Genomic DNA, 132,989 nt, shown 5'->3' with positions numbered 1-132,989 from the left:
GTTACTATTACAAAATGGGTCGTATCCATAGTGTTACCAGGATAAGGTACTCAACCTTATCTATCTACTATAGACCCTTTAGGTTATTGCTGGAACATTATCCACCTGTATATCGAATATATACTGTATATATATACACTTTATATCAAATATATACGTTGGATATAAAATATATACTGTATATCTGTTATATACTGTTCCAGTTACATGACATAACCTTGGATGTTAGTTTATTGGATTTGGGTTAATGTAATTCTATGAGAAACATCAATAACAACTTTATTGAATAAATATTTGTTTTATGTTTACAAACCACGAATTTAGAGCATAAAACCCAACAACAAGCTTCTGAATTCATGAGAACTTTAGAAAACATAAGTCATTTGAAAAGTTCTCATAGAACTGACCAAATTCTTCTCTCACATAGGTGATATTGACTAAGAGTATTCTGTCACTGTCCCTCTTGTAATCAAGATATATCAATATGACCTTAACATCAACAGATCACACACTTAATCATGTAACATCATAAAAATGAAAAGAAACTATAAGTTACTTAGTGTGTCAACTATAAATTATCCTGCCAGTTTGTCTATTGAACCTAGATCTTGGAATCTCCAATCAACTAGGTTAGGTTACCACCAGATACTTCATTGTATAGGTTTTAATCTCATTTCGCTCGATGTATATGCAACTTGCTCTCTTGATCAACCTTTTGTCAAAGGATCTGCAACATTCTCTTTTGATTTTACATAACAATGTAAATTATTCCATTAGAGAGCAATTGCCTGATTGAATTATGCCTGCGTCTTATACGTTTTAACTTCCCCTTGTAGACATTATTCTTAGCTCTCATTGAAGCTGCTAAGCTGTCACAATAAATACATATGACACTTACAGGCTTTGGCCATAATGGCACATCTTCAAGAAAATTTTGAAGTCATTCTTCTTCTTTTCCAGCTTTATCAAGAGCTATAAACTATGATTCCATAGTATATTGCGATATACACTTTGTTTTGAAGATTTCAATAACACAGCTGCTCTACCTAAGGTAAATATATACACAATGGTTGACTTAGTTTCCATGCTATTAGAATCCAGTTAGCATCACTAAATCCTTCCAATACATATGGATATTTCGTATTATGCAATCCTTAGTCTAAAATGTACTTCAAGTACTTTAAAACTCTGACAAATGCATTCTAATGATCATGCCCAAGATTGCTAGTGCATCTTGCCAATCTTCCTACTAAATAGGCAATATCAAGTCTTGTACAATTCATTATGTACATTAAACTACCCACAACTTTAGAGTATTCTAGAGATGATACACCTTCATCATTATTCTTCTTTAATTTACAATTTTGATCAAATGGAGTAACTACCGACTTACTCTCAAAATGACCAAATTTTCTTAACACTTTCTCTATGTAATGAGACTGAGAAAGTATACATCCACTTTGATTTCTCATTATTTTAATTCCAAGGATAATATAAGCAAGACCAAGGTCTTTCATATCAAAGTTGGAATTCAACATCCTTTTAGTGGAATCAATGACACTTCTAGTTGTACCCGTTATCAATATATCATCCACATATAAACAAACAATGACGCAATCTTGATCTATGATTTTAACATAGACACATTTGTCACATTCATTTATCTTAAATCTATTATATAACAAAGTGTGATCAAACTTCTCATGCCATTGTTTAGGTACTTGTTTCAACCCATAAAGAGACTTGACAGATTTACAAACTTTATTTTCAAGTCCTTTTACAACAAACCCTTTAGGTTGTTCCATATAGATTTCGTCATCAAAATCTCCATTTGAAAATGTAGTTTTTACCTCCATTTGGTGTATTTTCAAATTTCGTAAAGATGCTATAGCAATCACTAATAGAAATTTTGATTATCGTGACATTTTTTAAGCGTAAAAAAATCATTGCGTGACGTTTTTTACGACATCACCTATGCGCCCATCACGAAAGGTATTCTTGAAACGTCACGAAAAGTAACATTCATAACGGTTTAAAAATGTCATGCAAAATATAGGTTTTCATGACGATTTTTAAACGTCAAGAAAAATTATTTCATGACGTTTTTAAACCGTTACGAATGTTACTTTTCGTGACGTTTAGAAAACATCACATAAAATGAGCTATCATGACAGAATTAGAATTTGTTACGGTTAAAACACGTCACGAAACTAGAATTCGTAGTTAAAAAAGGTCACGTGACAATTTTTGTGACGTTTTTTAAACGTCACAAAAAATGATTTCGTGACATTTTAAAAACATCATAAAAAAAGATTTTGTGACATTTTAAAAACATCATAAAAATTAGATTTCGTGACGACCAGAAAACGTCACAAAAGATGGATTTGATGTTGTTAGCAGACGTCATGGAATACGAATTTTATGTCATTAAATTGTTCATCAACATAGCGAATACATGAATTTATATAACAAAGTTGAAATCATATAGGAACAAAGTATTATACAATTTGCTATTACAATATTCTTTACATATACCATATATAAATTACTACAAGTACAAAGTACAGAATGAAATATGTCTCACACAACAACCCAACAAAGAAGCTCATTCATCAATTAGTTGCACTCCTAATTGTTCACTTATTTGAGTTAGTTGAAAGACCTAATGAAAAAAACAATACCCAAGTTAGATAAATAAATAATCAATAAATAAAAACGAAGTCATTTATAAAAGAACAAGTTCTATTTATTCGAGGGTGCAAAGGGTCTAGATGATAACTAGATATTCCATATTGTACAAAATTCAGAAATTAACATTTTGAAATAAACCTAACACAATGAGCTAACAAAGATCCCAACAGAACATAAGCAACTGAAATAACTAATATGATGACACTTTCTCTTTTACATCCTTTAGTAATATAGCACGAAATATCAGTAATCAATATAGCACAAACTAGTATATCACAAGAATTGAAAACAATCATCATCTAATGAGAATATCAATAATCAATATTCTAAACTTTTTTGTGAACTTACTCAATAATTGAAGGGATTGAATCCCGCAGCGGAAGCGCGCGAACGCGTGTACTTCGATCTTGTTTTAGAATTACAACAAAGAAAATACATAGCATGAGTAAAAGAAAGTTAGTGATACATACCTTTGAAAACACATCTTCAATGTAGACACCAACGCCACCACAAAATCTTCCTCGCTATCCTCTGGATATTAAGAGCTCGATTTGTGGGAACCGTCTTATAATTGAAAGGAAAATGAAGAGATCGAGAAAGAGATTTCTCGTTTGGAGTTTCAGAAACAACATGTTGAGTTTCGAAAACTCAACAACCGTGTGACCGAGATCAAAGGAATGGGAGAACCTCCCTTTTTATAAGGGAGGAAGAGTGGTGGGGAAGCCCCAACTTCCCCACTCACCACTTCCCACTTCTCACCATTAATGGTCGGAAAGGTGTTTTCCTCTTTTTTTCCTCTTTTTTTCTTTTATTTTAATTAAAACAATTTTAATTAAAATAATAATTAATTTAATTTAATTAATTACAAAAAAAGAATATTAATTCAATTTAATTTAACCAAATTAATATATCTCATTAATTTAATTAAATCATATTTAATTAAAGTAAACTTAAATTAATCAACAATATTATAATCAAATTCTAATATCCATCTCTCTCATAATTTTGAATCCAATTCAAAATTAATTTTATATTATAATGTATCAACATACATTCTATTAATTGCATCTCATACAATTAACCTTAATTCCCTTTAACTAATTTGAATAATTCAGATTATTTTTGAGACTAAATGTTCTTAACTATCCTTTACGAGCTAGCAAGGGGACCTAACGGACCTACAGATCGGAAGTTGCAATGATACAAGATTAATTTATTAAACTCATTAACCATATTAATCAACATTCGTTAATTGTCGGTCATTCCACTAAATACCCACAGTTGCACCCTTCTCACTGTAGAATATTTTGCGTCAATGGATTTTGACCATTGACGGTAAGTTAATCCTTGCACGAGTGTTCGTTAGCACAATTGGGTCAAATTACCGTTTTACTCCTATGTTACATCTTGTACCTTAAGTACCGCTGATCCTCTAATGAACAACTCGGTTATGGTCCAACCAATAACCGGAAGTCCCTCTCGGGCCAATGAGAGGGTGGGGCCTCTTGTTCAAGTCCCGGAGTCAACACTTAAGAGAACACTCATCTACTTAATTACCCTAAAGTCGGGAAGGAGTGAATTCCATCTTGTGTAGTTATTTTCCTAGATCCTCACTCGGTCTCATCCCCAAAATGGTAGGAATATTGATTCGACGACTCGGGCCACTCTCACCCATACAAATCAAAGGATGAGCCCTAATAGGTAGGAGTTCATAACTCACTCAATATTGAGATCGAGTTACCGGTCATCCTATTGAAATATTAATCTATTAGCTAACGATGTTATAGCTAAAGATTAATTATTTCGTGGTCTGGTCTTAAACTAATTCATTGTATAGGATACTCCCACTCGCATGTCTCCACATGAACGACGTGGATCAAGTGATTTGTAACTATTACAAAGTGGGTCGTATCCATAGAGTTACCAGGATAAGGTACCCAATGTTATCCATATACTATAGACTCTTTAGGTTACTACTGGAACATTATCCATCTGTATATCGAATATATATTGTGTATATATACACTGTATATCAAATATATACGCTGTATATTAAATATATACTGTATATCTGTTATTTATTGTTCCAGTTACATGACATAACCTAGGATGTTAGTTTATTGAATTTGGGTTAATGCAATTCGAAGAGAAACATCAATAACAACTTTATTGAATGAATATTTATTTTATGTTTACAAACTACGAGTTTAGAGCATAAAACCCAACAATAATTTGATAAATGTGGTAATTCAGATATAGTTACAACATATAACAAGATCAATTCAAATTTATTTAAGATTTTCATGCTACATTATGAAAAATGACCACAACAGTTAATAGTTTATCTTTGTTATAGTGGATTTAAGATTGAAATGGCAAGAACAAACTTAAGCTCTTCGGGATGCGCCATGACAACATAAAGAAACTAGACAAATTCTCATTTGTAATGTCAAACTTGTAATTTTTATTACCTGTTCTGACATATAATGTAATGATAATCAAGTTACAAAGATCAATTTTCTTAATGGACTGCAATAAGTACCAATATTTTGAATAGGAGGATTAATAAAATAAAAGAAATATACCTCCCCAAACTCCCCACATTTTGCATACATAAGACCAAATTGTTAGCCACATAAATATCAAACTCAAAACTAATAACTAAAACAATCCCATGAATTTGCTTCCCCAATTCCAAGTTCCTCATCAAAATGATATGCTTTTAAAAAACTATGAGAAGTGGACTCATTGCCCTTCACTCCCGACTAATCTATAATTCTAATATTCCATGAAAATGACAATAAGATTTGAGCATGACAAGACCAACAGTATAATCAGTAATCAAAAACAAAATTCAATTATTATATTTAGATTAACTCTTAAGAGGTTTTCATGTAAGGTGACTAATAAATTTATTAAATAAACACAAAAGTAAAGATGATGTTTAATATATATATATATATATATATATATATATATATATAGAAGATACTGTATCATAGATAAAAAATGAAGCAGAATTACAAGATCAATCACCAAATTCACTTAATTAGTCGGATTTAGGGCGTTTAAGAGTTATCTCATATAAGGGAGGTTGACAAACCCACTAAAAGAACTCTATAGAGATATTTAATACAAAGATTGATGCACCATTGAGACAGTAGATAAACACCTCATCAAAATCAGTAATGGAAAGAAGAACAAATATTAAATTCATTTATTTTCAGATGACCTAGAAGAATCTTTTAACAATTCACATAACTTATCTATCAACATGGGTTTGTCGAAGAGGATCTAGAGCAACGTGAGTTCGTGGAAGAAGATCTGCAGAAATATGAGCTCACTGAAATGGAATTATAAAAAACTCACTAATACTCAAAAACCCAACATTCAACTCATAATAAATGAGGGAGAAAAAATATAGAATTATAAAGAACTCACCTATGATCTAACATTTAGTTTATCAAACTAAGTCAACATGTAGAGAAACCACAAACTACATATTGAACATAGATGTTTTCTTGACAAAGACAAATTGCATCCAATAATATTCATAGAAACCAATAATCTTATACACAAAGTAACATTTAAAACATAACTAACAACATACAGGAGAAATTTTAAGAGGAATTTATGTACTTGCATTATACAAAAAAACAAATAAAGTTGGAGGTAGCTTACCACGAGGACATATTGCTGATGGTCCCTTACTAATAGGAAAACAACTATCAGCAACTCTCTGTTAAATAACTTATAAAATGGTGCCATTATGAAAAATGCAAGATATGAAATTAGCAAAGAAGTTTGTACACCATAAACACATGATTCCATTTAGATTTACCTGACTTCATATCCTATCCATCTTCAGGTCATAATGCAGTGTCTCACATAAATCATCTAAACACTTGTCGTGGCTCTTTCATTTACTAATGTCTAGTAGCATGGGTGAACAACAACAATCAAAATCATAAATGAATCAAGGATAAATAAACAACAAAGTAAAAAAAAAATGCACTATAGTTGCTTGAGGGGAATAAAGATTTTGACATAAATCTACCTATCACTCATGAAAATGGATCAAATCTATGTTCAACGTTACTCTCTCTTAAATGGTTATTTTCTCATGGTTCTACTTTATTTTCTATTTGAACGAATCCTACTCCAAACTCATGCTCTTCAACTTTGCATTCAAACTTAAACTATATAAACAAGTGACATTAAAATATGAATTTATTATTAGAAATCAATTATAAGGGGGTTCGAAGGGCTTGTTACTGCAAAATCGATTGGTTTAGATGTGGGTACCTTAGATCTCACTTAAATAGGTGTGGGTAGCGTAAATCAGGCTTCAAACGGATGTGGGTAATCGCCGAACACCCGGAAAACAATGTTGTTTGTGTTTTACAGCAGTAGTACGTGCCGAATTTGTTCAATAAAGTCGCCGGTCGTCGCAAGGGTGCGAGTCACCTAAACAAAGCAACTACGGGTCGTGGACTACCGCTAATCAGCCGAGACGTTGCCTAACACTGCTGCAATACCCTCAATCAATGCAACTCAGTGTTGCATGCCTCCGGAACGCCCGAACTGTTGTGCCACTGTCAGTTGGTGGATCTTTGAGCCGCTGGTGCTTGAAGACGTGGATTGTTGCTGGGTATGTCGTGGGTGTGCCACTGTTGACTTGCTACACGACGAATTGCTGGGTGCTGCAACCTCGTGCCGTCGCGAACTACCACAAATTAACGCCGAAGGAACATGTCGCGTCGTCTCAGTGGCGGGCTATTGAAACACGATGGTTGCCGCTACTGTTGACGCCAAAATCGTGAGTCGCCACCTTTGAACGTCACCATCGCCCATGGTCTCGCTAGATTTCTAGTGGTCTCGTGTGAGAGTGGGCTAGGAGCCGTCGGAAAACAGAAAGAGAAGAGGGGTGGGGGTTGACGGTTACAAGAGGGGGGAGAAGGGAAAATAAGAATTAGAGTTTTTTTTCTCCTTTCACCCAAAACTAAAAGAAAGCCTATCAAACTTTTTCCACTCAAGTTGTTTTAAAAAAAAAAAATAGAAAACTCAATTACCAAAAACTAAAAGAAAGCCAAAAAAAAAAACATTTTAATGAAAGAGGGAAAATCCTAACCCTTTTTCCAATAAAACCATTTTAAAAATGTTTTGAAAATTTATTTAAGAAATTAGCTTAATTTTAAAACCCAAGAGTAAAATTCAAAAGGGGAATTTAAATTTCCAAATTCTTACAATAAAATTTAATTAAAAATCTCTTCTAATATTCGAAAACATAATTTATCTTAATCCAACGAAATTAAACTTGAATTCTAATTTAAATTTTAATTTACCCAAAATTAGAACTTTGAAATTGGAAGATCCGAGTGTTTAAATTATCAGCTTAGGAGAAAAATCCTAGGCACATTTAAATCTTAAAATAAATAAGCTAGAGAACGTGAGGCGTTACATAAATAACATCAATTGGTTTCTAATTCTGATTTCAAAGATCTTAAAGTAACGTACATCAAAGTAATAACATTTTCATTCCCATTGATTTAATTATGATTGATTTACATTCTGATTCATTATAATTTTGATTCCTTAAACAAGGCCTTAATGCTAAGCCAAAACTAAAATTCTAAAAATCTATTAATTACTTACTCGATTACTTAATAGCGTTCTAAATAACATTCAAAATACTTGCCTAATAGCATTCTAAATAACTAAATTCAACGATGATAAGCACGAAATATAAAATTTTAAAATTCACCATAACAAATAAGAATTTGAAGACATAAATTAAAGGTGGGTTAGACATATGAGACTCATTTGAAGCTAAACAAACCAACAAAAGTTCATAATAACCACAAAACATAAGAAAAACTCATTTCATCCACAAACAGAAAAATCGAAATGGAAAACAGAAGTGTGAAACCTTTCGTGACGTTTTAAAGTTTCATGAAATCTTGAAATTTTATGATCTTTCGTGACGTTAAAAAAATCATCTAGTTCAATATTTTACAACATTTTTTTTAAATAGAATAAAAATTGTAAGTCAAATATTAACTTTTCGTGACATAAAATATCAAAAATTTACCAAAAATTGCAAGCAGAAATAGTGAAATATTTTCTTGCTAAAAACATGGCTCATCTTTTCATAACGTTTAAAAAATGTTTAAGAAATATGGTTTTCCCGCAAAAAATGAACCTCAGCTTTTCGTGACGATTCTTAAACGTCATGGAAAATAACTTTTTATGACGTTTTTTTAAACGTTATCAAAAGGCCAAAACTGCATCTTTTCCCGCAAAAAACGCGCCTCTCCATTTTGTGACGTTTATTAAATGTCACGGAAAACGTGTTTTCTTTCAACTTTTTGCTATGGTTAGAAAAACGTCACGAAAAGTTAAAAATTCGGAAAACTCAGTCTTTTCCTGCCAAAAACGCGTCTCACCAAAAACGTCACAAAAAAGAATTTTTTGTCACACTTTTCGTGATGGATAAAAAACGTCACGAAAGGACAAAAATCCGGAAATCTCCGTTTTTACCCGCCAAAAACATGTTTTTTAACCTTTTGTGACCTTTTTATTGAAATTTCAACAGTTGTTTACTTTTCATTTACGTCAAAAAAATCCCAAATTCTAGTATTGAATCAACATCATTATAGATGTAATCCTCATCTCTGAAGAATAGGTGTCAAAGAAATCTAGTCATTCTTTCTAACGATAGCCTTTAGCTACTAAACGGGCTTTATATTTATCAATAGTACCATAAGCTTTTAACTTTCTTTTGAAAATCCATTTACCTCTAATTGGTTTACTTACAGGAGGTAAATCAATCAATACCCTGGTATTGTTGTGTAAAATGGATTCTATCTTACTATTGATAGCTTCTCTTCAATAAGGTGCATCTGGAGATGACACGGCTTCTTGAAAATTTTGGAGGCTCTCTTCCTATCATATAAGTTATGAAATCAGGTCCAAAGGAAGTAGCTTTCTTAGCTATTTTTCTTCTTCTAGGTTCGATCTCAATTTCCCGATCGTTTTGACCTTTCGAAGAGCTAGTCTCATGATTCCTTTTGGTATCATTACCTTTCGGCCTTTCTCTTTAAAAGGAAATATATCCTTAAAGAATTTAGCTTCAATAGATTCCATGATAGTATTATGATTAATATCAAGTTTTTCTGATTTAATCACCAAGAATCTATAAGCAACACTATGCATAGCATAACATATAAAGACACAATCAATTGTCTTAGGTCCAAATTTTGTCCTTTTTGGTAAAGAAACATGTACCTTTGTCAAACACCCCCACACTTTTACTATTTTATATGAGAGTAACTTTGTTTTCCACAGTTCATAAGGTGACTTATTCGTCTTCTTATGTGGAATTTTATTTAAGATAAAATTTGTTGCAATCAAAGTCTCCCCACAAATTATGGGGTAAACCTGAGCTATTTAACATGCAATTGACGATGTCTTTCAATGTTCGGTTCTCTCTTTCGGCTACACTATTTTGTTGTGGTTTATAAGGTGCCGTAGTTTGATGGATTATACCTTTAACTTCACAAAATTCAGAAAGTGATGATGATTCATATTCATCACCTCTATCTGATCTAAGCACTTTTATTTTTCTCTCAAGTTGATTTTCAACTTCTACTTTATATGTTTTGAAAACATTTAAGGTCTCATCTTTACTATGTAATAAATATGCATAGCAATATTTATTACAATCATCAACGAATGTGACAAAGTATCTCTTACCACCGCTTGTGGGAGTACTTTTCAAGTTACATACATCACTGTGGATTAAATCAAGTAACGTATTTCTTCTTTCCACAAATGAAAATTACTTTCTAGAAAACTTTGATTCAACACAAACTTCACATTTGTGTCTATTATCAATGTTAAAATCAGGCAATAGTCCTAAACTTACTATTCTTTGTAAAGAATGATAATTGACATGCCCCACCCCAGAATGTTATACATCGCACAACTCAACAATGCAAGCAGAAGAGTTGTTATTATTATTATTGTTCTTGGACACTTGTGCCAGTACATTCAATTTGAACAGGTGCCATCATTCAGATAACCCTTTCCTACATACATACACCCCTTAGTCAGAATAAACTTATCCGACTCAAATACAAGTTTGAACCCATTTTTGTTAAGTAGTGTTCTTGACACAAGATTCTTTTTCATTAGTGAGGGTAAGTATCTTTCCAGAAGTCCATTTCAACAGGACTTCTCCTCTGCCTTCCACTTAAGCTATTGTAGCATTTCCCATGTACAATTTATCACTACTATCTAGCTTCTTATAAGCGGTGAACAATGATTTGCCCCCACAAACGTGTCTAGTTGCACGAGTATCAATCCATCAGCCTTTGGTGTCAGAGACCATATTTACCTCAAAGATAACAACAATTAAATTGTCATATTCCACAATATTGGCCTGGTTGTTGGAGATTTGTCCGTTATTGTGTTTATAGTTTACAGCTATATGACCACTCTTAGCACAAACCAATAGATTCCATGAATGTGCTTGTTAGCGTCATTCCTTGGCCCAAGATTCACGTCCTTTATCTTAGATTGGTTCTTCTTGGGATAACGCCTTGAAGCTTCAGCAATATGTTCTTTAGCTTTCTGTGGTTCTTTGTCCCTCTTTTTGTTGTCCTTTTCAATGCAGAGTTTCATAGTAAGATTCTCCATGGACAACTCCTTTCGCTTGTGTTTGAGATACCATTTGAATTCTCTCCAAGCATGAGGCAATTTCTCAATCACAGCAGCAACTTGGAATGGTTCATTAATGACCAATCCTTCACTTTACAAATCATTAATGATAATTTACAATTCTTCCAATTGGTTGACTACCAACTTGGTATCAACCATTTTATAATCTAACAATTTTCCAACTACAAATTTCTTAATATCAGCATCTTTCAGCTTATACTTCTTATCTAATGTCTCCCACAATTGCCTTGAAGTATCTAAGACATTGTAGTAGACATTATACAAGGTGTCATCCAGGAAACTTAGAATATAGTTGCGACATAGAAAGTCCGAATGCAACCACGCTTGCTTGACAGCTTCAATTTCAGGAGTGATTCCTTCTAGTTGAGTAGTTGGGCATACCTCTTTTAGGACGTGAGCAAGATTCAGGGTGGTGAGGTAGAAGATCATTTTTCGTTGCGATCTCTTAAAGTTTTCTCCTTTGAACTTCTCTAGTTTTTCAGTATGAGATTTGACAATGGTCGATCCTATCATCGAAGGAGCGTTGGCAGAAGTGTTTCCAGCCATAAACAAACTGTCTTCAAATTGTTAGTAAATATACGTTATATATGGCAATAGATTACAACGTAACTGGCTACAAACAATTATAGATCTTGACAACTTGATGAACACCAAAACTTGATAAAAATAGTCGAGGCACGCTTCAATAGTGTTGACATGAAGACAATTATTCACTCTGCACAAGTTGCTAGCAAGATACAACGATCGTCTCAGTAATATCTAACTTTGTAACTTTAACAAAATAAAGGGAAAAACTCCTTATTTAAATGTATAACTTCAATTTTAGTAAAATGAAGAAATATAACAACTAAAGAAATAAATGAACAATTGATAAACAAAATGAAACAAAATTCACAATGTATATGTGAATTAAAACTTACAAATCTAATTTTCGGATATTAAATTTGTAAAATTCAATTGTTTATCAATATTTCAAATTCCACTTTCTTTCACACTTTAAAAATTCAACAAAAACTTCACCTCCCGGAACTCTCTTCGAAGTGCTATTAATATGAACCTGGATGCATTAGCCTTGCCGCCAGGACCAATCACTTGTTCAAGAAACAAACAATTACAGCTAGCATTTGACTCTCACATCCAAGCAGTAGTGAGCTCCACTAATGGACACCAAGAGGATAAATATGGGAAAAAACTTTATTCATGGTGCCAAATGAATATACGAGACAAAGATGAAGCCAAATGAAGACACGAGAAGAAGCTGACAGAATTTTGTATTAACAATGTTATTATTTATTTATTTATTTATTATTATTTTTTAAAAATGGTTATTTATCTTATTTTTAGGTCTTTTATATTTTTAGCACAATGATGTGGGCATTGAATTTATCAATGTTTAGGTGTTTTTATTTTAAATTAACTATGTCACTTTTAATTGGGGGTAGTATAGTCTTTTTATCTTCCTTTGAGATTAAGGATTTAATCTTGTGAACAGAACGATCAATTTTTAAACAATGAATTTGAAGTGTTTTATCGTGATGACTAAGGGTTCATCAACTTTGCAATTCTAGATCTAAGTTGCAAACCTAGAACATTCAAGCTAGGTTTGATCAACCTTCTTGTGGAGTGTTCAACGTTTAGTAGGGAACCAGTTCTCCTTACCTCTCGGTCTTCGATCATCAAGGTAATCCTCGTCTTATCTTCCCTTGGGATTGTGCTATTTGATATGGGGTTTTTGAAATTGACAGTTAGGGGTCCGCATTAGGTGAAAGGGTTTTTATCTGCAATTTCCTAGGGTTTCATATCATTTGGTATCGGAGCTCAGACTCTAGATTGGGTATATCTATGTCTTTGATTTCCATGTTCTTGTTTTTTTATTTATTGAGTCTAGTAGTATCTTAGGGATTTTTGAATTGGTTCTTGTTCTGTAATTTCTTGATCTCATCCGATTATTTGATTTGGAGGAAAAAAAATGATCAGCAGCGTGGAACGTTGAGGGAAAAAAATTGTGGGAGACAAGATCAATTTGAGTCGATAAAAAAAGAAGAAGAAGAAAATTTTGGATTTGAGCGTCGGCGAAGCGAAAGAAAAAAAATAGGTGTTGGGCGTCAGAGCAGTTCAATTAGAATTGAATTAAAAAAAATAACTTTTTCTGAGCAGTCGATTCAATTAGAAAAAAAAAAGAAACGGAGGCGGTGGTGGTTGTGGTGAAGTGAAAAAAAAAAAGAAAAAAAGAAAAAGAAGATCAGTGACTTCGTTGAGAAGGTTTGGAAAAAAAACGGAAATCAGAAGGAATGAAGCAAGTAGTTCAACGAAACTTGCAGCTTAATATTAAATGAAGCAAGCAGCTCAATATTAATTAAAGCAAGCAGGTTAATTTTTTTTATAGGATCTGTTTTTTATGGATTTACTTATGAATATTATGAAGCAGCTGAAGCAAGTACGAGAAGTTAAGTAGTTGAAATTTTTGATATTCCAAATCAATTTACAAGATCAAACTTTATGAATCATTCAACTTTTTGACTTCTAGTGTTACGAAGGATATATCTTGTCATTTTTATTTTGGATTTTGGGAGAAATTATGAGTTTCATTGCATCCTAATTTTTCATTGTTTCCTTGTTAATTTTACCTAAATATTCTTGTCTAGTTGTTTGCTCGTTTTGTTCATCTTGCATAATTCTTTGGATTTTGAGTCTTTGATTATTTATTCCATATATCTTATTTTCATTGTTTTCTATTCTAGTTTGTTGGATCTTGAATATTAGGTTCTTGATTCTTAGTTTTTTATTTCGTGGGTTCTACTTGTTTCTTACTTAAGTTTGACACTTTGTAATCATTCCTATTTGAATTGTTACTTATTTGCTTCATTAGCTTCTTGGTTGCAAACTCTTTGATCATCACCCTATACTTGAGAGAGATTGTATCCTTGTGAGAGAGCATCCTTTTGAGCGGAAACACGAGCGAACCACGTCCATTAAGTGAACACGTGAGGGACTGAATTGTTAGGTCCACTTTTCTTTAATTGTTTTCTCTTTTGCAGCAATGTCAAACTTAGGAGATAGACCTACTAGTGGAGATGTAGAAGGGATGGAACCACAAGAACAACTACTTGAGAGAGTCATGCAAAATGTGGAGACCATGATCAATGAGAGGTTAGATAGGATGGAGCAAAGACTTCAACTATGGATAGACCTCAAGGAAGAAGGCGGCCTGAAGAAGTTTTGGAGGAGGAAGAAGACTTAGGGCAAGAAGATGAAGACGAGGAGCCGGAGGTTGCAGTTGTTAGCTTTTTGGCCCTTAATCTCAGTTAATTAATTTAATTACTTAGTGTTTTGATGATAACAAACACACTTAGTATTAATTGTTTTTGGTGTATAAAAATTATTGTTATAAAACATAAATTTATTATGAGCTCCAATAGTATTATATGATTTACTGATAATATATATTTTATTTATTGATAATTTTAGTGTTTTAAAGTGTTCACAGCGTAGAGCTCAATACGATGATTCCAACGAATTTTGAATTACCCAAATTGGAGCTCAAACGAAGAAATTATGATCGAAAGAAGTTAGAAGAGATGAATCCACTAAGTGGTACAACGAAATGTTGACATGTGGCATGATATTAAAAAAAAAGAAAAAAATGAGAAAAAAACAAAGTTACCGTTGAAGGTAACTTAAAAGAAAAACAAAAAAAATAAAAAGTAAATATATATATATATATGTCATATCACATTAAATGCATATTTGTTTTTTAAAAAAATTATATATATTATATTATATTATATATATATATAGCCGTTTGACATCCATATATAATATTTTATTATTATTATTATTTTATTCCATTAAATCTCAACATTTCATCTTTAATCATTTGAATCTAATGGTCCAAATTGATTTTGGTTTCAAATCAATTTCAATCTTTTTTCCCTTATTTAATCAACTCTTCTTCTCTCAAAATTTCAACAATTTTCCTCTCCAATTTTCTTTTCAATCCCTTCCTGTTCATCTCTCCAAAATTTCAAAGGTTATTCTAATTTCTTGTGAGAGAAATTTTTTTATTTGAGAGATATTAGTGCTTCCAATTTTATTTCTCTTAACCATTTGAAGGCTTTTATTTGTAAGAATTTTTCTTACAAATTTGTGTGTAAAAATTTGTATATCTACTCTTTGAGAGAGTTTGTAAGTTTGTTCTCAAATTTCCATATTCTTTGTAAGGGTTGCTCTTGAGCCCGAAAAATAGCATTTATAACGGTTTGATCTTGAACCGTGGAAAGGATCAGATTTCTTCTTGCTTCCGAAAAAAAAGCTTCATACCGGTTTGAACCCTACCGTGGAAAGAGTCAAAGTTTCTTAATCGAATACCCAAGAGGCGCTTGGGGAGTGGAGTAGGCCGATTGTTGCCGAACCACTATAAAATTTCCGGTCTCATTTTCTCTAACCTTACGCTATTTAATTTTTGCAATTAATTTTCTTTATTACAAATTGCGTGAAATTAATTGTTTGAATTTGTTATTCATGTTTATGGTCAAATATTTATATTTGAATTATTTGGTTGGTGAAATTAATTAGGGTGTTTGTATTTCAAATTTGTTATTTAATTTTGTGTTAAAATCATTTGTTCATAAAAAATTTACATAATTGTTTAAATTAGGCTCACCGTAGTAAAAAGTTCAAAAAGCTTCATGTAACCATATTCACCTCCCTCTAGGATTGTCATACCGATCCAACAATTGGTATCAGAGCTCAGTTTCGCTCTTCTACAAAAATTATTTTTCAAATTTTATCTCGATAAAAGTATCTTGTTGAAGAAGAAAATGAGGATCTCAAATCTCTAGCATGCGAATTAAAAATTGATTTGAATGATTTGAGAAATAAGAATGAGAAAATGAAATCTTTTTCATTGGAACTAAATGATAAGATTGCTAGTTTGAAAAGTGAAATTGTTATGTTGGAAACTAGCCATACATCTTTGGAGAAAGAGAAAATTTCCTTTATTGACAAAATTAAATTTCTTGAATGTTATAATTGTGAGAAAAATGATCTTTTGCATGTGCTTGAAGAAAATGAATTGCTTGCTAGTAAAGAGATTGAAATTGCAAATTAATCTATTAGGAAGTTGACAATAGGTGCTCAAAGGTTAGATAAAATAATTGAAGTAGGCAAACCTTTTGGTGATAAAAGAGGTTTAGGCTATATAGATGAATGTTCTACTCCTTCAAGTTCTAAAATTATCTTTGTTAAAGTATGTCTTATTGTGTCTAAGCTTAATATGCCTAAGGTTGTGTGTATGAATGCTAAATCTAGTTTTGTACCTAGAATTAATTAGTTTTGGCTTTTTGGCCCTTAATCTCTGTTAATTAATTTAATTAATTAGTGTTTTGATGATAACAAACACACTTAGTATTAATTGTTTTTGGTGTGTAAGAATTATTGTTATAAAACATAAATTTATTATGACCTTCAATAATATTATATTATTTACTGATAATATATATTTTGTTTATTGATAATTTTAGTGTTTTAAAGTATTCACAGCATAGAGCTCGATACGATGGTTCTAACGAATTTTGAATTACACAGATTGGAGCTCAAACGAAGAAATTATGATAAAAAGAAGTTAGAAGAAAAATTACCCGATATGGATGACATGGCAGCTGAATCAACTAAGTGGTCAAATGAAATGTTGACATGTGACATGATATTAAAAAAAAAAAGGAAAAAAGAACAAAGTTACTGAAGGTAACTTAAAAGAAAGAAAAAAAATATATATATATATGTCACATCACATTAAATGCATATTTATTTTTTTAAAAAAATTATATATATTATATTATATTATATATATAGCCGTTTGACACATCCATATATAATATTTTATTATTATTATTATTTTATTCCATTAAATCTCAACATTTCATCTTTAATCATTTGAAATCTAATGGTCTAAATTGATTTTGGTTTCAAATCAATTTCAATCTTTTTTCCCCCTATTCAAACAACTCTTCTTCTCTCAAAATTTCAACAACTTTCCTCTCCAATTTTCTCTTCAATCCCTTCATGTTCATCTCTCCAAAATTTCAAATGTTGTTCTAATTTCTTGTGAGAGAAATATTTTTATTTGAGAGATATTAGTGCTTCCAATTTTATTTCTTTTAGCCATTTGAGGGTTTTTATTTGTAAGAATTTTTCTTACAAATTTGTGAGCAAAAATTTGTATATCTACTATTTGAGAGAGTTTGTAAATTTGTTCTCAAATTTTCATATTCTTTGTAAGGATTGCTATTGAGCTCGAAAAATAGCATTTATAACGGTTTAATCTTGAACCGTTGATATGAACCAATAAGCTCCCTTTGTCATGCCTCATTGACCGATTACAAGATCAAGAGCTAGCAAATTTCAACAATTCACATTTCTAAGTTTTTTTAAGGTAAGTTAAAGTCAACTTAGTCAAGGTCAAAGTTAATTCCATCAAGACAAGTCAAAATCAACTCATTCAATTGAAAAACCAAGTTAAACACTCACATCCCTCATTATGGACGGGATTGCACTTATTTTGGTTGGCTTTCCATGTTCTTAACCTTTTCATTTGCTTGTCTTTTCATTTCTTGTAAGTTATGTCTTTTCATTTCTTGTAAGTTACGAGTCTTTTCATTTGCTTAAGACTTTTCATATGGCTTGCTAGGATGACTATGTATAGTATTGAGATGTCTTGTTGTAAACACAATTGGAAGTTTAATGAAAAGTGAGTTTTCTCATTAGCTTGGTTGAGAGCTTTATCTCCCATTTTTTGTGCAATTTTTTGTGTCTTTAGAATTTGCATGTTAGGATCATTCATGCGGTGTTGATCATACCTCTTGTGGAGTGATTCGAATCACGAGTTTAGAAACGAGTTTTCTCTACTCTTGATATTGATCATCAAGGTAATCCGTTCTTAAACTTTTCCTTTAGTTGATTCCATACTTGTTTTCGGGGTTTTTGGGATTGAGTTCTATGGGTCTTGTTCATTATAAAGGTTCTTAGATCCAACTCTCAAGGGTTTCTTAATATTTTGGTATCAGAGCCTTAGGCTCGGGATCAGATATATGTTTCCTTTGCGTTTCTGTTCAATCTATCTTTGAATTTTTTTTGGTTTTGTTTTGTTCTTTCCATTCCATCAGTTTTTCATATTCTGTCAAAAAGCACAAAAAAAAAAAATCATATTTGCGTACATCTTTTGATCTTTTAGTCTTCTACATTTTTCTAGATCTCGTTCTTGTCTAAAACTTTGTTTTCTTTGATATCTTCTAAATCAGTTTTTTTCAAGGTGAAATCATTCAATTCGTAAATTTGTCAAGAAAACATTAAAAAAAACCGAGATTATGATTTCTTTTGTTCTTATTTTGTTATTTACACCGTCATGTTCAATTTTACTTCAGCATGTTTAATCCCTACTTTGGTGTTTAAAACTAGCTATTAGCTATTTAATATTATGGTTACACTTTCTATTCATTTACTAGTCTTGCATTGAATTCTCATTTTAATTTTGCCACTTCATTGTTGTTTAATTCCCAGCCATCTATATCTTTAACTTTGCTTTCATTTCTTTCTAACTTCCATTCTAATTCTGTCCTTTTTTTTTGTTAACTTGTTTCTTTGTTGTTATTCAGGTTACTCCTAAAATCACGCTATTGTATGAGTTCTTATATGCTATCTAAACCACTTGAAATGCACATTGCTCTTTGACTTTGCTACTCACTTACCAATTTGTTTGATGTGTGTAAGAGTGTACTAAGTCGTGGGGGAGAATGTACTAACTTGTATGAGTTCTTATGTGCTATCTAAATCACTTGAAATGCACATTGCTCTTTGACTTTGCTACTCACTTACGAATTAGATTGAGTTCTACGTTTAAGAACGGATTACCTTGATGATCAATATCAAGAGTAGAGAAAACTCGTTTCTAAACTCGTGATTCGAATCACTCCACAAGAGATATGATCAACACCACTTGAATGATCCTAACATGCAAATTCTAAAGACATAAGAAATTGCACAAAAAATGGGAGATAAAGCTCTCAACCAAGCTAATGAGAAAACTCACTTTTCATTAAACTTCCAATTGTGTTTACAACAAGACATCTCAAGGCTATATGTAGCCATCCTAGCAAGCCATATGAAAAGACTTAAGCAAATGAAAAGACTTGTAACTTACAAGAAATGAAAATACTTGTAAATAAAAAGACATAACTTACAAGAAATGAAAAGACAAGCAAATGAAAAGGTTAAGAACATGGAAAGTCAACCAAAATAAGTGCAACCTCGTCCATGACGAGGGATGTGAGTGTTTGACTTGGTTTTTGAATTGAATGAGTTGACTTTGACTTGTCTTGATGAAGTTAACTTTGACTTTCACCAAGTTGACTTTAACATACCTTAAAAAAACTTAGAAATGTGAATTGTTGAAGTTTGCTAGCTCTTGATCTTGTAATTGGTCAATGAGGCATGACAAATGGAGCTCTTTGGTTCATATCAACCGTGGAAAGGATCGGGTTTCTTCTTGCTCCCGAAAAAAAAGAAGGCTTTATACCGGTTTGACTCCTACCATGGAAAGAGTCAAAGTTTCTTAATCGAATACCGAGGCGTTTGGGGAGTGGAGTAGGCTGGTTGTTACCGAACCACTATAAAATTTCCGGTGTCATCTTCTCTAACCCTACTCTATTTAATTTTTGCAATTAATTTTCTTTATTACAAATTGCATGAAATTAATTGTTTGAATTTGTTATTTATGTTTATGGTCGAATATTTATATTTGAATTATTTGGTTGGTGAAATTAATTAGGGTGTTTGTATTTCAAATTTGTTATTTAATTTTGTGTTAAAATCATTTGTTCAAAAAAGTTTACATAATTGTTTAAATTGGGCCCACCGTAGTAAAAAGTTCAAAAAGTTTCATTTAACTCTATTCACCCCCCTCTGGGGTTGTCATACTGATCCAACAACAGTACCTAGAAGAGGAGAACGTCGAGGAGTGAAAGGAAGAGGAGGTTTCCATGATAGAAGGCAACAAGGGAGGAGAGAAGACAAGCATGTAGATCGGGGCTTTGGAAACATTAAGGTTAAATTTCCTAAGTTCCATGGCACTTCCAACCCGGAAGATTATTTAGAATGGGAACAAGAAGCTGAACATATATTTTATGGCAACAACCTCATAAAAGAGAAAAAGGTAACTATCTCTGTTACGCATTTTAAGAGTTATGCACAGACTTGGTGGGATAAGGTGTGTTCTAGGAGAAAGAGACGACAAGAAGGTCGAGTGAAAACTTGGTTGGAACTGAAGGAGCTTATGAGAAGACGGTTCATACCACCACACTTCTTGAGAGATTGTGCACAAAAACTTCAAGCTCTTCGCCAAGGAAACAAAAGTGTTGAAGAATATTATAAAGAGATGGAAACATTGATGGGAAGATTAGACATTGATGAGAATGAGGAGAACACCATGACACGGTTTATGAATGGGTTAAACATAGAACTGACTGATCGTGTTGATTTGTAGATGTATGAGGATATGAAGGAGTTGGTGCAATTTTCGGTAAAAATTGAAAAGCAAATTCAAAGGCGTAAGTCGAGGTACGCTACTAAGAAACCTTTTTCAAACTCAACTTCGTCTTGGAAAAAGGATGGCAAATCAACTGACTCCAAATTTAAGGTGGATAACCTTGGATATTTGGTTTATTGGATTTTGGACAATGCAATTCTATGAATTCAACAACAAATTAATTTTGAATAAAACTTTATTGAATATACATTTGTTTTTACATAAATACAAACTACGAGTTTAGGGTAACACACCCAACATCCATGTGGAACACATTTGTAGAGAAAGTAATGGCACTACACATGTTTTGGTGAAGAAGGCGTTGGTTTACAAAATTTCAAAGGATTAGAGTACTAATACTTATAATTGCTTCAAACTGTAATTCAAAGTGAAGTCGAGTTAATTTAAATTGTATATTTTATTTCTAAAGTATATGAAAAAAAATATGGAATGATTTAATTGTGTTTAATATGATTTACATTCATTAACAATAAGATTTGTATTTATATTATTTAGTCTTTAATATCAATTGGCTTATTAGCTCAGTTGGTTAGAGCGTCGTGCTAAAAATGCAAAGGTCGGAGGTTCGAAACCTGTATGGGCCATTAATAACTACAGAACTGATTTAATAGCTTCAGTTAATGCAATGTATTCAGGCTACCATAACATATAATTAATTTAAAATTATCATAGAAATATCAAGCATTTCACCAATATCATTAAGGGTCTAGGGGAACAATAATTAATTTAAAATTATCATAGAAATATCAAGCATTTCACCAATATCATTAAGGGTCTAGGGGAACAGGAGCGACTCGAGATTATAGGAGACTTTAGGCAAAACTTTGATGGAAAGACCTTAATATTGAAAATATCATCTAAATTTTATTTTTATTACTTTTTGGGATGCAAAATTATGTATTAAATTTTGATAATATAAGTTCATTGATATATCATTTTTAATCGACAATATGACCAATCCATTTAATCTCTCTTGTGGGCGTAGCTCACCTTAAATACGATTAATCTTAATTTTGAAAAGTTATCTCTTGATTTGTCTATACCTATCATTTCTTCTATTATTTCATCATTTTTATTTACTTTTACTTCCAATTACAAATTTATCGATAGCACTTGATGTTCAACTTTTTTCTATTATTCTTTTCTTTTAATTTTTCATATCCAAATTTATATTTTATTGTAGACATATTGATATTCTAAGTTAGCAAATCTAAACAAATCTTAGATATTAGATTTTGAGACATCAACAATATGAAATAATTTATGAAAAAGGAAAGAATTTGAACAAAAAACCTACAACTTTGAAGCTGCTAGGTTGAGTTGAGGGAATAAAAAACTTCGATTTCTACCCTAGTAATTGATAATCTTTTGAGACCACATAGAAGGTCAAGATGAAATTTGAGATTTTAGAGTGATTGAGAGTAAGAGAGGGGGGAGGGCGACAACCTAAAATTAAAATATTTATGAAGTTTTTTTTTTAGATAAGTTGAAAAATTTTGGTTGTGAAAAAAAAAATAAAAAGATAAACAAAATACTCTTCCACTCTCTCAACTTAAACTTGGGAGAATTTTGAGGAGCTTATATTAATGGGTTCAGATTTTTAAGGAAATTTGAAATATAAACAAATCAAACTTGAGAGAAATTTATGAGCTTATTAATTGTCGATTTTTTTTGTAGTAGTGTGCATTTTCAATATTATAAAAAATTATGAAATTTAATACGTAAATTATTTTATATTTTAAATTTAATTTATAATTGAAAACTAAATTAAATAGACACCAATATTATATATTATAGGAAAAATATGAGGCATTCTTAGAACGAGGGCCTTAGACGATTGCCTCGCTCGCCTATAGCTTAAGCCAACCATGAGGGAGAATCATTAGAAAACAATTTAAAATGTTTCCCCAAAGGTGTGCTAACCTTCCTTCAATCTTGCATTGCTAATCTTTTGACTAGTTTGTCTATGCAATTCTTTGAGACAAATACAAATGGTTACTATCATGTTTTCTAGTAATTAATATTCATCCCGAGTATTCTTTTTGCTTGCCCTAAATCTTTCATTTTGCACTCTCTACTTAAAAGGCCCTGTAACTTATAAATCGCATATTAGATATAAGCAATCAACGTGCCATCAACATATAAAAGCAATTAGATAAAATCAAATTTAGAAACTTTTTTAAAATAAACACAACTATCATACTTAGTTCTATTAAAGTTGATAGAAATTGTATAATTAAGTGTTAAAATGTTTATACCATTGACGAGGTGAGATTACTTTAAATCATATAAAGACCTTTTAAGGAGGCAAACTTTCTCTTCTTGTTTGGGAGCTTCAAACCCCTAAGTTGTTCCATGTAAATGATCTCCTTAAGCTCACCATACAAGAATGCAGTTTTAACACTCATTTGTTCTAATTCAATGTTATAATGTGCAACAAAAACAAGCAAGATGCATATGAAAGTATGTCTAACCACATGAGAAAAAACATCATCATAGTCTATGCTCTCTCTTTTAGTTAACCTCTTAGCAACTAACCTAGCTTTCTTGAACCTGAGATTATTTTCATCTTCAGAGATCTCTTTAATTCTATAAAGTCACTTACAACCTACTATTTTCGCTTCTAATGGCTTGTTAACAAGTATCTAAGTTTTATTCTTTATTAAATAATAAAACTGCTCTTTCATTGTGGCCCTCCATTTCTCATTGTTCTTATCATTAATGACCTCATTGAAAGTTTATAGTTCTTGCACTACAAGAATTTCAGGCTTTGGAAACGACAAAATTTGCGTTAAAAGGTTTTAGTGACGAAAAAATGTCGTCGCCAAAGTTGTTGCCGTTGCCCCATCACTATAGGTTTTTGGCGACGAAATTCTGTTTTCGTCGCCAAAGCTGGCTTGCGCGATGTCTAGGGCGACAAAATATACGTCGTCACCATAGCCAGCTTTAGCGAGAAAAAGGGGATTTCGTCACCAAATCTAGTTTTGGCGACAAATGGTATTTCGTCGCCATAGCTAGCTTTGGTGACGACTTCGAGTTCGTCGCCATATCTAGCCTTGGCGACAACGTCGTGTTACCTCACCGATCTTCTGCTATTCTTTGGGAATGACGATCTTGCTTGGGGGAGCAATAGTTTGGAAACAAAAGAAAGGGATCTTCTGCTATTCTTTGAGAATGACGATATTGCAAATTCTCTAGAATTTATGTATGCTTATAAATTTATATTGTAGTTCGGTATACCTTTAGTGAGCATCACTGCGTTGTAAACAACATTTTTTTTTTGTAAATGTTGTCTTTATTCTCGTTGTAGAATCTAATTTGATGAATACCTTAATTGTTGACATTGAGGTACCTTTAGATAATGTCACATATAATTGTCCATGACAGAAAATGTGTTTCTATAAATATACGCCAACATGTAGTATAATTTGGCTTTGTGCCTTATTTATCGTGATTGGAAAATAAAAGCGTAATTGAAATTGATTCATTTTCAACTTGAATAGATAACTGTCATCGGTTGATGGGCTAATAGGAATTCAAGTGAGAAAAACTTGTTTTCCGACATCTGACCAATACAAATTTTTGCATGTAAAATATGATTGACAAAGTCTTTACATACATTATTGTCTCGTTACACAAACCATTAACATGATCTAAATTTCTCATAAGTATAATGAGGTGATTCTTTTTAAGAATTAACTTATAAGGAGCAATTCTGTTCGAAAGCAATGTATTAAGAAACTCTTCTAGATAATAATTATTTCTGTAATCAACTACTTCATTAAAACTCACAAAAAATTATTCTTCTTAAAATATGTGAATCAATTTTTCATTCTACCTAGTCAACAAATTCATTTTTTGTAGCTATAATTGCTCTACTGGTTATATATTATGAAATTGTAGCATTTTCTTCCAAATGGTGAAAGATGCTTTATTAAAATTTATTTCAGCATCTTTTTCATCTTCGTAGTGAATGAGCATTTGTTATGTAAGGGAAATGAGATCATTTTCTATGCTTCTTTCTTTCTTATTACCAACTCGCAACAAGAAACTTGCAAACTTTTGATCAGAGATGACTCTCATGTTTGTTGTTAATTTAAGCTTTTCCACAATTTACCAAAGATATGACTTTACAAGACTAACATTAGCTGTTTGTTGTCTTGTAGCCCGTGGTATTTTACCTAGAAAAAGTCACCACCAAACACAAAAACTTTTCCCCCTAATGGTTTGAAACTATTCATTATATCTCGAAGTGTTCTATCAACTGTTTCAGTTACAAATCTCATTGCCATTGATGCTTCATCTCATATAATAATTCTCGCCCGTCTTAGTAATCCAGTCTTACTACTTTGTTTTGATATGATATACAAAGAAAACTTTGTAGTTTTAGCACCAACACTCGAATTAGCAGTGACAAGTGTAAGAATTCCTTGTGACCTAATTGTTTTAAGTAGTGAATAATATAAAAATGTTTTTTCAGTCCCTCCTGGATCATTAACAAATAATACACCAACTTTATTACTTGTTGCTCTTTTCCAATATATAATCATACGCAATTTTTTGTTATGATCAGTTCAACTTCGAAACAACATCAATATCCTAACTTAAGACATTTATAACTTCTTCATCTGACATTTCTTTTGTACTCCTTGAACATTATTCAAATGAGTTAGATTTGATAGCTGGCAAGTCATAAGTATTAAAATTTTTTCCCATGGACTCTAGAAACACTCGCAAATCAATCAAAGTAAGTTGGATTTCAACTTCTAAAGTACATTTTTCATAATTGTCTAAGTTAGGTAGGTTCACAATGTGCTAATAATGTTGTCAAAAAAAGTCTTCTAAATGCTTGTGGCATTTGAAATGATGATGCTTTGTCCAACATTCTATGATACTGTTTTTAGATTAAAGCAATCTTCGATTTTGTCCTACTGTCTTAAAAGATGAATATTGTATTCCATATGCTTTTAACAAATCATCACATGATGTTTGTCCTTTAACATGATTTAATAGTAATTTCAGATAGTATCTTTCACCATCTGCTAGATTGACACGTTTACTCTAGAGATAACCTCTCCCTTTCTCCTTAAAGACCAAGTCGTTGACTGCTTATTCTAAACATAATGTTTTGGAAAAATCTCTGTACAATATTTTTCATGCACCTTCATATGTTTTCACATTTCAAAAAACTTGGTAAGCATTATTTTTTAGACATAGATCTTGGTTTAGAACAACTTTCATGTAACATCCCGTAATTTAATCTCTGATGTTTTAACCATTTTAATTTTACTTCTAAGATATATAGATATATATGATGTTTTTTATTTTAAGATGATTTTTGTTATATCTTGAAAGAAAAATTAAATATTTTAAAACATGAGATACCAGTTTAAAAATTGATGTAAATTAAAATTTCGTCCACCGATGTTAGTTGAACAAAAATACAAATCTACAAATATATTTTTTAAAAAAGAGATAATAATATTTTTTTATTATTAGCATTTTTTTGGGGGCTTAAAAGGATTATGGTGTGGGTGCTTTCTAACGTGAATCCCACCCTCCCTCGAAGGCTCATCTTTCATGATTTCCCTCTTTCTGTCCTCCTGTCATGTGGGTTTTTGACGAAATTTAGGGTGAATCCTACTCTCCTTTTTTAACGTGGCGGCAGATCTCGACGGTCGACGCTGGACAAGAACCGGACAGTGGGCGTGCGGATGGAGTGATTTGCTATTAATTGTATCAAATAAATCTCTAAAATTAAGCATATATATCTAATTTTTTACAATGATATATTAAATTAAAATATTTATTTATGATTAAAAAAATGTCACTCAGTCTGAAGACTATTTTTTGAAACGCATTATTTATTTTGGCAACGTTGCGATTGCAAAATCTATAAATTGAGGTACCGATTTAAATCAGTAATAACAAATAATGAACTTCCTTAAGTCCGGCCCATAAATTTTCCAAAAGGAAGAGGCCCAGACATAATGGGTTTCAGGTCCAAAAGTTTTTCTATTCACACGTGTGAGGCCGAGCCCACGTGCAAAGTCCTCTCTCCCCAACAGTGATTCTTTCACGGTTTCAGTTTCAACCCGCTTGCCATCGCTCGCTAGAGATCTACATGTCTTCTCTCTCCCATAGCGTGCATTTCATCTGAATCTCATACCACGTTTGATCTCTTCCAGTTTGCTTTGAAATGCTTCCATCCGCATTCCACCATTGACAAACTCAAACTTCCCAAGCTTCTCACATGGCTTTCATGGCTGTACTCGAATCTGATCTTCGCGCGCTGTCCGTTGAAGCTCGCCGCCGTCACCCGGCTGTCAAAGATGGAGCCGAGCACGCTATTTTAAAGGTCTAACTTCATTCTTACTCTCATATGAAGTGTGACTGCGTAGTTTAATTGGCGTCACAATAGTTGTAATTGTATGTGTTGACGATTCCATTTTAATCGCTGATTGGAATGCCTGAGCTGAAATTCTCGTTTGAAACGGCGGAATTTGCTGTTTTGCTTTCGTGTAATGAAGGAACAGAAACAAATAAAGTGTGTTAACTTTCTTTTTCCCCTTCTTCAAATTTTTCTTGCAATGAAACAAACTTCAACTTATTTATGGTCGAATGAAATTCCTGGCTAGATGGTTAGTGTTGGAACCTGGTAGCATCAGTCTATGAAGTATGAATTCTACGACATAACTCATTACTTATGCTTCGAGATATAAGGTTGTAATGACAACGAGTTTGACTGCATAGAGCGTTGGGAGTGTCATGAATTTTAACATCTATCTCCATTTGTGGGTTTTCAGCTTCGATCAATGTCAAGTCCCCGTGACATAGCAGAAAATGAAGATATATTACGAATTTTTTTGTTGGCATGCGGAGCCAAAACTATAAAGTTGAGTGTCATTGGACTTTCGTCTCTACAAAAGCTTATATCTCATGATGCAGTCAGTCCTTCTGCCTTGACAGAAATACTCTTTACCCTGAAAGATGTAAGTTCTTAACAGTAGTCATGGTGGCCTGCTTTACAATGTTAAGTGAAATTGTAACTTTCAGTGACTTTATTTGATCAACTACTTTGTTACATTCAGGGATAAATACTGCTAATTGTGTTTTTCATTTCTGAAACTTTTATCTGAGTTGATCAACTACTTTTGTTATGTTAATTTGTCAAAAGTAACTAGTGAAGTAGTGCAGCCTTTTTTTATTTTATTTTTAATAAGAAATGGAGATCAAAGTGTACATACAAAAGAAGGAACAAGATGCCAGGGGAAAAAGACTTGCCAAAGAGAAGGTCGGAAGGAAGAGCCTAAATCTAGGTTGACTGCAGTAGTGTAGTTATAAAACTTCTTGTACCACTCCAACTAAATGCTGTGGAGAAGATTATTCTTATCTTTTTTGGTCTTTAATTCTATGTTTCAGAGGGTTTGCGCTTCTTTATTTGTTGTTTAAGACCTTGAGTTTGAAAGATTTGCAATCTTTCCAGAGCTTTGTATTTTCCTTTTGCTTTCATTTTTTACTCCTTTTTTGAGTTTGTTACATTTGAAGTTTTGTTATGTCTTTATATTTCATCAATGAGAAGATCGTATCTTGTTAAAAAAATGTTCTAATACAAATTACTTTGTTTCTTGCAGCACGCTGAAATATCAGATGAGACTGTGCAGTTAAAAACACTTCAAACTATACTAATAATTTTTCAATCCCGCTTACATCCTAAAAGTGAGGTAATGAGCATTTACAAATTTTTATCTCCATAAGATGACCGTTGTGCAAGTAATAATATGTCATTCACAAGTACAAAGTGGGCAAGTTGATAGATTTTATTTCTCTTGTTCATTTGTTGTTGATGAGATCTTATTTCACAGTGCATGCATTTTACTTTAGAATTATATGTGATATCACTATTCACATTACCCCAAGCTCTTGATCTTTGATCTATCTCTTCAAATGCATTGGTTTAGTAGGTGCGTTAGTCCCACCACTGAATTCAATGTTGAAGTACCTGCCTTTTGATTTTTTTCTTTTAATAGGAAACAATACTTTAATTATCAAAACGGATGGAGATGAAGTTTGCATTAATGTGAGAGAAAGAATAATTACAAAAATATTTTGGGACAACTCACCAACTAGAAGCGAAAAATTTTAATTAGATCCCAAAAATCATCTGGAGCAGACTACTCCGCTTGAAAAATCCTCCTGTTTCTTTCAAATCAGTCTCCAAAGGAGTGCCACCACCATGTTGGTCCAAAGAACTTTGTTAGGCCTTGGAGTACCTGTTGATTTGGAAAGTACTAAGGAGGTTTTTCCAAAATGATTCAATAAAGGAGCAAGTGAAGAAAATGAGTGTTTGATGTTTCACATTTTTCTTGTAGAAGACACACCAATTGTCATTATACTCTGCACGTGACTAATCAGTAATCATGCCTTTTTATTAGTCGTAGGAAATCATGTCATTGTACTATGCACGCCACCATCAAGTTGCTATTGCTCTGGTTGATCCCTCCTTCAGAGCTTCCTCAAGCTTCTTACAACAATAGGAAGTTTATCTTTTGTATGTTGTGTAGCATCGTAGCCTCCATCATTTTGGATTAAATTCTGAAATTACCATTAAGCTATTGGATTTGATAATGTTTTGAAGCTTTAGGAAATAATTTTGGGGGTTTTGTGAGACGTTCTTCCAAAACCTGAACATGCTGGATTGCGAAGTTGCTTGTATTGGTGTCAATTAGAACTTATGTGGTTTCGTTCTTGCTGGGGTTTAAGAAATCAAGGATCTAAATATTGGAAAATTTTATGTGTTAGTGTTATGGATGATGAAGATATGAGAAATGTTAGGCCTCCATCATCATTTGCAATGAAAGGTGCCATCAATTTAAGTTGTTCTCTAACAAACTTCACATTGCTCTTGTTCAAAATGTTTTGGAAGATGAACTGTCTGTCAAAATCTCCTTGCCTTTACAAAACGAGGAAGTAGATTTGTTTTTTGATCAAAGTAAAGAAACAAGTGGGAATTTATGTTTGCATGATTCAATTATTAATGAAATGTCGATTAAAGATGAAGCAAATGGTGTGGTTTTTAAAGGTCTCTGAAGGGAATTCCTCCTAACTAAGGTTATTTAAAATTGATTTACTTGTTTAAATCCCCGTTATTGAAGGCCACATTTCGGAATTAGAAGATGGCAGACAGTTAAGGCTCCTCCACTTGATGGTAATAAAGTATTGTGCTATTCAAGCAGGAAAACAAATGAGAAGTGCAAAGGGGGTATTAGTTGTGTAAACACTAGGGTTTGAGAGAATCCAATGTAGTTTATTCTTATTACTAAAGTCTATATATATAGACAAATATACAAGGTTGACCTAATCCTATAAGTAGTAGGTTTACTATCCTTTTTGTATCCTTTATTGTAGATCTTTCTCCTACATAAGAAGACCTAAGTTACACTATCTGAATATATCAGAATATTTTTACTCTCTTAAATTTAACATGGTATCAGAGAGGGAAAATCCTTATTTTTACTACCACTTTTAGCCTTTCCTAAAAGCTTTAGCCATAACAATCCCTTCCCTACAAAATGAAACCCTAGCTGCCCCTTAAACTACAACCTTGAAACCCTAGCTGCCGCTGCTGTTGCCGCCGGTGGAACCCTACTCGATGTCACTGTCGTCGTCGAAACCCTAGTTGCCGGTTGCTGCTGTCACTGGAACCCCAACAATCCTCCCCGTGGATTATAGATTCTGGAGCGTCTGATCATAGTTCTTCTCATCTATTTGATTCATATACTCTTTCATATTCCAATGAATTTTTTTTTGAACAAGAAACAAACTTTTCATTGAAATATGAAAAGGAAGAGAAAAGTTTAAGGAAAAAATTAGAATTGCAGATGGCTGTTTTTCTTCCGTTGCAGGAAAATGAACCATTAAATTGACTAAGACTATTTCTATACCGTCCGTCCTCCATGTTCCAAAATTAATCTGTAACCTTTTATCTATCAGCAAAGTTTCTAGAGATTCTATTATTCCTTTGATACCTCCTGATTCTACTATTCCTCCTCCTGATCCTACTATTTCTTTGATACCTAGCGTAGAAACTTTTCATTTAGGAGGAGAAATACTACAAGATGATTCTACTGCTCAAATTTCTGAGTTTTAAGTTTTATACTAGGAGAAAATTCAATCAAATAAACGAAGACCAGATAGTTGATCCTTCACAGAACCAACCTGAGACTTAGAGAAATGAAACTGAAAATATTGGTAACCCATCTTCTATTTCTACTTCTTCGACTATTTCACCCGTTGTCTCTGACCTTGATGTTCCAATAGCAATTAGCAAAGGTGTTTGAAGTTGTACAAATATTCTATTGCAAAATACATCACATACCAAAAGCTGTCAAATAGTCATAGAGCTTTTACATCTTGGATAATTGATATGTTTATTCCAAGTACTATACATGAAGCTTTAGAAGATCCAAATTAGAGACTAGCAGTTATAGAAGAGATGAATGCTCTAAAGCAGAATAATACTTGGGAGACAGTAGAGTTGCCAAAAGATAAGAAACCACAAACACGGACACGAGACATGGATACGACACGACACGGACACGACGGCACATTAATTTCCGAAAAAGTAGAACACGACATGTTGGGATACGTTAATTTTTTAATGTAAGAAATATATGTGTGTGCATATTTTTTTGTATAATTGATATTTAAATGATGGAAATATTAACAAAATCATTTGATATATAAACAAAAATGAACTTAAATAATTTAGAAAAAAATAAAAGTAGAAATATTTAAGATATATATATATATATATATTTTTTTTTTTTTTAATTGAGGAAAAAGATATGGTAAAATATGGTTTACCTAATAGCCCACACAAGGTTTTAAAATTGGAGGAGAAATGCTTCATTTGGCAATTTGATATCATGCAGTGGCACTTGGCATGATTTTATGCTTCCTAGAAATTGTAAGTTTTTCTAGACTTTTCTTCTTCCTCCCTATTCCCATGCGTCTTTCTTTCTTCTTTTTATTCTGCCTTTCTTCTTCATTTAACGCTCATAAAAATGGTAAGTTTTTCTTGTCTTTTCTTCTTCTTCTTCTTCAGTTTTTTCTTCTTTTAATGCTCCTATAAAATTAGTCTTTTCTTCTTCCTCCCCTCATTTTTCTCCTCCTTTTTATTCTATCTTTTCTTCTTCTTCCCATCTAACTCTTCTTCTATTCTAATTTCTATTATGATTCTTCTTCTACTTTACTGCTTCTACAAAAGGTTTAATACTTCCTTATGGGGTTCGGCCACTAAGGCCTTTTGTAATTATCCGTTAGGTCTTATTCTTTTGGATTGGAGTCCGTTATTATAAGGGTTCACTTTGCCAGGCTGTTTTTTTGTATGCCCCTTTTGTGCATCTTCTTTTTTATTTCTCTCAATGAAATTGCAGTTTCTCATAAAAAAATGCTTCTACAAAAGGTAAGATTTTTGTCTTTAGTCTATAGTTTTTCGACTTTTCTTATTTCTTCTTTTTATTCTTCTCTGTCTCTTATTCTTCTTCAATATTTTTCCTTTTCATCTTCATTTTTCAACTCTCCTTATTCTATTTCATTTTTGACTGTTCATCTCCCATCCGATTCTTCATTTCTATTCTATTTTGATTCTTCCTTTACTTCAATATGCTTCTACAGAGGTAAGGTTTCAATTTTAGTCTAGTTCTTCTATTTTCTTCTTTATTCTTCTTCTTCCAAATATTTTCCTCATCTTCATTTTTCAACTCCTTATTCTTATTTTTTTTAAAATTTTTTTACTGTTCATCTTCTGATTCTGCCTTTTTTCCTCCCTTTTTTATCTGTTATCCATGGGTGGGGTGCTTGCCATGCTTATGACGATGGCGCTACATGGAAGAGCTTGTGAAATTTTTTTATTTTTCTCTTTTCCCGGCATTGTTCCTGCGTGTCTGATAAAATTAAAAAAAAAGGACATGCTAATTAACGTGTCCAACACGTGTCAGACGCGTGTTTGAGTGTGTCGATGTTCGACACTGACACTCATCCCCTTTTTACGTGTCCGTGCTTCCTAGCTTGTAGTTCATTCAAATTGGCCTCTCCATCAGCTTCACATGAAAAATGTATTTCTTAATGGCGATCTTGAAGAAGAGGTTTTTATGAACTTACTGCTAGGTTTCGAAAAGGAACTCGAATGTAATATTCTGCCGATTAAAAAAATCTCTTTATGGCCTCAAACAATCTCCGAGAGCTTGGTTCGAGTGGTTTGGAAAAGCACTATCTAGCTATTGATTTCTTTAGAGTCAAGTTGACCATACTATATTTTATAAATACTCTAAGAATAATAAAATTTCAATTTTAATTGTTTATGTAGATGATATTATTCTCACTGGTGATTATGAAGTAGGACTAGCTGATTTTAAGAAAAATCTTGCAAATGAGTTTCAAATCAAAGGGCTTGGGAACCTCGAAATATTTCCTAAGGATGAAATTCGCAAGATCGAGGAAAGATATCTTTGTTAATTAAAGGAAATGTGTTCTTGACTTACTTGGAGAAACAAGCCTACTTGGCTATTGCTGAAGCTCCTATTGAACCTAATTTGAAATTACAAGCAGCAAATGTAGAAGAAATAAAAGACAAGGAATGATATCAGAGACTGGTAGGAAGGTTGATCTATTTGTCTCATACATGACCTGATTGCCTCCAAGTATACTTGGCTACATGATTGCTGAAACTCCTATTGAACCTAATATGAAATTACAAGAAGAAATAAAAAGCAAGGAACGATATCAGAGACTTGTGGGAAAGTTGATCTATCTGTCTCATACACGACTTGATATTGCCTTTGCTGTAAGTATGATAAGTCAATTTATGCATACACCTGAACCGGCTCATTTTGAAGCTGCCTATAGAATCTTGAGATATTTGAAAGGAACTCTTGGAAAAGGTATTTTGTTCAAAAAGAATAACGACTCTCAAGTATAAGTTTATATTGATGCGGACTGGGCTAGAAGTACTACGGATAGACGATCTACTTTTGGTTGGTGTTTTTTGTTGGAGGAAATCTGGTTACGTGGTGAAGCAAAAAACAAAATGTGGTGGCCAGGAGTAGTGCTGAAGTAGAGTTTAGAGCTTTAGCCCATGAAATTTGTGAAGGAATATGGATAAAAAAGATACTTGAAGAATTGAAGTTTCCTCACACAACACCTATATGGATTTATTGTGATAACAAGGCTGCCATACTTATAGCTCAAAATCTAGTTCTACATGACAGAACAAAACATTTTGAAGTTGACAAACATTTTATTAAAGAAAAGATTGATACAGGTGCAATATATATTCCTTATCTTCCAACAATAGAACAAGTTGTTGATGTACTAACTAAGAGACTCCCAAAGAAGCAATTTGACAAACTAATCAACAAGCTGACTATGGAGTACATCTTTAAACCAGTTTGAGGGGTAGTGTTGGAATTTATTAGTTCTTTTTAGTCTTTATGTTTCTTATTTATTTCCTTGCTGTTGTAGGTTTCCTATTCCTTTTCGTAGTAGGTTTACTATCCTTTCTGTAGGAGGTCTTTCTCCTATATAATAAGACCTAAGTTACACTATCTGAATATATCAGAATATTTTTACCCTCTTAAATTTAACATTTCAGATATGCTTTTTTGGCTTCAAAGGCAAAAAATCATCCACTGTAAGATTGTGTACAATTCAGTCTCCACTTGAGTGCTTTACACCGAAAATTTGATCATTTTTCTACTTCTTTGATCACATGGATTCGTTATGCTTCTTATAAACCTCCTCTGATTGGAAGATTCCTTATTTCCATCTGTTGAAGAATTTATCTCATTTATTATTCAAAGAGAGAAAACAAAGAAAATCTGGAAAATTAGGAACATGCGGTCAATAGTAAGTTTGCAGCATTATCACTATAGTTATTTACGAAGAATCTTTTGTCAATATCGTCTTCTTATTATTACTGTTACTACTGTAACTTCATCATGGGAGACAAAAGTTCTCAATTGTCTAACTGCAGGAAAATATGGCTCAAGCTCTTGGCATCTGTATTCGGCTTTTAGAAAATAACAGATCTTCTGACAGCGTGCGAAAGTATGTTGGAATTTTGTCTATTGATTTTACACGTTTGAAGTCTGTTTCTTATATTATTATTTTTTCATCAGCTACTTGAAAATTTTTCACCTTATTTACAAAAACTCTTTCATTTGAGTGCTATACAGTACTGCAGCGGCTACCTTTAGGCAAGCAGTAGCTTTGATTTTTGATCATGTAATTTTTGCTGAATCGCTTCCAGCGGGAAAGTTTGGTACTGGAAGTCAAACATCTCGAACCAGTTTGGTTATTGGCGATGATGATCAAAACATCACTAACTCAAAGTATGCTTATCTTTTTATTTACATCCCTTTATTCTCATAGTTCTCAGCTTTCTATGTATGATTAATATTTTGTGGTGCTATCCAACTGTTATTTAATGTGTGCCTACTGAAGTCTACTGCAGCACATGTTTATCTAACTTTCTGATAGAAGGAAAACTATTGTCTATCATTAGTATCTAACCTACTGAAGTCTACTGTAGATTTTTTTCTTAAAAAAAAAAACATCACTGTTATTATGCACCATAAGCATGGTGTTAAAGCTTGAACTTCTTTGTTTGATTAATCCTGGCGCGAACAGGACACGGAAAAATGAGTCTCTTTCTGGAGGGCCATTGTTGAAGCGAGAGAACTTGACTAAAGCTGGGAGGCTTGGGCTTCAATTGCTTGAAGATCTGACAGCTCTTGCCGCAGGTGGATCTGTATGTACTTACTTCAAGCTATTAGTTTATAAACCAAGATAATTCTTGCAAACCTTTTAGACTCTTTATTTATGCTAAAACTAGTTTGGAAATTAGCCTACATCTCAAATTCTTCCTTTTAGTATTTTATTATATCTTTTTGTTATCTGCATTAGGGACAATGTAATTAAATAGTTTTGTTGTCCAATTTTCCAGTAAATGACTGCTTTTCTTCCACAGGCAACTTGGTTACGCCCTATTTCTTTCCAGCGCACCTTTGCTCTTGATATACTAGAGTAAGAAAATCTCTCTTCTCTGAAGTTTGTATACGCCCTATTTCTTTTCAGTGCACCATTCCCCATTATGATTGATCTTCCATCTGATTACAAGATTACACCAACATTCAATGTATCAGATTTTTTTGAATACCATGCTCTAGATGATTTTCAGTTAGCATCTTAACTCGAGGATGAGTTATTCTTCCATGGGATGGAAATTGATGTAATCCGTAGCCTCATTAATAGGTCTAATGGCTAGTTTTCATTTAAAACAACAACCTAACAACTAGGTTTTTAATTTAGTTAAGAGTCTAACGACTATTTGATTAGTGTTTCTGTTAGTTAGTTATAAGACTTTTGTTAGTTTGTTATAAGCCCAACGATTAATTTGAATACTTCTATAATTAAAGGAGTTCTTAAGCTGTAAAGGACAATCAATTTAATAAAATTTAAGCTACTTTGGGATAGCCTACAGCAGTAGATCTTGGCCATATCTTGTGGAGTTACTAGTTTGCTTTGTCTTTGTGGAATTGCTGTTTGGAGTTGTTCATAATTATCTTGGCTTGCGACAGAGACTGTTTTCTGATGGAGGAGGTCCTTCTGAACCCTCTTTGGGATAAGGGCAGAGTCCTTTGGCAGATTTGTTTCTTTCCTGTTTTGTGCGGTATTTGGTTCAAGAAGAATAGGATTTTTAGAGGGGTTAGAAAGGTTTGGGATATTGTTAAATTTAACAATTCTTTGCGGGTATCAATCTCTTGGGCTTTTTGAAATTATCAGCTAGGTCTATTCTTTTAGATTGAAGTCCATTTATGCTTTTAGTTGGTGTATAGACTCCTTGTGTAGGGCTGGTTTTTTTGGTATGTCTGTATTTTCTTTCATTTTGCTAAATCAAAGCTTGATTTCTCACTTACAAAAAAAGAAAAAAAAGAAAAGAAAAGGAAAGAATGCATAAAACCATTTGTGAGCTTATGAAATACCGACTTTACTGGGTAGTAGCCTGCAGAATCAAGCAACCGAACTTTTCGTATCCATGAGTACCCTTTATCTGCACGCATCGAATTGAAAAACTTGACATTCAAAGGACTTTTCTATAGAATAGAAAGGGGTGCTCCAACCATTGCAAAAACATTTCATTGAAATGTAATAAAGAAAGAACAATACCCGTTTCTTTCTTCCAATAAGTAATATACATGAGCAAAACCGATGAAGAAGGATTTACTGGCAATACAACCACTTTCCATTTTCTATACGAAGATCTTAACAAGAAACTGCGCAAAAGCTAGAGAAAGACAAAGTAGTGTTCCTTATTTGAAGTAGCTAAATAAAAAACATCTACTTAGTGGTCCTTATCTTCTATATTTTGTAATGTTTCTCTAACGGATATCTTGTGCAATTGGGAGGCTGTAACCTTTATGGAATTGGGAATCTTTGATTATATAAAGGTTACTTATTTACTCCAACAGGGCGTCTCTTACGTTGTAACTTTTCACTAATTTAATTGAATGTGGTTTCTTCTTGTTTTTTCTCTTAGTTTTTAATTTGTTGCCTGTAGGTTCATATTGTCAAATTATGTTGCGGTTTTCAGGATATTAGTTCCATATGAGCAGGTGATTACTAAGCTTGACTAAGAAAACTCTCTCCTGGCATTTATCTGTTTTTTTGACAAAAGTTTTAAAGTTGAAAGGATTGCTTAAAAATTAAACAGGTTCTACGCCATCAGATATGTTCCCTTCTCATGACATCACTTCGTACAAATGCTGAGGTGATTGATTAGAAAATTTATTGACTTAATCTTTAATTTCGATAAACATGCTCATTGTGATCTTGATAACAAATTTGGCTTCCTTTTCCATTTCTATGACATGTTAGCTTGAAGGAGAAGCAGGAGAGCCTTATTTCCGACGCATAGTCTTGCGGTCAGTTGCTCATATTATCAGACTATATAGTACATCCCTCATCACTGAATGTGAGGTCTGTTCTATGAGAATAAACTTTTTGATTGTGAATGACAATTTGGATCATGAACTTTATTAATAGTCGTTTTGTTATTGTTTGACATCCTGAACTCTTGGTATATTCAACCTTAAATTAGTTCACAAATTTTAATACCAAGACTTGAATGCTGCATCTGTATTTGACCTTCTGATAACTGTTTCATTTCTTATTTCTATATTACTGGGATAGCTTTGGGTATTGTACTATAGCCATTAATTGAGTATACCTAAACATTAGGATAAATCTTCCCATTTCAGTAACGGGCCCTATATTTTGCACTTTTGGTGGCTTGAGGAAAGTTCACTACTTATTTTGTCTCATCCAAACTATTCTTGACGTAAATTGGTCAAATCATTTTATTATCATATTGTTATTATGGTTAGCAAACTTTTCATTAGTTGGTGTTAATCACAAAAGGGGAGAGAATAACCCACTGAGGAGTCAAGGAGACAGCAAAAGAATACTTCAGTTGGGCCTTTTTCATAGAAAGAGAACCGTAATTACAAAAAGATTGAGAGTGCATGGGAACAATTTCCATAATTCATCATTGTTGAAGCCGAAAGGTCACTGATTGTTATTTATTTATGATTTGCTTATTAATGTCATATTGGAAAGCAGCGTGAGTTTAATTGCTCCTGTTTTTTCTGTTGGCTGTGTAGCTTTCAAGGAGTTTTTCCTGTCATAATTGTCCTAGCATCAAATTTTATGGTTTGAGAATTTGAAGGGTCTTTTTTGATAGTGTCAACTTTTTTGGTTGGAGAATTTGAATGGGTCTTTTTCGCATCAATTTTTGTTTGGTTGGAGAATTTAAAGGGTATTTTTCCGGCAGCATCTTCTAAATGTCTTTGCATCTCCTTTTTAAAGAAGGGGGATCCATCTGTTGGTTACCTTCTAGGAAATTTAAAGCTCCCCTCTTCTTGATCTGTATGGTCTTTCGAAGATTCATTTGGGTTGTGAGCTTTTTCTTGAGATCAACTGAAATAACCTCTCATTCCCTTTCCTCTAAATTTTCTATTGGAGTCTCTTCCAATTCTTATATTGCCTTTGAAAGATGGCTTGATACTCTAAATTTGGAATTCGGAAGTTTGAAAAAAAAAGGGTTTCTTGCACAGAAGCCCGAGCTAGAAGAGTGTTGGAGCTTCTCCCCAAGCGGAAGGAGTTAACCATTGGTTATGCTAAAATATTTGCAATATACAGAGCCCTAGAAGATGAGCTCAAAGTTAAAAATGATTGAAGATGGTCTTTGAAGGATGACTTTCTAGTAGTTGCATCTTGTTCGCCTATAAATAGCTTGGATAGTAGTTGTTGCATAGCGAATAAATCTTTCTTTATTCGTTCTGTTCATGGAAATCATCTTTTAGAAGAAAAGATTGTTATTTCTTTATCAAGCTTCAATGGAATCTTTTCATGTGGGAAGAGCAAGTTTTTGCAGAACTTTGGAGGTGTCCTCTGAATGTCAAATTTTTTAAGTATATGAGAGGAGAACAAGGCTGTTTTATGGTTACAAAAAAGTATAATTGTTTCAGTTGGTATGTTGAGATTTCCTTTTGGTCTAATGAAGGTACCAAGAATTGTATTTTGGTCCCGGCTAGGTTTCAAAAAAGAGGTTGCTTGGAAAAGTCGGGCCTCTTCTCTGTTTCTTCTCTTTGTAAGATTCAAAGAGCAGATTTGTGGGTTTCAAAAGCTCTTCTATTCTCTCTTTGGAGTTCGGGCAGCCCAAAACGAGTTAATATGTTAGCTTGGATTCTCTTATATGGCAAGGTCAACACAACAGATGTTCTACAGAGGAAGACTTGTAAAACCAGGAAGACTCCTAAAGTGGCTTTTCAGCCATCCATTTGCTTATTATGTGCTGACAAAAGGGGGAAGTTTGAATCATGTCTTCTTTTTCTGCCCATATGCTGCTGTTTGTTGGAATCTTTTCTTCCAGATGTTCCAATTAGTATGGGTGGGGGATCGTGAGGTTGCTAATAATATTTTTCAGCTTCTACATGGAGTTTGGTTGGTGCCTAAAGCTAATCTACTTTGGATTAATGGGTTTAAGCAATCATCTAAGAATTATGGTTCGAGAGGAATCAAGGGATATTTGAAGATTCTTATCGTCCGTCATTAGAATGCTTAAACGTTGCCAAATTCAAAGCTTCTCAATGGCCTGATCTTTCCGATATTTTCTCTTCGTATTCCCCTAGTATGATTTATATGAATTGGGAGGACTTTATTTCTCATTTGTAGTCTTGTCCAATGTTTTATTTTATATTTCTTGTTTTTATCTCTCACTCCTTCGGGAGTTTGTATCATTGAACAATTTTGTTCCTTTTCATATATCAATGAAAAATTTATATCTTGTTAAAAAAAGAGGTTGCTTGGTCTTTTTGGAAATGTTGGATGAATTCATTTAGAAATTTAAGGGTGTGGATGATCCTTGTAAGGTGATTAAGAATGTTAATAGCATGAAAAAGGTTTCTTTTGGTTTGGGTAACAAGGACGTTTTCTTTAAGAAGAGTCAAGACCAATCTGGTGGCAGATTGTTTTGCGTTTCGTCAAGGAACTTGGTCAAGGATTCTTCTAAGGATTTCCTCCTTAGTCGACAGTCAACCTGGATGCTTTGTTGTTGAAAGTTTTTTCAGCATGTGTACTTTTAGCTTTTTGACATTTCTTGGGCGTCAAATCTCGTTATTTCCTTGTATTTTGGTTCCTATATGTTTGGTTGCTTTTTTTTTTTTTTTTCTTTTCCTTTCCTTTGGGAGCTTGTAATCTTGAATTTTTTTCTTCATTTTCATATTATCAATAAAAATTTGTTTCTTGTTAGAAAGAAAAATGATAAGGAGTTTGTCGCTGTGAATTTTGAAAAGATTTTTGTTATCACTAGTTTTTTTTTTGATAGGAAACTGAACTTTTCATTAAGATAAATGAAAAAGAGAACAAAAAAACGGGCATACAAAAACAAAAGTCCGGTGGGGGAAGCCCTAGCTAAAGAAAGACTTCCAATCTAAAAGAATATGACTTAACTTATAATTACAAAACAACTTCGAAACAGAGCCCCATAAAGAAACATTAAATCTCACAAGCTCCCAAACTCCCTCGCTATCTCTCACCCACCCCCTAAAAATTCTATTGTTCCTTTCCAACCAAATTCCCCACAGGATCGCAAAGAAGCAAGCTTGCCACAAAAATCTCCATTTCTCACGAAAAGGAGAAGACGAAAGCACTTCCTCCACCATAGTTCCCCAATCTCTATGACATACCCAAGTAACTTCAAACATCTAAAAAAAACGGCTCCAAATCTTCAGAGCAAAGTTGCAATGCCATAAGATGTGGTCAAATCCTCCGAGTCTTGTTTGCAAAGAACACACCATTGTGGCTCCAAACAGGAAGAAGAATGCTTTTGGACTGGGTGTTGATTTTCCCAAGTAAGACCTGCCATACGAAGAACTTAATCTTCTTTCGGGATTTTGACTTTCCAGAGCGAGGCAAACATAGGGGCAGTCGGGGAAGGATTAGGGGAGCACAAAATTTTAAAGAAGGAGCTACAAGAGAAACCCTTAGAAGGAGAAGGGGCCCAAACACGGACATCCTTTCTATTTCGAGAGAAAGGGACATTGGATAGGAGATGGAGCAGCTCACCCGCTTCCCGAGACTCTCTGAGTTAAAGACCGATTGAGACCCAACGAAATAGACAGCCCTTCCTCCCCAAAACCCAGCATCGAGGCCACCGAATGCAGCCTCCTCGTCTTTATTTCCTTGTCTCTTTCTATTTTGTTATCAGTAGTTTACATTCCTTTAAGTATTGGAAATTGATTTATGAGATTTTAATGAAAGAAAATTCTTGGTTTTGTTTGATCAACCCCTTCTTTGCTGATAAAGATTTGCTAAAATTAGGAAATAACAATCTTTTGGTGGTTGTAGGAAGTTTAGGTTCTTGGAAGAAGTTGGGAGGTTTATATTTAAAAATTGAAAAATGATGTGCGAAGAAGCATGGTAGGATTTAGATGGTGGAAAGCAATGGAGGTTGGATAAAAGTTATAAACGTACCTATTTGTTTATGGAACAAAATGACTTTCGAATTTATTGGATGAAAATGTGGCTGTCTTATTGGTATCTCTTTGGATACCATCAATTTGTTGAATTGTTAAGAAGCTCTCATTGAGGTGAACAAGAATCAAAGTGGTTTCATTCCAGCAGAGGTGTGGTGATTCATGATCCCTACCTTCAGGAAGTGGTTGTCCAAATTTCTCCTTTTTCTGATCCTTCTTCTAGATCAGAATCTTGAGTATTTTGGAGCATGACTGGTTGTGCAATCCGTTGGACTTCAAGCGTGCCAATTTGGTGAAGGAAGATGAATTGTTTTTCGAGGGATTTGATCCGTTTTTAAATCTTGGTTTAGGTGAAAAGTTGGTGGGAGTTGAAGATAGTAATGGAAATCTGTCAAATTATTTGGTGAGATTAAAGGAGATTGAAGGTGGTTGTGGTGTTATGTTTGCTATGCCTGAAGTTGAAGTGGTTTAGTCGAATGAAAAGTTAGCAGAAAAAGTTAATGATGCTCTTGCAGGACCAGGTCTTTAATGAAGATATTAATGCTGCATCGTTTGTTGTTGATCAGTTGGAAGTTGCAGCCATCAATGCGGCATTTTTTAATTCCAAAGCTTGTGAGAAGTTCATGGTTGCAGCCATTAATGCTGAACCGTTTGATAGGTTGGATAACATTAATGATATCACTAATATGGTATCGTCCAAGGCTGATATGCTTGATTTAATGCACAAGTTGGTGAATTTAAGTCAGTTAGTGAGGTTTTGACCGATTTTAATAAGGTTGGTGAAAAATTAGATAATGGTGTTAGTATTTTGGATGTTAATGAAGAAGTTTCAGTCTTCCCTTGCATGAAGACTCCGGCTAGTGGTTGGACTAATCTCCAATACCGAGGAGTATTTTGGAAATTAAAAACGAGTTTATGGCATTACATGGAGGATTCGGCTGAAGTTTTAATTGTCTCTTCATCCCCAAAGAGTATTTTGGAGATAAAAAATGCTTTTAATGAGGCATTTCCAGCTACCGGTTTTTGATGTTCCCAATGGGAGAAATTTAATTTCTGATTTTGAGTATTAAGTATTTCATTCCCCTATTCCCCTATTTCGGGCTCCGTCTTCTGCAACTTTGGAAGCTCCTCAGCCGATTATTGGTGGAATCTTAAGCGTTAATTCGAACTCCACTGATCTTGTTGAAGGGACTGAAGAGTTAGAGGCTTTTTCTACGCCGAAGAAAAGCAATGGAAAAGATTTTTCTTTGGTTTACAGCTGTGTAGAGGACGAAGGGTCAAATCGGCAATTAATAATGATATTTTGTTAATTCATCAAGCTCTCTCTCAAGGAGGGTTCGTCTTTTATTTGAACTCTCGTTTTGGGTTGTCTAATGTTTAAAGGTTTAAACACTTGGATGCCTTAGGGACTGTTGAAAATTTTGGTTCCTTATCTATGCACATTGAGTTCTTCAAATGGTGGCAACTCGTAGGGATTTGCTGGTAGCATTGGGTACTGGATTATGGACACTTTTGGTTCTCCTTTTAGAAGTTGTCCAAATGCAAATTTTTGTTATTATATTGCTTATGGGATACTTCCATTATGTGGGCATTGTATGATCGGTGCTCTGATTAAAGGCTTCTAGATGTGCTTTTCTCTTGTTCAATATATTAGTGTAGCTTTTGAAAATTGAAGTTTTGGTTGTTTCGGCTCGTCGTTTTGTTAAGATATTAGGTGTTTTGTTCTTTAATGTTTCATTCTCTTGTAATTTTTGGAGATTTGTTATTTATTTGGCTGTTTGGTCTTTCTTCGCTCCCTTTCAGAGTTTATATCCTTCAACATTTTTCTTCCTTTTCATCTATCAATGAAAAGTTTGTTTCTTGTAAGGAAAATGTCTTTGATGATTTTTTTTGCAGACATGTTGAAGTTTTGGGCCCTCCTTAGTTTGTTCTCTAATCTTTGATCGGTTTAGATTCTTTTGACTCGTTTCCTTGTCAAGTTTTCTAGCTTTTGCTCTTCAAAATGTTTTTTCTTATATCTTCTCTTTTGTATTTTTTATGGTGGCTTTCTTTCGCTCCTTCGAGAGTTTCTATCTCTTCAACATTGTATTTTTTTTTCAATATTTCAATGAGAAGTTCGTATCTTGTTAAAAAAAAAATAATCCCATAATTTAATGATGCCTGATGGCTCAAGCCAACTGCCCTCTAAATCTTTGATTTGTCTTGAAAAGTTCTATAATTTTCATATGATTAGATTTCTTTGGTTGGTAGATTTTTGTGACTTGAGGAAAGTTCTTTACTTAGGAAATTCCTTCGGCGCACCTTAATGCCTCCCTTTGAGCTCTCGTGTCTCAACATTTTTTTAATGTTCATTTATTTTGACTCTCAAACCATTAGAGCCTCCTTTATTCAGGGCCTGTTTGGTAATGTTCTACTTTATTGTTTTTTGTTTTTTGTTTTCTCTTTTTTTAAAATAGAAACAGAATAACGTTTGGTAATTCTTTCTTTGTTTCTTGTTCTTAATTATTTAAGTAAAAAAGAAACAGAAACATATTTTATTTTAGCCTCTTTTATTTTTCAGCATCTTCTTCATTCATTTGGGAATTTATATCTTTGAACACTTTTACTTCTTTTCAGATATCTTAATGAAAAACTTGTTTCTTGTTTCAATAAATACACTATTAATTTTTTTCTTATATTTATTATGCATTTTATAAGTCAATAATAAAAAATGATTTTTATGTTTTGGAAAAAAGTGGAAACAGAAATAAGAAATAAGAAACGAACAACTTGATTTTGTTGTTTCTAAAATTTCTACACAATTTTGGAAATGTTTCTAAAAACTGAGAAATGATAAACATGAACAATTACCCAACACTTATGTTTCTAAAAAATTGGAAAGAGAAACAAGAAACGGAAACGTTACCAAATGGGCCCGTCGTTTTCGATATTCTCTTTTGGTTGCTTTAGCCTATGCTCTTATTCTTGTTCTTCATAAAAGAACCAAATTTCTCAAGGGTAGTCATGATTGTGCAAACCAAGGGAGTTTTAGCCTTCTCTTGAAATGAGGACCGCATAAAGGATTTTGTATCTTTTCATCTATCTATGAAAAGTTTTTTTTTTACTTTTTTTCTTTTTTGAACAAAATTCAAACTTTTCATTAATGAAATGAAAAGGAACAAAAATTGTTCAAGGATATAAATTCTCGAAAGAGTGAAAGAGAAACATAAAAGAGAATTAAATGATCAATATCTTCCCCACTCGATTCACAAAGAACACAAAAAGAAGGGGACAACGAGGCTGTAGGAAACTTCTTTGAATCATATCAGCTGTATTTAACTTCCTTTTGAGCAGAATCCAAGTAAAGTTATTAACTTTCCTTGGACTTTTAGAGTTCCATAAGACTGCAATTAATTCTGTAGGCATAGAAGAGGAATTATGCAATCTGCAAACTGAATTTACGGTAAACTCCCCTGTAGGGTCAATAGTCCATACTATTTGCTCCTCCTAATTAGTAATTGAAGATGAGCTAATCACGTTTAAAAGGCCAGCAAAATCTTTTAATTTGTCTTCCTTCAAAGGTCTTCTCAAATCAATGTTCCATGAACCTGTGTCTATCCCAAAAATCAGAAACAGAACCATGAGGTAATACGGAAAGCAATGTGAAATGTTATTGGGGAAGCACCTAGAAATACCAAATGTGTCACATGTTTAACCACTCATAGTCCTAACAAACATGAATGTAGAGGTGATCACTGGAATCAAGATGGTGCATGCAGAGGATACACCATATGGGATAAAGGGACCTGTATGGATGTATATTTTCTGAATTGCATTGGCAGTATTAACACCTCTTAGCCCTAAGGGGCAGTCCAGTTGACAAGGGCGTGGGATCTCTTGGCCATACTGACTTAGAGGTCTCAAGTTCGAACCTTTTGGTGAGCTTAATACCAAAAGCCCTTGATGTCTCTTGGGTTCGGGTCTTTGTGGCGGGCCCCTGTGTATAGTGGAGCAAAGCTCCGACTCCCAGTTATAAAAAAGAGGAAAAACATGTATCAACACGACAACACCTCTTGGCACTAGAGTCCTAAAATGTTGATCTTAGGAATTATTTGCTTCCATATGGCCTTAGACATGTGCTTGGACATGATCATTTTCACTCTTTCTCTTAGATGTAAGATAACTGATCAATTGATAAGATACCAGATCTGTACAGCACCTAGACTAGAATCCCTGTGGCTGTAAGACCAACAATACTTGTGCAAGGAGAGAGGAGTTATCCAATCTAATGACTTCCTTAGAAAGTTCTCATAAACGGAAAGCTCCCTCCATTGTCATCTAAATTATAGTGATATTTTAACGGACTACTTTTGGAGTTGTAGTCTAGAAAGCATTACTTTCAGTGGCTGATCAGAAATCCAGAATTTCTCCCAAGAGTCAAGATTACAGCCTATTGCCATCTTTGAATTTGCTTGCAGCTCTCAGGAGATCGTCGCAGAAGAGATGATTTTCCAAGGACTTCTCCAACCAAGGCCAAATGTTTTTATTAATACATATGGACTCTCTTTCGTTTCTTGTTAAAAAAAAAAAAAGATACATATGGGCTCTCTTGTTTAGCTTTATAGAGGTTTTTTTTAATAATTTTTTTCCCATATAATATATAATAAAATCACTATTTCACACTCATGATTGAGTTTCTTTAGTTCCAAATATATCTTCTTTTATATTTTGGTTTCTATATTCTAGTCTGACTTCTGTTGTAGTTAGGTAATAGAATTTTTTGCTTTTCATGGAAAAGCTTTGAACAGCATTATACTGGTGCTCCCTTATTGAACTTTGAAGTTTGGACTTAAAAGAGAATCCACATCTACTATATAACTAACTATAGTTTCTCACCAAATGCAGGTTTTCCTCAGTATGTTATTGAAGGTTACTTTTCTTGATCTACCATTGTGGCATAGGATTCTTGTTCTTGAAAATTTAAGGGTAACTATAATGAAGTACATTATATGTGAATTTGTGGTTTGAATTCTGGCTTAGCTACTTTTGTTTGTTTGTTTGTATGTAGAGGTTTCTCATAGTTGAAATTTGTCAATCTTGATAGGGTTTTTGCATGGAGGCTAGAACATTGCAGGTTCTTTTCCAGAACTTTGATATGTGAGCCTGCTAACTCCAGTTTATTATATTTGCACATTAAATACAGAAGATACGCAAAAAACTGCAAGAAAACATATTCTTTTTCAATGCTACTTGTGTGTCCCACCTTATCTTTATCTATCATTTCCCTTTCCCTTTTTCAATGAAGGTCTTTTCATTATTTAAGGGGAAGTAAACAAGCAATGTACACGAGGAACCAATGTTTTCAAGGCGTGCCCATGCGCTCGCCTAAGGTGAGGGGTGAGGCGTTTTGGCGTGGGTACGCCTTAAACAGTGCCGAGGCAAGCGCCTTCAATTGGGCACTTGCCTTGCCTTGGTGTGCCATCGCTATTAGGCAAGGCAAGCGCACAAAAAGCCCACCTCAAATGAAAAACCCTAAAAATTAGCCCACGCTTGCAATTCTCCTTGGCAACTTCTTCTTTTCTATCGTTCGCCTTCTTTGTCTTTGCTAGCAACAATTTGCCTCCATCGATCGTCGAAATTAAAAAGAAAAACTTTTGGATGGAAGAAGAATGAAGAGTAGAGGAAGAAGAATTAAGAGTAGAAGAGTGAAAAGAAGAAGAGTCGAAAGTAGGAAGAAGAAGATTCAAATGCAAAGAGAAGAAGAATAAGAAAAGAGGGAGAAAGGTAAAAGACAGACTTAGATTTTCAAGAAACATTAAATGAGGGCCAATGCATGGTATCGTTTTCAAGAAGCATTGAGTGCTAGTGCCATGCATGGTGACAATCAGACAAATGGCAGCTTCCATGGGTTATTGCCATTGCATTTTACCATATAATTTTTTTTTTGGGTAAAATACACTTTTGGTCCCTGAATTTGAAGGTAGGTTTTTATTTGGTCCCTAAGTTTCAAAAAGTGACAGTTTGGTCCCCGACATTTGAATAATAGTTCTAAAAGGTCCCTGAGTTAAACTTCCGTTAGTGAATGTTTATGTGACACCGATAAGTTGTATTTTTATATTATTTTTAAATTATATGACTTTATTTTCCTTTCATTTTTATCCTCTTTCTCTCTCTTCCTCTTCTTTCCTTCCTCTCTCCCTCTCTCTTCCCTTTACTTGTTCTTCGACCGTGGCCTCAACAGAGTGGCACTAGACCACAGATGATAAAAGAGGGGAAATGGAAGTTAAATTTTTATTCTTTTATTCTTAGTTTTGGGTTGTTGAGTATTTTAGACAAAACTGACCATCTTGCCCCCACAGCCTTGCCCTTGCCGTCGCCGATTCCCGAGAATCCCTCACTTTCCGTCAGCTTAGAATCCAAGTCTCCTAGCTATCCCATGTGTTCGTCCAGCTTCGGATTCAGAAATGTGATGTGGTTGTCATTTTCGCCCCCAATTCCATCCACTTCCCAGTTTATTTCCTTGCTATTGTCGCCATTGGAGCCATCGCCACCACTTGTAATCCCGCTTATAGCATATAACGGAGGGCATGAAAAAAGAGCAAAAACGAAAAGGGAATCGAAATTCCCAAAAGAATCAGAGAATCTCGTCCCAAATAACTAAAATTCACCTCACTCAAACCCAAAACTAGCCTCTCTAAACCTCCCCATAAAACCAGAACCACTAATCGAAAACTCCAAAACTCCAAAACCAGCCTTTTTTGTTTTTGCTCTTTTTTCAAGCTCTCCCATCAGAGATTAATAAAGTTGGTGGTTGATATAGCTTCAGTTCAGTTGTGGTCTAGTACCACTCTGTTGGGTCACGGGTCGGAGAAGAAGGAAAGGGAAGAGAGAGGAAGAGAGGAAGGAAAGAAGTAGAAAGGATGAAAGTGAAAGAAAAATAAAGTCATATAATTTAAAAATAATATAAAACTACAACTCATCGGTGCCACGTCAGCATTTCGTTAGTGTTACTAATGGAAGTTTAACCTAGGGACCTTTTAGAACTATTATTCAAATGTCGGGCACTAAACTGTCACTTTTTGAAACTTAGGGACCAAATAGAAACCTACCTTCAAACTCAGGGACCAAAAGTGTATTTTACCCATTTTTATTTAAATTCTATACTTTTTTCTTAATTTAATTTTTATTTAAATATTAAAATATTTTTTTAATGTTTTAAGCCAAGCGAGCATATCTCAGCGGTAATTGATATATATCTCCAATCAAGAGGTTATAAGTTCGATTTCCCACCCTCACATGCTGTACTAAAAAAAATGTTTTAATGTTTTAAAAGATGTAAGTTAATATTTTTACATCGTATCTTTATTTTATTTGTTTATTCCCTTATTCTTTAGGGCTTTTTTCTTTATTTTATTTGATATATTCACTGTTTAATCTTATTTAATCTTTTATAACTTTGACATTATATATATATATTTTTATATAAAAGGTGCGCCTTCAGGCCTCACCTTTTTGTCGCCTCTCTCCTTAAGGCGATCTAAGGGCTTGTCGCCTTGAGGTGTGCCTTGCGCCTTGAAAATACTGCGAAGAACAACTGCAATTTGTACGTACAAAATACGGGCTCTGGTATCAAATAGAAAAATAGTTTTCCTATTTAGATATTGACTTCATACTAAACTTGGAGCTGAATCCTTTTTACTAAATCTCTTTGTTTCGGTTGTTGGTGGAGAGTGGGTAGAAACCACTTTTACTTAATTATCCTGGGAAGGTTATTTTTTCTTGATAAGAAATTGGTGCAACAAGTATACCATTTCTCTCGGTCCCTTGTTCTAGGCCCCGTGATGAACTCTCTCGTCAAGGAAGTTTTATCCGTCAAATAACATTATTCTTTTATTTTTATTTTTTTAAAATTCATTTATGAAATGAAGGTTTATAATGCATGGAGGAACTTTCTAGATTCATAGCATCTTTGTAAAATTTCCAGAGTATATAAGTTATTGATTTTCATTGATCTTACAGGCATCCAAAGAACACAAATGTTGTTGAAGGCATCGTTAAATGCCTTTCTAGAGTTGTCTCCAGCGTACAGGTACTTATTTAAATTGCTTGACCAGTATCACTTTGTTCAGCTAGCTTTATGGTATGGGATAAATAAGTAGTAAAGGGGGCAAAGAAGGAAAGAGATTGAGGAAATGAGAAATTGAGATCGGTTGAGAGGAAAAAGGGAGGGATTTGGACCATCAAATCCTCAAGATTGGAGGAGTCAACAAAAACTTTTACTGAAATGAATCCATTGATTTTCATACCTTCAATGAAAGATTCAAAACAATTCAACTAATTAATTGCTTCCAAAGAATTATTAACTTTAAAATTACAGGTTTGTCATTAACATTTAAATTTCACATTACGTAAATCACAGGTTATGCCATTTAACTTTTAAATTTCTATCTAATACCATTCCTAAACTTTAAAAAGTGTCAAATAGTTTTTAAGTTTGTATTCTTGAACTTTAAAAATAGTCTAATAGGTTAGAGATATATTAGGAAAAAAAAAAAGAAAAAAGAAATTTGGAGATTTATTATATTTAAAATTGAAAATTTTAAAACCTATAAGATCTTTTTTAAAGTTCCATACCTATCAGATATATTAGAAGTTCATTCAATAGAAGTATTTTTAAATTGGCAGACAACTTTCGCTCGTCAGATTTGCAAGATTTAGATCTTCTGAAATTTAACGATACTTTAATTGAGGAAAGAGGATTCTCTTGCGATGATCTGTTGCAACAAACAGAAAATCCTTATGAACGAATGGTCTATGACTGATTTACCCCAAAAGAATTTATTGGATTCTTTTAACAAGGATTATGAAGCTCCTAACTCCTAAGGAACAAATTTCGGCAATAATTAACAAAAGTTGAACCTTCTGTCTTGGAAACATTAACTCAACAAATGAGTTGGAGAAAGATAAGATCAGCTCATGTTCAGATGACGAAGATGTGCTTAATGTAAGCATCAGTATGAAGATTTCCCTAAATTGTGAATAAGCAAGCGGATTCAGCATTTTCAACCGACTTTTCAGAACATTCTTTTTGTGAGGATTTGAACAACTTGTTTGGACTCGAAGAAGATTCTTTCCCTCCAATTACGGATATGGAGAAAGACAAATCTAATATTTCCCCATCACTAAAAGCCTTGAGAATCAAATTCCCTTCGTATTTAAGGCAATCAAAATTTCTCTTTCCCCATTCAGAAAGTAGTATGAAAATCCTTTCATGGAATGTCCGTATTTAAGGGATTTAAATAAAAGGCTGAAGGTGAAGAAAATTATTCAACAATTATGTCCGGATGTTGGTTCTACTTCAGGTAACAAAAATGCAGTAGATTCATGGGGCTTTCATTAAATCCCTATGGAGTTCGAAGGATGTGGGTTGGGTTCAAATTGATTCAAAAGGATGCTCTAGTGGAATTTTAACCCTACGGGATGAGAATGAAGTTCGTGTGATTGAAGTCTTAGAAGGAAGCTTTTCACTAACTGATTCTATCTTCTTCTCTCATTTGAATAATTCGATTATTACTAATGTTTATGGACCAATTGATTATAGAGAGAAAACTCCTATGGTCAGAAATCCCTGGGATATATCAGGCCTTTGCGATAATAACTGGTGCATTGGACGTGACTTTAATGTCACAAGATGCACTTTGGAACGTCCTTTGGTGGGTAGAGTTACAAAGAAGCATGGTGAAATTCAACAAAAATTATTGAAGATTTAGAGTTGTTGGAAGTCCCTCTATCAAACGGAAAATTCATTTGGTCGCTTCTTTGTCGCTAAGGAGTGGGATATTTAAAAAGAAAAAATTCTATTGTTCCTTTCTAGCCAACACGAAGTAGCCAAAAGGCAAGCCTGCTACAAAAAATGATCACTATCTCAAAACGGAGGGGATAACACCTCTTCCAACATCGTCCTACAATCCCTATTACGGGCTAAAGACCCATAACACCCAAAAACCTAAGCCATTAAGTCTGCGCAAACTAACTGTGAGGTATCTTCCTCACTATTTCTTGATATTAAAAAGCTGAATGCCCTGAGGCTCACAAAAGCTAGCCAATTTGAGAGGGCTAGAAACTCTCCCAATAGCCAAACGCTATTCCTTACACAGAAAGCAAAAACTAACTTCCCTCATCCCGAGGGGTCCCTTACATACACATTCCCCTTTGTACTACCCCTATTCTAACCAGTGTTTTCGAGGCGCACCCAGGCGAGCGCCTAAGGCGAGGGGTGAGGCGATTTCGCCTGAGTGCGCCTTGAGTGGTGCCAGGGCGACCGCCTTCAACCGGGCGCTCGCCTTGGTGCCTCACTGCGCCTTGGCGCGCCCTCGCTTTATGGTGAGGCGAGCGCCTGGTTGAAGGCGGGCACATCAAACTTTTTTTTTTTTTTAAATCAGTTTAACTCAATAAAAACCCACCTCATAAAGAAAATAAACAAAAAGAGAACGAAGAGTTTAAAAAAGAAGAAGATGAAGAGAGGAGAAAAGTAGAACTGTAGGAGATAAGAAGGGAGATAATAGAGATGGTAGAGTTGAAGGAAGAAGAAAATTTGAGGCAGAGCATGTTGAAGAAGAAAAGCTTGAGGAGGAGAAGAGCTTTTCTTTTTTTGTAGAGTACGAGAAAAAGAAAAAATTGAGGGCAGTACTAAAGCAAGAAAAGTTTGAAGGCAACACATTTTTCTATGTGCTTGCTAGCTGTCAAATAGTATTTGTGTTTCCCATAAACACAACTATTTATTATAAATACAGTTTCCCATAAATACAACTATTTCTATTTAATTCTTTAGCATTATTGAACTATTTTTTACCATTTATTTTAAATACAATTTTCTCTCTGCTTCTGAATATTTTTATTTTTCTCAATTATTTAAATTAATTTTTATTTGAATATATATATATATTTTCACATTTTATTGAATATTTATTTATTTTACATATAAATTATTAATAAATATTATTTATTAAATATTTTATTCAGTGTGCCTCGCTTCACTCAGGCCTCGCCTTTTTATCGCCTCTCGCCTTGAGGCGATCAAAGGGCTTGTCGCCTTGAAGTGCGCCTTGCGCCTTGAAAACACTGATTCTAACTAACTTTAAAGTAAACTTCCTTTTCTACCCTTCCACCTACATCCCACTTCTTTTACCTTTCCTAGCATAGGTGTGTATTATCGGGGGCCCAACATCACTCCCCCCCTTCGAATTACACCTTGTCCTCAAGGTGGGGAACAAAATTCAGGTCATAGAAACTGGGGAACTGCTGGTGAATCTCCTAGAGGGCCTACCATGTCGCTTCCTCTTCAGCTAGATGCTTCCAGACCATCAGTGATTCTTCCTTTCTCGTGGAGGTATTGGTTCGAGGGTATACACCTCTTCTGGCTCAGTTATCCATTCAATTTCCTCAGAGATCCATGGGATCGATGGTTGGACCATGTCTGGATTGCCTACTGCTTTCTTCAGTTGCGAGACATGAAAAATCGGATGGATGCTAGACTTTGAAGGCAGCTTGAGTTTGTAAGCGACTTTTCCCATCCATTGCACAATTCCGAAAGGGTCCACAATACTTCTGGGCTAGCTTCTCATTTTTGCGTTTGGCCACCGACTTCTTGCAGTATGGCTTCAGTTTCAGATACACCCTTTCCTCCACGTTGAATTCAAAGTCCCTTCGTTTGCGGTCAACAAACAACTTCATCCGCTTTTGAGCTCTTCTCAGGTGTTCCTTAATGCGATCCAATGCCACATCTCTCTCCGCCAGCTGCTGGTCCAAGGTAGCATTGGTTGTTTTCATGTTATCATATCCCATAAGGACTGGAGGATCTCGACCATACACCAGCTAGAACGGAGTCGACCAATCACGACGTGATATGTAGTATTATACCAGAACTCAACCCAAGGGATCCCTTGCCACTTCTCTTTTTATCACCTCGAGGTCCAGCAATTTAGGCACATAGAGCATCACTAGTTGACCCGTAGGTGGCATCTGCGAGAGGCTATCCGCTGCCTTATTCTCTTGCCCAAGCCGGTATTGTATTTCAAAGTCATATCCTAGCAACTTTGATACCCACCCGTTGATCCGTCCGGACTATGAACCGGTGACCCAACAGGTAAGGTCTCCACCGTTGGACAGCTAACACAACTGCCATCATCTCCCTTCCGTATATAGATTTCGTTCGGACTTGTGTGGATAAAGTGTGATTGAAGTAGGCAATCGATCTCTGGTTCTGAGACAGTACGACCCCTAATCCATAGCTGGAGGCATTGGTCTCCACCATAAATGGTATCATGAAATCCGGTAGAGCCAGAACAGGGAGGGTCACCATGGCTCGTTTGAGCTCCTCAAAGGCTTGTGTTGCTACTTCATTCCACCCAAACGCATCTTTCTTTAGCAATTGAGTGAGGGGCACTGCGATGGCGCCGTAGTTCTCCACGAACCTTTTGTAATAACCAGTGAGCCCCAAAAATCCCCTCAGCTCCTTGATATTGGTGGGTAGTGGCCGTTGCAACATTGCCCTAACCTTCTCTGGATCTGCCACAACTCCTTGGGCCGACACACAATGCCTCAAGTACTCTATCTTTTCTTGTGCAATGGTGCACTTTTTCAGATTGGCGTACAAGTCATTATCTCGCAGCACATTAAAAACCATAGCCAAGTGAGTTATGTGGGTGTCGATGTCAGGGCTGTAAATCAGTATGTCATCAAAGAATACCGACACAAATCTTCGCCAGAAAGGTCTAAATACTTGATTCATCAATGCTTGGAAGGTGGAGGGGGCGTTGGTGAGCTCGAATGGGGATTACGAGGAACTCATAATGGCCTTCATGAGTTCTGAAAGCAGTCTTGGATACATCTTCTTTAGCCACCCGTATCTGGTGGTATCCCAAGCGTAGATCGATCTTTGAGTATACTTTGGAACCATGCAACTCATCTAGGAGTTCTTCAATGACTGGTATAGGAAACTTGTCCGGCACGGTGGCCCTATAGTCCACGCAAAACCTCCAACTCCCATCCTTCTTAACTAGGATTTAAGAATTATCGGACTGGAATAAGGACTGATGCTAGGTTGGATGATCCCTGCTTCCAACATTTCTCCGACCATCCGTTCTATCTCTACTTTTTGTACATGGGGGTACCTTTACGGTCACATGTTCATCGGATTCTGCCCCTCCTTCAATTGAATATGGTATAAAATCTATCTCCCCTCGATAAAAGCTCTCTAATTGAAGGAGATAGTGCTGGTGATCACTCAAAATACCAAAGAAGATAAATTCTTTGGGTGGCAGGTTTTACTTGAGAAAGTCAATACCTTGGATCGTATTTAGTGACAGTTTCTCTTTGTTTGGGCCCGTAGTGGTGTGTACTTTGAAGAGGAGCCTCAGAAGAATCTAAACCAGTACATTAACCCTCTTCAGACTTCTCGAATCCCAAAGTATAGGGTTGAAGAGTTTAGGCAAATCCAGTATAGAGTTTCTTAGCTTCAACAAATAACTAACAGAGAATAATCCCGAAGACTCCAAACTCCAATATTTAAGATTTTCCCTGTTGCACGGAATGAACGAGGAAAGGCATGACAAAAGGGCTGAAAACTCCTCAATTTCCTCATCTTTTAGTGATCTCCTTGTTTCCACCCTCCAAGAAGAAGTGAATCTGTCCCAAGCATCGTAAATCGTAATGGCAGGAAAGGAAGCAATGCTGTATAAAGAGGGAAACTGGATTTTTAAAGCAGAATCGCCAATCCATTCTTGTCCCAAGACCCGTGCTTGAATGTCTCAATTCCGCTAAGTTCAAGCCTTCTCATTGGTGTTCTCTTGTGTATTCATTTTCAAACTATTCCCCAGTTCTTATTTTTAATAATCGAGGTGTTTTTATTAGTCCTTTGTAGTTCCATGTATTTTACCATTTCTTTTCACTCTTTCGAGAGTTTGTATATTTGAACCAGTGTTATTGAGGCGCACCCGGACGATCGCCTCACGTGAGAGGCGAGGCGATTTCGCCCAGGTGCCCAGGCGCTCGCCTCGGTGCGCCTTTGTGCGCCTCTCGCTTGAGGCCAGGCGATCGCCTCGTTATGAACGAGGTGATTTGCCTCATATATATATATTTTAAAATTTTTAATGTGTTTTTTTTAAAAGAACCTTTCTCCCTCGCGAAATACCTCAGTCCACAAACCCTAACCATTCTCTATACCTTTCGATATTCACCTTCACCACCCTCAATCACCGGCCATCGCCCGCTCCCATCTCCGACCATCAACATCGCCGCTCCCGTCTCCGACTAAACTTATTGAATTTGGTTGTTTTATGTATCTTGTTGACATTTACTATGATACTATTTTGGTATTTATTTTTTAAACTATGTATATAAATTTATGCACTATATATATAATTTTTATTTATTTATCAAAGTGCGTCTCGCTTCACTCGACCGTTGCTTTTGTATCGCCTCTCGCCTCAAGGCGATCAAAGGGCTTGTTGCCTTGAGATGCGCCTTGCTCCTCAAAAACACTACTTTGAACATTTTGTTCCTTTTCATATCTTCAATGAAAAGTTAGTATCTCGATGAAAAAAAAAAAAGCAGAATTGCCCATCCATTCATGGTCCCATATCCATCCCATAAGGGGTCCTTTTGCCATCCCTTACTTGAGAGAAGTTTTCCACCAGCATCCACTGTTTATTAATATGATTCCAAGGGCTACACCTAGAACCATGCTTTTTAGTCACTGCATTCCAATTACAACAATCAGTACTGTATATGCTTGCAACCACCAAATGCCATAATGCTGAAGGTTCAGAGTTAAACCTCTACCCCCATTTAGATAGAAGGGCTTTGTTCTTCATTAGCAACCTACCAATTCCCAGTCTCCTGAATCACGGTGTTGAGAGGTGATATCCCAATGAACTAAATGTTTCACCGAACCTTTTAAAGAATCGCCCCATAAAAAAGATCATAAGCTTTTCTCCAATTGTTTGCAAACCTGCACAGTCATTTGAAACAGAGATAAATGGTATAATGGGATACTATCTAAAAAAGATTGACATAATGTCAACCTACCACCTCTTGAAAGTTGATATCTCTTCCACCTATCAATCTTTATAGAAATCTTCTCCAGAACCAGATTCCAAAATTCAACATGCTTAAGATTTCCTCCCAAAGGCAGGCCTAAGTATAAAATTAGCAAACAATCAGCCTTACAATTTAGCATTCTTGCAGTTTGCAGCACCCTTTTTTCCTCAATATTTACTCAACTCAAAGAAGATTTTTCCCAGCACCCTCTTCTTGAAGATCACCATTGAGAAAATATTTTTCTCATCTAGTTGATGGAGAAATGATGTAACTTCATTAGTAGCATTACTAGCTTATTTAAGTTTTATCTTACAAGCCTTCTTTTGCAGCCTTGTTAATTTTGTTAGTTAGTGCAGCGGGTTAGTTATTCCATCTAACCAACTTTGTTACTGTTGGCCCCCGCTAATAGAAAAGCATATCCGCCGATGATAATGAGAGCCATGCAGGAGAGTTTCTGCTTCCGCAAAGGTTGCAGTCATGGCTGTAAGCTATTATAAAAGCTGGCCTTTTTGTATTTTTTGAGGTTAATGAATGTAAATAACTTTCTTTCTTTGGTATAACACCAAAATTGGTATCAGAGCCCTAAAAAGATTTTAGGACTTGATGGCTGGGAAGAGCACAACACATACCAGCCTCACAGCAGACCCTCAAGCAACACAAGTTCTTTCCCCAAAGTCTACAATCGAATGCTTGCTGTTGGTGGAAGACTCCTTGGGTGAATTACGAAATATAAGCGACATTCATAGGCTACTAGATAACATGTCTAAACAATTGGAGCTTCTTTCTACCAATAAAAATTAGATTCAAGGGGCGATGGAGCCATTAATTGAGGTGGAGCAAATATTAGACCAAGATTATATCCCAAGACCCCGGAAGTGGAAAGTATGGGTCATGATCAAAGAAATGAAGAACGATGTGTGAGGGACCAAAAGTCAGATTCTTCTAGTAATGAAGAGGATTACTTTCAACAAAATCAAGGATTTGTTAGGGATATTCCAAACCAAGATAGAGGGGATATGAATACTATTTTTTTTTGAACAAGAAACGAACTCTTCATTGATATATAAAAGGGAATAGTAATTGTTCAAAGATATAGACCGGAATAGTAATTGTTCAAAGATATAAACCCCCGAAAGGATGAAGTAATGAAATCAAATAAAAGGACAAGTACAAGATAAATGAGTACAAACAAAACAGTCAGCAGACAATAAGGCTAAACAGTAGACAAGAAGGCCTCTCAATTAGAGTAAATCATACTAGGAGAATAATTATAAAAGAGATTGGATAGAGCACACCATTAAGAACATTTGAACTGAAGCTTTCCAAAGCTGTTCTTCTTTTTCCTTAAAAAATCCTTTGGTTTCTTTCAAACCATAAATGATATAATGCATCTGCAAACTTGAAGTACTGTGATTAGATCTCTTCCAACTACAAAAACAAACAATATTAGAAATCTATAAAAAAAGGCATAAATGTCGAACCATTTACTAATCAAACGATATAAATATTGTAGGTCAATGAGGCGAGTGAAGAAAGCCTAGCAGCTGTCGCAGGAATGTTTAGTAGCAAGGCCAAAGGTAACTATTTTTCTTATTTAACTTGCTTTTTTAAATCAAATTATCCTCTTTCTACGTGAACCCTTAAACTTGTAATTTTCTTTCTTTTCCCACCTTACATCTGTTGCTGCAATAAATTTGAAGTTTTTCTTTAAATTAAATTTAGATTTTGTTTTTGAATTATATATTATATTCCATTCACTAAAGATGTATATAGACTAGTGTACAACTACAAAATTAACATAAAGTAAATAATATAAAAGGGGAAGAAAGGATAATATGTCTAAAGCAAGGTTGCTAACTCGTGAAATGGAACGAGTATCGGAATTAAAATTTAGTGGATGATGTATAATTACATATCGTATATGTATATCGTAAGTTTCAACTTTTAACTAACATTAAAATTTATATACACGAACAAAAACTTAACATAGTGAAATAAATAGCTAAAATATTTCTTTTAAATGTGATGAAAACATTAACTAACTTCAAAATAAGTAAAAAAGTATAAAAAACTGCATATAATTTCCTTGTTCATGTTCGTCAATATTTTATTTCTCGTGTATTATTTGGATTTTTGATCATCATTTGACTGTTTTTTCCTTTTTGTTTTCTTTTGCTCCCTTTGAGAGTTTGTATCCTTAAAAATTTGTCCTTAAGAAAAGTTTGTTTCTTGTTAAAAGAAAAAAAAAGTAGAAATTTGAATTTCTTTTGTCGGCAATTTGAAAAGGGTTTAATAGATACACACCCATCTCAAGACTCCCACCTAACCCACCCACGTATTCAAATAAATTAATTCAAACCTTATTTTATTCACCTTTTCAGTCTCCCCTTCTCGATTTTCAATATCAAATTTCATTAATATTCTGGTTGGCTCTTCGTATTCCTTCTCCTTCCTTTTCTTTTCTATGCTTTCGTGTTTCGTTGTCTTTCTAGTTAACTTTCAAATTTTGCCACATCTCTCCTTGTTTCTTCTTTACTTCTTCTTTCATTGTTAGTACTTCAGTCTTTTTTTGATTGGGCTCCGACAAGCATCAAGTTAGTGAGTCAGTCTGGGCACGTGACAACACTTTAGCTTCAGCCACGGTGGTGATTTCTTTCAAACCATTTTTCCCTTAGACTCGCTGAAATAAAATCTCTCTTCTTCCCCCAGTTGAAGGCCGGACCACACATTCAATACCTACTCCTTATGTTTCTTCTGAATGTCCTCAATCGACAAGTACCATTGTGATCTTCAGATGGCAGTGACCGAAGATACCACTTCACTCGCGTGATGTCGGCATATCGAGGGGGGAGGCTATTCTGGGTCCGCATGTTGCAACGCCACATTGCAGTAGAGTTCGCACATGCTTGCTATTCGTTGCTGGCGGATAATCAACTTTGAAGTGTTTTTTTTTATAAGAAACAAAATATGTGTATTCAAAACAAGAAGGCCCCTAAAGGGGATACAAACAAAAGGCGGAGGGTAGAGCTAACCCTCCCCAAAGCTCTATACAATCACCGCTTTCCAATCTTGTGTAAGCAAAAGAAGATTGTAGTTACAACAAACTTTCTTGATAGCCCACCAAGAAGCTAGATGCTTAATATTCACACAAAAAGAATCTAACAAAATCAACTTATCTTCAAAAAGCCGACAATTCCGTTCCTTCCATATCGACCATAAAAGAGCCCGAGCTGCACAATTCCAAAGAACCCAAGCTTTGCCCTTGAGCTGCCTTCCTCCATAACTTTCAGCAATGAAATCCTCAATTCTTCTAGGAATACAGAGAGAGAAATCTAGCAAAGAAGCTATAAACCCCCAAACTTTGGACACAAAAGGGCAATGGAGAAAAAGGTGGTCCACTGTTTCATTGTTGCTTATACACATTGTGCACACAGAGGGAGAAAGAGTCCAAAGAGGCATTTTCCTTTGAAGTTTCTCTGCGGTATTTACCCCTCTATAGAACAAAGTCCAAATGAAGAATTTTACCTTCTTTGGGACTCTAAAATTCCATATCAAGCTTGCAGTAGCTAAATTAAGTTGAGGAGAAGGGGACGTGAGGGCCATGAAGGCTGAATTGATTGTGAAACGGCCGGATGGGTCCGCTTTCCACCATAAAATGCCCCTTCCATTTCCGATAGCTACACCTTCTATTTTTCCAGTGAAGTTTGCCCATCTACTCATTTCCCTTTCAAAGAGATTCCTTCTGAAACCAAGATTCCAGGTTAAGGCCTCTGTACACCAACAATCTGCGATGGACATACCTTTGTTGGAGGATAACGCAAACAAATCTGAGAAAGTGGTGGAAAGAGGGGCAGAATCAATCCATGGGTCCTCCCAAAATCTGACTTGGGCACCCGAGGATACTTTGAAGAAGGAGAACTTTTGAAAAGCTTTAAGGTTCCCTTGTATGTCCCTCCACGGTCTTCCGATAGAAGAACCACCCAAAGGTTTTGTCCACCAACCAAAAGACTCCACACCGTAAATAGTGGCTATCACCCGTCTCCAAAGGCTATCCCTTTCCACTGTGAACCTCCATAACCATTTCATTAAAAGAGCATTGTTCCTTAACCTCAAAGAACCAATTCCAAGGCCCCCTTGTTTATGAGGCAAAGCCGACCAAGACCACTTTACCAAATTCCCCACCGATCTAGAAATCCCACCGTTCCATATAAAGTCCCGCATAAGCTTCTCCATAGACTTTATGACTGTCTCTGGAGCTTTGAGAATCGAAAAGAAGTATATGGGGATGCTATTGAGGACCGACTGGGCAAGAGTAAGCCTACCACCCTTGGAAAGAAGCAAAAAACTCCATTTTTGGAGTCTTTTGTGCATTTTGTCTACCACTGGAGCCCAAAAACTAGTGGTCTTGTGGTTCCCTCCGAGGGGGAAACCCAAATAATTAAAAGGGAAAGAATCCATCTTGCAACCAAAAGAGGAAGTCCAGAAGCTAACCTCTGACCTTGTGCAATTAACACCAATCACAGCAGTTTTTGAGACATTCAGAGAAAGACCCGAAGCCAATAAAAACACACGAATGAGACCCCACCAATTCTGCATTAGTTGAGCTGAAAAGGGGTAGCAAATAAGCACATCGTCGGCATATCGGAGGTGAGTCACCTCTAAGGAACTATTTCCAATATTGAAACCTTTTAGAATATTCCTCTCATTACAAAAGTGAATTAATTTACTCAACGCATCACCCACAATCGTGAAGAGAAAAGGGGAGAGGGGATCCCCTTGTCTTAAGCCCCTCTTGGCCTTAATTTTACCTCTAGGCTTTCCATTAAGCAACACAGAAAAGTTGGTTGAAGAAAGGCTCCCCCTAATCCACCTACGCCACCGAACCCCAAACGCTTTTGCCTCCAGAACAACATCTAGGAAATCCTAGTCTACTTTATCATAAGCCTTTTCGAAATCAAGTTTGAGGAGAAAGCCTTTTTTCTTCGAGTTTTTCCACTGACTCACTGTCTCAGAAGCCACCATAATAGCATCAAGGATTTGCCTACCTTCCACAAAGGTTGCTTGGGCATCATGAATAATGCTAGGGAGCACTTGCTTCAAACGGGCAACAAGCAGCTTAGAAATAATTTTGTATAAAGAAGTGACCAGACTAATGGGCCTATAATCTTTGACTTTCAGAGGGTTTGAGGGAATCAAACAAATGTAAGTTTCGTTAGTCTTCTGGTTGACAATTCCGAAAAAATCGTGGAACACAGTAACCAAATCCGATTTAATAATGTTCCAAGCCATTTTAAAAAATTCATTGCTCATTCCATCTGGACCCGGAGATTTATGAGTGCCCAAATCTACCACTGCCTTTCCTATCTCATCCTTTGTAAAGGGGTTTTCTAGAATAGCCATATGGGAGTCTTGGAGGGGAACCCACTCCAAATTCTCAAATAAAAAGCCTCTGTCCATGGTGGTGGAGTACAAGGAGGAGAAATATCTCAAGAATTCTGCTTCTATATCTTCCCATTTAGTCAAAGAGGTGCCCTGTTCAGTTTGAATTTCAGCTATGTAGGCCCGGTTTTTCTTGTGTGCAGCCCATCGGTGAAAGAAATTCGTGTTCTCATCTCCTTCTTGCAGCCATTTTATTTTCCCTTTCTGCATCCACAATCTTTGCTCAGTGAAAGTAGTTTCAATGAAGCACTCTTTTAGCCCCTGTCTTCTATTGAAATCAACTTCAGAGAGAGAATTAATTTCTTCCTCTCTATCCAAAGCATCTATGGCTTTCATAAGACCCATCTTGTTGAGGCCAATGTGGTCAAAAACCTCTCTGTTCCATTTGGTGAGCACCCCTTTCAGACCCTGAAGTTTCTTCATGAAACCATAACCCGGCCATCCTTGAAGAGGATTAGTTTTCCACCATTGATCAACCAACGGCATCAAGTGATGGGACTCTAACCAAGCATTTTCAAATCTAAAAGGAGTAGGGCCCCATTTAATATCTTCAGATGCCAATTTAATTGGATAATGGTCAGAAATGGTGCGAAAGAGTCAAGTAGCCCTTTGATCTGCAAAAATTGAGACCCATCCCTTAGATAAAAGAAAACGATCTAACCTCGAAAGAATTGGGGAGGAACGCATATTTGACCAAGTGTAAGAACCATTGTCCAAAGGAGGGTCCAGGAGGTCGTTGTCTTCAATAAAGGAATTAAAATCCTTCATACTTCGAGTACCTCTTCCGCCTCTACCTCCCATTTTTTCCGAAATCCATCGAGTCACATTAAAATCCCCTGCTATACACCAACACCCTTGACAAAGGCCAGCTAAATCCTCCAACTCGCGCCAAAAAATAGTTCTGTAGTAGAAGGAGGTCCATAGATACCTGAGAATCACCCTGTTCTGCCATAAAAAAATCTGAAATTAAGGGAGACAGAGAAGGAACCCAACAAAGAATCTAAAATAGTTAACTTTTGTTCATTCCATAACACTAGGATACCCCCAGCAGTGTCCTCTGCCTCAAGAGCCAGCCATCCAATATTATGAGAGCTCCAAATCGACTTTATTAACCTCGTATCTACCGAGCTTTTCTTTGTCTCCTGTAAACAAACTATGTCTGGATCTTCTTTACGAAGAAGATCCTTGATCAGAGCTCTTTTTGAGGCAGCTCCCATACCCCTCACATTCCAAGAGATCAGCTTCATTGAGCCACCGAAAGGCCCTCATCTACATTCTGCCTTGCTATCTTTGCCTCATTTTCCCAAGTAGCCAATAGATTCTTCAGCTCCCTACTCTCTGTATTGTTTGATTTTGTACCTTTGCTCGTAGCTTTGTTTTTATTTGGGATTGGACGAATACAAAGATTGTTCTCCCAAAGAAGAACCACCATCTTTTTTGTAAAGGGGAAGACCTTTTGTGGCGAAGAGACTTCTGGTGATTCTTCCTCCGCCCTATCAAGGTCGTTACTAGCTAAAGGTTCTGCCTCAATTACCATCAACTCCTTCCCCTGTCCATCAAGGTCATTGTCATGCGACTCCTCAAAACAGGCTTGGTAACCTTCTGGAAAATTTTGCACAAAGTCAAAGGGCTGTGGACTGTCTGGACAATCAATTTCTTCACTGGACCAAGAGGATTCTGATGAAACCTCAATTTGTTTACCTTTTTTCTTTTCTTTTTTCGCTATTTCTTCCTCCCTAGCCAATTTTCTCTTCTGATGCCTTTCCTCTTCAGTTGAAAAGACTATACCTTTTTGGAAGGATGGGGAACCCTTTTGTCCTTTTGTAAAAGCCACTTTCCTTGGCTGGGGAACCGTGTTTAGAGCTGTGAGATCGGAGTGTTTTTTCAAGATCCCTTCTTTGTGATAGGATTGAGCTTGCTTTTGCATTTGACAGTCCTCGTTTCTATAAAAGGTCCCTTTTGTACTTTTTTCACCAGTGGGAACTTTTGACAAAAAGTAGGCTGTCCTTTCTGCCCTAAATCTGTCAAACTTTTATCTGTTTTCGAGGCTGCACAAATTTCAAACAGTGGAGGGAAGATGTGGACCACCGGGTAAGAGAATCCATCATCCACCCTCCATCTATCCACCGAACTAGGTCCCGGGTGGCTGGCCGGACCACAGTGAAAATTTGCGGCGGCCTCCGGCGAGAAACCGCCTTGGATGGAGACCTCTTTTCCGACCAAAAACTTAATATCTTCAAACGTTGCTGTCTGCACGTGGAAAACATCTTCATTTTCTTTAATGGTGAGACCAGCTGGAACAAAACCACAATAATTGGCTTTAACTTTAATTGCAACGTCCATACATTCAAATCTAGCAGCATTTTCATCAACATAATCAATAAAACCTCCAAAACAGTTCCCTATCTTCTGAAACAAATCTTCACTCCAAAGATGCAGGGGAATATTTCTAAACTTTATCCATCCACCATAGGATGGGACCACAGTGCTATACCCGTGTTTCTCCATGTTCTATTTTTCCACTCTAAGAGTTAAATCACCAAAAGTAACCCAGCCTTTATTCATACTCAACAAATGGGCCAGATCTTCATTGGGGCACCGAAGAATGGCTTTTTCGGGTGGAAAGCATTAAGAATAAGACTTACTTGGAGTTGACTCTCTAAAGTTTCTAAAATTTTACCCCAGTTGTCGTGGAAATCTCTTCGGGTAAGAACTAGCACTTGGTTCCAATTTATGGGTCTTATTTCTTTCTTTTGAGGATGACACAAGTTGATTATTATAAACTAATTTGATTATTTCAAAAGGGTTTTTTATTTGTTACCAAACATGCTAGATTAAAAAAAATCCACTTTTGTTCATCCAAAATCACTTTGAAGTTAATCCAAACACAATCTAAATGGGCTAGTAACCCAAGGAATTAAGTTCACGACAAAATAATTGGGGTCCAGGGTTGTTTTTGAAAATTTCTAATTTCTCTTCATTTATTTTTTCTTAATCAGTTAGCAAGCTTTGGGAGTAGTTCTTGTGGCTGTTGCTCGATATGTTATTGGCTTCGTTCATTTTTTTTACTTTTTTTGAAGTTGACGAAGGATCTCATTCATATAATGAAAGTAAAGTAGCAAAAAGTATAGTACAAAAACAAGTAAAAGAAGGTGTCTGAGACCTAAGATAAAAAAGGGGGTTATAAATACCTACCAATTCAAACCAATATCTTGCGATGAAAGAGTAGTCTGTGTAATGTTCTGAGACCTAAGATAAAAAAGGGATAAAAGGGGCTTTTGTTTGTATGTTGCTGGCTTTTTCTTATTATTTTGACCTGTTCTTATTTTTGGTTGATTATTGGTCTCTCTTTTCTCCCTTTTGGAGGTTGTTTTCTTTAATATTTTGTGCCTTTTCATTCATCAGTGAAAATTTATATTTTGTTAAAGAAAAATTGCAAGTTTCTCTTGACACTTGGACTCAGAAGTCAGAAGATGAAAACACACATTTTTTTGCAGGGATAGAGTGGAGTCTCGATGGTGATGCATCAAATGCCACAGTGTTGGTTGCTAGTGAAGCGCATACAATAACCTTGGCCGTGGAGGGTCTTTTAGGTGTTGTATTTACTGTGGCTACTTTAACTGATGAAGCAGTTGACCTCGGAGAGGTATCTTCGTTTTCATTTTTCCGTTTTGATATACTTTACAATCATGTCTTTTATTACAATGCAATATTAAAATGGGTTCGTCTTTTCTTGTGTTCTTTTGATATTACAGCTTGAATCTCCTAGGTCTGATTATGATCCACCAGAAAAGTGTAACGGAAGAACAGCAAGTGTCTGCATTTCAATGGTTGATTCTTTGTGGTTGACAATACTTGATGCATTGTCTCTTATTCTTACTAGGTACATTAATCTTTCTTCTGTTACTATGTTCATAACTGGTGCGGAACCTGAAATAAGCTTCTGTTGAAAGATCACAGGGAGAGGCTATAGTCTTGGAAATCCTGAAAGGATATCAAGCTTTCACACAAGTAGGTGACTAAATATAATTACTGATATCTAGTTATAACCTTGCTTTGTAATACGTTACACATGATTATTAATATTTAGTTGTAACCTTGTTTCCTAATCCATTACATAGAGAGGTGGACAAAATTTGATGCGGCCAAACTAATAAGGAGACTAGAAACTGTTTTCTGCTCTATGTTTCTCTGGTTCTATGCAAGCGAGAAAATTTTAGTGATATTATTATAAAAGCATTTTTAAAGCGTGCCTAGAAAAACTACTATCGGATAGGAGTGGCCCTTTTGGGGTAATTAGCATTATTATTAGAGTATTAGAGTATTAAAGATCGTGTGTTTGAACTCCATCCCCACATGTTATACTAAAAAAGTATTAGAGTATTAAGAGTATTAAGGGAGCCTTTCAGTTTTGCATCCTGATGAGCTGCTGTTAGAATAGAATGCTCCATTAATGTTATTTCTTGATCAGATTTTTTTATCGGGGAGTTAGAATGGTTTTGGCAAAATAAGGACCGGTTATAAGTTCTTTGTTTGAAGCTGAACGAGTTAGAAGTTTCAGTGTTGCATAACCTTGTAACATGAAGTTTGTTTTGAAGTGGTTCCTGAGGTCAAAGTTCATTAAGTATTTCGGAGACTGGTTCCATGCAAGTGGGAGGTTTATCATATGCTTGAACAATCGATTTTTCCTAAAGCTTTTATTCAATGTTCGTGTTTGTCTTTTATCTTTCTTCTTCCGTGGGGTTGTATTTCTCTTTCGGGTTCTTGCTTTCTCTTTTCTTCCCTCTCTTCCCTTGGGAGATTGTATCATTTGAACAATTTTTGTTCCTTTTCATTAATCAATGTGAAGTTCGTATCGTGTTCAAAAAAAAAAAAAGAAGAAAAAAGAGAGTGGGGAATCCATATGTGAAACGTAAGGAGGGAGGAGGATTTAGAAGTAATTGGGACCATGGGGTTGGGAAATTACTTGGGGATGGGCTGCATTTAGGTCCATTTTCTTTCTAGAGCAAATTTTGAAATGGTTGGTGGAATTTGGGCTGGATTGTCCTACGTGGATAACCTAGAAACCGACCCAACCAGACTAAGCATAACTACCCACGTGTAGGAAATTGCCCTAGCTGCCGCTTCCCCTATTTTTCACCTATGCTACCTGGTTACTGCCGCTTGTGCTACTACTGTCGTTCACCGACTGCTAGGCATCGCCTTCGTCTGTACTACCTTTGACAAACGTCAACCACCATTGACATTTGTGCTACCGTCATCGACCGTCACCCATCGCGAGCACTGATTGGCAGCCACACCATCTTTACTGTGCCGATCCACCATCATCGACAGTCAGCTGATCGCCGGCCACCCGTCAAGACTTTACCACCATCACTGCGTCGCCATCTTCCTTAAGTCCCACTACCAATTGCCGTTCGTCCCGGCTTTCACATGCCATCATCCACCGATGTTCCACAACCGCTTCACCACAGCAGTCATTTCAATTAGGTTTTGCAAGGCTAGGTTTCAAATTTTGTGGGTGTTAACAAATAAAGTTTTTGTTTAACCACACCTTGAGGACAAGGTGTGTTTTGACGACGGAGTAATAATAGGAATGTCCTTTAAAGGGTAATTAGAGTTATTATTAGAGTATTAAGGGCATATTATTTATTATAAGGAAAGTTGTTAGTAGGGTTCTGTTAAGTAGTGTGGAGGGATAAGGATCAAAGTATGCCATTGTTTAGTGGTTTAGGCTCGAGTGATATCTCGAGGGAGGTTCCAAGTACCTCTAATACTTGGGGTTATATTATAGTTCATACATCTTTTATATTTCAATATATCTTGGTCCTATCACTATCTAAGATGGTATTCCTCACAAGTGCAAACATAACTTCAAAGTTTTCAAACTTGATGGTAGTGATTTGGCATAGTGTCCCACCTAAGTTAAAGTTTAATATCTTTGGATGGTTAATTTGCAAAGAAAGGGCTATTTGTATAGAAGCTCATTTTAGAAGAAAGTTGAAGTTACATGCTGAACGTGATCGAGAGGTTGCTGAAATTTGGGCCAATTATTATTAGAAATTGAAAGCCTTTTTTCCTGGAGATAAAGATGTCTTTGCTAATGTTTATGATGTTCAAGATCCTTAAAGTCTTCGAAATTGGTTCCTTGAAAGTAGGAGACTCGTTCTGAAAATAACACATGTTTTTATATCGTTAATCTTTCTTGTTCAATTGGTGTTGTATCTCCCTCTTTCGGATCTTACATTTTTTTTTCTTTTCTCCCGTTGGGAGATTGTATCATTTGAACAATTTTTTTTTCTTTTCATTAATCTTTCGTATATTGTTAAAAAAAAAACCTTAACAAATCTACCATGGTGGTGGACATCAAACTTGGCCAATCAAAAGTGGAAGGCTATCTAAGCTGCTCTATCTTGTTTTTCCCTATATCCTATCTCAATATTCCCCTTTGAGGTAGCCCGAGATTAATAAGCTTTTGGGGTTTGGTTATTAAGAAAAACTCCTTGAGGCAATATCATCTCTTCTATCCTTGTCCATATGTTGCTTGTCGTAGGTCTTCTCTATTCAAAACCTTGAAGCTTCCGTGGGTTTTTGATAATCATTCTAGCTGTTGCATCAATTAGCTATTCAATGAGAAGTTCCTATCTTGTTATAAAAAATAAAAAAGTAGCTAGCAAGAAGATATAACATTAGAGAGATGAGAGGAGATATGTTTAATTAATTGATGCACCATAAACATGTACTGACATTCCAACTAAATAATCTGAAGAGGCAGAAAATCAAACTTGTAACCGACCAACCTACTCGATGAAAGTGATAAAAAGTTCTCTAAAGTTACAAAAATAATTTGACAAGAACATTACGTGGATCATTTTTTTTTTCCAATCGGACATTACGTGGATCGTGAAGAACTCTTTTGATGAAAACTTCTGGGAGTTGGCTCTAAATAGGATTTTATTTATTCTCTCTATCACTTGAGCTTTACTATCAAGCAATAAGTATAATCATATTAATTATTTACATGGATGAGGAAAACAATAAAGACAGAACAAATTAGTAGGAATTGCAAAAGTAAATTATGGAAGAAATTACTCACCAAATTAACTCTCCAAATTAAACTGGAGATAAATATTTATGAAACATATAACTTTTCATTTAAATATGAATTTATTTTATGCACTCTACCTAAATCATGATTAATTGTGATGTATCACAGGCATGTGGAGTTCTCCATGCTGTCGAACCATTAAACTCATTTCTTGCCTCCCTTTGCAAATTTACAATCAATTTTCCAAGTGAAGCTGAAAAGAAGAGGTATTTGAGTTCTTTATAAACCAACATAATAATTCCTTTTTTTCATTCTAAATTCTGTCTCTCTCTCCCCATGGACCAGCATACATTACATTTGATGTTTTTAAATTGAAAGCACATTTATCTTTGAAGGAGGTTATTTCTTTATGGTAGTTTATACATATTTAAATATATAATTTTTTGTGTCTATTTTTTTTTGAACAGGAAACAAACTTTTCATTGATAAATGAAAAGGAACATAAAATGTTCAAGGATACAAACTCCAAAGGAGTGAGAAAGATAAAACATAAAGTTGAAACAAAATAAATAAGATTACAAAGGAGAGCTAAAAGCATCCCAATTAGAATCAATCATGCTAGGTGAGTAATTGACAAAAAGATTGGAAAGAGCACACCATTGAGAAGCTTTGAATTTGGCAATGTGAAAACATTCCAACGGATGCCTTTTTAACCCTTCGAAGGTCCTTTGATTGCACTCGAACCATAATTCATAAATAAGGGCTTTAAGACCGTTGACCCAAAGTAATGTAGCTCTAGGATTCATGTGTAGACCAAACAGCAACTGAAAAACCAAGTTCGAGACTGACTTGTCCATAACCCAAGGTAGATTGAAGATACCAAAAAAGGCAGACCAACAGGTTGCTGCAAATGGGCAGAAAAAGAAAGTGTGCAGCTGATTTTCGCTTGAGTTTACACAAAAAACACAAGCAGATGGCTGGAGAAACATATATGGTATCTTTTTCTGCATAATTTCAGCTGTATTGACCTTGCCAAACATAAGAATCCATGCAAGGACATTAACCTTCTTGGGGCTACCAGAATTCCAAAGCTTTGAGCAAAAATCTCGTGGTAATGCAGCAAAGGGAGCCTTAGAGTTACATAAGGAGGTGACAGAAAAAGTCCCATTTTTATTCAGATTCCAAGAAAGTTTGTCTTCATCATCATTTAACAAAACCAAATTCAGATTGTCCAATAATTCAATATATTCAGCAAATTCTCCATCTTTTAGCGACCTTCTAACTTCAATCCTCCAAGAGGAGGTGGTTCAATCCTCCAAGAGGAGGTGGTTGAATCCCAAGCTTCATGATCTGAAAATTTTGTCCCTCTGATGCAACCATTAATCCAGCTAATCCATTTCTCTCCAAACCCTTTCTTTCGAAGGACAGCATCAAGAGAATCCCAATCCACTCTATCAAAGGCTTTTTCTAAGTCAAGTTTTAACATCCAACCACTCTTCTTCTTGACTTTATAGAAATTTACAAGTTCATTTGCAATTAACACCGGATCAAGGATCTGTCTTCCTTCAATAAAAGCACTCTGGTTCATAGAAATTGTGCTAGGGATCACCTTCTTGAGGCGCTCGGTGAGAACTTTGGCTATAATTTTATAAGTGGAGGTTGAAAGACTTATTGGTCTAAAGTCCTTTACCTTTTCCACTAAATCTTTCTTAGGAATAAGGCAAATGAAATTATCTTTAACACAATCATTCAATTGGCCATTTCGAAAGAACTCAGCAAAAAGTCGCATAAAATCTCCTTTCCAATGCTGCCAAAATCTGATGAAGAATTCAATGGTAAATCCGTCTGGCCCTAGCGCCTTATTTCTTCCTAAATATTTTAGAGCAGACCAAACCTCAGCTTCCTCAAAATTCCTTTGTAACCAGCTATTGTCTTGACAAGAGATAGGCCTCCAAGAGATGTCTCTTGGAGTAAAATGTGAAATTCCTTCACTACAGTACAAGGCATCGAAAAAGCTGGAGATTTCCTTCTCAATTTCTCTTTGGTTAACAAGAGATACACCATTTCCATCCTTAATCTCAGAAATCCGGGCCTTCCTTTTGTGGGCAGCTAAGAACCTATGAAAAAAATTACTATTTTCATCCCCTGCCTTCAGCCAATGTACCTTACTTTTTTGTATCAAGTTTTGCTCCTCCCTTACATACAAATTAAGTAAGTCTGTCTTCAAAGAACCTCTTCGTGCGATTTCATCTGAGGAGAGACCAAAATTCTCATCCTTAATATCCAATAAGGATATTTCAGCTACTATTTTATCCTCCGCTTCCTTTCGCTGCTTTTCATTCTGAGCATGCCAAATTTTAAGTGAAGATTTTACGTTACGAAGCTTTGAAGATATTACAAACCCTGCCCAGTCGTAAGATACATCTTCTGAGAGCTTGGATTCGATTATTCAAACACAATTCTTATCTTCTAGCCAGGATTTAAAGAACCTGAAGGGAGAGGGGCCCCAATGAAAATCCCTAGCATCAAGAACAATAGGAAAATGGTCAGACGTTATTCGTTCCACTCTATTTACACTAGAATTGCTGAAGAGAGTGTCCCAATCTTGCGAAACAAAGAACCTGTCCAGTAATGAATGAGTACTATTGTTGCCCATTTTCGACCAAGTGTACTTGCCATTAGAAAGTGGAATTTCCATCAATTCTAATTCTTCAATTTTTTGTGTCTATTGGAGAAGCATAAACACTGCATATATTGTTAAATTATATTACAAGTATTATTTGTTTGTACTTATTTCCTTATTGGCAATGTAAACCAAGAACAACTTTTCATTGATATATGAAAAGAAAAACGGTTCAAGATACAAACCCCAAAGGGTGAAAGAAGAAAAGAGATAACAGAAACCCTTAGGGAAAGCTCAACATGAGCAATACAAACAAAACAGAGATAAATAATAAAAACCAAGGGACAATGCTGAAGGAACTCTGCGAATGGCATGCACATGCGAATAAGCATGGAGAACCGAAAGAAGATCAAAAGAAGATTCCACAAACACATCTTAAGGCCTGACTGAAGGAAGCTCGAGGAATAAAATCCTTACAACAGATGCTCCAAAGAGAATCAAGCAGAGAACAACCACTCTTGGAAGAAACCAACAAAAAACCCAACTTTTAACCGTTGAAGAGACTAAAGAAACAAAATTTCAAAATATCAGTGGTATAGAAAGAACAACAGCTAGGCGCTCGAGAAGAAAGAAGCAGGACATTGAAGCAATACAGGGAGAGCTACATAAACGTTTCACCACGACACCTTCTAAGCTTCCTTGAAAAAACATCTGACGTGAAAACTTTCATGATATCTACACACACTGCATCACTTTTGACCCTTGCTCTCAAACAGAAGGAAAAACAACCAGACCTTTAACCAAGCCAAAGATCATAATAAGAACTTCTGCCAAGGAATGATCCAACAGGACTTCAAAACGATTCGCCAGCCAAGTGAACCTCCCATTTGATAATGGCACCTGCATAACTTCAAGTTCTTCAAGAATCAGATTAAAATCCTCAATGCTTTAGTCATACTTCTGAAGATCAGCCCGAATGCCATCTGATTACTTTAAAAACACCCCCAAGGCACCAAAGATTGTCTTTGAACCCTACTGAAAAAACACAAACTCAGGCCACAATATTTTACTGTCCCTGTAATCGGCTGCAACTTGGTCTCTTTCTAAAGAACTATATCCGGACCAAGCTTAGAAATAAACTTCTTAACCTTTGATCTCTGCTTGTAAAAAACTCCACCAACATCCGGACATTGAGACTTAACAAAGTTCTTAACCTTCAGTCAGATGTTTTTTTTTTAAAGCTAAGAAGTGGGACATCTTGCTAAAGCAGTCTACTACCACAAGTACCGAGTCAAATCCACTTGTTTTTCGTATTCCTAGGATGAATCCATAAACAAGTCTTCCCTTATTCATAGTGGGGTAGGTAGTGGTGTACATAGGCCTATATTTTGGGTTTTGGGTTCAACCCTTGCCCGTCTGGATATGACTTTGTGTTGGAGTCGGACTACGTATGTTTGTGTGTTAACATGTGCATATTATATCCTATTGGCTTTCCCATAAGATGTGAACACTAGATTCATAAGAGCTGACTGCTTCTCAAAATACAATGATCTACCATTGTTAAACAACATTATTGTTCAATAACTCCAAAAAAATCTTAAATTGGTACCATAAAAAGTGTAGAAAGCTTAAAAATAAATGTTTGAGAGAAATAAATGTAAAAAATAAATAAAGAAGAGAGCTCAAAATGTTGTAGATGGTGAATCAAAGATTGTCATTTTACAGTGATAGGAAAGGAAAAATTGTCACTTGTTGAGATTTATTTTACCATCCATTTGTTATTTAAAATTTAGATTCTTTATTATGTGCATGTTTTTGTATATGGGTACAAATGCACCTGACCCATGACACCCTCCAGAATTCACAGCCTTTTCTTTAAACAACCATAACACCTGAAAGTGTTATCCTGCTTAAAATCAATATTTTTGCAGCATCTTACATTCTCCCAACTCAAAACGATTGGAGCCATTTGCTGATCAAAGGGATACCGTTGTCCTTACCCCCAAGAACGTGCAGGTCTGTTTTGAGTTTCCACATTCCTTTGCTCTCATAGAATACTGTTGGATTTCCTTTATATTTTTGTAATATTAGCCGTTTGTATTTATATTTAGATGGTCTTTCTCCTATATAAGAAGATCCTGGATTTGGTTCGCAAATATACAGAAGAAATATGATAATTTTATTTCTTCCCAAAAAAATTCTACTTTTTTTCCTATTTATTTTCTGTTGTAATTAAACTGTGCCTCCCATACTGAATCTCAATGTGTAATATGACAGTTATATTTAAATTGATTTTCATTGTTTTGCAATTCAGGCCTTGAGGACTCTCTTCAATATTGCCCACCGATTGCACAATGTGTTGGGTCCATCTTGGGTGTTGGTACGTTAACTTATTGCTTACTTCCTGTAATTAGAGAAAGATTATGATAAAATGATCTAATTGTAGGTCTTGGATACTTTTGCCGCTTTAGACCGAGCGATTCATTCGCCACATGCCATGACACAGGTATTTGTTAATATATGGTTGAGGCTTGAGCGTCCTTTTCTTTTTACATTTTCTAAAATGAGTTGAGGCTTTCCTTCTGTATTAGTATGCCATCCAAGCATTTCAAAGCCTGTGGTGTGCGTCATGTTTATTGAGTATATATTGGAAAGTATTAAATGTACCTTAACCTATTATTATTGTTTTTTGAAATAAGAAACAACTTTTCAGTGATATATGAAAATAAAAATGTTAAGGATACAAAACTTCGAAGGAGCGAAAGAAAAATAAAAATAAAAGAAGTAAATGGAGCAATGCAAACTGATTTGAAAGTCAAAGATCAATATGAACCAATAATAACTATTGAAGAGGACGTGCAACAACAGAGATGAAAATTGAGCCACCAATCTTCCATAGAACACCTTGTAAAATAGTCTTCGCAAGGCAAGGATAGAAAAAAGAAACCATGGAAACTAAAACTTCAAGGGAATCCCGCATGGAAGCTGAAAAGCTCAACCATAACACTGAATATCCGAATTAAGTGAATCCACATGGTTGACGCCTTCTCACAAATCTTAACGAAAAGCTCACAGCCCAAATGAATATTCTAGAGAATATAGAGATCAAGAAATGGAGACATTTAAACTTCCAAGGAGATAGCTAACAGAAGGATCCCCCTTTACTCAAAAGGAGAAGCCAGGTCAGATAGAAGATGCTGGCAACCCTTCAATTTGTCCAATAAGGATGTGATTGCTCCCAAAATCACAAGACATATTCTCACATAATTTTCAACATCCTTTCGAGTTGCTAAAGGCCCAAGATGGACATATTCTCACATGTGACATATTCTCACAAAATCACAAGCTCCAAGACATTCTCACATAATTTTCAACATCCTTTCCAAGATGTGGCCAAAAAAATCTGCTAAGCACTTGTTCAATTGTCTTATCTTGGCCAAAATGGCCTCCTAGTCCACCGGAACGAGTATCCCTAATAATTTTCAGCCATAATGATGTGCGTGGATTACAAAGTGCATTGTCTTTAAACAAAAAATCATTAGTTATGCTAAAGTCTTTATAAGCATGTCCATCTTTGCATTTTTGCCAAATATCAGAAAAATCATCATGCTCATATAAATCAGCAAGGTTATCAAAGGAAATTATTTCACCTTTCAATGTGTTCAATAAGTGAGATCAATAACTTTTCGGTTTTCATTAATGGGAGATCGAGAGGGAGAATTAAGGCTTCAAGAGGGTTGAGGCAAGGAGATCCCCTTTCTCCTTTCCTATTCTTATTGATAAGCGATGTGCTTAGTAGTTTTTTGGACAGCATTTACCAAAAAGGAGTGTTCGAAGGTTTTGTTGTGGGGAGGGTTTCAATTCACATCTCCCACTTGCAATTTGCTGATGACACATTATTGTTTTGTAAAGATGATGATGAGATGCTTAAGATCCTATTTGAAGCCATTAAAGCTTTTGAGTGGTTGTCCGGCCTTAAAGTGAATTGGGAAAAATCATCTTTGAGTGGCATAAATATGGAAGACCAAAGGGTTGTGCAGGTTGCAAATTCTTTTTGTTGCAAAGCTGAACGTCTTCCTATTTTATATTTGGGCCTGCCTTTAGGAGGAAATCCCAAACTGGATTCTTTTTGGGCTCCAGTTCAAGAAAGAATTTCTAAGAAACTTGATCGTTGGAAAAAGTATCACTTATCAAAAGGTGGAAGAGCGACTTTATGTCAATATGTACTTGGGAGCATTCCCCTTTATTACTTATCTATTTTTCAAGTCCCAGTGAGAGTTAGTAAACAAATTGAGCAAAAAATGCGTTCCTTTTTGTGGGGCGATTCTTCGAAAGGATCCTTGAGACATTTGGTGAGATGGGATATTGCCTCCCTCCCGCGGGAAGCAGGTGGTTTAGGCATTGGTTGTATTCTTAAGCGCAACAATGCTCTTTTATCTAAATGGGGATGGAGGTTCAGCATGGAGACAGAAGCTTTATGGCGTAGGGTGGTGGCCAGCTTATATGGTTCTGACCGTTTTAATTGGAATGCGATACCTAAACTTCATGGTTCGAGTCGTAGTCCTTGGAATAATATCAACAAACAGTGGCTTCAGGTGGAGAAATCCTCTTTATTCAAAGTTGGCAATGGTCGGAGAACTCTCTTCTGGCATTTTTTATGGATTGGAGTCTCTCTCTTAAAGGATAGATTTCCTTCTATTTACAGCATTTCGGCTTCTCCTCTTATTTCGGTTTCGGAAGCTTGGGATAGTGAGTCCTCTTCATGGAATATTGTAACTCGAAGGGCATTGAAAGATGAGGAGATTTTGGAGCTTTCAGAGCTTTTTTCTTGCATTTCTTCAGTTACTATTTCAGAAAATGATGATGTTCGTTGTTGGAGCTTGGAAAAGTCGGGCCTCTTCTCCGTTTCTTCTCTGTGCAAGTCTCAAAGAGCTGATTTGCGGGTTTCAAAAGCTCTTCTACTCTCTCTTTCGAGTTCGGGCAGCCCAAAATGAGTTAATATGTTAATTTGGATTCTATTATATGGCAAAGTCAATACAGCAGATATTTTGCAGAGAAAGTCTCCTAAGATGGCTTTACAGCCATCCATTTGCTTTTTATGTGCAGAAAATGAAGAAAGTTTAAATCATGTCTTCTTTTTCTGCCCATATGCTGCTGTTTGTTGGAATCTTTTTCTCCGGATGTTCCAATTAGTATGGGTGTGGGATCGTGTGGCTGCTAATAATATTTTTCAGATTCTACATGGTGTTGGGTTGGCACCTAAAGCTAATCTACTTTGGATTAATGGATTTAAGGCTATCATCTCAGAATTATGGTTTGAGAGAAATAAAAGGATTTTTGAAGATTCTTGTCGCCCGCCATTGGAATGCTTCAACATTGCCAAATTCAAAGCTTCTCAATGGTGTGCTCTTTCCGATTTGTTCTCTTCGTATTCCCCTAGTATGATTTTTATGAATTGGGAGGCCTTTATTTCAACTTTGTAGTCTTGTCTTATGTTTTATTTTCTATTTCTTGCTTTCTCTATCACTCCTTCGGGAGTTTGTATCTTTGATAAATTTTGTTCCTTTTCATATATCAATGAAAAGTTCGTATCTTGTTCAAAAAAAAAATAAGTGAGATCTTCTACTTAATGCATCAGCCACTTTGTTAGTTTGTCTAGATTTATGTTTGATGGAGAAATCAAAACGTTGAATAAAAGTAATCCATCTAGCATGCATCCTAGATAAGTGCTTTTGGGAGTTAGATGTAGCGTAGGGATTGGTGATCAGAATATAATATGAATTCCTTTCCTATTAGGTAATGTTCCCATTGTTTTAATGCTCTAACCAAGGCATAAAGTTCTTGCTCATAAGTACTCCACTTTTTTCTAGCTTCACCAAGTTTCTCACTAAAATACTCAATAGGCTTATTCTCTTGACTTAGCACACCACCTATTCCCTTGCCCGAAGCATCTACTTCAACAACAAACAATTTATCTAAACTTGGTAGCAGTGGGATAGGTGCTGTAGTTAACCTTTGTTTTAGGGTCTCAAAGCTATGTTGTTGATCCCCATTGAAACCTCGTTTTCTTAAGGCATTCGGTCAAAGGAGCTACTATAGTGCTAAAGTTTCTAATGAATTTTCGATAAAAAGATGCCAACCCAGGAAAACTTTGAACTTCTTTAACATTTGAAGGTGCTGGCCACTCACTTATGGCCTTAGTATTTATGGGATCGACTTCTATGCCTTGCTCACTTATTATAAATCCTAAAAAGATAAGTTTGGGCACTCCAAAAATGCATTTTTTCAAATTTATATATAAGGAATTATCTTTAAGAGCAGACAAAACATGCTTGAAGTGAATAAGATGCGCATCTAAATTTGTGCTATAGATCAAGATGTCATCAAAATAAACCACCACAAATTTTCCAAAAAATGGTTGTAAAACTTCATTCATAAGACGCATGAATGTACTTGGTGTATTAGAAGGTCCAAATGGCATTACAAGCCATTTAAATAATCCTTCATTAGTTTTAAAGGCGGTTTTCCACTCATCTCCCGGTTTTAATTACAATAATGGTTAACTAAGGTTAATCACAATAACTAACTAATAACCTAACTAATTCTAAACAACAATAAAAAACAAAATACTTAATCTAATTACAAAGAGAGCCCTAACATCTAAATACCTAACAAACTACTACATCATGTAAAGTCCGTGACATTGGGAGAATCTAGACTACTAATAATTACATTAATAGCGTCCTCCGTCTTTTGAAAACATATTGTCTAAAAAGCTTTTATTCACAACTTTTCGTTAGTTGAATTAATAACTAACGCTTTAAGCAAACAACTTTTAATATTTTGGATCACTTACTAAATTATATTGTATAGTTATTCCTTTGTTTGTATTTCCTTTTGTATTTAGATTCTAATAGGTAAGTGTTTCCTTGTTTGTTTTGTTTTCCTTTTTTGTCCTTCCTTGTAATTTCTATTCCATCTAATCTTGTATCCATTCTTTGGAAGTAAGCAATAATTATTTTTATCGTCCATTGACATGGTATGATAGCTAAGAGTTCTTTTTCGATTGGCCACTCATATGTATTTTTGTTGGATACTCATACAGTCAAAAGAGATATAAATGATGTCATCCTCCTAAAAGGTACTTCATCTCTACTGATGTTACGTTTAATGAAACCTCACATATCTTCAAGGAGATGAAATATTATTGGAAGATTAGGATTTTCCCATTCCCAACTTCACCTTTCCTTCATCCCCTTCATCACCTGTACCGAATCCTTTACCATAGCATGTACCGAACCCTATTGAAATGGACTTCAATCAATCATCATCTTTACCACTCATAGACACCTCATGAGGGCCATCTAACCCTCTTACCAATATTCCATTACAAGTTTATATAGAAGAAACAATGAAAAAGATGAGTCAGATGTGGACTGAAATTGATAAGAAAAGAGTCAATATTCCATTACAAGTTTATATAGAAGAAACTGAAAAAGATGAGTCAAATATGGACTGAAATTGATAAGAAAAGAGTCAATATTCCATTACAAGTTTATATAGAAGAAAACACTGAAAAAGATGAGTCAGATATGGACTGAAATGAAATTGATAAGAAAAGAGTCATTGATAAGTCAGACATTATAGTATCTACTAATGATGAGTCAGATATGGCTTTGCCTATTACTTTGAGGAAGGAAAAATAAACTTGTACTCAATATCCGTTGTCTCACTATGTATCCTGTGACAAACTCATAAGTACAGAAGTTTTATGGTTAACCTTACTCGAGTAAGTATTCCAAAAATACATATGAAGGCAGTACCAGTGTTTCCAAGGCGCAAGGCGCACTTCAAGGCGACAAGCCCTTTGATCGCCTCAAGGCTAGAGGCGATAAAAAGGCGAGGCCTGAGTGAAGCGAGGCACACTGAATAAAATATTTAATAAATAATATTTATTAATAATTTATATGTAAAATAAATAAATATTCAATAAAATGTGAAAATATATATATATATATATATATATATATATATATATATTCAAATAAAAATTAATTTAAATAATTGAGAAAAATAAAAATATTCAAATTAAAGAAAAAAGAAGCAGAGAGAAAATTGTATTTGAAATAAATGGTAAAAAATAGTTCAATAATGCTAAAGAATTAAATAGAAATAGTTGTATTTATGGGAAACTGTATTTATAATAAATAGCTGTTTTTATGGGAAACACAAATACTATTTGACAGCTAGCAAGCACATAGAAAAATGTGTTGCCTTCAAACTTTTCTTTCTTTAGTACTGCCCTCAATTTTTTCTTCTTCTCGTACTCTACAAAAAAAGAAAAGCTCTTCTCCTCCTCAAGCTTTTCTTCTTCAACATGCTCTGCCTCAAATTTTCTTCTTCCTTCAACTCTACCATCTCTATTATCTCCCTTCTTATCTCCTACAGTTCTACTTTTCTCCTCTCTTCATCTTCTTCTTTTTTAAACTCTTCGTTCTCTTTTTGTTTATTTTCGTTATGAGGTGGGTTTTATTGAGTTAAACTGATTTTAAAAAAAAAAAAAAGTTTGATGTGCCCGCCTTCAACCAGGCGCTCGCCTCGCCATAAGGCGAGGGCGCGCCAAGGCGCAGTGAGGCGCACCAAGGCGAGCGCCCGGTTGAAGGCGGTCGCCCTGACACCACTCAAGGCGCATTCAGGCGAAATTGCCTCGCCCCTCGCCTGGGTGCGCCTCGAAAACACTGGGCAGTACAATATGAAGAATGTAGACAAGCAATGTATCTTGACTTGTATATCTTAGAAAAAATTTTATATAGGAGTGAGTTACCATACCTAAAGATAAGAAAGTATGATGGAGACTCTCTTTAAGAAAGATAAGAAAATCTCAATCTGCCTTTATTAATTGAAGGAGTACCTTATATATAGAGGATTACAACTAACAACTAAAAGTAGCTAACAATAACTAACAACTAATAGTAACTTGGAGTTACTATACGGTAAAAGGGTTTTATAACGTACGAACTATCATTAAAGCTTTTAAAACTACCCAAAGCCATAAATGGCTACATCAATATGTTCTTTCCTTTGGAGGAACAGAAGGCTTGTCCAAAGGAACAACATTTTTCTTCGAGGAACCCCCTTGATCCCAAGTATTTCTCCGAACGTATGTCTTTTTATACCGGTTATTGATTTGTTCTTCAATAGTGGTTGCAACGGATATGGCTTCATTAAGGTACCCAAGTGGTTGCAATGCGATTTGCTCTTTGATGTCTGCCCTTAATCCACCAACAAATCTTGCAACCAAATACTGTTGGCCTTCCAAAAGATTAGTTCTTGCACCTAACCGATGGAATTCTTTGGTGTAGTCAGCGATGGAACGAGTTCCTTGCTGGCAATTTTGATATTGATTATATAAAATTTGTTCAAAATTGACGGCGTTCTCTCTTTAGTCGTTTCATACATTCCCAACTTCGAATAGGTCGCTTACCATACTGTTGCCGATTGACCTCTAATTGATCCCACCATGCAGATGCACCACCCTTGAGTTTGAAAGCAACGAGACGTACCTTTTTATCTTCTGGAGTGTTCATGTAAGAGAAAAAATTTTCCACATTCTGGACCCACTCCAAAAATCCCTCAATGTCCATCATGCCGCTGAATGTAGGAAGGTCAATCTTCATCTTAAAATCGGGTGCATCGTGGTGTCTAACCGGTCTCCTTTGAAATCCCCGTTGATTGTCATCCATTTCCAAATAATCATCCTCTTCGTCGCTTGAAAAATCCAGACAAAGGTCGTGGCGCCTTTGAAACAGAGGGTTATGATTAATTTCTTGATGGTGTTGTCGATATTCTTGATGTAATCTTGGAGGCCCATTCAAGTCTTGCCCTCTTTCTTGATAGAATCTTGGCGGTGCTGCAGGCCTTTCTTGAATACGAATGCCTTGGTGATCATCCTCCCGAACATCTTCGCTAATTCTTGGAGGCAGAGGTTGGGTATTCCGTGCCGAGCCCCGGTTGACATTCAACGTCTCCAATTGCTGGTGTATCATTCCTAATATTTGCTTAATCTCACCCACGTCACTTTGCAAATTCTTGATCTCCCCGTCAACCAACTGCAAGCGTTTGGTGACTGCCCGTGGTGAGAGAACGGCTGGTTGATCCGTTTCCTTGCTGGTTATGGAAGAATTTTCTCCCATCGTCAGTTTCTTTCCTGCCATCGAGTGCCCAGAGATTCTTTGAGAGCTCTACTACCAATTTGATGGAGACTCTCTTTAAGAAAGGTAAGAAAATCTCAATCTGCCTTTATTAATTAATTGGAGTACGCTATATATAGAGGATTACAACTAACAACAACTAAAAGTAACTAACAATAACTAACAACTAATAGTAACTTGTAGTTACTATACAGTAAAAGGGTTTTATAACCTACAAACTATCATTAAAGCTTTTAAAACTACCCAAAGCCATAAACGGCTAGATCAAAGTAGTAGGTCGTCGATAGGTATATACCGTGAAGCATAAAGTAAATGGAACACTTTAAAGGTACAAAGCATGGTTGCTTGCCAAGGAACTACTCAACCTATAGAGTCGATTACCTTGTAACGTTTGCAGCTGTTGTCAAGATGAACATGGTATGAATACTTCTATCTCTTGCAGTGTTTTCAAGGCATGCCTAGGTGCTCGCCTAAGGCGAGGGGCGAGGCATTTTGGCTTGGGTGCGCCTTGGCGCCATCGCCATAAGGTGAGGCGAGCGCCTCTTTGATGTGAGGCGACTCCTTTTTTTTTTGGTTATAATTTTAAAAAACCCACAAAAGAATGCCCAAAAAGATGAAAACGCACACCCAAAAAGATGAAAACCCACACCCAAAAATCGAAATACCCACACCCGAAAGTCTTCCTCCTTCACCGCCGCTTCATCCTTTGCTGCTGCCATTGCTACTGCCTTTGCCCCCACTTATTGCACGATATGAAGCCATCATGCCTTCCTTCTCCTTGTTCGTAGACAATCAAAATATTTAGTTTCACCTATGAACATGTATTCAGGGCGATGTAGGTGCTCGGAAAGGAAGAATTAGTGATGAAGAAGAAGAATCATGAAAGAAGAATTAGAGATGAAGAAGAAGAAGAAGAATTGGAAAAGTAGAAGTAGAAGAAGAATTAAAAAATAGAATAAAAGATATGGGGATTTGATGCTTGGTTGAGACTTTTCCTATTCCCTTTTACATTTTCAAGGCGCAACATTAATTGTATGCAATTTTATCTTGCCATCTGGCAGCAAAAGGCAAAGATGGCAATAATTTATTTTTTTTATTTAAGTTAATTTATCATTTACTTTTAGTATTCTACTTAACCACTAATTTTATTTTTAAATTTAAATTTTTAATTTTTCTTAATTATTTAAGTTCAAATTTATTTGCACCAAATATTTTCACCTAAAGTAGTTTTTAATATATAAAATTGCTATAGATAATATTTATTTTATTATTTTATTAAGTGCGCCTCACTTCTCTCAGGCGACGCCTTTTTGTCGCCTCTCGCCTTAAGGTGATAAGGAGGCTTGTTGCCTTGAGGTGCGCCTTACGCCTTGAAAACACTGATGTCTTGTTATTGATCGTGGATTAGACATGTTATAATATGATGTAGGTGATCTTGAAGAGAATTTATACGGAGATTCCACTTGGGTAGAGTAGGTAGGAAATAAGGTTTGCAAATTGAGAAACAAACAAAGTCAATGAGATCATACATTGCTTATAAAATATTCTGTTGCAGGGGGGTGACAGTACTAATTGGTTATGTCGATTATATTATTGTCATTGGCAATGATGGTAATGAACGAGGCAAATTGAGAAATTGTTTGATCCATGAGTTTGAAGTTAAAGAACTTGGAAAGCTTAAATATTTCGTTGGGATATAAATTGCCTATTCTCAACGGGGCATATTCTCATCACAACAGAAGTATGTGATTGACTTATTTTCTAATGCCGATGGATCAAAGCCGTAGTTTATGTGCAGCCGAAGAGAGTCATTTAGTAAATAAGGAAACTTACCAAAGGTTAGTTGGAAAATTAATATATCTCTTTCATACAAGACCAGATATTGCGTAGGTTATGAGAGTGGTAAGTTAATTTATGCATAGTCCAAAAGAAGCTTACCTTCAAGCGGGTGTAAGGATAATTCACTATTTGAAAAACTTCATTGGGAGAGGATTGTTGTTTAAGAAGCGAGAAATGCTTGCCCTCAATGCAAAAGCTATTACTGAAATGCTTGCCCTCAATCCAAAAGCTATTAATATCCATACGTACCAAATAATCTCAAAGAACTAATTATGAATCCAGAAGAGAAATGAATCTTGAAGACTTACTTTACTCGAAACGTTCTGATGATGAGCACTCCCGGATGGAAAACCTAAGGGAAGAGAGAGAATAGAGCACTTTTCATCTCTCTAACCTGTTATTAACTTAAATTTTTGGATCTAGTAGTATCTTAACATAGATGTGAGGCTTTTGGGTACATGCTCCTTTAATATTATTTCCTTATTACTAATGTAGTGTATTTTGTGACGTGTACTGCTCTTTAAAACTTTTAAGTGAATACTCCTGAATGAAATTTGGTGACTCTGCTCCCTATGCTGTTTCTCTGATTTTCTTGACCTGTGTTCAGTCATCCAATGACAAACCAGTGTGCAGTTGTGTTGATCCATTTGTTACTTTTAGCATATTTTTTGCCTTCCATGCATGCAGGAGGTATCGACATCTGTCCCAAAGCTTACAAGGGAATCGTCTGGGCAATACAGTGACTTTCACATTCTTTCTTCTTTAAATTCTCAGGTAAGAAAAGAATGTTTCTTGGTAAACTATTTTAAAGATAATGCTGCTTTCCATTTAGTTTCGTGGAACAGGAAGGAACAATGAAACTTTAGCATTTTTTTTTGAAAAAGAAAGTAAATAAAGAGAATTGATGTCAAAGTCCCCACTGAATACAGATATTATAGTGTGCTTCTCCTTATATGCTATTAATCCACTCATCGTAAATTATATATCTTCTACTTCGTGTTATTTCTTTATTTTTTTTTTCCCTTCTTTTTGAAGCTATTTGAGAGCTCAGCATTGATGCACATATCTGCAGTGAATTCACTTCTTTCAGCATTATGTCAGCTTTCTCATCAATATCTAACCAGTGCTTCAAGTAATTTTGGCTTAGCTTCTAGTCAGAAAATTGGTAGCATCAATTTTTCTGTGGAAAGGATTATATGCATCCTTGTCAATAATCTTCACAGTAAGTAAAATCATTGGATTTACTGTTTGTTGATAAAACTTTTTAATATATTTTCTCAATATAGTTTTTATGTTTACTTACTGCAAGTTTGTCGACTGTCTCTGATATGTTTGTTTGCTTACGAATTCATGTTGAACATGTTTAAAGTAAAAGCATTGCCTTTATAATGCCATGTTATTATGTGTAAATTTTCATTCCATGCCTGTAGTTCTGCCTGAAAGTTGTTTTTCATCGAAAAAGTAAGTGGTAGATTTATACATGAGGGATCCAGATCATATATCCTAAGAATCTGCAACCACCCTGAACTAAATAATGGAAAAATTAATCATACAAATAAAAAATTGATTCATCCGTAATTTACAGTTGTGATTTCCTTCAATGTCCTTGAAAATATTGGTTCCATTCTTTGAATGTCAGTTATGTAATTCACAAATGTTATGATAGTTTCCTTCAATGTGTGTGTACACAAATGCATGTACATCAATGTATGTTGTACATTATTGTGATCATTAAAATTATAAGAAATTATTTCTTTCGTGTCCAGTTCATTGGCCATGTTTCCACTTGTTATACTAGTCATTAATAGTTACCCATGCACTTTTTTTTTTCATTAATTATGTTAGGAGCTGTGTTTTTAAGTGGTATATGAAATGGTACCTATACATGCTGCACCCATTTTGTGGATCAATGTTTGAGTGTTTACTTTAATTCTATATTCATTGCTCATTTTGTTTCTGTTGAGCCTTGAACAAATCGGTTAAATTACAAGTTTAGTTCATGAGCTTTGAAGTTTGTGTCTAATATATCTATTCGACATCTACTAAAATTCAAGGACTTATTAGACACAAAATTGGAAGTCTCGAGTCTAATTAAACGCAAAATTCAAATTTATATCTATTCATTTGTATTATTTAAATTTAGTTTTATTTTATTTAGATTAGATAATATCCTTTGGTTCTTGGTTAATATCTTTTCCTTTCCTGTTTCCTTGATTGCAATTTTTTGTGTATTATACTCACCCGTTATTGGGTCCTTGGTTGAATAAGAAAATTATTCTTCCTAAAGCTACAATGTCTAATAGATTAGCGAATTTGAAAAAGCAATATGTAAGGGAGTTGTTAGACACAAATTTGAAAATTCAAAAACTTATTCAACATTTTTAAAGTTCAGGGACCTATTAGACACACAGTTTTAAGTTTAAGAAGTTTAAGAACCTATTAAATAATATTTTCTAAAGTTTAGAGACCTATTAAACACAGACTTGAAAGTTTACTGGGACTAATAATTTAACCAAGAAAAATGTCATGGTTTCACTTATGGTTGTGCACTACATTTCATTTCTATAAGTCATTCGTTTGATAATATCCAATGTTAACTGATATGTTGCTCTCAGAATCTTTCACCACTAGAAAGTGTATTATTAGAGTACGTTCCTTATTTCTTATATTATTTGGCTATTTGGTCATGATTGATTTTGAAAATTTTAAAAATACGTAAAAGTATATTAAAATGTGTTTAGATAGAGCACTTAAATAGTGCTTTTTCCAAAATTTCTTATACAAAAAATGATTTAGTTAAAAATACTTCTCCCCAAAGTCATTCCAAACTCTTATAATGGTCTAATTTTCACACCGTGAATCTATTATGTTTTATAATAGGGGTTGAACCACTATGGAACCAAGTTGTTGGCCATTTTGTTGAGGTAACCATATTTTAATTTCTATGATTTCCATTTTTGCATTACTTACTTTTTTACCCTGAAAGAATGAATTCGCAGCTCGCCAACAACTCCAATCAGCACGTACGCAATATAGCACTTGATGCATTGGACCAATCAATCTGCTCAGTGTTAGGTTCCGAACCCTTACTAGATTTCACCTCACCTAATCATCATACCTCTATGAAGGTTGTTAGAATTCTCATCCTAGTTCTTTTTTGTATCGTATTGAGAGAGAAAACTAAGTATGATTTTGGTCCTTGTGGGCGTCTGTTTTAGATTGAAGACAAGCTCGAAAAGCTTAGGTCACTGGAATGTTCTGTTATATCTCCTCTACAGTCTCTATATTCTTCTTCCCAAAGCATTGATGTTTGCTCTGGTTCTTTGAAGATTCTTCTACACGTTTTAGAGGTAATTTATGTTGCTATCAATAGCTAAGTTTTGTCCTCTTTTATGTATTAATCCAAGCTCGCAATATTTTCTTCCAAAAACTCAGAGACATGGAGAAAAATTACACTACAGCTGGCCAAATATTCTAGAGCTGTTAAGGTTTGGCTTTGACCTGTTATTATAATTTCAATTACCTTAACTTCATGCTATCATGTTTGGCATATCCTTCCTAACTACTTTTATATTAAAGGTCTGTTGCAGATGCTTCCGAGAAAGACCTTGTTGCACTTGGCTTCCAGGTTAGGAAATGATCCAACATTTGATAACGATTGAGATCACATCTTCAATACTTTACAGATCAATTTGCCCCTTCCCAATTTTACTATTCAGTTCGCGATAGAAATCTTTTTGCAGTCCAAGATTCAAATGTCCAAAGAAATTTTTGTGGCAAAATACTTGAAGTTCTCTTTTATGATTAGTCTAGATGGAGGAGGAATATAGGAGTTTCAGTTCCAAAGAGAAGACCGAAACAATCCTCTCTCTGTACTTGGGGTCTTAAAGCCCATTCAATAGAACAAGAAACAAACTTTTCATCGATGACGAAAAGAGAGAAAATGCTCAAGGATACAAACTTCCAAAAGAGCGAAAAGGAAAGTGAAAAAAACAACCATACGAGAAACGAGATGTGAAAAGATTCAAAAGAAAAAAGAAAAAGAAAACATATATGAATACAACATCTGAAAATTTGACAAATTAACACTCTGATAAAGGCTTAAACACTATCTTCAAAACGAAACTAACTTAAGCCTAATCTCTTTTGTAATGTAACAACTCAATGTCTTTTTATTTTTATTTTTTATTTTTTAACAAGAAACGTATTTATTCTATTTTTCATTGGCCGATGAAAAGAAACAAGAAATGTTCAAGATACAATCTCCGTGGAGAAAAAAAGTAAAAATAAAAAACTATTTCAGGGATATAAAGGCATCCCTATTAAAACAAATGTCTTCGAAAGAATAATGCTCAAACAACGATAGTAAAGAAGACTAATGGGAAGACTAGATCTAGGCCAAATCAAAACACTCCCACCAAGCTAAGAATTAATCTTCAAACAAACACTCAATCTCTCTCTCTCTCTTTAAATAGCTAGTTAATCAACTTTGAACCCAAAAGCTTCCGTTGGTGGATTACAATGAATTTAATCATTTATAAAAACTTTAACACTTCCCACGACTTAGAGGCTTGGAAATTTGTACAAGATCCAAGAATTTGTTATCAATATTAATTAGAAAAAAATGACATTGCATTGGTTTGAACACAAGGCTTCCTTATTCTTTTTGAATTGGAATGCTCTTACTTTTAATGTGGGATTTTATTTATTTATTTAATTTACTCGTTTCGTAGTTGTATCTTGAACATTTATTTGTTTTCATTATATCAATGAAAAGTATTGTTTCTTGTTAAAAAAAAAAAAGGAAAAAAAAACCACTAAATCCAAAAACTTAAACTAATGGGTTATAGTGAATTTAATCATTTGTCAGCACTCTAACAATAACTAGATGTCCTAAAATGTAGCCAATCTAAACATAGCTCAACTGGATAAGATACTTTTTATCATTCCAAAGGTAAATGGTTCAATCTTTTACCCTACAATTGTTGAATTAGAAAAAAATACTAAATACATAAAATTTACAAAAGAAACACTCGACTGGAGCCCAATGATATCATCATTTCTCCTAGAATTGGGTCAACACCTAAACTACCACAGTAATTGAATTCCAATTCTATATTTGATCTTTCATGCCACTCACCTCTGTATTGAGTTCCCGGAAGATACCTTGATTCTATTAGTGTATAATTTTAATCATAACCTTCAATGACACCTCCAACTTAGTTTCGCTGGGTTTCCCTTCTACCCTTCCATCCACCATCAACCTACCTTAAAATTTATGACTCATTATCTTCAATCCGCACTCATGAGGCCGAACATGGATTAGAAGTGCCTAATGTTGGAAAAAATCCTCAACCTCAACCATGATCAATTTGGGCAAGGTCAAAACCACACCTAATGCATCCCGAGGCCCTTATGGATCTCTATATCCAATGGTGTTACTCTGATGGCAGCTCTGGATTCTTTACCATAGCATTTGGATTAAATTATTGAGGGGCTCCAAAGTTCTATCACTTCTCTTCACTATCAAGTTGAGCAACAACTCTGGCAATCCCAAATTGACCACGACTTGGTCGACCTCTTTTTTTTTTTTTTTTTAACAAGAAACAACTTTGAAGGAGAGAGAAAATGAAAAAGGAACAGAATAGAAAAGAGGCTCAACGAGGAGTAATACAGATAATATAAACACAATAAAAAGCCAATAAGACCATGTTGACTACGATCGAAACGATCCATCAAGATGCTAGGACACGAAAATAAAACTTTAAGAATCTTTAACTTCGGGCGTGCCAACAACTCCATCAACATCTTTAACATTTGGAAAAAGGACTTTGAGATTTTGAGAAAATTTGGCTCGAATTTCAGCTTTTTCTCTTTGCCGATAAGCTTGAATCTCCAGCAATCTTCTATAGTGCTCTTCTAACATCGAATCTCGTCCTTTGCAATGCTTGACAAGCTCGGAGTTAAGAAAGGCTAAGTATGCATCCAATTCCGAAGGAGAGACTAGAGATGTATCTGTGAATAGCAGCTATGAGTACTTAAAATACATTTAGTGGAGTATCTTTATACCTGCTGCTAAGGAGAGCTACTCAAACCTCTTCATAACAATGAAAATTTCACTAAACACTTACTATATATAAGAAAAGCAGATACAAGGAGGGTCTCTTCAACTTCTGAATCCAACGAAAAGAAGAACGAAAAGGTGATAAAAGCCTCTTGGGAATCTAAACCATCAACCAATGAATGCTCCATGAATTAATAAAGGAAGTTTGCAAAGAGGTGATAAAAGGTGATAAAAGCCACCTGGAAAGCTTTAACCAAGCATAAATGAGGACCATCTATTAAATATGCAATAAAGCACACGCCACCCAAAAAGCTTTGATAATCAAAAAGAATGTCTTGAAGAAGAGAAGAAGCAATTAAAGCCATGAAGAGGCCCTTCGAAACCTTCACCAAAAAGACTTTTTGAATCCTACAACCACCGAATTGCTTCGAAAAAAAAAGTGGTAAAAAAGTTGCTGCTGTCAAAAGGGAAGTGGCCTATTCTACTTCATCATCACTAATAATAATGTCATCCACATAGAGAATCAAAATTGCAGTTTTATTATTGTCGTAACTTTGTAATAGATGATATGATCGGCTTGACTTTGAAGAAATCATAGCTCGTGACTACTTTACCAAATCATTCAAACCATGGTCTTGGAGGTTGTTTGAGTTCATATAGAGAATTCTATAACCGAATATTTTATTACTACCAAAAGACTCATGAAAGTACTAGAGACCATCTAGCATCCTAGCACATCCAAATGTCTCCTTTGAGGTATGGTCATGAAAAACACAGTGAGATGCGTAGAAGAAAGTAACAACAAAGTTAGAATCTTTAAAGAGTTTACTAACTGATAAAAGATTGTAGGCTAATTTAGGGACATGAAGCACCGATTGAAGAGTAATATTTTTGGTTAATTTAACGGTTCTCTTTCTTGCCATAGAAGAGAAACTGTCATCCGCAATCTTAATTTTTTGATTGCCATATATAGGAGAGTATAATTCAAATATTTTAGAAGAGCTAGTCATATGGTCAGAAGCTCTAAAATCAATAATCCACAGAGATGAGCCAAAATAAGAAAGTGCTTTAGGGTAAATACCTGTCTAAGGAAATACAAAGATTACCAAATGACTATTTGGTCTCTAGTTGTTGTGGTAGATTCTCTCCACCAAATGGACTAGAGTTAACACCAGTAGCATAAAACTGTGCCCAGTCACTCTTATTTTTTTCTGCACTTCGAGTCGTTTCAATGGTTTTCTCAACCATGATAGCAAAATAATCGGTAAGGAAACAAAAACAGAGCACAAAATGATGTTTATAAAGAAACAAGCAGGAGGCCTAAACCAAATCAGACCAAACTGAGGACTTGAAGTTCAGAAAATGAACGACAGAGGGAGCCGCAAGAAGCTCTAAACAGTCGCGGAAGCAGGTGAAGAAAATGGTGGAGTCGCCACAAAGGGACAAATGAACTTCGGACTTCCTAACCTGTGAGCAGCGAGAAGATGCGAACCTTTTGTATCTACAAATGGCAAAGAAGCATGCCAGAATAGGGAACCTGTCGTGCCTGGAAGTAGGGTGCGCATTCAGGTATGCCACTATGGTTTCGGCAATAGGAGGGTTCCGACGTTGACGCTCGATGAACCACATTCATACGACGAAATATATAATAATGGACCACCTATCACGAAATACAGTGGAACAGTAGCACGAAGGAGGCCGTCACTGCAGGCACAGGTGATCGGAAAGTAGAATGCGTCGTTTGAAGATGACGGCTACAATTCCAGTAGTGGGAGTGGCGGCTACCGATCGCCGTTAAAAATCCTAGCTCTGATACCAATCACCAACTTTATTTAGATGAAATAAAATATTTGTATTCTAATATATCGAAAGTAAGAAATACATTGCTTTCTTATATAGAAGAAAGGCTAAATTCACAGAAAGAAATAAGAGTAAAATAATTTTTTACATCTAATATTCACAAATAATAAACTCTAATAATAAACTCTGTTCACCTGTTGTTCTTAATACAACCACTTAATCACAAAAACTTTTACCTGTACTCATTCTTAAGTTGTCAAATATAATCTGCGTTTTCTGCTTTTCTTATACGTCCCTCAACTTTTAGATGAATTTTTAAGTAATAAAGTAACAAATCAAGTAAAATATTTGAATTTTTAAGTGATAAACTAACAAATCAAGTAAAATATTCAATACTCCTAAACTTGGAAATGATAATGAGCTACTGAAAAAAGTTTTGTTCACTGTTCTCTATTTGATTGCTGCACCATTGTGACTAAATAATGTATTTTATGTGTCAATCTGGTTTGATAGTTCATATACATGGTCGGCTTTTTGTTTAGCTTTACTCCTTCGAAGAATAATCTTGACTTATTCTTTTAAAATGTTACTTCCTTTGCTATACCAGGTTTCTCTTTGTTCCTCCACATATTTCGATTGCTATAGTTTCTTTAATTTTACTGTACGCAACTACATTTGGATTTGACACATTACTGTCATTTAATTGTGGTGCGTCCCATCTGATTATATTTCTAAAAAATCCACGTCCATGTCCATCTGGTGCATTGAACGGTATAATGCACGACCATCTGCTATTATGGACTGCAGTTATCTTCCAATTACTTTATCTTGTTTCTGGAAAATTTATTGTCTGAATTTCTTGTAACATCTGCACAGTTGTAATTCTGTCTACTTCATAAGAATAGTCTAATTTTTTGTGTTTCTTTCTAGAGTCTGCGTGTGATCTTGAACGATGGACTTTCCACCATACCACAAGAATGCCTCCACGTGTAAGATCTTTAATTTGGAATTGTCGTTCGTTTTTAATTTTCATAGTTCACAGTCCTCTTCTACAATGGACTATATTTTTCGTGCTACCCTATTCACATGCCTTTATTAGCCTTAAGCGAAAATTTTGATACGTATTTATGTTCATGATGATCCACTGTATTGGCATACAGTAACTGTTTTCTTGCATCAGGATATTTTATTAGCCTTCCTATTCACCCCTCAACTGTAGAATATTTGGAATCCTTGTTTGTGGTGGGTGTGGGTGTTCCTGGGTATGGGGAGCAAAGCTACGACTCCCAGTTATAAAATATTAAAAACTAAGGATAGAGACACCAGAGAGACATACACGAGAAAAGAGGGAAGAAATAAATTCTCAAATTGATTGATCAAAGATGAGGAATAGAGGCACTATTTATAGGTTACAAGAGGAAACAAAATCTAGGAATAACCTCCTAACTTCCCTAACAAAAAAAGGAGATTTATTTGCTAAATTTAAACACAAAATCTAAACAACTTTAAAACAACTTCTAACTAAGTCCACATAATCTTAACTTCTAACTAATTCAACAAATATATATATATATGGAACAAGAGTAAAATGAATTTGGATCCCAGTAGTCCACTTAGCTTAAGTGGAACAACGGATTGTGTTTGAGTAGAGCGATGGAGCCTACCAGAACACTACTTTGATCAATTCATCCCCTCTAGCTGATCTGAATAAATAATAATAATAATAATAATACTAATAATAATAATGAAACGCCAAGGGGCAGCCTAATTGGCAAGGACTTGAGGTCTCTTGGTCATAGCGGCTTAGATGTCTCAAGTTCAAGCCTTCCGATGTGCTTAATACAAAAAATCCATGATATCTCCCAGGTTCGAGCCTTGGGCCGGGCGCAAGTGTCCTGGGTATAGGGGGAGGAAAGCTCCGACTTCCAATTATCAAAAAATAACAATAACAATAATAATGGTATTAGTAGTAGTAGTAGTAATAATAATAATAATAATAATGAACCACAACTCCAGCAAGCGACTTCATTGTTTAGTTTCTATGCAGACTATCGTAATTTAATATCAATTTGCATATTGCAGATGTGTAGATGTGACTGGAGCATACAGTGCTCAAAAAACAGAGTTAAATATAAGCTTAACAGCAATAGGGCTTTTGTGGACTATAACTGATTTTATTGCGAAGAGGCTTTCACATGACCATGTAGGTGAGAAGGAAGCAGGTAACCTCCCTGGTAAATAGAAACTGTTACTAGATCTGTCATAAGCTGTTTGAATTGCTAACCCTTTGCTGTTACTAAAATGACATAAATAGCAGATGTGCCTTCTCTCACAAAACAAGTCAATGATGCAAATACTGATGAACAAATTATTGAAGTTTCCAGTCACACTGATGCTTCTCCATTCACAAACATGGTCGATAGCAACAAGTTGTTGTTTACGGTTTTGTCATTGCTTCATAGGCTTGGGGCTGATGATAGGCCAGAGGTAGAGTAATATGAAACTATCTTGTCCCCACCTTGACTTTTTCAACCTTGGTGTGTTATACATAGAATTGATTAAATTCCTAGGAATAATAAGCTAGTAACATTGGCATATTTGTATGCCTTCAGGTCCGGAATTCAGCTATCAGGACACTCTTCCAGAGTCTTGGAAGTCATGGTCAAAAGCTTTCAGAAAGCATTTGGGAGACTTGTCTTTGGGATTACGTTTTTCCTATCTTAGATCATGCTTCCCACATGGTAACTTTAATGTGATAACATAACTCTACTTTGACCATTTGCTGGTCTTTCTGCTGATGGCCTTTGAACTTCTTGCTTGAAGGCTGCAACTTCATCTAAAGATGAACGACAAGGGAAAGAACTTGGAACTCATGGAGGAAAGGCGGTCCATATGCTCATACATCACTCGTCTGTATTAATCTTGTCAAATTATATTGTACATATTTCTTTGCATTTATTTTATTATTTATAATTAGCTCCTAATTGGTAATTTTTTCCTTGTGTGCTATTTTACTTCTTTTTTTGTTTTTCCCTTGTAATTGCTATCTAAACTAGCCTTGTATCCATCCTTTACAAGTGAGCCAGAATTATTTTCTTATCATTGACATGGTATTCGAGCCTTGAGGCTCTTTTCGATTGGCCTTTATTGCCAATCAAATTCTTGCTTGATTAACCCTATTTTTTCAATTGGCCTTCATTACCAATCGAGCTTTTCTACTTCAATCTTGTTTGAAGTCCTATTTCAAGTACGTGGGTTTTGTTTGGCTGGGTTTCTATTCGGCGACTGCTTTCCTTTTCCTTTTCGTGGCTAAATTTCTATTCGAAGGTCTATTAAGATTTAAGAGCTTTATACGTCTTGTTCGCGTGCTGTTCGGATTTCTCGATTTGATTTGGTTAAGATCTAGTTCAGCTTCGATCCTGTTCGGTGGAGTTATTGTTTTTTCCTTTTTCTTTTTTTCTTGGGTTTTAGTCATGTTCATAGCAGGGTGAAAAATCATGCGTTGGTATTTCATTTTGAGTTGCAGCTTAGTATCCTAATCAACATCGTGTCAAAATCCACCAAAATTATCGAAGAGGCTCTTACGAAAGAAAGTCAGAACATTCATCCTAGTTATAGGTTGGATGAGAAAAGTTATCTAAAATGGTTTCAACTTGTCCGAATATTCATGAATGGAAAAGGAAGGTTGAACCACGTACTTGGGACCAAACCCAAATCGGGAGATCCAAAGTTTGATGTGTGGGATGAAGAAGCATCAATGATCATGTCTTGGTTGTGAAATTTGATGTCTCTGGCTGTTAGTGATTTATATATGTTGCTTGACACTGCCAAGGACATATGGGAAATAATGAAACAAACTTGTTCAAAAGTGACGGATGTTGCACAAGTATATGCAGTGTTTTTGAGGTGCAAGGCAACAAGCCCTTTGATCGCCTTGAGGCGAGAGGCGAGACAAAGGCAATGCCCGATTGAAGCATGGCACACCTTAATAAATAAGTAAAAATTATATATATAGTGCATAAATTACCTTAAAAAAATTAATACCAAAATAGTAAATGTCAACAAGATACATAAAACAACCAAATTCTATATGTTTAGTTCCAAATAAAGACAAGCAACGGCGAAGATTGATGGTGGTGAAGGCTTGAAGCCCGTGAAGGTGAATGTCGAGAGGGAGGGGAGGTAGAGATAGGGTTTGGTCGCTCAGGGGAGGGTGTTTTAAAAAAAAACACATAAAAAATTAAAAAAAAAATAAGGAGGCGATCGCCTTGCCTCGGGCGACAGACACTCCAAGACGCGCCAAGGCTCCCAAAGGCGAGCACCCAATTGAAGGCGCTCGCCTGGGCACCTTGCGAGGCGCACCAAGGCGAAAACGCCTCACCTCTCGCCTGAGGCGAGCGCCCGGGTGCGCCTAAAAAACACTGAGTATATGATATGAAGACTTGTATCTTGGGAACAAAACGAGGCAATCGAATAATAAGGGAATATTCATAAATTATTTGAAACTTGTGGCAAGAGTTGATATTTTTAGAGGTCTCAATGTTGAATTTGATGCTATTCGAGTAAAAAATTTTGTCAAAGGCCTCTCATCTCTAAGTGAGATTATTTCTTTTGGGGTAAGAATTTCTAAATGAGATTATTGGCATGGTTAGAAGTAACGGATTTCGTTGTGGTATTATGCTAGAATCACAAATGGAAGGATCAACAGGTAGAAGGTATTAAAAAACCTACTTCTTTAAGAAACAAGGAGTCATCCATGAGTTGTCTGGTGTGGGTGGTCATATTATTGTGACCTATGCTCTTATTTTTCAAACAAATAAGAAATGTTCCTAAATACTTTTAGAGGAAGTTGTTTCTACTAGTCTAGTTCAGAAAACTCCTATGAATGCCCTATCAATCTTGATATCTGCACGACAAGTAACTTGAATCCTCGAGTGTTTGGTTGTGTAGTCTTTGTTCATGTTCATAATCATCAGCAATGCAAACTTGATCTACGATCACTCAAATGTATTTTTGTTTGATAGTCATCCACTCAGAAGGGGTATAGATCCTATCACTCTCATTATGAAATGATGTAACTAACTACCTAATATATCTAGTAGATATATACGTTAGTTAGTTATAGCCGGTAGTTATATGTTCTAATTAGTTAGGGCTCTTTTGTTGGTTTGTTACTTATTTTTAAAAGAGCACCTAATGGCTGTAAAGTTAAGCCTGCAGCCTTTGCCTATAAATAGCAACTGTTGTAGTCTTTTTATTTTTTGTGAACAAGAAACAACTTTTCATTGATATATGAAAAGGAAAAAATGTTCAAGAGACAAAACCCCCGAAGGGTTGAGAAAAGAAAAGAAAAGAGAGAAGAATATAAAAATAACGAATACATGTCGCAACAAGAGCAATACAAGCTCAAAAGAGATAAAAGCATTCTAAAACAGAACTCAGAAAAACTGCTTACTGTCGAGCATGGAAAACCAAACTAATTCCAAGGTCACCAACCGCATGAGGGAAAAACCTTCCTTAGCACCAAGAGCGAAGACCAAACTCCAAAAAGAACCAGTAGAAGCTAGGGACACAAGAACAGACCGCAATCGAAATGCTAATTAAGAGTAAACACCAAATACTAAGCCTCAATCTTGTCTTCAAAAAAAACCTCCAAATATAAACTACCAAATGTCAAACCACACGCTCGAGAAAAACTTTGAAAACCTCATCAACCATGAACCAACCAACCGAACTAAAACTGCAAAACTTTGAAATCTGCAAAAGGAATGATTGTTTTCTATCGGAGAACTTGCTTCTCATCTTCTTTTTGCTCTTCCAATAAAAATTGAAAATCGTCCGCAAAGGAATGCTTAGAAAAGTCCTCAATTGGGATGTCTGCCTTTGGAAAATAGTCTAAACTACTATACTGATTGTGCCATCGTCATCTTCAAGATCATTATCTGAGAATTCTAAGGAAGATGATCTAAGAGACAAACCCTCGTTAGTGGAGTGAATAGAGCCAATGGACAGAACATTTACCTTATCCATACCATCTTTACTAACTACATCTCGTTCCTCAAAGAAAACCTCATTCACGACCCCTTCAGCTACCGAGGGCTTTGCAACCTCTTTTCCGAAAATGGTATTAGGCTTTCTACGAGAGTAGTAAAAAGGAAGGGGCTGAATTAATCTTTTGGTTCAAAATAGTTTATGCATTTAGCTCTTGAAAAACAGTAGGGCCAATAATGCCCACTTCCTTATTAATGCCCACGTCTTTTCTAACCATAAGGGTGCTCAATTGACTCGTCACATTGTCAGGGCCAACTGGTATGTTTTGTGTAGATGAGGGGACACTTGCAAACTGCTTTTCCAAGCTAACCTTATTAGAAAATTCTTTGCCGAGTTGAAACTCTGTCTGCCAAGACTTCTTGCAATTTTTGGATATCCAATGGATTTGAAGAATCTATAATCAATGAAGTCTTTGAAAGCTGAACGGAGGGAAAAGATGGCTTGGTAGCTTCATTTGTGGCAACCACGTTTACCAGAAACACTCCACGTTTCGTAGTTATCTCGATGGAAGCCGGAATAAAGCCATAGTCATTCTTATCTATTTGAATAAAAGTTGTTGAACAATCTAATGGATTTAGTGTTGCTAAAGAGATTTTCTTCAAACCTTCGAGAGGGTTCCAATGACCTTGAAGCAATATGTGTTCCAGAGCTCTAAAGTTAAGTCGCAGATTTTCACCCAGCCACCAAAACAAACTGTCATTTCGTTCCTGTCATGTTTTTCAAGATTCCACTTCATCTTCACGTGAAATCCATCTAACTTGCGCTATTTACCATTGAGCCAGTCACAGTTCAAGGGCCTTCCACTTTCGAATCTAAATAAAGCCTTATCTGCTAAGAAATGTTGACTCGACGATTTTCTGAGAAGAAACTTTTGAGGGAGACAGCAGTTGCCTTCAGCTATCCTTAGCACAAAATCTTGAAATAACCATGGCATTATCTTGAGCACAAAACCTTGAAATAACCATAACATTATCCCAATCTGTTTCCACAACTTCATATTACTTTTGAACCCAATAAGAGTTGCTCTCTTTTCTTTTCTAAAAAACATCATCCTCTGCGATAGGGGATGCCATCATACTATCACTGTTCTTAGCCTTCTCTGCAAATGAAGAGTTGGAGGCGCCCTGCAACACCTTTCCTTTGAAATTCACCAAGGAGTCTTTTAGCATGTCCAAAAAGGTTACCCAACTGTTCTTTCTAAACCCTGCAGGCCAAGCAAAGAGTCTTTTAGCATGTACCAAAAGGGTACAGTTATGAATTTTCTTCCACCCGAAGAGGGCCAAACAACGCATTCCAAAAACCAGCCTTTCAAAAGTCTTTTTTTTCTGTAGTCGACAAGTTCCGTTCTCGTTCCTAACTTGCATGAAAAACCTTGAATACAAAGGAAAATGCAGTAGTTCCACCAAAGCTTTTTCTAACCACTGAAGCTGGGAAATTTGAAGAGAAATCTGAACATTCTTCCTAGGTTCTTTTACGAGAAAACGGTCACTGTCACACCCAATCCAATAGTAATTGCTTTAATGCTGCAACTTCTCTAATCCATTTGAAAGCAGCCTAAGAATATGGAGATGTCGGTGAGCTGGTTGGTGCGGATGTGACTATGGTAAAGAAAAGGTGAGGGTGGCGGATTAGGGTTAGGAGGGTGTTGGCGGCGATTTATGGTTGGGAGGACGTCAGCGGCGGGTTAGGGTTAGAAGGGCGATGGCGCTTGGAAGAAAAGTTAGACCGGCAGGAAGGGTATGGATAGGGTTAGAGCGGTGGCTAGGGTTAGGGTTGGCGAACAGCGGCGACGGCAGAAGGTGCCGAGCAGCGACGGCAAATGTGTTGGCAGGCAGCGGCGATGGCGTGCGGCAAAGAAGAGGGCTTTCTTGAACCCCTTCGATAGAGATGAGGTACCTTTCATTGTGCAGGACATAACATTTACCTTATCTGCACTATCTTTACTAACTACTTCTCGTTCCTCAAAGAAAATCAATTTCTGGCTATTGTACTTTCTTGGGTGGAAATTTGGTTACGTGGAGAAGTAAAAAGAAAATGTATTTGTAAGTTCGAGTTCAAAAGCACAATTTAGAGCAATGGTTTTGGGCATTTGCAGATTACATGGGATAAAAATTATTTTATAAGATTTGAAGATTCCATGGGAAGAAACTATGAAACTTTACTTCGATAATAAATTTTGCAGTGCACATACCAGTTCGACATGATGGAACCAAGCATGGTTGAGGTTGATAGATACTTTATAGAAGAGAAGGTGGACAACAAGAAAGGAGTTTGATAGAAAAGAGTTTGGGAATGTCCCGCTTAGTTAACAAACATCAATTTTGGAGTTGAGTTAGCATGGATACGAGACCTAGCCTCATATGTCCTCCATTCGTGCCAACCAATGATCATATAGCAGATACCCTCACAAAATGATTGAACAACAATTTCAAGCATTTGGTTTGCAAGTTAGGAATGGAGAATATTCATTCATCCACTTGGAGCTATATTTTTTGTATTTATTTTCTTATTTGTAATTAGCTTTTACCAATTGTTTCAATGGGTGCTATTTTTCTTTCTTTCTTTCTTTTTTTCTTTTTTTCCTATAATTGCTATTTCAACTAGCCTTGTATGCATCCTTGCCAGAATTATTTTTTATCATTGACAAATCTTGATCTGTGCCTAAATAGAATTGCTTTTGTTCTGTTATGTTATTTCCCCTTGTATGTTATTTTTATTTTCTACCTACATTTTGCAGTCGTAATACTGCTCAGAAACAGTGGGATGAAACTGTAGTTCTTGTTCTTTCTGGAATAGCGCGTATATTACGTTCTTTTTTCCCATTCCTAAGAAACCTGAGAAATTTTTGGTCTGGTAGGTCAATGTCGAATCTTTTTGTTTCATTGCATTAATTTTTTTATTTACTTGTGAGTGTATATTAGACATTTGTCATATTCAATAACGTTTAATACATCTTTAGTTGCTACTTGCTTTTCGTTTGTTGTACATAATAATGTCGCATGCTTCTCATACTGCAGGATGGGAATCTTTGCTTCTTTTTGTGAAGAATAGTATTCTAAATGGTAGTAAAGAGGTAGCTCTTGCAGCAATAAATTGTCTACAGACGACAGTTGTTTCCCACTCTCCCAAGGTAACCATTGAGTAAATCGAAATAGATTTTTCTTTCTTGTGCATGTTTTCGTTATCACATACTGAAATGAACAATTCATATTGACTCTACAAATAATGATATTAAATGACCTGAATCATTTTTGCTCTTTAACTTTTGAAGCAGGGCAACTTGCCAATGACTTACCTTGTTTCGGTACTTAATGTCTATGAGCTTGTTCTTCAGAAATCACCACATTACAGTGGTAATGCTGCTAGCAAAGTGAAGCAGGAAATTTTGCATGGTCTTGGTAATGATTTAACTTGTGATGAATATCTGTAATTATATTTTACATATATGCCTCCATTGACTTGATAATGTATGAAATAATTCTAAACTCTCGTGAACCTAATCAGAGGTGGAGGTCACCATCTTGTCATTTGTAGATTCACAATAAGATCATGGAGATAATACTAAAGTTGCATTAATATTAACTTTGTACTAGTTTCACCTGATAATACGTAGTTTACGAGCTTATCGTTAACTTTCCTATCTGTTAAATTGTTTACAGGAGAACTATACGTGCAAGCACAAATGATGTTTGACAGTGACATGTACACACAATTGCTATCGGTTGTTGATTTGGCTATTAAGCAAGCAATAATAACTAATGAGAACTTCGAAGCTGAATTTGTAAGTTCATTTTTACTCTTTTGCTCCTTGTTCAATTTATTTTAAAAAATATATATATATATATTTACAAATAATTACAAAAAAAAAAACACACTTTAGATAATTCATTTTTGTTTTTATTGTTCATTCATCTGTTTCATTATTTTCATTTTTAGGGAAGTGTATATATTCACGATTTTATTGTTAAAGTGAAGAACTACATGATCATGATATTGTGGTAGAGCCTAGCTTTTTAATCAATGATAAAAGTGTTACAGCTGAGGTAGAGTTGGAGAGCTCTCTCTTCTCAACCAAAATACACACATACAAGCAAAAACAATAGCCCCTTGACACACTCTCACCTACATTCCTGCTCCTTACAACCTGTGTAATCGCATGCTAACTAACGAAGTGGGCCCCTCTTACAACAAACTTACATACTGCTCACTGCCCACATGCTAACGTATGTACATATCCCTTTTAGTCCCTCTTGCGCTCTTCCTTTGATACACATTGGCTTTGCACGATACTCAACAAATGGTTATCAATTTACATATTGTCCGGTGCTTAAAAGCTTAATTTGTGAGTTGCGGTAAGATTAATCTTTTATCAATACACTAGTCACTCGCTCTTGTGGGCTTAGAAATGTTCACAATGCTCAACAAGTGGTTATCAATATTAATTGGGGAGAAAATTAAATTTCAAGGGTTTCAACGGCCTCCTGCTCTGATTCCATGATAATTTTGAGAGAAGAAAAATAATATATACTATAAAGAATAAATATCAATAACTAATAAAGTAAGAGGAAAAAATAAAGACTACAGTGACCAAATATTTACAACTAATATTTACACTTAAAAATATTAGAAATTCCAACACCACTATTCACACATATAAGCCAAAAAGATACCCCTTTGCCACAATCTCACCTAAAATCCGCCTAATCCCTACTGCTCATGTACCACAAGCTCACCAACAAAGTAGGCCCTCCCTTACAATGAACTCAGATGGTGCTTGTAAGTTGTAATTTCAAATTAGATACAAATACAGATGGTGCTTGTAAGTTGTAATTTCAAATTAGATACAAATACGGGTTTCTGGAAGTCTGTAGCCAAGGAACCCTGTTTCTTAAAGTATATATATATTTTTTATTAATAAATTTACCTTTCTCCGGTCTTTCAAATTCCATCCTCGGGAAATATTTCAACATTTCTAAATCCTTGATTTCAAACTCGCTCTCAAGATTTTTCTTGAGATAAGCTAAACCTAATTCATCAACACTTGTGAGAATAATTTCATCTACATAAACAATCAAAAATTAGATTTTATTATTCTCATAGTGTTTATAAAATATAGTATGGTTTGCTTGACTCTAAAGAAATCCATAGCACGACACAGCTTTTCCAAAACGTCTAAACCAATCTCTCGAAGATTGTTTGAGACAGTAAAGCGATTGCTTTAATTCACAAGTTTTATTGCATCCGAGTTCCCTCTCAAAACCTGGTGGTACGCTCATAAAAACTTCTTCCTCAAAATTGTTATTAAGAAAAACAAAGTTAGTGGAGAGGTCACTTTGAATTAACTGCAAGAGACAAAAAGAACTCCAATAGAGATATTTTTGCAATAGGATCAAATGTTTCATGACAATCAATTTCATGTTAAGCCGTTAGCTTCCAATCTGTCCTTGTATCTCTCAATACTATCTACATTTTACGGTGAACATTTATTTTCATCCTACTTGCTTCTTTTTTTTTTCAACTCTATATTTCCCCAATGCTATTTTGCTTTAGAGCATTCATCTCCTCCATAATAGCTAGCTTCCAATTCGGATCTTCTAATATTCATGTATATTCTTTTGGAACAAACAAATCAATTATCCTAGATGTTAAAACTTTATGAATATTTGACAAATTTTGATATGAGATGAAGTTTATAATGGAATATTTGGTGCAAACTTCAAACATTTTTTCTTAGTCTATGGGAACATTATAAGGACTATGATGAGGACTTATCAAATTTACATTTCAAGCATGCTACATTATTTGTTGATTTCCTTTAAATTTCGTTGAGATGTTCTCTATTTCTCCAGGGACATGTGCCCCCTGAGCTACGAACTATTCTGGAAATATTACCACTTTTACGGCCTACTGATTCCATCTCTACAATGTGGCTGATTCTGCTGCGTGAATTTTTGCAATATCTTCCAAGATCAGATTCTCCCTCAATACATGAACATGATACAGATCAAACGAGCACTAGTTACCTTATTCCAGGTATCAAAATTTGCTAGGTGCAATTTCTAGGTTTTTCCATGACATATAAATTGTGAACTTGCATATTGTGTTTCAGCAAACCAAGTAAGGTTAAAAAATGAAAGGCATACTAGAGCTGCTTCTGCATTCTCAAACAATGAAGCTTCCCAGTCTGTGACTCCAGGATCAGCAGTCCTACCCATTGGCATTCCGAACGTCCTATTTGCAGAAAAGCTTGTTCCTGCTTTGGTTGAGCTTTTTCTTCATGCACCAATGGTTGAAAAATGTATTATATGTCCGGAAATTATCCAGAGTCTTGGAAGGTACAAATTTTTACACTATTTTACTTGATTTCTTGAGGTAAGGAAAAAACTTCCCTCCCGAAGATTTGAAAATTCAGGAGGAAGCTCCTTCTGAATTCCTACGTGGTCTAGTAGCATATAGACAAGTGGACTACGCAGGAATTATACAAAATAAAAGAAGACACTTATCTATATGCTATTGGACCACGTAGGAAATCAGGAGGAGCTTCGTCCTGAATCTTCAGGAGGAAGTTTTTTCCAATTGGTAATGTGTTGGTCAGGTAAATTTTTGGAAGGTTTAGTAAGTCCATTATGTGAAAATATGAGTAACCCATTGTGAGAGTCCTATTAGGGGTGTAGGGGAATATTAGTTTGTTAGTGTGAATGGGTAGCATGGTAATTAATATGCTAATTAGTTAGGGTGAGTTGTTATAAATAAGGGTAGTAGGGAGAGGAGAAGGATATCTTGGAGAATAGTATTTTGGTGAAGAACTTGAGAGAGTTCTTGGGAGAGAGATAGCCCTCTCGAAAGGCTATCGGTATTGTAATTTCTTTTTGAATTTCAATATTGTGTTCTAGTTAGGTTCTTGTATTTTGGGATCCTAACACCCATGTAAGGATCCAACAAGCATGGACATGGACACGGAATCGATGGCTTGTCATTTTCTATGCATCTAGTTACCTATTTTTAGTGATACTATGTAAATATATTTGAAAAGTGTTCAAAGCAACCCTAAATTTGTTTAAAATTACTCTACGTTTTATTGATTTTAAGTGAACAATACTTATGCATTTATATATTAAAACAAAGTTTGATGCTTTACTCTCAAAATATTTTTTCTCCTATATTTTTTTTTTTCATCATGGTTTTAAATAAATAAATAAAAGTTTAAACATTTTTTTATTGATTCCTTCAAAAAAAAAATTCTTCTATTGAGCTTAATCATTTTTTATTCAAATAAATAAATAAATATGCTCACAAATGTCAAAAATTTTCTGTGAAAGTTTAGATTCTAGGCTGCATTAAAATATCTAATGGTTAATTTCCTTTTTTTTTTTTATTTTAGTTCGTAACACAATTCTTTACCATGATGAGCAAAGGAATAATTTGTCTTTTAGGTGTATGACAACAAGAAGAGAGAATCCAGATGGTACGCTTTGGAGATTAGCAGTCGAAGGTTTTAACCAGATACTGCTTGATGATGTGCAACACTTGGCTATGAATGTTCTAACAGAGCCGTGTACTAGTAAACCAGCAAGAACTCGAATATGGAAGGAAGTTGCAGATGTTTATGAAATTTTCCTTGTGGGATACTGTGGGCGAGCTCTATCCAGTTCACTCCCATCTGGGTCACTGAAAGCTAATGAGAGGCTTGAGATGACTCTCTTAAACATTCTGGGTGACGATATACTTAAATCACCACTTGATGCACCTCATGATGTAATTTCTCAGACTGTCTTAATCGTGCAACCTCGTCAGTTTGAATGATTTTTCATGAAAACTGATTATTATAGCTACAGATTATGCATACTCTTTGTTCGACTCCAACAGAAAAGGGCATTCAAATAAGTTGGAGTTGTTTTGTTGCCGTTTACCTCAAATTTTATTGCTAATGGCAACACACACATGTATATTTCATCGGTCTACCTTGCATCACCCATGATGATTGTTAACATATACCCAATCGACCTCCTTGTTTACTTCTATTCTTTCAAGTTTTTGGCTTTTTCCGTCAGCATGTTGGTGACTGCACACTTTTTAAACGATATCATTTTGATTTACTTGTCTATATCCCATAATTTTCTACTTCCAGATTTTTAAAATTCTTTTACCTATTTATTATTATTAATTCTTTTATTTATTATTTATTATTATTATTTTTTGGATTGAGCATGACTATGTTGAATAGGGTGCTCCACTGTTGATATTGTGTTAATAAAGAGTTTCTCATCGTCATCAGTCCCCTTTGTAATATGAAAACTTTCACACCATTTGACTTTTTAGTCACTGAAGTGCCAATATCACGTTGTCAAGAAACCTTGGCAGTTGCTCAATTATTTACTATTCACTAACTTTCTATCACCTTTCAACATCATAATTCACAGGTTCTCGAAAGACTAGTTTCCACGTTGGACCGCTGTGCATCACGAACTTGCTCAGTGCCCGTTGAGACTGTAGAGCTGATGCCTACCCACTGCAGCAGATTTTCCTTAACCTGTTTGCAGAAGTTGTTCTCTTTGAGCAGGTATTATAGGACAGTGACTCTGCGTGAAATTTTAATTTTTTAACGTTTATGTGAAGATGGAATTTACGCACAACTACATGGTCTTTTTGCAAATGTAAGATTGAAAGTCACATGATATAACTATTTTGGCGAGATCTGCAAGCCTGATGTCTGATTGTAAAAGCATGTGCTTTAGAATTTTCAGTTTTTGACTTGGTGCATCAAAATCAAGTTTAATTAGTCTGTGCCTTAGATTTGATACTTCTAAATTATCTGCAATTATTCAGCAAAAATTTTCTTTATTTTCTTATGATAAATTACTGCACGTCATAATGACCCATTCATATATTTCAAGAGGAAAGTAAAGCATTCTAGTCCCTGTAAAATCATGTATGCCAAGTTGCAGAACTAATGTTTTTCATGTTATCAGCTATTACAATGAAGATGATAAATGGAGCTCGACCAGATTGGAAGTCAGTAAAATTTCAATCTTGTTACTTATGACGAGATGCCAATGCATCTTGAACAGGTTCCTGATTGACGAGAATGGTATAGGTGAGCAGTAACTAAAAATGGTTAGCTATTTATGTAACCAGTGTCGAGCTACTCTTTACTATTCCCTTGGATGCAGGTGATCGTCCATTGCCTACAGCAAGGCTTCATGAAATTATTTATGTTCTTCAAGAACTAGCCCGTCTCAAAATTCATTACAATACTGCCTCAGTTCTTCCTTTGCCTTCACACTTAAATATTGACTTTAAAGAGGAGAATCACGATAGACGTCCTCACCTACTAATTTTGTTTCCTTCCTTCTGTGAACTTGTCGTCTCAAGGTAAAAATAGCCGTGTCTTAAAACATAACATACGTGTATGAATTTGTGTGGAATATTTTAAAAGGAGTTCTTATTCATAGCAGAACCTTAAATTTTAAGTTCCTTTGTCCTTGTTGTCCATTTTTATTCTTTTATATGAAAAATAACTTCACAATTTAATACGTTTTATAGACTCGAGCAGTGTTGTATTGAACCATGTGCATGGATATTCCAATCCAATGTTACTGATTTTAATTCTTTTTTTGTGCCTTCTTTTTTGGTGGACAGAGAACCTAGGGTCAGAAAATTAGTCCAAGTACTGCTTAGACTTGTCGCCACAGAATTGACTCTCGATAAGGTAAACTTAGGCAATTGATGCCAAAAGATTAGTTTTGTTAATCGTACTATTCTTATAGAGCAGCTTGTTATGGAGATGGAGAGTTGTTGTCTAAAATGTTATATATGAATCAACATCTAGCTCAAACTTCCTGCCTTTATCAAATGTGTCATGTTTCTGTTTCTTTCTGATCATTTTTTTTACTACTTTGATTGATGCTATTTTTGTAAGATTATCTAGAAAATTCAATCTAATATTTCTCTTTAGGCTACATCACTAAGAAAATTTTTATTTGGTTTTTGAATTCTTTTACTTAGTCATATTACCAATTTTTAAACAATGTGACGTAAGGGTTTTTTTTTTTTTAGGACAATATATGAGGGTAGAGATTTGAAGCCACGGTCTTTTGGTTGAGATATGTCTTAACTAGTTGATTTATGTTCATGTTGATATGTGACGTAAGGTTATTATTTAAAACAATACAAAAATTATTTAACAAAACTTAAAATGGGTATTGATAGAAATCTGGATTCATGTCAGAGTTCATTCCAAAATTTATAGCATGTAAGCTCAACAATTCACCAATACTTTTTGAACTATAGTTCACTAATACTGGATGCTTGTATCATGTGAAGTCCAAATTAGAAGTATTCAGTATGTTAGAAAGTAACCTTTGATTTTATACACAGCTATAGATTTTCAGAAACAAAAACTGTTAGTATGCAGATTTATTTAAACACAAAATAGTAAAAGAGTAAAAACCAAGTTGTGTAAGGTATGACTTTAGTGGCATGAGAAAAAGGAGGATAGAATTAATTACCAATACAGTATTTCTTAAAAAGCCACTTGAAGATATATGCTTTAAAAAAAAAGTTGTTATTTGTGTGCTTTGTGTACTATAATCCTTCAGTTACATAAACTAGTGACGAATCTTTCTTTTAATATGACAAATGTTGGGTGGGATTTAAACATCCGACTTGAAGTAACATGTCTTAATGTTTGGATCACTACTTTATATATTGATTAATTTAATTATAAAAATGATTTCTTTACTTTTATGGATTATTATTGGTCTACTCAAAAATGGATTAATATTTGAACGATATATTCATATTCTAATCTCTTTTTGGGTTTCTTGGAAATATGGTAAAAATTTAATAGTTAATTGTAAATATAGCAACCACCTTTGAAAATTGAACCAAAAAAAAAAAAAAGAATTGTTAAAATATTTAGTTTTTTTTTAAAAAGAAAAACTCTTGCATTAATATATTTAATATCTAAGTATAACAGTGATATGCTTAAAATAAAATATACAGTTCATACATTTAATATTTTGATATGCTTAAAATAAAATATAAAACTCATATATTTAATGTTTTGATATACTTTCTTTCTTTTTGTAAATATACTTGAATGAAGTATATCATTGATAACTTGCAATAAAAAAATTTATAAGCTTATAGTAAACCTTCCCCTCGAAGAATATTTATTAGTGATATATCTAATATATATTTATTAAGTAATACATCTAATATGGAGTATATGACTCGTATATTGTGTAATTGATATAATTTCCATATCAAAATATACTAGTTACATGAATGATATATCTTAAATAAAGTATATCACTAATATAATCAGACATATCAATCAACAAAAAAACATACAGTGTGACTTGAACTCAAATCTTTAACTCGAAGAAGATTTATCACCGGTTTACTTAATATTAAGTATATCATTCTAGTATATTCGTTATATGACTTTATATTCTATAAATCAGCTATATGATTGATATACATAATATTATAATTATATTAGCAAGTGCAAAATCAGTATAACAAAAAAGAAAAGGAAAAAAAATCTGATTTTAATAATTGCCATATTATATTTGTAAAACCAAAAAAGTTGTTGAATATTTGCAAATATAGTAAAGAAGCCATTTAAAAACTGAGCAATGCGGGCACGCAGCGCGGGTGGGGTTGGGGTTCAGCAGCATCACAGTGAGGTGGCTAGACGGCGAGGGGAAGGGAGAGACATAGAAGAGGGAGGAGAGAGAGAGAGAAGATAGAAAAGGGGAGGAGGCACAAATCCTAATTTTTGTTTGTTTGTTTTAATATATACTCGTTAGATTTACGGCAATTTAAAATTTTCAAATATAATTTTTTATAATAAATTTAAGATTTAAATGAGTGTATTTTTTTTTTATTGATGTTTAAATAATTTTTTTAAACAAATATTTAACATGAATTTAAAAAAATAATAAAAGAGAGAAATGATAAATAAGATAATAGATCTTAAAGTTGTGAACTAGTTGTTTACCTGATAATTGTTTGATATTATTTCAAGAGTTTGATTCTTGAGAGAATTAAAAAATGAAGCGCATATATTTCATCAACCATGTTTTCTGGAAGAAAATCTTCCATTTTCATAGTTAATAATAAAACTTGGATTACATTTTTAGAAAGTGATATATTACATGATTTGCAGAAATAGAAAATTAGAAATTGAAGAAAAGATAAATGTGAATCATGGAATAACTATTAACTATTAAATTCAAAGATCCTAGAAGTGGTTTTTTTTTTTTTCCTATTAAGAGATTTTGTGGAATCCTATTTAAAAATGAGGTAAATCTTTAGTTTTGAAAAAAAATTATTTATTATTATTTCATTAGATATTGAGTTATATTTTAAAATCATACAGGCAAATAAGACATTAAACAAATTTTTATTTGCTACGCAAAAATTGCAAATCTTATTTTCAATTTTTCTTCAAATTTTTAGTTTTTGATAAAAAAAACAAACACTATATTTTTTAAATCCTTTTTGTGACCCTGCTTATTTAAATATATATATATATATATATATATATATATATATATATATATATTAATTAGGGGTGATCATGGGTCAGGGTCGGTTTTTGCCCACCCAAACACCAAAAATCGACCTAGTCGATTTCCATTTCTGGAAACCAACTTTTTTCTAAGGTATCGAGCGCCGGCCGACCTGGTCGGTTCGGTCGGTCGGCATCGTAGAAAAATTGACTTATTTTTTTTTTCAATTTTTTATACTGATCGCTCGACGAAGAAGAGAGAGGATGAGGTTGCAACGGCGTTACTCGGCGATGCTCACAAAAGAGAAGCGCCGCACGACGATGTACACAAAAGAGAAATATCAGGGTGGCTGCTGGGGCTGCACCGTTGCGAACGGAAAAAAAAAAGGAGAAGCTGAAGGAATTAGAGAAGGAGGTGGACGGAAGAATAAGAGGTTGAAGAAGAAGAAAGAAGAAGGAGAAGAAGGATGAGGGAGTGGGTGACTGGACGGTGAAAAGACTTGTTTTTGGGAGATGTGAAGGAAAGTTATTTGGGAGCTGTGCAAATAAATGAATGTTTAGGGCTCGATGCAGCAGAGAACCCTACAATAATAAATATAAATAGATTTTTTTTATGATAGTGTATACCATCGGTCGGTCGGAATGGAAGATTAATTGATGTCGACCGATTGATCGGTTTTGGAATTATAAAACTACTTCGTCCACTTCGATTTGGTCGGTTTCGATCGGTTTTTGACTCGATTTTTTGGATTCATTTGCTCACCCCTAATATATATATATTATACTTTACAATTTTTAATAACACTTTTATTTAAAAATTTTAGAACTAAAATTGTTTAATCTAGTGTGTTAATATTTAAAATAAAAAATAATAATAAGTTTTGTATGACATGACATCCCTCCACTTACATCCAAACTAAAACTTGTATTTCATCATGAAAAATTTCTAATATAATTAAGATCAAAGAAAACAAACAATCAAGAGAACTCAGAACATGATTACGACAAATAAATTATTGATCAAAACTTAATCACGCGTAAGTTTAGAAACGTCTGCTACTATATAATTAATAGAAAATAAATATAAAGTTTAAAAGTAGTTAAAGATCAAACAGAAATGATAAACATTTTTTAAAGTTTATATCTTCTTTATCATCTCCCCTTTCTTTATCATCTCTCTAAAAAAAATTGAGAAAGAAAGAGGGTATAAAATCATATCCCCATATCTAACACTAAATTGTATATATTAATTGAAAGATATTCATTAAATACAGAACTTTGCCATGTTTTAGCCATCAGGAGCATTCATGGTCAAATGGTACAAAAAATACTTATAAAAACTATCCACGAGAGACATATTAAGATAGATATGAACAATAAATACAATTTTATACTCTACCTCTTCATCGACTAAAAAAAGTTTATGAATTTGTAAATCTTTGATATGATTTAATGTTTCCTCATGAAGAACAAAACTCTCAAACAATAAGAGGTCATGATCAACCGCCCGAATCACCGTAGCAAACTCGGGATAGTGTTTATCCTCTTTCAAAAGAAAAAAATAATAAATGAGGGAGAAACTGTTTGAATTCTCTAATAAAAAAAATGATTCATATACATTTCGGAGAAAGAAAAAATACACTGTGTTTATGCAAAGATTTGCACAACAGTGTGTTCCTGGTTGTAGCTCGAACCTGGCCTCCGGACCGACTTGAACACTTGGGCGGACCTGCACAAAAAGGTGAGCACTCCGACGATCAAGTCAGTATAGGTCGGATTCCAAGTCTAGTTCGAAGCCAGAAATCATCGTACCTGATCGTGGAGTGAAGTCCTCTACTTATGGGTGGTAGTCCCGCTAATCTCGCGACTGTTACATTCGGTAATCTCGGGACCGTCGGTTACATCCGGTAATCTCGGGACCGACGGTTACGCCCGATAATCACGCCGCGGACAGTTGCGCATCTCGGCCCATACCGAGCTCCCCGGTGGGTCGGACCTGAGCCAGGCTCACCTCGGCCCTCACACTTGGCATTTGTCGGCGTTGGTGGCGGCCATCTCGGCCTTCCGAGCTGGGCATGATTCATGAGTCATCTTGGAGCACCAATAGGGGTCTTCCACGTGTCCCGAGTATTCCCTTCCCCAAACATTGGCCCCCTCTCTGTCTGGTCCGTTCTCGACCTGGCAGAGAAGTTCATTCGACTTGCTTTGGACACGTGGCGACTTCCTATTTGTGGGAGAATACAACCGTCGCGGAAGATTTATCGTCGGAATATTCAAATATTCCGACGCTTCGGATCTCAGAGAGGATCCCAGCCGCTCGTTGATTACACGTGTACGGTGGGGAAATTCTTCCGACGGGCTATAAATGCCCCCGATCCTTCAGATCATACCTTACGTTCCTTGAATTCTTGGAGTTCGATCTGAAGGCAGCTCGAACCCTTGGTAGGTCGGTCTCTTCCTTCTCTCTTTCGAACATAATTCTCATGTCGTCCTCTATTAGCAGCAACCTAGGATCCGATTTAGCTCGTAGGTTAGAGTCCGAGCTCGAGGAGATAGAAAACTTTAGAATCTCCGATGACGGGGAGGATAGCGACGCCTCCACTTCAGGTCAGGGTTTGGTATACCCTTCTAGGATACCTGAGCACTACCTCGGATCCCTTCGTAGGGGGTTCGCTATCCCCGAGAACATCCTCCTCAGGCTTCCGGAGGAGGGGGAGAGAGCTGACAATCCTCCAGAGGGATGGGTCACTCTCTACTTCAAAATGTTTGAGTACGGCCTCAGACTTCCCCTTCACCCTTTTGTCCAAGAGTTTCTCTTTCGGACTGGGTTGGCTCCGGCTCAAGTGGCCCCCAATGGGTGGGGTGTCATTTTTGCTTTGGCCATCCTCTTTTGGCTACGAGCTCGGGATAGTGAGGAGGCCGAGCTGTTGGACGTAGACCAGCTCCTCGCGTGCTTCGAGGCGAAAAGGATAGCTAAGAAGCCCGGTCGGTTCTATATGTGCGCAAGGAAAGGCGCAGGCGGTATAGTTAAGGGGCCGACCTCCATCAAGGGATGGGTGAGGAAGTGGTTCTACGCTTCGGGGGAATGGCTCGCAAAGGACGAGTCAGGTCGTTCCTTCTTTGACGTCCCCACTAGGTTTGGGAACCTAGGTACGGAGTAGTTCTTACTTTTCGTAATTTTCTTCTGTCATTCAGGTCTAACTCGGATTTTGTCTTCGTGCAGTTTCAATCCGACCAGTCCCCGAGCTTACGCAGGCCCCCTTCGACACTCTGAAATACTACAAGGAGCGCTTTCAGAGGGGTAGGAGGGTCGGAACTCTGGTGACTGACGAACTGCTGCTTGAGTCCGGGCTGCTAGATTACAACCCTGCAGTTCGTCCTATCGAATCCTCAAGGCCGAACTCTGAGCTTGGTATGCTGAACTTGCCTTCCCCATTTTTCCTCTAACCTTGTGTTGACCCTTGTTTTTATCTCGTAGCCATGGTTTGCGGATTTGCAAGCGGCGTGAAGCGCAAGTCTAAGGGCCGAGCCCATGCTCTTAAGGCTGCCCAGAGTTCGAAACCGCCCACCCCTGCCGTGGTAGGGCCTGCCTCGGAAGATCCAGCCCCGGTGATCGAGCTGGAGTCTTCTGGGGGTCCCTCGAGGGAGAAGCGCCCCAGGGATCAGACCGAGGCGGTGGACGCCCAGACCGAGGCGGCGGACGTCCCGCCTTTGGGCGAGGAGGCGAGGGAGGAAGCCCCTCTAAAGCGGAGAAGGAAGAAAAAGAAGGCGATCTCTCCCTCGGAGGTCGGAGCTTGCAGGGTCTTGCCTGCAGGTTGGGCTGATCAGGTGGACGATCCTGCGGCCAGGATGGGCGGGACGTCCGATGTGACGGTGCGGTTCAGAATTGAGCCGTCAAGTCTCGGGGTGAGGGAGCAGGTGACCCGCATCTCAGCTGCGAGTTTGGACCGCTGCCTAAGGAGGGCGTCCAAATTTGTGAGCGCCCCTAGGTCCGTTCTGCAGAGGACCATTGACTACGCCGCCGAGGTAAGACTAGTGCCCCATTTTTTGCTTAATTTCGCCCAACAGGTAGTTCGATCTAACTTTTTCCTTGTACCATTTCTCAGGCGTTTGTTGCTTCCATTCAATCGGCTCTGGTTATAAAGGCCGAGCTGGATGGGAGGGAAGCTTTGGCAGCGAGGGAGAAAGAGGAGTTCTCCGCTGCTTTGGAGGCTGCTTCCTCCACCATGAAGGATGAGCTGCTGAAGGCTCACTCCGAGGTGGAGACTTTGAAGGCCGAGGTGGAGTCTCAGGCCGAGCTGTTGAAGAAGGAGGAGGACAGGCGCCAGGCCCAACTCCGAGCTGCCCACGCTATTACTAGGGGCCTGGAGAGGGAGAAGTTCCAGCTCCTGAAGGAGAAGGACGATATGCTCCAGGCGCTTGAAGCGAAGGATAAGGAGCTGGAGCATGCGACCGCCGAGCTGGAGACGACGAAGGAGCGCCTCAGCAATGGAGTCCTACTGGAGGAAGCGTTTAGGCAACATCCTGACTTCGATGGGTTTGCCAAAGACTTTTCTGACGCGGGCTTCAAGTTCCTCATGAAGGGCATTGCTTCCGACATGCCCGACCTTCAGATCGATCTCAGTGGTCTGAAAAGGAGGTATGCCGAGAAGTGGGCGTCTGGTCCTGGCGGCACCCTTGGCCCCCAAGCGTTGGTGGATCAGTATGTCAGGGATCTGGACTCTGACTACTCCGATCCCGAAGAGGACCAGGTCGGCTCCACTCAGGAGGGCGCTCCCCCAGCAAGCTCTTAGGCGACCACCCTTCACGAGGCTCTTCGCTGCTCTTCCTCCCTTTTCTTTTGTTTTTGTAAGTGTCAGGGCAGAGCTGCAAGGTCTATAAGCCTTGGCTCTGCTCTTCATTTAATAAAGAGACTCCCATTTGCTTCTACTTTGTTGTTAGCGACCTCGTTTCTTTGCTTTTCCTTTGAACTGCAACTAATGTCACCCTGCACCTCTTTACTTTTGAGGTCGCGCCTTTAATTAAAATAATTTGAAAGTTTGAGTTTGAATCTCTTAATGTTCAACACATTGCACCACCTCTGGATTTTTAACATTTCACCCTTAACTTAAAAAGGTAAAAAGGCTAAAATCCGTAGCTATTCTTCATATCGTTCCTCGTATCCTTAGGCTTCGAAGGATTGAATTTGAACCAACTGCTGGAATGCGATCGCGTGGAATGCTTTTGGGACAGTCGTTGCAAATTCATTGAAAACCCTTTTGGCATTTCAGGGATAATAACGCTTCAGGTGTTCCGCGTTCCACGGGTGCGCGAGGACATCTCCTTTCAGATCGGCCAATACGTACGTCCCAGGTCGGACTATGTCCTTGATTTCAAATGGGCCTTCCCAGGCCGGATCAAGGGCACCCACATGCGTTTGGACCCTCCTTAAGACCAGATGTCCGACCTGAAAGGCCCGAGGTCGAACGCGGGCATTGTAATGTCTGGCCATCCTGCCCTGATATTCCGCCAGGCGTAGCTGGGCCATTGCTCTTCTTTCTTCCAACAAGTCGAGGTTGAGGAGCAGCTCTTCCTCATTCGTCGAAGGCTCGTAATGCTCTACTCTGTCGGATGGCATGCCGATCTCAACCGGGACTACAGCTTCGGAGCCGAAAGCCAGGGAGAACGGGGTCTCACCCGTCGACCCTCGTTGGGTGGTCCGGTACGACCATAGAACCTCTGGTAGCTCCTCGGCCCACCTGCCTTTCTTGGAGTCCAGTCTAAGTTTGATGCCCCGCTTGATGATCTTGTTGACCGCCTCCACCTGCCCATTTGCTTGCGGATGTGCGGGGGACGACCTGAGATGACTTATGCCAAGTTTGCTACAAAAGTCTTTGAACTTGGCGTTGTCAAACTGCTTCCCATTGTCTGTCACTATGGCCTGCGGTATACCAAAGCGACATATGATATTCGTCCATACGAAGGACGTTACCCTGGATTCCGTTATGTGGGAGAGCGCCTCGGCCTCGGCCCATTTGGTGAAGTAATCCACAGCAACCACAGCGAACTTGGTCTGGCCCTTGCCCAAAGGGAAAGGACCAATGATATCTACCCCCCACTGCGCGAATGGCCACGGGGCCGAGATGGGGGTGAGCAGCTCGGGAGGTTGGTGGATTATGGTTCCGTAGCGTTGGCAATTGTCGCAAGTTCTAACGAACTTCTTGGCGTCCTGGCTGAGGGTCGGCCAATAGTATCCTTGTCGGATCACTTTGGCTGACAGCGATCGGGCGCCTAAGTGATTGCCGCACACTCCTTTGTGGATCTCTCTGAGGACGTACAAGCCCTCTTCAGGGGTTAGGCATCTCAACAGAGGCAGGGAAAAGCCACGTCGGTACAATGCCCCATCTCGGACCACGAACCGAGCTGCCCGCCTTGCCAACTTTCTGCGCTCCTTGGGGTCTTGTGGTGAGTTGCCCCTAATGAAGTCCGCGATCGGGTCAATCCATGAGGGTTCTGGAGCGCCGATCTCCATCAGATCTGGCTCTAAGATCGAGGGATTATCTAGGATCTCGACGGGGACCGACCTGGCCAGGTCGGTCTCGTACGCCGATGCTAACTTGGCCAAGGCGTCAGCATTAGAATTTTCTGCCCGCGGAATCCGGCTTACTTCGTAAGTTCGAAACTGGGCGAGGTATGATCTGACCTTGCCCAAATACTTCTCCATTCGGGTGTCTTTGGCTTGGTATTCGTCCTTGATCTGGCTCACAACCAGCTGGGAGTCACTGAAGACCTTAACACAAGAGGCCCCCAATGCTTGAGCGATTCGCAGGCCGGCAATAAATGTTTCATACTCAGCCTCGTTGTTAGAAGTCCGGAAGCTGAACCGCAAGGCATACTCAAATCGTTCACCCCCTGGTCCGAGCAAGAGGACCCCGGCTCCGCACCCCTTCACATTGGAGGATCCGTCGACATAGACTGTCCAAGGCAGGTCGGACCCGCTCAGATTGGAAGGTGGTGTGAGCTCGGCTATGAAATCTGCCGCTGCTTGCCCTTTCAACGCAGTTCTGGGTGCGAACTGGATGTCGTACTCACTTAACTCTATTGCCCACTTCATCAGGCGTCCGGAAGCTTCCGACTTGTGGAAGATATTTTTAAGTGGCGAGTTAGTGAGCACCACCACCGTATGGGCTTGGAAGTATGGTCTAAGCCGTCGGGCCGAGGTGACCAAGGCGAGAGCCAACTTCTCCATCTGAGGGTATCTAGTCTCGGCTTCGGTCATAGCCTTGCTTATGTAGTAGACCGGGTTTTGCCGCGCTTCCTCTTGCCTGATTAAGGCCGAGCTGACGGCACTGTCAGACACTGCTAGGTACAATTGGAGCTTGTCCCCCGGCATAGGCTTGGCAAGCAAGGGTGCCGAACAGAGGTAGTTCTTCAATTGCTGAAACACTTGCTCGCACTCCGCCGTCCATTCAAACGGCCCTTTCTTTCGTAAGACCTTGAAGAAAGGGAGGCACTTGTCCGTTGACCTTGAAACAAACCGGTTCAGGGCCGCAATCCTGCCATTGAGGCACTGAAGCTATTTCAGCGTTTTAGGTGCCTCCATCTCGATCACGGCTTTAATCTTTTCGGGGTTGGCCTCGATTCCCCGGTTGTTTACCATGAAGCCAAGGAATTTTCCCGAGGAGACTCCAAAGGCACACTTAGCAGGGTTGAGCTTCATTTGATATGCCCTCAGAACCTCGAAGGCTTCGGCCAGGTCGGAGAGATGCGACTTAGACTGCTTGCTCTTGACAAGCATGTCGTCCACATACACTTCCATATTCCGGCCGATCAGCTTGGCGAACATTTTGTTCACCATTCTCTGGTAGGTCGCTCCTGCATTCTTTAACCCGAAGGGCATGACCTTGTAGCAGTACAGACCTTGGTCTGTTATGAAAGCGGTATGACCTTCATCTGGGACATGCATCTTGATTTGGTTGTACCCAGAGTAGGCGTCCATGAAAGTGAGCAGTTCGTGCCCAGCTGTGGCGTCCACGAGCTGATCAATCATCGGCAGTGGGAAGCAATCTTTCGGGCATGCCTTATTTAAGTTCGTAAAGTCTACGCACATTCTCCACTTGCCGTTAGATTTTTTAACTAATACAACATTGGAGAGCCACTCGGGATACGAAATTTCTCTTATGTATTCAGCTTTCAAAAGTTTGTTAACTTCCTCAACAATTACATCACTCCTCTCCTTGTTTATAGGTCTTCTCTTTTGTTTCACAGGTCGGAATGATGGATCTATGCTGAGGCGATGCGTCATAATTCGCGGGTCAATGCCAGGCATGTCCTCATAGGACCACGCAAAGACGTCCGAGTTGGATCTGAGGAAGTGGATTAGCTCCTCTCTGTCGGTGGCCCCCAACTTGGTTCCTATGCTTACCTGCTTCTCGGGACTAAGCAGAGGAACAAGCTCGAGCTCCTCAGTGGGCGCGGCAAACTCCTTCCTCGGCAGGTCGGCCTCGAACTCGAGCGTCCCATCCCTGAGAGTTTCGAGGGCGCAGACCGATGTGCCTTTGAGTGCGGCGGCATAACACTCCCTCGAAGCGGTTTGTTCTCCTCGGACCGTGCCCACGCCATTGGGGGTGGGATACTTCAAAACTTGATGAAGTGTTGAAGGAATGGCCCGAAATGAGTGGATGATGGGTCTCCCAAAGATGGCGTTATAGGCCGATCTACCGTCAACTACCACGAACTCGGCCATTTGAGTGACCCGAGTTTGGTCCTGCCCCAGCGCGACCGGCAAGTCGATGCAACCCTCTGGGATGACCGATTCTCCAGAGAACCCAACCAGCGGCGTCGGGCTTCTCTTCAATTGCGACCTCGTCCAGCCCAAGGCGAGGTAGGTCGGTAAGGACAGGATGTTAGCGGATGCGCCCCCGTCTATCAGCACTCTCCTAACCACCACATGATCGATCAAGGGAGCGATCACAAGGGCATCATTGTGGGGCAGGTGGACCTCCTCCAAGTCTGCACCGTCGAAGGTGATTGGGCAGGTCGGCCCCTACTCCCTGATGATGCACACCTCGCGTCTGGCTGCACGGGCTAACTTCTTTCTTTTATGTCCGGATTGACCCCCGCTTGGCCCTCCAAAAATGGTATTGATGACCGCAGGTCGGTCGGTGCGCCGAGGTGGCGTCCTTGAACGCTTTCGCTCCTCATTTTTCTCTGCTGAGCTGGTCCCGGGCTTTCCCACAAACTTCTTGAAGTAGCCGTCTTGAATTAGATCTTCAATTTGGCGCTTCAATTCCCAACAGTCCGACGTGTTGTGGCCGTGCTCCCGATGGAAGCGGCAATACTTGTCCTTGCTGCGCCTCTCCGGGGCTCCCCGAAGTTTCTCCGGGCGCTTGAGTAGTTTTTCCATTCCAGAATCCTCGATGTTCGTTAGGATCTCGGAAATTGGAATCGTGGTTGAGGTGAAGCGCTCGTAAGGTCGGCTCCTGGTAGGTCCGTTCTCCGCCCTTCGATACTCAGCTCGGCCGCTGGAAAAGGATCCCTTGTCCTTGGACTTGGGATCTGCCCTTTCATCCTTTCCGCTTCTGCCCCGGCCGATCTTTCGTTCAGGTCGGCCGGTTTTGGTTCGGAGGAGCTCCTGTCCATCGATGACTTTCTTCGCCTTCTGGAGCACCTCGGCGAAGGTGGCTGGGGCCTCCTCTCCAAGTTTCACCGTGAGGGCCTCATCGGCTAGACCGGTGAGGAAATAGCACATGGCCGAGTCATCGGAGCAGTGTGCGACCTTCAACTGCTCCTCCTGGAATCTGGTGACATACTCCCGCAGCGTCTCCCCCTCCTTCTGCCTGATGGTGGCGAGATGGGTCGCTGTCTTTTTGTCATAGTGCCGAGAAGAGAACTGGGCGAGGAACTCCCTTCTCAGCTGAGAGTAGGTCGAGATCGACCTGGTTGGCAGTCTCCGATACCACAATCGCGCGCTGCCAGTAAGCGCGATCTGAAAGGCGCAGCATTTGATGGCATCTGATGCCGCTTGGAAGTCCATGAGGCCTTCAAAGATCTCAACATAGTCCTTGGGGTCCTTCGTCCCGTCATAAGGCTTCACGGTAGGAGCTTTGAACTTCGGAGGGATTGGTGCTTCCAAAACGTCCGAGGTGAAAGGCGATTCTCCCAAGTCGCCATCGTTCAGTGAATCGTCTTTCTGCTCACATTTGGCCTTTAAGGCCTCCACTTGAGCATCGAGCTCCCCCCTCAGCTGGTCGAACTCCTCCCTTGTGATTATCCCTGCGAGGTTGTGAAAGGATTCAGCCTGCTGGTTGGAGCTCCTGTGGGAGCAGGATGGTGACTGCCCTTTTCGGAGAGATGAGCCTCTCTTTCTGTTGAGATGCTCGCGGAGGTCTCCTCTCTGGCGGGTGTACCCCTCACTCTCGCTGTCTTCAGGACGTTCCTCCTCGGCTGGGCCGAGGTGGGAACCCCTTTGCTCGCGTACGTCCATGCGTGTCGCCCGATTTTTCAGATCGGGACCCTGCGCCTGCAGCTAGCACCATTTCGTTATACATTGCCTCCATGGAGCGCATTTGTGTGCGCATTGCCTCCATCTCTCTCTGGAGCGCATCAAAATTCTCGCTTGTCGGAGCCGGGGCTGGACCCCGGGCGCCCTTCTTAGAGGTCCCACCTCGACCACGGGTGGCCTTGGACGTCCTCGGGTGTGCAGGCGGTAGGGCAGGCGCGGTGATTCGTGCCGACCTGCGGAGGGGTTCCGCTGCTAGGCCGTCGTGACCTTGCCCCTCTACCGCCGCTGCTCCGACCTCCCTCTGGTGGGCATCGCTGGCAGCTAGAGTCCTTCGATCCGTCGTATTGGTCGAATTCGCTGGTTGAACCATGTTCGCTCGCGTGTTGGTTTAAAGGAATTGGGATGACTTAGATTGTCAGTCGTGTTCCCCACAGACGGCGCCAAATGTTTATGCAAAGATTTGCACAACAGTGTGTTCCTGGTTGTAGCTCGAACCCGGCCTCCGGACCGACCTGAACACTTGGGCGGACCTGCACAAAAAGGTGAGCACTCCGACGATCAAGTCAGTATAGGTCGGATTCCAAGTCTAGTTCGAAGCCAGAAATCATCGTACCTGATCGTGGAGTGAAGTCCTCTACTTATGGGTGGTAGTCCCGCTAATCTCGCGACTGTTACATTCGGTAATCTCGGGACCGTCGGTTACATCCGGTAATCTCGGGACCGACGGTTACGCCCGATAATCACGCCGCGGACAGTTTCGCATCTCGGCCCATACCGAGCTCCCCGGTGGGTCGGACCTGAGCCAGGCTCACCTCGGCCCTCACACTTGGCATTTGTCGGCGTTGGTGGCGGCCATCTCGGCCTTCCGAGCTGGGCATGATTCATGAGTCATCTTGGAGCACCAATAGGGGTCTTCCACGTGTCCCGAGTATTCCCTTCCCCAAACACACTGTATGACCTATACTTCGTTTTATTTTATTTTATAAATAGTTTATAATCACACGATAATAGACGTATCGTTTCGTCGAACCGTCACATCTCGAATGTTAACTTGTCTCTCTAAAAAATAATGTGTCTTTTGATTTTATATAAATAATTATCAATATTATTGATCACACCCATATCCCATATGTGAATGGATGCACTGTTTTTTTTTAACGGATACCTCAACTAGAACAGTCGCATCTTATAGAAGTTTGAAGGGCAAAATAGGTATTTATCAAAATAGTAAGGGCAAGGCAAAATGTGTTATAATTTAATTAGGACTTTGTCTCCCTTTTGCTATCTTTCGCTCCCTTTATATATGTTGGGGAAGGGTCAGGGTCAAGGTGAATTACCTTTAGGAGCTAAGTCCAAGATCTTGGTGGTCTTGTGAGTGGTTGAAAACAATTTTTAGTGACACGTAGAAATCAAAGGATAATCCCTTATAGGTAAGAGTCTATAATTCGCTCAGGATTAAGATAGAGTTACTTGTGTTGGCTTTTTGGCCCTTAATCTCGGTTAATTAATTTAATTAATTAATGTTTTGATGATAACAAACACACTTAATATTAATTATTTTTTGTGTGTAAGAATAAACATAAATTTATTATTAGCATCAATCATATTATATGATTTATTGATAATATTTATTTTATTTATCGATAATTTTAGTGTTTTGAAGTGTCCACAGCATAAGACTCAAAATAAGGATTCCAATGGATTTTGAATTATTCAAATCAGAGTTCAAACGAAGAAATTATAGTTAAAAGAAGTTTGAACGAAAAATACACGTCGTGATGATATGGCGACTATGTAGTTCAAGCAGTCTAATGAAAGACGGACATGTGTTATTAAAAAAAAAAAGAGAAAAAGAAAAAGAAAAGAAAATTGATTAAAAAAAGGAAAGAAGAGAGATATTTTGAAAATTACCGTTGTGGTTTCAAAAAAAATCAAATAGTTACTGATCTGTGTCAGTTTTATTTAAAAAAAAAATCTTGAATTTTCTTTGACATGGGTTATTTTTTTATTATTATTAGTATTATTATTTTCAATTAAATCTCAACCTTTCATTTTTGAACATTTGAAATCCAATAGTTTAAGTTTGATTTTGGTTTTAAAACAATTTCAAATTCTTTTCCTTCTATTTAAATCCCTCCATTCTCTCCATTTAAATCCCTCCATTCTCTCCATTTGAATAACAATTCTCTCCCACTTTTTTCTCTAATATCTTCATGTTATCTTTAAAATTTCAATGTTCTTATAATTTTCTAGTGAGAGAAATTTTTAATTTGAGAGATCATTGAGCTTCCAATTTTATTTATCTTAGCCATTTGAGAGCTTTATTTTGTAAGAAATTTTCTTACAAAATTTGTGAAAAAAATTTGTATATCTACTATTTGAGAAAGTTTGTAAGTTCGTTCTTCAAATTTCAAATCTGTGTAAAGGTTGCTCTTGAGCCCGAAAAAGAGCGTTGTAACGGTTTGATGCTGAAAGGGTTGAGTTTCTTCTTGCTCCCGGAAAAAGAAGACTTTGTACTAGTTGGACTCTAAGTCGTGGAAAGAGTCAAGTTATTCAATTGAACACCCAAGAGGAACTTGCGAAGTGGAGTAGGCCGATTCTTGCTGAACCACTATAAAATTTCTGGTGTTATTTTCTCTAACCTTCTTTTATTTAATTTTTGCAATTAATTTTCTTTCTCATAAATTGCATAAAATTAATTGCTATAATTTGTCGTTCATGTTTATGTTCAATATTTACCTTTGATTAATTAGGATGCTTGAAATATATTTCTAATTTATTGATTAATTGTGTATTAAAATTATTTATTTGTAAAAAGTTTACAAATTGTTTAGTTTGGGCACACCGTGTTAAAAAGTTTATAATTTGCGATTAAACCCTATTCACCCCCTTCTAGGATTTTCATACCGATCCAACAATCTGGTCATCCTATGAGATAAGAATCTATTGACTAACGGTGTTAGAGCCAATGATGAATTATTTCGCGGTCCAGTCTTATACAAACTCATTGTATTGAATACCCCACTCGCATGTCTCTACATAAATGACCTAGATAAAGTCATTTGTAACTATTATAAAGTGGGTCGTATCCATAGTGTTACCAAGATAAGGTACCAAACCTTATCCATGTACTATAGACTATTTAAGTTATTACTGGAACATTATCCACTTGTATATCGAATATGTACTGTATATAAAAAATATACACTATATATTAAATATATAATGTATAACAAATATATACATATATATACTGTGTATATTAAATAGATATTGTATATCAAATATATACATTATATATTAAATATATACCGTATATCAAATATATATTGTTCCAGTTACATTAAATAACCTTAGATCTTAGTTTATTGGTATACGAGTAATGCAAAGAAATAATAAGATAACTATTTATTGAATAAATTGCTTGTTCATAAATTACAAATACACGAGCTAAGGGCACCAAACCCAACAGAAAGTGGTGACTGGAGTTGCTTCCACTTGTTTGATTTGTACTTTAGTGTGTGATTTGGAAAGTTTTGCCTTTTTGTGCTTGCTGCATGATGATTTTTTCAGCCTTCTTTTCTACTTCCTCGTCCTTGATGCAAGACCTTTTAGAGTAGACTCGATGTCAGGTGGCTCGTCTACAAGTAAGTTTGGTGGCTTTTCCTCTACAATGATGTGCACTTTAAACACATGGGTTATAAGGCTCTGTTATTAATTGAGGGCACCAGATGTTGGACCATCTACCCTCTCTCCACTTGGTTGACCCTCACTAGCTTCTGCATGCAGTGCTGAGGCTTCCGACGTCTCAGCATTTTTATGCTCTTCTTTCGATGCTGGGTCTCTATTACAACGACAATACCTTTCTTTGTCGTCATCTCTTTATTTCCATTACTAAAATCTTATTGAACTCTAGCATCGCTTCTTAAACTATGCTCCAACATAGCTCTTCCACTTCCACCCAACTGCTCCAACATAGCTTTTGAGCTTAGCGTCTCTATCAATGTTTCAACTAGAATTTTCAACACAAAGTACTCTTCAGCTTCTGTAAGGTACTTCATGGAGTCATATATTGAGAATTTGATATCCTGGTCTTGCACACGCATGGTGACCTCTCCTTTGTGTACGTTCACTAATGCTCTCCCTGTGGCTAGGAATGGTCTTCCAAAGATGATTGGTATTTCTTTATCTGCATCATAGTCAAGGATTATGAAATCAGCAGAAAATATAAACTTATCTACTTGTACCAATACATCTCAATCTTCCCTTCTGGATGGGTGATGGAACGATCTGCTAGTTGAAGAGTCACACACTACAAAAAATAACACTTTATGTGACGTCGTTTTAGCAACGTTTTACTAACAGATGTCTCTAGAACTCATTTTCAGAGACATTTTTAATAACGTGCATCGCTGAAATTATTTTCAACAACGCCGTTAATAGCAGCGTCGCTAAATAGATTTTCAGTGACACATCATTGCTTGTAGTGCTGCTAAAAATAATTTTCAGCGATGCTACTATTCAAGATGTTGAAAACAATTTTCAATGACACAACTATTAAAGATGTCACTAAAAATACTTTCAGCGACACATTATTTAGGATGCGTCACTGAAAATTTTCGATTACAAACCCCAACCTCTTCTCTTTCCTCGTTCACGATTTTCTTCCGCACCCTCGTCATTTCATTCTTCAACCATTTCATCGCTACTCCTTCGTCATTCCATCACTGTGGGTCTTGCCGTGGGTCATCATCGCTCCTTCGTTGTTCCGTCGCTGTCGATTTTCATCATGGGTGTCTAACATCGCCAGCGTTGTCTCATCACCACCGCTGCTATTGCCATGGGTTTTGTCGTGCCTTTTCTCCATGGGTTTCACCGCTACCGTGAAGTTTTCTTCAAAACTATGGATATCTTTTACATATTCTTGGAAATGATATTATGAATTTGAATTGACATTAAGTATTGAGGTGTCTATGTACTGGTTATTATGATGTAAATTGAATGTTTAATGCGTTGAGATGTTGGTGAAATTGATTTTTATTTGGTTTGTGGGAGTAGAAAAGCATCGGAAGTGAGTTGGATCGAATTAAATTGTATGGAAGGGAGTTGAAGTGTGAAGTGGGTGGTATTGAAGTGGTAACTGTCTATTGAAATAGAAAATTTGTTAGTGAATTTAGTTTAGAGAAATGAAGATCGATGGCTAATATTTTAACTGTCGGGACCAAATTTAAGGTTTTAAGGTGATGTTTTGATGAGATCACTAAACTATTATTTTCCCTCGACATAATTCTTTGGGGTAGAGCTTTACTTTTTGTGGTGATCTAATACTGACGACGTATTCTTTTATCTTGTTTATCGGGAATGTTTTTGAGTTTGAAGTTTACGTTGGATATGAATTATGAAGTATTTTATTTATAATTTTATGTTGAACATGGACTAAGAAGTTTATATATTTTAATTTGATATATATGTTTTAGAATTTTTTATTAAGAATATATCTGAATTATATTTCACCTCCAATTTTGGTCTTTTTTTTTTTAAGGCTATATGAAAACTACTACCATTGTATAATTCAAAGAGAACCACTAGAAGTATAAGATTCAAGTTTCTAATTTATTTATTTTTTCTTTTGGGATTAATGAGAAATATTTTGGTGTGTTGATGAGTGTGGTGTGAGTTTGATGATGAAGTTGATGGATTTTGTTATGAGTTTGGTGATGGATTTTATTTTGATGGCCGAGGATTTAGAAGTTTACATACTGAAGTTCATGGATTTGAGTGATGGATTTTGAAGTTTAAGTGTGAGTATGGTGATGAATTTTATGCGTGAGTTTGATGGATTTTGAAGTTTATTTGATTAGATTACGAAGGTTTTGATTTTCAAGTTCATTTGGATATGGATTCTAATAAAATATTATTAATTAGATTTTGATTTTTTTTTCTATTATTATGTTACATATCAAAGAAAACGCTCACCAAGAAGACGTGGGTGAACATGTTGATCATAATGCATAGAGTATGTATGGATTTAAATGATTTTTTTTATTCCATATGAATTTGTTAGTATATTCACAAGTTAGGAGCATTTGAGTTGTTTATATTGTTCAAAAAGCATGACTATATATTTGATGCGTATACTTATTTATATCGGTTTTGATATAGTTGAAGTGTTGTAATTATCTTGTAGTTATGGTAGTCATAGATTATGTTATGTCCATATGGTTTAGTTAGTATATTTACAAGTTAGGAGCATTTGAGTTGTTGATATTGTTCATAAAGCATGACTATATATCTAATGCTTGTACTTATTTATATTGGCTTTAATATAGTTAAAGTGTTGTGACTATCCTGCAGTTATGGTAGTCATAGCTTATGTTATGTAGTCATAGTTGAAGTGTTTTGTAATTATCCTCCATGTATATCTTATGTTATGGTAGTCATGAGGTTTCTAGATTACCTTTCGGTTCATATGGTGATCACTTTGTAAGGTTTTACTCTTTAGTGAGTTGGTGTCTCTATGTTGTTTTCGTAGGTTTTGAAAGAGAGTTTGATTATATTTTCATGTTAAATAAGTTTTGTTGTTAATGTTTTGTTAATGTAAGTCATGTTTTCATTTTTTTTACAGGATAGATTTTCTATGTCAATAGCGGCTATGCAACAATCATTGGGAAGAAGAATAAATTTGGTATGTCAATATGAGCTGTGCAACGATCATTGGGAGAAGAACTCTGTGGTGTTATTTTCTTTTGTTTTATGTAAATGAAGCAAAGACTAAAACTTCTTTTTTGTTTCTATGAGATAATATATCTTTTATGTTATTATAACACATTTATAAAAGGTTTACACATTTGGAGGACTTTACGTATTTTTTATATTATAAATAATTTTGTTGACATTTTATATATGTCGGTATTAATTACCAAAAGGCATTAAACAAAAATGAAGTGCAAATGTCGATTTATAAAACACTTTCAGTGATGTAAGGAAATGTCGCTAAAAGTAACTTTCAGGCACGCATGTCTATGTCGCTGAAAGTAACTTTCAGAGACACATGGATATGTTGCTAAAATTATTTGTAGCAATAATCGCATGTGTTGCTAATAGTGTTTTTAGCGTACAAGTGTCGTTAATTGTACGTTTTCAGCGACGAGGTGAAAAAGTTGATTGAAAGTTAAAAAGATGCGAAATCAGCGACGTTCTGAGCAATGAAACGTCGAATGTCGCTAAAATTTTTAGCAATGTTTTTTAGCTTTCAGTTACGTTTTTAACGCGTCTCTAAAAGTCTTTTTTCTTGTAGTGACAGTAGTAGGCTTAGCTTCTCTCGTGCCTAACTTCTTGTAAACAGACAAGGGCATTAAATTGTTGTTTGCTCCCATATCGCACAATTCATGTCCAATTTTCTGACCTCCTATCGCAACTAGTATAGTGAAACTGCTTGGATCCTTCATTTTCTCGAGTATCATGCTAGTGAGAATTGTGCTGCATTCCTTGGTCAAGTACACTATCTCAAATTCTCCCAGCTTGCGTTTCTTTACAATGTCCTTCAAGAACCGCACATAGCTAGGCTTTTTCTCCAATGCTTCCACTAGTGGAATATTGATATGCAATTGCTTCAGCACATCCAAGAACTTTCTGAATTGAGTGTCTTGGTTCTTTTTCTGCAACCTTTTTGGATATGGAGGCATACGGGTATATTCTGCTAGAGCAGTCACTTACTCTGGTTGCTTTAGCTTTGTAGTTTCTTTGGACACGGATGCTCCAACAACATTTATTATGGGTTCCTCAACTTTTTTTCCTCTCTGTTTACTTCATTTTCCCTACGTTCTGTTAGGTTGTCCGGGTTCTTTTTCTGTAGCCTTCTGGGATATGATGGATCGGGTTTATACTCAGCTAGGGCATTTACTTGTTCAGGTTGCATACGCTTTCCATTTGCCTTGGACATGGATGCTCAAACATTAACTGCCTTAGAAACTAGGTTGACTTGTTCGCTTATGTTCCATTGCGGTTCAACTATTTGCTTACTACTGTTCACTAAAGAGATAGGTGTCCTGTCTGCCTCACATTCTTCTTCTAGATTTAATTCATTATGGATTGCTGGAGCATTTGGATGGGTAAGAGGCAATGTCTTCCCACTTCTCAATGTAATGGCTTTACGTTGCTCATTCCCATCTTTTTTTGGATGTTCAATGTCACTAGGAAGCACTCCTCGTGGGCGACTCTTCAATTCTGTGGCTAGCTGACCTATTTGCACTTCCATATTTTGAAAAGATGTAGTTAAAATTTGAAAAGTAGTATCATTTTCCGTCATATAAGTCTCGCTTTTTTGCCATATATACTTTAAACATATCCTCTAGGGTCATAGTTGTAGAAAAATAAAGTGGAAAATCTATTTTCATTGCACTTTTATTTTTAAACGATTACAACATATATATAACAAAGAATGATACAACCATAACCTGATTTACATCCTAAAATTAAGGCAATCAAATCAATTATAAACAGAATATCTTCATAATCTTGAAATATTTGATAGCAGATTTTTCTCCTTAAAATGCTCACGTCAACACTCCCCCTCAAGTTGGTGAATATATGTCCATCATGCCCAACTTGTCAAGTGAGCTTTGAAACACTTTTCCAGATACAGCCTTTGTTAGAATATCTGCTAGTTTATCTTTTGATGTGACAAACGGAAGACTAATTGATCCTTTGTCCAGATGATCTTTGATGAAGTGTCGATCAACTTCCATATGTTTGGTTCTATCATGTTGAACCGGATTATTTGCAATTGCTATGGCTGCTTTGTTATCACATAATAACATCATAGGTTTTGATAGACATACACCCAGATCATGTAAAATACGTTTTATCCATAGCAACTCACAAATACCTTGTGCCATTCCACGAAATTCTGCTTCTGCACTTGATCTTGCTACCACCTTCTGTTTCTTACTTCGCCATGTAACCAAGTTGCTTCCAACAAATGTAAAATACCCCGATGTAGACTTTCGATCGGTTTGACTTCCGGCCCAATCCGCATCTGTATATCCCTTGACTTCTAGATCTCCATTTTTTGCAAAAAATAATCCTTTTCCCGGAGAGGACTTCAGGTATCGCAAGATCCGATAAACAGCTTCCATATGATCTTCACTTGGTGCATGCATAAATTGACTTACAATACTCACCGCATATGCAATGTCAGGACGTGTATGAGATAAATATATTAGTCTCCCAACTAATCTTTGATACCTCTCCTTATTGGTTGGAATTTGATCCTGTTGAATGACTAATTTGTGACTCATTTCAATGGGAGTTTCAACAGGCTTACAGTCAAGCATACCAGTTTCTGTTAGTAAATCCAGCACATACTTTCATTGGCAAAGAGAGATTCCATTGCTTGATCTTGCAACTTCGATGCCTAAGAAGTATTTTAACTGCCCAAGATCTTTAAGTTCAAACTCAGTTGCAAGGCTTTCTTGGAGGGCAGCTATCTCGTTTGAGTCATTTCCTGTAACAACCATATCGTCAACATATACAATAAGAGCAGTTATCTTTTTAAAACCTTGCTTGATGAAGAGAGTATGATCAGCATCACTTTGTTTATATCCAATCTTCTTCATGAAAGTAGAGAGTCTTCCAAACCACGCTTTAGGAGATTGTTTCAATCCATATAAGGCCCTTCTTAGCTTGCATACTTTGCCATCACAGCTTATGCCCGGGGGAGGATCCATGTATACTTCTTCTTCCAAATTTCCATTGAGAAATGCATTCTTAACGTCGAACTGCTGTAGTGGCCAATCTTGATTTGCTGCTACGGAAATTAGCACTCGTATGGTATTTATTTTTGCTACAGGTGCAAATGTATCCCCATAATCAATTCCATGCTTCTGCGTATACCCTTTAGCAACAAGTCTTGCCTTGTACCGATCTATGGTTCCATCAGGTTTAAGTTTTACTGTAAAAATCCACCTGCACCCAACCGTTTTCTTCCCTGCGGGTAGAGACACAAGTTCCCATGTATGATTTTTTTTCAAGGCTTCCATTTCACTATTGATAGCTTCCTTCCATTTTGAATCCATCAATGCTTCCTGCACATTACTTGGGATAGATACATGGGATAATTGATTTACAACAAGTGCATGAAATTTTGACAAACGATGAGCAGAGATATAATTGTTAATGGGGTATTTAGCCTTGGCTTTAAGATCAGGATCATACTGAATTTTTAAAATCCCTCTATTTATTCGAATCGGATATCTTGGTTCAATACCAGGAGGTGTTGACTCGTGTATTATAGGAGGTATAGGAAATGATGTTACCTGATCAGGAGACACATTCGGAATTTCTATGGTCGTTGGTGTGCCTTGGGAAATTGTACTATCTTGATTTTCATGCGTGGCATCAATATCTTCAAAATTTTCTTGATTGCCATCGACATCCTCAGGATATGTATCAGTATTTAAGAATTCAACATCGAGCTGTATATTACGTTGTGTTTGCTCCCGGAGAAACTCATGAGTGTTGTCTTCACTTAAATTAAGTCGTGTCTCCCCCTGAAGAGAGCACTCAGGACCACCGAAAAAAGGAAGATCCTCATGGAATGTAACATCTCGAGTTATATACATTTTTTGTACAGTAGGATCATAGCATCAATATCCCTTTTTGAAATCTGCGTAACCAACAAATATGCAACGAACAGCTCGTGGATCTAGTTTGCCCATAACTTGGTGGACATATGCAGTACAACCAAACACACGCGGTTCAAGATTCGAACCAATCGGTGTCGAAACAAGTTCATGGAGTTTCTGGTATGGAGTTTTGAAATCAAGGACCCGCGATGGAGTTCGATTGATAAAATATGCAGCGGAACGAACTACTTCTCCCCAATACTCCCGTGGCACTTTCATTCCAAACAAGGAAGCTCGAACAACCTCAAGTATTTGGTGATTTTTTCGTTCTGCCAAACCATTTTGTTGCGGTGTACCACTACACGAAGTTTGATGTCGAATGCCATTAGCCTGACAAAAATTCTCGAGATCAGAATTTATATATTCCCCACCATTATCAGATTGAAGAACTTGAATTCGACATTGATACTGAGACGCCACCATTTTATATAAATCCTGAAAAATAGAACCAACATCTCCCTTTTTCTTCAAGAGAGAAATCCAAATCATACGTGTACACTCATCGATAAATGTCACAAAATAACTTGCACCAGATAAAGTAGGGATTTGAGCAGGTCCCCAAACATCAGAGTGGATAGTCATAAATGGCGTAGCACTCCTATTATAACTAGGTAGATAAGAAATTTTATGGCTCTTTGCCATTGCACAAATGTCACAATTAAATTGAGAATATGTATTGGAAAACATCTTTGGTTTCAATTTGCGAAGATAATTAAATGATAGATGACCAAGGCGACGGTGCCACAACCAAGCCATATCTTTATTTCCTTGACTTCCTCCAGTATTATTCGCTTGACCATGTATCTGGTGGTTTGCAGCAGTCAAATCAAGATAGTACAAATTCCCTCGTCTAATACCAAAGCCAAGAGTCCGTTGTGTTGCAATATCCTGAAAAACACATTTATCTGGCCAAAAAATTATGGTGCAATTCAAAGCTTTTGTGATTCTGCTAACGGATAAAAGATTGGAAGTAAGAGAAGGGACTACAAGCACAGTATCAAGATTAATGAATTTTG

General features: G+C 36.3%; 1 protein-coding gene and 1 non-coding gene across 5 annotated transcripts; both read left to right on the top strand.

Annotated features, from left to right (window-relative positions):
- The first annotated feature begins 21,544 nt into the window (after window positions 1–21,544).
- TRNAF-AAA (transfer RNA phenylalanine (anticodon AAA)) lies at window positions 21,545–21,618 on the top strand. Its single transcript has one exon. It is a non-coding gene; the product is annotated as a tRNA-Phe (tRNA).
- Window positions 21,619–27,130: 5,512 nt separating this feature from the next.
- On the top strand, window positions 27,131–108,161 carry LOC111022539 (ARM repeat superfamily protein). Of its 4 annotated transcripts, none has more exons than XM_088125788.1 (44): window positions 27,131–27,392; window positions 27,841–28,026; window positions 28,669–28,758; window positions 35,070–35,143; window positions 35,272–35,427; window positions 35,726–35,846; window positions 36,066–36,121; window positions 37,656–37,710; window positions 37,809–37,865; window positions 37,973–38,074; window positions 47,017–47,097; window positions 47,216–47,268; window positions 50,131–50,200; window positions 58,724–58,787; window positions 66,147–66,295; window positions 66,405–66,532; window positions 66,603–66,660; window positions 69,866–69,963; window positions 74,252–74,336; window positions 74,635–74,700; window positions 74,767–74,826; window positions 85,058–85,144; window positions 85,406–85,592; window positions 87,251–87,294; window positions 87,370–87,498; window positions 87,589–87,720; window positions 87,806–87,858; window positions 87,950–87,998; window positions 93,165–93,223; window positions 94,317–94,456; window positions 94,552–94,721; window positions 94,847–94,975; window positions 95,058–95,143; window positions 101,023–101,138; window positions 101,303–101,415; window positions 101,560–101,683; window positions 101,945–102,066; window positions 104,135–104,318; window positions 104,395–104,620; window positions 105,719–106,040; window positions 106,706–106,845; window positions 107,255–107,379; window positions 107,456–107,657; window positions 107,925–108,161. In XM_088125788.1, exons 1-44 carry the CDS (start codon window positions 27,288–27,290, stop codon window positions 108,010–108,012), a joined length of 4,941 nt encoding a protein of 1,646 aa, XP_087981914.1. In that variant the 5' UTR covers window positions 27,131–27,287; the 3' UTR covers window positions 108,013–108,161. The 4 variants fall into 4 exon arrangements, with proteins under 4 accessions (XP_087981914.1, XP_022155397.1, XP_087981913.1 ...); XM_022299705.2 differs by having other exon boundaries at window positions 101,557–101,683; XM_088125787.1 differs by having other exon boundaries at window positions 94,549–94,721.
- Window positions 108,162–132,989: the final 24,828 nt, after the last annotated feature.

Source organism: Momordica charantia, assembly GCF_013281855.1.
Source record: "Momordica charantia cultivar OHB3-1 chromosome 6 unlocalized genomic scaffold, Mcharantia_2.0 BLBB01000006.1, whole genome shotgun sequence".
NCBI lineage: Eukaryota > Viridiplantae > Streptophyta > Magnoliopsida > Cucurbitales > Cucurbitaceae > Momordica > Momordica charantia.
This window is presented reverse-complemented; position numbering and strand designations above follow the sequence as displayed.

Bases quoted from the DNA above. Each gene is read 5' to 3' on its own strand.
- LOC111022539 (XM_022299704.2), top strand. From the start codon at position 27,288: ATGGCTTTCATGGCTGTACTCGAATCTGATCTTCGCGCGCTGTCCGTT. The intron at 36,122-37,655 runs GTAAGAAAATCT...TGTTGCCTGTAG, and splicing joins TTTGCTCTTGATATACTAGA to GTTCATATTGTCAAATTATG. The intron at 66,296-66,404 runs GTATCTTCGTTT...TTGATATTACAG, and splicing joins AAGCAGTTGACCTCGGAGAG to CTTGAATCTCCTAGGTCTGA.